This window comes from Dioscorea cayenensis, chromosome 7 (assembly GCF_009730915.1).
Source record: "Dioscorea cayenensis subsp. rotundata cultivar TDr96_F1 chromosome 7, TDr96_F1_v2_PseudoChromosome.rev07_lg8_w22 25.fasta, whole genome shotgun sequence".
Lineage (NCBI taxonomy): Eukaryota > Viridiplantae > Streptophyta > Magnoliopsida > Dioscoreales > Dioscoreaceae > Dioscorea > Dioscorea cayenensis.
The window spans coordinates 697733-837440 of record NC_052477.1 but is presented as its reverse complement, the minus strand read 5'-3'; the positions used below and the strand labels follow the sequence as shown (position 1 = coordinate 837440).

The 139708-nt window shown below is 33.9% G+C and overlaps 17 protein-coding genes and 2 non-coding genes across 25 annotated transcripts in view; 11 read left to right on the top strand and 8 right to left on the bottom strand.

Moving 5' to 3' along the window:
- LOC120265981 (pentatricopeptide repeat-containing protein At4g01990, mitochondrial-like) overlaps positions 1-897 on the top strand; it is a 2582-nt gene extending 1685 nt beyond the window's left edge. For both annotated transcript variants that reach the window (XM_039273930.1, XM_039273929.1), the window contains exon 2: positions 1-897. This exon is cut by the window's left edge and continues 653 nt beyond it. In XM_039273930.1, the coding sequence (XP_039129864.1) occupies positions 1-508 (508 nt within the window). In that variant the 3' untranslated portion in view covers positions 509-897.
- Positions 898-1363: 466 nt separating this feature from the next.
- On the bottom strand, positions 1364-3399 carry LOC120264679 (probable N-acetyltransferase HLS1-like). The gene is made up of 3 exons (XM_039272503.1): positions 3139-3399; positions 2844-2977; positions 1364-2439 (listed from the first exon to the last, which is right to left on the bottom strand). Exons 1-3 carry the CDS (start codon positions 3325-3327, stop codon positions 1533-1535), a joined length of 1230 nt encoding a protein of 409 aa, XP_039128437.1. The 5' UTR covers positions 3328-3399; the 3' UTR covers positions 1364-1532.
- A 2369-nt stretch (positions 3400-5768) lies between these two features.
- Positions 5769-18723, bottom strand: LOC120265946 (protein high chlorophyll fluorescent 107). Of its 3 annotated transcripts, XM_039273897.1 has the most exons (14): positions 18122-18723; positions 17404-17547; positions 16426-16731; positions 16272-16331; positions 14393-14638; positions 12530-12640; positions 11060-11236; positions 8912-10433; positions 8259-8370; positions 7504-7595; positions 7245-7390; positions 6912-7118; positions 6196-6837; positions 5769-6040 (listed from the first exon to the last, which is right to left on the bottom strand). In XM_039273897.1, exons 1-8 carry the CDS (start codon positions 18713-18715, stop codon positions 10041-10043), a joined length of 2031 nt encoding a protein of 676 aa, XP_039129831.1. In that variant the 5' UTR covers positions 18716-18723; the 3' UTR covers positions 5769-6040; positions 6196-6837; positions 6912-7118; positions 7245-7390; positions 7504-7595; positions 8259-8370; positions 8912-10040. The 3 variants fall into 3 exon arrangements, with proteins under 3 accessions (XP_039129831.1, XP_039129829.1, XP_039129830.1); XM_039273895.1 differs by having other exon boundaries at positions 6196-7118; XM_039273896.1 differs by having other exon boundaries at positions 6196-7118; positions 8259-8354.
- A 1532-nt stretch (positions 18724-20255) lies between these two features.
- Positions 20256-23712, bottom strand: LOC120264345. The gene is made up of 8 exons (XM_039272153.1): positions 23372-23712; positions 23061-23128; positions 22381-22447; positions 21964-22118; positions 21796-21866; positions 21504-21572; positions 20739-20839; positions 20256-20648 (listed from the first exon to the last, which is right to left on the bottom strand). The coding sequence occupies exons 1-8, from the start codon at positions 23636-23638 to the stop codon at positions 20352-20354; spliced, it is 1095 nt and encodes a 364-aa protein (XP_039128087.1). The 5' UTR covers positions 23639-23712; the 3' UTR covers positions 20256-20351.
- Positions 23713-30079: 6367 nt separating this feature from the next.
- Positions 30080-33051, top strand: LOC120264528 (receptor-like protein kinase ANXUR1). The gene has a single exon (XM_039272341.1). It carries the CDS (start codon positions 30393-30395, stop codon positions 32991-32993), a length of 2601 nt encoding a protein of 866 aa, XP_039128275.1. The 5' UTR covers positions 30080-30392; the 3' UTR covers positions 32994-33051.
- A 6983-nt stretch (positions 33052-40034) lies between these two features.
- LOC120265918 (rab9 effector protein with kelch motifs-like) lies at positions 40035-43217 on the bottom strand. Its single transcript, XM_039273872.1, has 9 exons — positions 42819-43217; positions 42101-42628; positions 41848-41913; positions 41583-41749; positions 41356-41509; positions 41185-41269; positions 40739-41097; positions 40556-40660; positions 40035-40454 (listed from the first exon to the last, which is right to left on the bottom strand). The coding sequence occupies exons 1-9, from the start codon at positions 42951-42953 to the stop codon at positions 40194-40196; spliced, it is 1860 nt and encodes a 619-aa protein (XP_039129806.1). The 5' UTR covers positions 42954-43217; the 3' UTR covers positions 40035-40193.
- An 8063-nt stretch (positions 43218-51280) lies between these two features.
- Positions 51281-66890, top strand: LOC120264799 (nodal modulator 1). 2 transcript variants are annotated; one of them, XM_039272644.1, is made up of 28 exons: positions 51281-51495; positions 51587-51652; positions 52116-52202; positions 54038-54094; positions 54224-54288; positions 54397-54566; positions 54686-54747; positions 54830-54913; positions 55891-56050; positions 57069-57184; positions 57867-57995; positions 59291-59362; positions 59656-59751; positions 59847-59924; positions 60604-60732; positions 60908-61081; positions 61290-61493; positions 61612-61725; positions 61827-62074; positions 62295-62340; positions 62414-62662; positions 63783-64013; positions 64372-64463; positions 65189-65414; positions 65590-65946; positions 66194-66267; positions 66354-66471; positions 66775-66890. In XM_039272644.1, the coding sequence occupies exons 1-27, from the start codon at positions 51286-51288 to the stop codon at positions 66463-66465; spliced, it is 3708 nt and encodes a 1235-aa protein (XP_039128578.1). In that variant the 5' UTR covers positions 51281-51285; the 3' UTR covers positions 66466-66471; positions 66775-66890. The 2 variants fall into 2 exon arrangements, with proteins under 2 accessions (XP_039128578.1, XP_039128577.1); XM_039272643.1 differs by lacking the exon at positions 66775-66890 and having other exon boundaries at positions 66354-66768.
- Positions 66891-70596: 3706 nt separating this feature from the next.
- Positions 70597-78851, top strand: LOC120264761 (ATP-citrate synthase beta chain protein 1). Of its 2 annotated transcripts, none has more exons than XM_039272587.1 (17): positions 70597-70727; positions 72591-72715; positions 72818-72920; positions 73657-73722; positions 73808-73931; positions 74212-74346; positions 74870-74930; positions 75018-75094; positions 75777-75932; positions 76044-76172; positions 76424-76556; positions 76647-76774; positions 76979-77084; positions 77209-77285; positions 77403-77473; positions 78108-78392; positions 78507-78851. In XM_039272587.1, the coding sequence occupies exons 2-17, from the start codon at positions 72616-72618 to the stop codon at positions 78580-78582; spliced, it is 1827 nt and encodes a 608-aa protein (XP_039128521.1). In that variant the 5' UTR covers positions 70597-70727; positions 72591-72615; the 3' UTR covers positions 78583-78851. The 2 variants fall into 2 exon arrangements, with proteins under 2 accessions (XP_039128521.1, XP_039128522.1); XM_039272588.1 differs by lacking the exon at positions 70597-70727 and adding an exon at positions 71314-71440.
- Positions 78852-80388: 1537 nt separating this feature from the next.
- LOC120264853 (phytochrome B-like) lies at positions 80389-85092 on the top strand. Its single transcript, XM_039272720.1, has 4 exons — positions 80389-82784; positions 82872-83679; positions 83764-84057; positions 84681-85092. The coding sequence occupies exons 1-4, from the start codon at positions 80780-80782 to the stop codon at positions 84880-84882; spliced, it is 3309 nt and encodes a 1102-aa protein (XP_039128654.1). The 5' UTR covers positions 80389-80779; the 3' UTR covers positions 84883-85092.
- A 2348-nt stretch (positions 85093-87440) lies between these two features.
- On the top strand, positions 87441-91121 carry LOC120265630 (probable serine/threonine-protein kinase DDB_G0267514). Its single transcript, XM_039273579.1, is given in 14 exon segments — positions 87441-87672; positions 87766-88111; positions 88221-88746; positions 88829-88869; positions 88962-89030; positions 89126-89177; positions 89180-89222; positions 89409-89487; positions 89566-89664; positions 89750-89818; positions 89921-89970; positions 90052-90133; positions 90776-90870; positions 90973-91121. Coding segments are annotated over 14 exon segments (1797 nt in total). The 5' UTR covers positions 87441-87481; the 3' UTR covers positions 91028-91121.
- Positions 91122-94484: 3363 nt separating this feature from the next.
- LOC120264693 (glycine-rich cell wall structural protein-like) lies at positions 94485-95654 on the top strand. The gene is made up of 2 exons (XM_039272515.1): positions 94485-94596; positions 94639-95654. The coding sequence occupies exons 1-2, from the start codon at positions 94485-94487 to the stop codon at positions 95652-95654; spliced, it is 1128 nt and encodes a 375-aa protein (XP_039128449.1).
- A 283-nt stretch (positions 95655-95937) lies between these two features.
- LOC120264692 (probable pectinesterase 67) lies at positions 95938-97323 on the bottom strand. The gene is made up of 5 exons (XM_039272514.1): positions 97055-97323; positions 96815-96977; positions 96537-96737; positions 96184-96431; positions 95938-96094 (listed from the first exon to the last, which is right to left on the bottom strand). The coding sequence occupies exons 1-5, from the start codon at positions 97321-97323 to the stop codon at positions 95938-95940; spliced, it is 1038 nt and encodes a 345-aa protein (XP_039128448.1).
- A 233-nt stretch (positions 97324-97556) lies between these two features.
- Positions 97557-99348, bottom strand: LOC120265691 (probable pectinesterase 55). The gene is made up of 5 exons (XM_039273640.1): positions 99019-99348; positions 98717-98909; positions 98431-98631; positions 98082-98320; positions 97557-97817 (listed from the first exon to the last, which is right to left on the bottom strand). Exons 1-5 carry the CDS (start codon positions 99273-99275, stop codon positions 97655-97657), a joined length of 1053 nt encoding a protein of 350 aa, XP_039129574.1. The 5' UTR covers positions 99276-99348; the 3' UTR covers positions 97557-97654.
- Positions 99349-102834: 3486 nt separating this feature from the next.
- LOC120265615 (GDSL esterase/lipase At4g16230-like) lies at positions 102835-105510 on the top strand. Of its 2 annotated transcripts, none has more exons than XM_039273560.1 (5): positions 102835-102931; positions 103599-103729; positions 103815-104063; positions 104143-104398; positions 104486-105510. In XM_039273560.1, exons 1-5 carry the CDS (start codon positions 102874-102876, stop codon positions 104707-104709), a joined length of 918 nt encoding a protein of 305 aa, XP_039129494.1. In that variant the 5' UTR covers positions 102835-102873; the 3' UTR covers positions 104710-105510. The 2 variants fall into 2 exon arrangements, with proteins under 2 accessions (XP_039129494.1, XP_039129493.1); XM_039273559.1 differs by having other exon boundaries at positions 102846-103503.
- A 939-nt stretch (positions 105511-106449) lies between these two features.
- On the bottom strand, positions 106450-106524 carry LOC120266266. The gene has a single exon (XR_005538108.1). It is a non-coding gene; the product is annotated as a small nucleolar RNA snoR118 (small nucleolar RNA).
- A 43-nt stretch (positions 106525-106567) lies between these two features.
- On the bottom strand, positions 106568-106646 carry LOC120266245. The gene has a single exon (XR_005538087.1). It is a non-coding gene; the product is annotated as a small nucleolar RNA R66 (small nucleolar RNA).
- Positions 106647-109353: 2707 nt separating this feature from the next.
- On the top strand, positions 109354-110005 carry LOC120265501 (calcium-binding protein CP1). The gene has a single exon (XM_039273433.1). It carries the CDS (start codon positions 109422-109424, stop codon positions 109905-109907), a length of 486 nt encoding a protein of 161 aa, XP_039129367.1. The 5' UTR covers positions 109354-109421; the 3' UTR covers positions 109908-110005.
- A 3346-nt stretch (positions 110006-113351) lies between these two features.
- Positions 113352-116627, top strand: LOC120264542 (protein SUPPRESSOR OF QUENCHING 1, chloroplastic-like). Its single transcript, XM_039272361.1, has 8 exons — positions 113352-113815; positions 113919-114019; positions 114103-114159; positions 114234-114328; positions 114999-115098; positions 115681-115739; positions 116071-116177; positions 116418-116627. The coding sequence occupies exons 1-8, from the start codon at positions 113461-113463 to the stop codon at positions 116501-116503; spliced, it is 960 nt and encodes a 319-aa protein (XP_039128295.1). The 5' UTR covers positions 113352-113460; the 3' UTR covers positions 116504-116627.
- A 2648-nt stretch (positions 116628-119275) lies between these two features.
- Positions 119276-137682, top strand: LOC120265559 (protein SUPPRESSOR OF QUENCHING 1, chloroplastic-like). The gene is given in 30 exon segments (XM_039273498.1): positions 119276-119760; positions 119866-119966; positions 120051-120107; positions 120174-120268; positions 120882-120981; positions 121454-121512; positions 122098-122225; positions 122550-122682; positions 123864-123951; positions 124811-124889; positions 125112-125172; positions 125274-125349; positions 126256-126366; positions 126919-127014; positions 127445-127567; positions 127944-128025; positions 128028-128140; positions 128451-128555; positions 128965-129029; positions 129744-129837; positions 130330-130487; positions 131303-131352; positions 131428-131549; positions 131697-131804; positions 132416-132508; positions 132872-132908; positions 133367-133614; positions 134439-134588; positions 134783-134921; positions 137354-137682. Coding segments are annotated over 30 exon segments (3285 nt in total). The 5' UTR covers positions 119276-119384; the 3' UTR covers positions 137392-137682.
- The last annotated feature ends 2026 nt before the right edge of the window (positions 137683-139708 follow it).

The following is a 139708-nucleotide window of genomic DNA, read 5'->3' as shown; positions in this document are numbered from 1 at the left end:
TGAGAAGACCACTAACATGAGCTATCTTGTAATGTTCCAGGCTCTTAGTAAACTAGATGATGTTGATGCCCTTAATCAATGCTTTCAAGAGTGGGAATCTGCTCGTCTGAGCTATGACATACGGATTGTAAATGTTGTTATTGGAACTTACCTGGTAAAGGGTATGATTAAAGAAGCCGAGTTCCTGTGGGAGCAAGCTAAACAGAAGGGTGCTGGTTCTGACTTCCGAACATTTAATCACTTCATAGATTACTATTTGAAACATGACATCAGTTCAGCTCTGAAGTGTTTGGAGACTGCAACCGATCTGGTGAAACATGACGAGTGGAAACCAAAGCAAGAGACAGTGACTGCATTTTTGAAATATATCGAGGAAACTAAGGATGTGGACAGCGCGCAGGCTGTCTACAAGTGCTTGAAGAAACTTAACTGCATTTTTGAAATAGTTCGAGTGGAAACCAAAGCAAGAGACAGTGACTGCATTTTTGAAACATTTCAAAGAAACTAAGGATGTGGACAGCGCGCAGGCTGTCTACAAGTGTTTGAAGAAACTTGACTGTCTTGATTCTGGAGCTTATGAATATCTGCTCCAGAAGACTTAAATGGCTGCCGGCAAAATAGAGCCTTTGCTCCATCAGTGAATCAAGGATGATGGTGTTGAACTGAGCTTCGAAAGCAAGGTGTCGTTTAAAAATTTCTGTTTGATTGAATAGCCTGTATTTTTATCTATTTTTTTGGCTCCAAATGGTAATACTACCTACAGCTCAATTATGAAGAGAATTGCTTTGAAGTTTTGGTTTTGTATCATTCTTTTTTAGTTATTAATGAAGAACAATTGCTTATTGTCTTCCAATGTAATGTGAACTGGTGATCAAGTGGCAGGTGCTTCTTTATTCACTGATGATATTAAGTTCTATGTGTTTATTGTTAGCTTTTCTGGCCTCTCATTCATTATACAAATCAAACATTTAATCTTATTTGAAGGTTTATAATCAAACTAAAACTACAGTATATTTCATTTGACATCACAAAATCTTGGTTAAATTTTTTAAAACTGTAATATTATAACTCTCTATGTATTACAGAAATCTTGATTTTAAGGTAACAGTGGCACATCATTTCATCACTGTTTCATCACTGTTACCTGAAAACAACAAAAAGAAAACTAGCAATAAACATGACTCCATAAAAACAAAATGAACCCTCATTTTTTCATAACAGAAAGTTTTTTGTTGTCAGATTCATCAAACCAAACATTCAAATTCTGCATCTCTCTGCAACAATTAGAGCACACCTTTTTGTCTCTAAATTAAGGAACATGCATGTTATACTTTGCCAAACCATATTCCCAAAAGGACCACCCAAAATCTTTTGCCAAAAGAGTCTTTTGCATGTTTATTAAAGATTACAAAAAGATGATATCCAAACACTATTTAGAAAAAGGGATATAGTTACTTCCATAGATTCAGCACATGAAATTTAAGTAAATATGATCATATGCATGAAGATTCAAGAACACCAGAATTTTGTTTCTAAAAATCCCGTGGATCGATGAAAATGCTTGAAATTGCTTGAGCATCATGAGCTATATCGATATCGCCATTGATAGCATCACCTCCTACTCTCTTTATAAACCAAAGATCATCGATGCGAGAAGTGAAAGAACTCAATGGCACATGCTCTCTTAGAGGATCACAAGCTCCAAGTTCAGTGACAACCACTTTGCAATCCTTAGTATTTTTCGCTAAACTTTGCGCGAAAAACCACAAGGATTTGATGAGCTCCCCAACCCTTTCTCCTTCTCCATGGAGTCCATAAAGGAGGAGAAATCCAAAAGGCTTTGAAAGGAGTTCACTTGAAGGGTATACCCTTAGGCAAGGTAAAACTTTTGATGTTATGTGGCTTAGAGTGGAGTGAAAGAACCTTACAATAGGTGCTCCTCTTATTTGAAGTTCATAGGATTCATATGTTTTCCAAATGCTAAGAATGGCCCAAGAGTTTGGAGTCTTGTGAATAAATTCATGATCATCATCATCATCATCTTCCTTGATCTTATTGCAATGCAAGCCACTCCATTGTTCATCTTCATAGTAAGATACCCATGTACCAAGGCTTAGTTTCTCTTCGAGTATGGCATCGATGTCACCGGGAAATAGTTTTCCTCCTCCAATCTTGTTTTTATACAAAGATATTGCTTGTTCCACACTTAGTTTTTCTATCTTCACATTGTGTGATGGTTGTTTGATCTTCTTTGCATGAGGTTCTAGAGGTTGAATCAGTATCCATAAGGAGTTCAACCTCATGTAATCAAATTTAAGAACAAAGAGATTAATGGATGCAATGTTGTTCTCTTCAATGGCTAAGGACATGTATTCTGCTCCATTTCTAATTGCCCAATTTTCGATAAACTTGACGAGCTTCGTTGCTATCCCCATTCGCCTAAAATGATCAACCACAACAAGGAGCATGAAATGATACTTTGATTTCAGAAAAACAAAAGTGAAAAAGAATGATACTAATCTGAGTCAAGCATTCTGTTTAACAATATATAAGATCAAACTAAAGTTTAATGCTACTTTCTTATCTTATGAACATCAAATAACAAAGATGATTATTATTAAGTTCTAATATTAATACACACACTACCAAATAAAGATCAAAACCATGAGAATAGCTCATTCTATTTCACAAGGATATATAGATTCAGAAACAAAAACAGTTTATATATGAAGAGGTGCAAGCTTGCATGCCATGCAATGCATGTACTTTTTCATGCATATATATATATTTATATATACATGCATTAGAAATCTATTGAAAAGGTAGTGAGAATGAGCCCAAACCTATGCTTAGGAGAGACCCTTAGGCCAAGAATGCACCCCATCCTCACATTGTTAGTTCCTAGGCCAGTCCCCACAAACTTCATGCAGCCCCTCACTACACCAACAACTTCACCATTTCCGGCCAACTCTGCAACCTAAAAACCTTACTCAAATTAGCATAAAAAACTCTCTTTCTAGCTCTATATAAATATATATCTACACACTGTATATATTCATACTTTTTGCAGGTGTGTATATATATAAAAAAATATATATTCAAAGTTGAATGAATGATATTTGGAGACTATATATATACCAACATAACATGAAGAGGATAAAGCCTAATCCTGCAAAGAGGATCTCCCATCATGTTGGTAAGGATAGAGAAACCTCTTCTAGAACCAATCTCACAGCTCATTTCAAGCTTCTCAACCATCTTTAAGTCTCTATCTTCATTGAATTCTCTGATGAAGACCTTCTCTGTCAAACCATGATGGAGATCCATTTTTCTAAAGGCTATAAGTTTATAGAGAAAGAGAGAAAGAGAGAAAGAGAGTGATAGAGAAAGACAGGTAAAGAAAAGGAGAGCTCACACTACTCAACACCAATCAAGAGTCTTTATATATACGACAGAGCTCCCTTGTCTTTCCTCGTATGCATTTTTTATTTATTTATTTATTTATTTATTTATTTATTGAAGACCCTACAGTTGACAAATCTCTCCGAATAGCATAAGTTTTAACCTTGATGTATTTTTCCTTTTTACTGTCTCAACTGAAATATCGGAAAATATCTAACCTATATCTAATGCATTATATATATATATATATATAAATATATATTTCTGATTTGAACTCAGGATTTACTTTTGAGTTTATCTTTTAAAATGATTTTCTTCATTTGTTAGTAAATCTTTTTATATTTTGTATTTTTTTTATTAAGAATATTAATTAATCACCGTATATTAAATCAATTAAGATTAAGATCTCGTCACAAACTAAAAATATGAGCATTTAAACCACCATTTTTTTTATATATTTTTTTTACGTATAACAATATTGGCACTAAAGACAAAAAGTTGTCCAGTGGCAGGGTTCTTCTGACGTAAACTGTGCCCTAAAAAAGTCAATATCTTCAATTGGGTTGCAAGGAAAAATAAAATCCTCTCGAGAATTTAGCAAAAAGAAGTTGTAACGGTTACTTATTGCCACATGTGTTCTGTTCTTTCAGTGTTCTCTTGCTAGGCAGGTTTGGAGCTACTTTGTACTTCTGCTTCAGCTTCTGTATCCTCATTTGATCATTACCTCGGCTTGGGGTACTTAGAGATCATTAGTGCGACCTGTTTGTAGGTTTATGGGGACTTTGTGGTGAAAGTCATTATGTGGAATATTTGGTTGGCTAGAAATGATTGCATTTTTAATGCTAATAGCATATCTGCGCATGCTCTCATCATTAAAATTGCTCATATGCTTTTGACTTGGTTATCTTCAACTGGGGAGGGCTCCAGAGTCAAGTTGGAGGATTCCATCACTACCATCCGCCGGATTCTGGATTTTTTAGATCCGAGGGTGGAGGAGACAGGGGTGATTTGCCTTCTGAGGGGACCCAAGTCCAGCACACAGGAGAGTAGCAGAGAGGTTTTTGAGTGTGGTGACGGCTTCTAGGTGCTGTTACTTCTTTGTTGTTTCTTGTTGTCTCTTTGTTTTGTTTTGTTTGTGTCCCCTGTACTACTACTTCTTGTGGTTTGCTATTGTTGTTTGTGTTTTGTGTTTTCTCACAGCTGTGTTGTGGGAGTTTGTTGTAGTTTTTTCCTTTCTATTTAATTAACATGGTTTATCTATTTTTTCAAAAAAAAAAAATTTGTTTAAAACGTTTGTGAAACTTGTGGATGAGGTATTAGAAATTAAAAATAATAATTTTTATGTATATTAGAAATTCAAACCATGTCTCCCACCACTCAACTTAATTCTCATCAAAATTGGCCATACCTTTTTTTGTTTAGTCATCTATTCCCAAGGGTGTAAAGTGGTTGAAGTTGGGTGACTCTATAACTACCATCAAATGAAGTTAGCCTCCATAATTAAAAAAAAAAAAACATTTAAATATTTCTGATGATACCTCACTAACTGATAGAACACCAATAGATCAACAATCTAGTGTGCCTCATCTGTTGTATCTTTTTCCCCTTATTCCTTTCTTTTATATATACAACTCTAATATCCCTATCCTCTAACTTCACTTTTTTTGTATTTATATCAATTATATTTATATCAATTATCACTTTATCCTCTTTTTTCAATATATATATATATATATATAATTAGCAAAGTTTGTTTCTAACAGTATGGTTTCTTTTATCTATCTATAAAGAAAATGGTTTAAATACTTTGAGCATTCATCATCATATTCTTCAAAATTTATATTTATTATCCAAATAGTATCTTAACTTTTATTTGTTTTTATCAAATAGTTCAGGAACCAATTCAGTGAAAAAACCATCAGATTTATCTTCAGCTACATTCACCAACCAACAGACCCCACACTGTGATCTTATCTCTGCTCAATGTAGAAGTCCTGTACTTTCTTCCTCCAAGAGTATAGTAAATATTAACAGAATAATAATAATAATAATATAATACATTAAAAATAAAAAATAAAAAGTTTAGTGAGGACAAATGATCTCCAAACTCAATTCAGAACCAATTTAGTTTGAAAATGCTCAAAAAGCAATAGCTTGTCACTTGTCAGAGTTATCATAAAGAATTCCTTCAGGTTCTCTTTTATAAAAAAATTTTCATTCTTTTCTGAAACAAAGATGGGAGAACTCTGTTGCATAAAATGTAAAACATTTTCATTTTCCAAGTAAAAACACAACAACAACAACAACAACAACAACAACAACAACAAAAAAATTCTAGCACAAGAATTACTATAGCTGCAGGGACATGAAAAGTCTCATCTTTCTTCCACTTTGGAAAGCAATGACAATTGCACAAGTTTGAACATCTTCTTTTGTTTCCTAGCATACTTCTGGGCACTCTTTTCTGATTACTATTATTACTATTTTAATTCTCAAACCAAAATAAAACACCAATGAACAAGGTAGGCCTACAACTCCATGAACAAAAGGCTACTACTAAATACACGTGTTGCCATAAAATTTTGTCTTGCAGCAACAACACCATAGTTTTGCTTTGCTTTGTTTTCTTCTCACAATTCTGCAAAACAATAGCAAAGCAGAAGAAAAGCAAGTGCCAGACATAAGAGGCAAAGATCATGTGCATAGAGAGACCTGATGGGTTTTGTATTCTAAAACAAAAATGCACAATGAACAGCACATATAAAGTGTAGAGTGTTTTTATTTTTTACTTACCAGCAGCTTCATGGAATGATATGAAATATAAAGTGTAGAGTGTTGTAAACTTGATTTGTCCAACATCACAAAGGATACACATTGGCCAGGGTCCATAACATCACATCACATCAGATTGATCAGAGTGGTCATTTCTGGCAGGCCCACAAGGAAGGGGGAGAGTCTGGATCATTTGGGGTGTTTAAAGAGAGAATGGACGCATTCAATTGTCTGTTTGTCAGAAAACCACAGCAAAAGCATTCCACCTTGAAGCCAAGTCTCATGATCTTTTAGAGAGAGTGTGGGATCCTCCAAAAACTAATTCCTTTTTTTTTTTCTTATGAGCAATGAGTGGTGAACATGCTGATCATATCTAAATTTGCTTTTATGGTACTTTGACCAGAAGAGAGATGGTAATCAGGAGCCTCAAGAAAAAGAAAAGTAATGCTGCTGCTGCTGCTGCTGCTGCTGCTCATCACCTTTCAACTCTTTTTTCTCTCTGTGCTAGACTTGTTTTCATCCTCACCTCCATCTTCATTGAAGACTTAGTGGTCACTCAGAATCAATGATGATATATGCAAATGTGTCCTTGGATGGATGGCCACAAGCACTCACTAGTAGCACTGTTGTGTGGGTGCCTGACTTGGCATGATAAATACATGACTGCAGTGCACTAAGGATCATTTCGGCTGCAGTGAGTAGCGAAATCCAGGACGAAATTCATATTTCATACACACCTTATGCTTCTCTCTGTAACAGCTCAGTGCACTGGAGCAATTTGTAGAAGCAAATGCAGAAACAGGGGACCACTTTTTAGTTCAACTTATACCCATATGCATTGCATTATTTGATTGTTACTTCACTATTTTAATGAGCTCTCCGTTGTGTCTCCATCCATCCATTAGATCCTTCTTTCTTTTTTTCTTTTCTTTTCTTTTCAAAATCTACAAAATAATAACAAAACAACAATGTGTATATATGAATGGTAGAAAACAACAGAAATACTAGTTCTTTTTCTTGTTGTATTAGAATTTCTACTTAATGACTTGAAGTAGAGATCAGAGAAATACCAACTGTTTGATTCTTTATATCATCACTAATCACGCATGACTGTTTTGCTGAACATATATATGCACATGGATTGCATTATTTGATTGTCGCTTACTATTCCGATGAATCTCCATCCATCCATTACAGCCTTCTTTTCTGTCTTGATCTACAAAATAATAAGGAAACAGAGAAAAAGGAGTCTCATTGTTATTTAGCAGATAGTTATGATGAAAAAGGATATACAAGAGACAATAAAGTTTGTATTAGAAGAAGTCTCACTTTGTGAATTTCTTCTGAATTGCTTGCAGTAGAGAGGTCAAAGAAATACCAACTGTTCTTCATATTGTCACTAATCACAAAAGCTTGTTTTGCTGAATGATGAGAGGTAAGAATGCCAAAATGATATCAAAGAAACAATAAACAGCAACAATGAGAATTAGTGTCAATTCATACGGAACAACATAAAAATCCAACAAGCATATACTGCAATGATCTAATGTCCAGATGAGCAGATATTCAGTAAGATCATTTTATGTTTCTATCAGTCACCAATGACGAATAATTGGTTTGGCCAATAATGAGAAAGACTCCCTAAGTTAGATCAAAAAGGGAAAAAGTACATCAAATCATAAGAAACAGAACAAAATGCATCACAAGAATGTACAACAAGGGAGCTAATGTTCAAAGTCTTGGTAAATAATGCCCAGGAATATCTTGTACAAATAAACAGTTTTGTATGGGCTCAAATCAAAGAAAAGATGAAAAAATTTTGTAAGATACTGACAAGTTTGTCTCAAATGATAAAGAGTATGAAAACAAAACTTTATAAAGCAATTCAGTAGCCAAAATTGCATAATTAAGAAAAAAAAAATGTGCAATGTGAAAAGTAAAATCATACTCATAAAACAACATTAGATATGAATTCTATTTCGGAAACATATTAGCAAAATGACAAGTTTGAGGAGATAATTTAGCATTGAATTGAAGGAAATTTATGTATCATCCGGAGAAGAACTGGCAATCCAAATACTCACCCTATTTGCTTGATTTCTCTCTTAATAATAACCAGCTTTAATCTTGGCCAATTCTCAAGAATCTCAACTAATGCTCATCCAGGCAAATCTCCTTACCTGTTGTATACCAATTCTGCATTACAGTCATGAAAACTAACTGAATATGTTTATTGATATTCTTGATCACAATTCCAGAAAAGATGAGATAAAGCAAAGATGAAAATATTTTACAACCAAGTTTTTATCTGCATAAATACAAGAGCCACATGTTCCGCAAAAATCATATGTACACCAAATAAAATATTAGATAATGAATGGATACAATTTAAGAAACTGTTGCATCAAAGAACAAAAAATGGTATCCCCTTATCTCATGATAAGAGTATGTGTCGCTCTAGAAGCCACAAGAGCACAAATAGAACACGTTTCAATCTGTCATACCTCATGACAAGGCACTTATTTTGCTGACTTTATAAAACATCTTAAAGTTTCAAAAGTTAAACTCAAGGTTTATTACAAGTTAAATCATGAAGATATAACATAAGAAAATCTAGCAACAATTTTATAGCAGAACAAAGAGCAATGGTTGATAAACACCAATATAGCAAAACAAGTATAACTTTAGAGAAGAAAGAGAGCATCAATAAACAGAAAGGAAGAAGTTTACTCCTCACCAAAGTATATGGCAATTGAATTGGTGTCTTAATGCCCAACTTGGATTAAGTTGAATACAATAGAACTCCTCATGTCCTTCAGCATCATTGCTAGAGACCCCACTAATACAAAAATCAACTTCCATAATGGACCACGTTTTAATAGTATAAAGGACATTCTTCTCAAAAAAGAGCAACTCAGAGTAGAACGGTACCATCATACTTAAAAATATGGTCCCATCCAACCTGCGAAGAGATAGTGATCATCGTATCCTTGAACACGACAACAAATATTGCAAATGGGAGACAACAAACAATAGCTAACTTCTTGTGCCACACTACTTTAATGACTTAACATTTAAGTCCAAGACATATACACAGTATAAATCCTCGCAGAATTCTCAGAAACATCAGAGATCTAGTCTTTCATAACTCCAAACTTGGTGTTTTATCATTGTTTCCTCCATGTAATAGTTACAGGAAACAGAAAAGTGAGCAAAAAGTCCACTCATTCCATGGTTAGAGTGAGATCAGTTCAATCAATTATCACCCAATATCACATGCAAATATGACACAAAGCTTATTAGGAGATACACCAATTAAGAAAATAGCAATTGTGGACAAGCTCCTGCCAAATCACCATGCGTGTTAAAGATGTGTGCAATAATAGGGGATCTCAAATAAACCCCAAGTTATATACATGTTTAGCATGCTAATTTTGAGAATTTAATAACAATTAAAGATCTTGATCCAACAATATATTGAGACCTTTCTCTCATAGAGCAAAAACAAAAAAGGAAAGAAAACATGCTACCGTATATGGAGTGCATAGACAATTTACACATAGGAAATGACAGTTTAAAAAAGTGTTGAACAAAATTAAATTCAGAGATGTGATACCTGTTTTCAGATTCTTGATCTCTCCATATTTCTTAAAGCAGAAACATGAATATTGGCTTAATTCTGATACTAAAATATTGCACCTCCAACTTGATATATTGAACAATATGTACAGCTAGCCCTAACGCCTCAAAATTTACATTTAGATGATACAATGCTTGCAAGTTTAAATTTTAAAATGTAAATGATGACATAATAGAATTCTACATGTAAATAATTAGTCATAACCATCAGTTTTCATACTAGAAATTCAAGCCTGAGGCAGAGCAACTTTCTTTGGTTCTGATCTCCGTGACCTTTTATAAGACATGGTTTTCTTCGGTTCAAATATATACAGCTTCTCATCTAGTTTTGACACATCAAGAGAAAGTTTATTTCTGACAAAAGCATCCAGGTCAAAATTGTTTAGACTGCCAGCATTTTCTTCATTTCCCACAATCGTGTCAATAAGCAGGGTAGATGACGAGTCACTTAAAGCTTCTGCGGTATTGTTATTCATGGTTTGCACTTTTCTCATGATGTCAGAAGCCTTAAAATCAGAGGTTTCACCAAGGCTTAGAAGCCTCTTTATACTATCAAGAGCTGGATCGATGATGTCCAGGAAACCCATAACCCATGAAGCATCATCCACAATTTCTGTACGCTGAAGATGCACAGGGGAAGTTATATTCACCTTATACATGAAATGATGCTGTATCGGATACAATTTGGGCATATTATGCAGGAAATAAAATCAACAATATATAACATTCCTATATGACTGAATAGCAGTAAGAAAATTATTAAACAAATTCTCCTGATCAAAAGATCTAAAAGTAAGGGAATTTGAGAATTTCACTTGCAGATAAGAGTTGTACGATAAACATGCTAATTAGATAAATAGATGCATAAATGGACATTCAGATATTCAAAAAATATGCCACATGCATAGAACAGGTTCCCTTCATTAGTTATCAAAACTAAACACCTTCCTACCACCAAGACAAACACACATGAATATCAAAATTATTATAAAACATTTAATGGAAAATTAAGGACACATGATAACCATATTAATTCATACAGACTACTCTTTTGTATGAGAGCCTCAAAGATTTTAAGTTATTAATGCCTAAATAGGCCAATCCTAATTTAGAAGTTAATGGTAATAAACTCGTAGACATCACACATTAGAGGAATCACAAGTAAAAGGTAATGGTATCATTCACCTCCCAATGACCAATCACATGCAGATACAGAAGAAAACAAGATGGTATCCCAGTTACAAACCTGCTGAAAATAAAGGTCACGAATTTCTTCAGCTCGAATAGAATTGCCTTGTTCTTCCTCCAATGATGCCCACGTCATCCATGTTACGTAACTTTGGGAATTAATATTAAGGGAAGACCTAAACAGTCTTCTAGCAGCTAATAAATTGCCATCTCTTTGTTCTAAAACACCCCAAGCCTGACACAGGAAAAAAAATCACATTACATAATTAATATTGATATGGAATATAAATGATAGAGAAGCCTAAGATAAATAATTCTTCTTCAAGCAAGCGGTTGAAGTTTTAAGAGTGAAAATCAGGACCAAACCTTGTGATTTCCCCATGAAAATCCTTCCATGGCTGTTGAATAATATATATCCAGAGCTAAGATGCTAGATAATCTATCATTTAGGCATGAGCAACATGCATTAATTCATGCACAAAGTAAATGACAAGTTTTTTGGAGGATTCATTTATTTTATTTTAAAAAAAGTAGTTATATAAAATCAACTGAGCTATAGAAATCCTAGAGACATATCTCGAGGGACTTAACTTTATCTGAAAGGTAATTCATAAAAAGTGTGATTGCGGTGATAATTCTAGTAGGCATATGTGATAAAATACTAAAATTTCCATATTATAATTTCCTTAGTGTGACAATTTAACATAAATTGCCACTTCACACAGTCAAAAACCCAGAGTAATCAGCCTGTGATCCTTCAAATATAAACACCAACGTCGTTTAACCAGGCAACTACTAATTCCTTGTCAGCACCAGTATTACACTTCCAACAAACCCATATTGAATAGGAAGAGTTCAGGCCCATCTTTTTTTTTTTTCTTGTTGAAGCAAATGAGAAAAATTAAAAAGTTAGCATCATTTTGTAGTCAGATCGGGACAAAAGGGATTCATCAGATAAGAATGTGGTGTTGCAAAAATAGATCCATTTCCAAGAAGTTGGCAGGATGGAGTTTGTTTCCAAGAGTTCTCAGAAAGTGAGCACATTATGTGTAGATCACATAGCATGGTATTATAAATGTACTATACAAGAAAAAAAACATCAATAATATAAAACATGGGTCTATAGTGTAGATGGAATAATATAACTCTTAATATTCAAAACATAACAGCCTATTGATAGAAAATGCTCATAGGATGATCATACATGTCAGTTCCTTATCCTAAAGAGATGAGCTGTATAAACAGATCCATATTGGCAATTGAAAATAAGTACTTAACAAAAAAAAAAAAATCAAAAATTTCCAATAAGTATGATCTGCCTGTAAATTCTAAATCAATAGAAAGAATATGATCCCTAGTTCCTTATCTTAACTGAGAACAATGAGTGATCAATAAACCAATCCGTGTCTGCTATGGATATTAATAATGAGTACCAAGCGCAAAAATAGAGAGAACAACAAATAATAATGGACCATTGTGGTATATATTTTCCAAGTTATCAACTATCAATAACAACCTTGATATATACCTGCAAGCATCGTGCAGCACTTTCAGTTGTTGAATTGATTGATAAAGCCCTTTGATAGAGTGCCCTAGCTGCACTTAGATTTCCTTCTTTCCACTCCATCCAACCCCAAGCCTGCAGCAACCAATCTTCAGGTAAGGCCCAACTAATCATTTACAAACATGAGCGACCTGAAATTGTGTGATAAACACCATTGGCCTTGAAGAACGGCCCTCTTAAATGGCATGACACAGAATAAGTTTATGTCATCAACTTCCTTAAGGTCTAACCAATTCCAAAATAAACCAAAGAAAGGGTCAATTACGTGTCAAGACAGACTAGCATAGATGCTTTGGTGATCCAGATGCTTATTCACCTAGTATTTAGCTGTCAACTACAGAAAGTTTGCTCAAAAGTCTACAAAATGTCTATGTTTCAAGAGGAAGCCTTCTTCCAGGAGAATGGTTGCTAGTTTCAGAAACCAACAAGACAAAATCAAAATCAACTAGTTTGGGTGACCCTATATAAAGGCTTGGCCACTCACCAAGATGCCTAAGCCTTTTCCACAAATTCATTTTGTGGGGCTTGCACCCAGGATCACAGGGACTTTTTGCCAACCATGTTTCGAATTGCTTTTTGACTTTTCCATATTAGCCATTAGCATGAACATAGATTCCAGAAAATTTAAATATATATACATGGATATATCTCAAACTTACATCCACACCCAAGCATTTCATAGTACATGTAAAAGAACATCCAAACGTATATATTGGATGAAATTTATATTGTCAAGAACATGGGTTACATCTAATTATCAATTGTTAGGAACATCAAACAGACACAATTATGACAGTTTGATAAACAATCTCAGTACATTCCAGGATGATCATATTACCCAAAATCAATGTGATATATCATGTATTCCAAGTTCTAAATCAAAATTAGCCTTCACAACCATGCAGTGGTGAGACTTCTTAGACTAAGAATATAAGAGGAACCAAAAAAAAAAAAAAAAGTTCAGAAGGCAAGGCCTCAAAGTTGTGTTTGAACAGGGCAAACAATAGACACTGCAAGAAAGTGCAATGGCCATTAAGTTCAAGTACAATGAACTGAACTTTATGCTTTCTGCAGTCTGCACTACATTTACAAAAATCAGCTCATCTAAATTTCCTTTATTATTTTACTTTCAGCTTGTTTCTCTTCCTCTTTGGCCATCTGTTCTGTTTAACATTATTCCGTTTACTACTTCAACAGATCCTTATAATAGGAGATAAGACCAATCAACAAGTCATAAAATTTTGAATTTGAGATAACCAACATAACCTTGGGATTAAAAGATCTCATTTCACTTGTAACTTTTAAGTGAGTTGAGCAAGTATTTTTACTAGGAATTTGGCTTGGATCAAATTTGGCATTTGAAATGATTCTAACCTTCTGTCAGCACACGACATATACTGTCTTGTGAAATGCACACTATCTACAATGAACTCAACTTCCGGATGCTGCATAAACACAGGAATCACAACATTCCCCTTGGGAGTCAACTGCATTAGCAACTTGTTCTCCCATAGTTTAATGCAAACCAATTCTCAGGGAGTAGGATTACAATGAAAACATAACTTGGATTTTATTCAAGTTATATGAGAAACTTCAAGAAATCTCAAACAATAGCAGGGATCTTCTATTAAAGCATAGCCATCTAAATTTTATAAAAATTGAAAATGGACTCAGTTTTGAATTCTAATCTAAAGTTTACCCAACTTACCAGTATGTTCTGCATGATAATGACAAGAAAATTTCCACAAGAATTTATGCTCAAAAGGTAAACAGTGTCAATGAACTGGGAGAGATGTTATCCAAAGACATGAGAAGACATCCTCTTACCATCCAAACTGGTTGGTGCTTTGGGTCTATTTCAGATGCTTTCCTAAAGATTGCTCGAGCTAGGTTTGGTGAAGCATGCTTGTATTCAAGCAACGCAAGAGATTGTAAGAGAACAGGATCCCTAGGGTTCAATGCATGACCAATCTTTAGAAGTTTCTTTGCTTTATCAACATCACCTTGATTAGCCTCAAATATAGCCCAGACATGCCAGGCAAACCTGTTCTTTGGACTGGCTTGGACGGCTTTCTGCAATTAAAATGGTCACTTATTCAAAAACAAGATAATTTCCAAGAAAGCACATTAAGAAAAAAGAGCAGATGGTTTTAGGTAGGTCTACCGTATGAAAAATGGAAGTAAATAAATATACACGTTCTAAATAAGTAATAAATTTCAATGTACCAGGAATCCATCAGTCTCATTACTTCGACTAAAAGGAATTAGAGGAAGTCAATCCAAACGCAAGCAAATGTTAAGATTCATAATTTTGGAAACATCTCTTCAAGATCTTGTCAACTCAACTACTTCACGGGGTCATGAAGCATAGTGCAGCTTTTCCCTTCTTTCTTTAACACTGCTTATAAGGAAGTTGTCAAATGCCTCAGTTGATGATTTTTCTAAAGCTTAAAATTAGATACTGATTTGGCTTGATTGGTATTACTATTTCTCCTTTGCTTTAATTGTGAAATGCAGCAAGCCTATATATTTTAGATGTTGGGTGCTATGTGAAACAATCCAGCGTATTCCTATTATCCTTTGTGCAGTATCATCTCAGTTTACGAGTAATTTGGTTCATGATCACAACCAATTTAAGAATAAGACCTTTGCATATCCAACTTGCAGGACAAGCAGTAGAGCACTATCTGAAGTGGCTGGCAGTCCACAACCACCGTGTGGTGCCCCAGACATCTTTCAGAAGAAAATGACTAGACTATTGGATTTAGGAGGTATTAATGCAACACTATCTTCAAGATCACAACTTTTTGTCCAGATCCAATTTTCATATGAAGATAAGAATCAAAGAACAGATCACAAACTATCATAAAATAAGTTTCAGAGCCTAGAAAAGTTTGGCTTGTATCCTAGCTCATTTAGTTTTTCAAGCCTGAAACTGATAGCACGGGCCTGGTTCAATATGAACTCAATCTGAATTCTGATTATTTTCTCAGGCCACTCTGTAGAGCATCAAGCAAATACCTACATGCAAGAAACTTAAAGTACTTAACTATGGAAATTGTAATATTAATTGTGTAAACTACAAATGTAAATATATAGCTATTGTTAAAAAAAACCATCCAGTTTGTGCTCATAAAATGTACAAGAGAAAAATATCTAGAGTTTTGCGTATAGTCACATTGAAAAATTTGATATTTCAAGTTAAAGCATCACTTCTCAAAAGATATAACAGGTAATAGCCAACAGCTAAAATTTTGAATGGCTGATAAATAATCCACGGTGCAGAATGGAAAAAAATAAAGAAAAACCAAGCGAGTGCAAATAATTTTCTAAAAGTGAGGAGCAAGAATTTCAAACTTTTCAGGGCCTTAACAAGCAAAAAATACTATTTTCATATGTTAACTTTTGTTTTTGATATATTAAACAACAAAGATAATGACTAAAAAATGCGGTTATCTACTGGAACATTCATCAATTCTGTCACATTTGTAGATTTGGCCAAACTAGCTTAGCACAACAAGTGATGTCTTATATTAGTTCATGAATAAGATTCATATTATGATTGTTTCTCTAAATAAATTCAATGTAAAATTTTCATCAAACTTTGGCACAGAGCATACAAGTTTAAAATATTATAAATGGTTAATAAGCTGATTAAATCAAATATATAGGTAAAGCAAAGATAACCTGGAGAGGAAATCTTCACCTCAAAAAGCTTCCTAGCTGCATAGTTGTTCTCTTGCTGCATTTCCACTTGTGCCCATGCCTGCAATAAAAGACATACAATGATAATAGATCTAGTCCACTAAGAAAAGCATTCAGAATTACCATGTGGAAAGCCAGAGAAAAGCAGCACTCACAAGCCAGCTGGCACAACTTTTGGGATTACATAGAGTTGCTTGTTTAAACAAATATCTAGCCTGCTCAAACCTACTTCCTTTAGCTTCAAGTAAAGCAAGCGTTTGATAGATGTACTCATTTCCACCACAATATTTGAGTCCTTTACCAAGCAGGTTTCTGGCCTTCTTAATATTATTTTGCTTTATCTCCAAAACTGCCCATCCATGCCAAGCAGCGACATGCCTCTTATCAGCTACGGTGGCAGCATCAAAAAGTTCTCTTGCCTTTCTGATATTCCCAACCTTATTTTCCAGGACTGCCCAGCACTGTTTATTTCAGAGCGCAGATGCACCAATCAGATTGCTTTAAAATAGCTAATCAATGAAAATAAGCATATTTGCATTGTTGTAGTTACAATGATGCACATTAATGAATAGGTAGCTTGTTGGATACAAAAAGAGACAAGGTAAAACTTTGATTTGGAAAGGAATCATCGTCATTTATCCTGACCAATAGATAAAAAACCACAGAAATATGCATAAATGAAAGTGATAACTAACAGCTAATGTGGTAATAATGGTAAGTTTATCATGTCACCAATAGGTACTACATTGCATCCCCATTAGCCTATAAATCTAAAGGAAATGAATATAAAAAAAATATGCAATAACTAAAAGTATAGATTAATTTTCAATTTTCATTTCGCATAGATGGATGATGAGAAACATCAGGAAAAACACAAGAAAATAAGTACCAAATTGTCTTTGGGCAATTTTCCTTTCTTTCAATTATTGCTTGGGAAGAATTTTCAATTAAGCATAATTAATATGCTTATTTCTCACATTACCTAGTAATAAAGAAATTTATTTACAGTATAGAGAAACAAAAACAATAAGAATTCAATCCTTAATACCTTGTCCCATAGAATAAATCTATTGCCAAATAAGCTGGTGAATTGTCAATACACGATTAGAAAATTAAGGTGATTGTGTCAATACCTGCCAAATATAGGGATTTTCTCCCTGTGTTGCTTGGCAACCTTTTTCATATACTGTTCTAGCTTCTCCAAATTTTGACTGCTTGGTTAAAAGCTTCCCGAGTGCCACATATGGTCGTCCATCTTCAGGCCAAAAAAAGATGCACTGAAAGTTGCCTTCTCAATTAGATGAAGTGCCATATACATTGGATGTTCTGTTGTTCCCAAGAATGCAATTGCTTTCATAATATGACTAAATTTAGTAATTCTCAATCAAACAGACCTAGAGACCTAGAGATAGCCTATGTACAAAATTTACCCATACTGTTTCAAGGGAAAGCACTATAAAATATCATTGAGGCAAGAAAAGAAGAAGAAAAAAGGTTCCAGTGAAATACAAACAAAACCATCTGTAAGTGTGACGTTCCTTGCACACTGAGAACTTGAAAAAATGAATATTTAGGTTTAACAGAACCTTAAACTTCTTAGTGAAGATTTGATTTCCACAAATTTCTGCAGGAATGAACCCAGAAAAAGTTACAAACTTGTTTAGAATCAAAGAAAGACTCTTGAATGAGTGGCAGGTTGAACAAAATATTTTATTTTAACTCATGCACACATGAAGTAAGATTCTTGTTTATAATGCATTAGAAAAATTCCAAACCCAAAGAACTACTACAAATCAAGAAAAAAGACCTTACACTCTTACAGTGCAAACTTCATAAATCCAAACAACTTACCTTTCGAAGAATTTTTTCAGCTTCTTTGAACTCGAAATTCCTAGTAAGCACTTTAGCACGGTAGAGCCCCAGCTCCAAATTAACACGAAGAGGCCTCTCCTTCGGATCCATCTCCACCCTTTGAGGCTCAAACACCGGCATCTTCTTCGCGAGATCTTGAAGACCAGAGTTAATCTTTAAAGAATCTAACGACGAAGCTTCATCATCTTCTTGCAAGGATCCCTTCGCCGGCCTTCGAACCATGAGAACTCCCTCCACAGGCTTCTCCTTCCCTTCCACCTCGTCATCGTCCTCCTCTTCTCCGTCAGAGGACAACAGTAGGTCCGATTGGAGAGGGGAAGTAGGGGACGGTTGGGAGGAGCACTTGGGAGTTTTGAGAAGAGGAAGAGGGAGGAAGGAGAACCCATTGAAGGGGATCTTGCTAAGAGATCTTGAGAAACTAGGGTTAGGGTTAGGGTTTGGAGATGAAGAAGAGAAGAAAGGGAATTGGGTGGAATTAGGGCAAGAGAAAGCTTGCATTTTCTCTTGAAAACGAAATGCGAAGATGAACAGAGCCCAACGGCACTGAAAGAGCTCGGCGGGCTTTTTGGGCATGAAGAAGAGTGTATGAAATTATCATTTTGCCCTTGATCATTACTCAAAAGGACTTACTAAATTGATGGTTTTGAATCTTTTGATATCCAAAGGCAAGGATGATTTTGACATTTAAGTATGGAAATGAGTGGTCTGCATGAAGCCACGTCCTCGGTCTATCGTTAGGCTAAGTTCTGCAGCTTAGATATGCCACGTGGATGTTGATGATTGGCGAAATGGATTGTGATCCTCTTTGGCCTTTGGGGTGGAAAATTTATATATATATATATATATATATGATTAATTAAAGAAAATAGAATTATTGTCTGAAATAACTGGCCTTTTCCTTTATAATTCTAAAAATAGAGAAAATGCAGTATTGCGTCAAAATTATATTTAAAATTTTAATTAAATAAAAAATCAAGAAATTAAATTTATAATAGAACAGTGAAAGTCAATGGTTATGTAATATGTTAGCATTGAGTCACCTACATAATGTGTTCATTATAGTTTAAATTTTAACTCATACAGATGGAGGGCACATATATTGTAGAACTCAGCTCCTCGCATATACTCATCCCTAGCATGTGACTTGTTCAAATTTATTAATAATAATAATAATAATAATAATAATAATAAATAATAACAAGTAAACGGTGCTTTTTATTAGAAAATAAATAAATAAATAAACATGGCTTCCTTGAGGTGAGTATGATCAAGGCAGAGCTAGGGGTGGGCGAAGGGGGGTCATGTCCCCCCTCGTTTTTGTTTTATATATATATATATATATATATCAAATTAATGCATATAATATAAAAAATAATTTTAAAAAAATTGTGAAATTTTATTGTTTGTTGTTTTTTTTTTTTACAAATTAGTATATATAGTCTACAATATTATAATTTTAGACAAACATATTTATAAAATTTTATTGTTTAATCTTTTAATATTTAATAAATTAGTAATATAGTAACAATCTTTTTTAAAAAAAATTATTATGCAATAACTTGATTTTCAAAAAAATTAGTATATATATGCTATGCTATTTAAAAAAATATATAGTTTTAAGAAAATATTTATAAAAATTTAATATTTTCTTCATTCATTTTTAACTTGTCCTCTAAAAAAAATTTTATCTCCTTTTGAAAATCTCTCTCCCTTTGAAAAAATGTTTGGCCCCCCTAAAAAAAATTCCTGGCTCCGCCCCTGAGTATGATTACAAAGTATGACAAGTAAAATAAGATAATAATATTAACACTACTCATCAAAGTTGGTGTTATTGAAATCATTAAAACCAATTAAAGAATTTAATCAACAAATATAACAATAATAATGAAATTAAACTAGATGAACATGGTAACAGAACACTATCCTTGTATGTTTACCAAAAACAATAGTGTCAATCCTTAGTAATCTAAAGCACAACATTCAGCTATAGGCCAAACATGAAGAACTCTATCAACAAGACCAATAACCAATGCCACAATCACAAACAAGCTAGTCATTGTATGTGCCAATGTATGTCTACAAATGTTACATATACAACCTCACCAAGAAACAATTTTTATCTTCTTTGTATGTGTACCTGACAAATAACTGAAAGAATGTATCTCGCCCAAACGATAAAACACAATCAAGTTATAGCAAGTAAATTGGATTACATTCGATCGATGGGAGTGAAAGGGACGGCCTTCGATTTGGAAACCCAATATCCAATGAAAATGGAGAGGCATAAGGATACCGCGGAGAGGAGTAGAGAGAAGGCAGTTGCAGCATCCCAGGAATTCTGTGACTGTGCTTCAGAAAGAGATTGAAGAGATGAAGACATGATTTCCAGAGGCAACCATTGGCAACTGGCCGAGTAATGTTGTGAGCCACTCCAAGGTTTACCACCAGTCGGATACCACAAAGCGATGGCCACCTTGCTCGGCTGACCAATTACAAATTGAACATCCTGCAATCCAGAGAGATGATCGAAATGTTATTTATTATATTCACAGTTTTTTTTTTAGCGTAGCTTGTGTCATTGAAAAGAAAGGCTCACTTGTTGGAAATGATCCATTGTTCTCAGGGGCCTAGAGAATTCGAAATAGTAGGTACCCTTTTGGCCATTCATTGAATATGGACTATCTTCTTCTATTAAACCTGTGTACAAAGTTGCAGTTGTAAATTGCCTGCTTGGAACCAAACATGCAACCAGTTGTGCAATATAAGAAATTTACGGTTTTCTTTAGACCTTGATGATGTCTATTGGTTACATGATATAAGAGGGATAAAAATCGTAAAGTCACCATTTTGTTTTATTGTATCTTATATCCTATCTATCAAAGCATAATGAAAAATTCTCTGCCTGTGACTTTTCATCAAGTTAATGCTTCTACAGTGTGAAATTATTGCCGATTAAGTTTTAGCCAGGGTAGGACATTATACAGTTATACTGATAAACTGAACCAACAGAAGCTAGGAACAAATTCTTCAGCCAGAAGAGTCTGATGCAAAAGAAGCACCATAGAATCTGACAAAGTTGATTATTGTTCACTTGTTTCATGTCACACCATTTTATACTCAAACTTAACATGGATTTTAACTTAATAGGTAAATAAATTTAATGCAGGAAAGACTTTGGATTCTGTGCTCAGAAAACATTTCTTATAGAAAACTACTTTCATCACACATCTTCACACATAATAGTAGTTATATCACCTCCTAGTTCATCTGGTTTTGCATTCTAGCCATTTTGCCAACATAGAATGAGTTGAACTAGAAAAGACCACATCGATAAGTGAACAGTGCTGTCAACTAAAGGTACCTGAACGAGAGGTTATTGAACTGTGCCACCAAGCCCCTTGCCAATCATTTTGCGCATTTGATGTATTTGCTACAAAAACATAAAAATGAACTATGAATATGAATCTACTTTTGAGATTACAAGGGTGTTAAAAAATTTCAGCAAGCTGCTTTAAATTACAATGCTGAACCTATTACTCAGGGAAGAAAATTAATTTCCAGTATGAACTATAGAATGAGGCAAATGCATGCGCATCAACTGTTGATATGATTTTTCAGAATATGCTCTAACAATTATGAAAGAAACTAGGTACCTGAAGGACCCTTTCCATCAAGGAATCGGCAATGTGGGTTCCATGAATACACATCAACTAGATGACCAAACCTATTTAGTAAATAGCTTGAGAAACTCAAATTTCCAGAGGGAAGCAATTAACAAACAACATAGCCAGATTAGAACAAAGAGAATAACAAAGGAGAACCTGTCACTGCCAATTCCATCTCTATTGTCCAAGGGATTGCCACCATATAACCGTCCAGGAATCGCACTTCCAATTGAAAAATGCATTATGTCCACTTCATGGCCACGGCAACTTTTGCTAGTGCATTTACCAGGCATATCAGGGCATCCACCCATCTGCCAAATTGATCAGATAATTTAGATTTTTCCCTCAATATGTAACATAAGTACAACACAAAGATAAACTTTTACCTACAAATGGCTATCTAGCATTTCAGCTCTATAAGTGATAAGACTAATACTGGTAAAAAGCTAATCACTTGATGGCTAAAGTAATAGACAGCATACTCTCTACAAACAAAAGACAGAGCGTGCAAAATGCATATGCTATTCACATCTAACTTTCAAAAGAATAGCAGAAAGTACAACTAAAACTCACATTGTGGTATGAAGCATTTTCCCCGACTTGAAACATGAGAGCAACTGATGGACATTTGGTGTTTTCCCTGAATAAACAAACAGAAAAAGCATCAACTGCCTAAACTTTTTATAATTGAAACCATCTATTTAAAGGGCACATGGTGCGTAAACAGTCCTTTGCAAAGGCAAGCAAACAAGCTTCAAGCATAAAATTTTAAAACCCTCAGCATTTATCACGGCAACAAAAGAAAATTTTGAACATGAACAAACCATGAACAAGCCAGAAAAAAGGGCTGATCGAGCACATTACTCAAATACTGACAAACAATAAGGGTGGTCACATGTGTCAATGAAGCAGGTTGAAATTAAACAAATTACTTCAACAAACAGTTCGTCGTTGAGGTTATCACAGGACAACAACAAATACACACATCCAGATAAGAAGCATGATGCTAAACTAGAAAATCAGTAGGAAGATGAAACTGGCATCCGTTATAGAGCTATGCACTCCCTTCATTTACAACACGCTTTGATTTATACCACTACATCAATGCAAAAGCATAAAAGATTCCCCAAAACATAGAATAATTCATAAACACTATAAAATGTTGATGCCTCATTAAGAAAATTCATTAATTCCTCATGAAAACCACATTAATTATCCAGTAAAACATGAAAAATTATAATTCAATTACTCACCCTTTAGAGTACGCATAATTCCCATCAACTTGCATCAAGAAAAATACATTACTCCCATCATGCAAAGCCTACAAAAATCATCCAACAAAAACAAAAGTAGGCTTGAATTTCAATCACAATTACACATACATAACATAAAACACAACCCCAAATCAAGCACGGAACTTTAATCACTTTAGCTGAAAACCGAAAAGAAAAACAATCAGAACACTCCCAACCCCATGAATCCGCTCAAGGATTCGAATTAAAAACCAAAAAAAAAAAAAGTGGGAAATTTGAAATAAAGAAGACGAGCAGGAAAGTGTTAGAACCTTGACTGTGATCTTGCCGGAAGGGTAAGCCTTGTCGGCGTCAGGATCAAGGGCAGGGAGTAGAGAAAGCTCGGAACCCTCGACCTCAGCCCACTCATCCGGTTGCCCATCTACAGTGACAAGCCCAGGCCGGAACTCCGCGGTTAAGCGGATGTTGGGGTCAGCCTCGCAGGATCCGTCGCCACCATCACCATGGTCACCGTGGGACTTCGCCGGAGAGATCACCGACGAGAGGAGCAGCGCGGAGAGAAGAAGGAATCGGAGCATCGTCAATGGCGAGGAATCGAAGGAGAAAGAGACGATGGCGAGCAGAGATGCCCGTGAAGCGTAGAAACGGGGAATGGATCTATGTTCTTAAAAAGACGGTTTTGGCCTTGGAGGGATTTAGCGGGAACCATGGGTTTCTAGGAGTTTTGTGTAATAACTATGGTATAGGAGGGTATTTTCGTATTTGGGCTCTGACCGCTGCCATTGCTGACCAAGAAGTTTGTCGTGAGATCACCGCGGTCGGATTTTTTTATTAAATAATTTTTTTTTTACAATAAATAATTGAAGTTTTGAGAGGTTTGATTTTTAACAAGAATTGTTGATTTATTTTTGTTTTTATTTTTTTTTTTGTTTATGATATTTTATATTATGTTTATTTATTTATTTAAGTACCGATGATGTTATGTTTAAATTATTTTGTATGATCTAAAAGGTTAATACGTCAATGCAAAAAGTGTTTAAAAAATTCTAAATTTAAATACTACAATAGCGGTAATATATTTTTTATTATATGTGTGAATTTATAACTTAAATTTTATGGCATCGAATAAATGTGAATGGGTTATATGTTTAATTCTCTATATGTACACAAGCTTGTCATAGCATTTATCATGTTTATTAAAATAATAAAAAAATAAGTGTTATGGTTTTTATTTTTATTTTTAATGAAAATGGATTTTTTTAAAAAAAACACACTGAAAAAATTGAAAAAAAAAAACCCCACTGAAGACAAAGAGGTAACATTGATTTGTTTTATTAATAGGGAATATTTTTAATCCTATGGTTAACAATGTCATACTATTAATATTTTTGAAAAGGTGGATAAACCACTTAAATTAAAAAGAAACAACAAACAAAACCCAACCACAAGAAGTGGAACAAATAGGCACAACCCACAAAAGCACAAAACGAGGTAAACAACCGCCTCAACCTTCCCCTAAATACACCGCTGACTACTCAGTATGTGAAGATAACCCTGCATCCGGAATAGATGCTACAGTCTGCTCCTCCCCCGTCAAGCTCAAGAGCTCCAAACTTCTCCTGATGGTAGTAGCATGCTCCTCCATCTTTGCTCTCGATCTGTCACTAACTGCAGAAAGCCAGGATAATAAAATGCGATCAACCTTCACAATTAGAGCATGAGCAGACATCATAATATCATTAAACATGCAGTCATTCCTAGCAAGCCAGAGATTCCACACAATCGCTTTCACAACTAGAACCCCTAACTCTCTACAGGTTGGTCTGATAGATAATCTCCAAGTCCCCCAAACCAAATGGAGGCAGTCTGGCAGATCCGGGAACCCGAGCAAGCTAATAAAGTATCTCCACACCTGCTTTGCCAACGGGCAATGCAAGAAGAGATGATCCACCGTCTCCGTCGCCGCATTGCACAGGACAAATGTCGCCGTCGGCAGACGGTTACATCTTCTGATCTCTAAGTTCTCCAAAGTTAGAATCCTGTTCTTCCAAACAAGCCAATTAAAAATGTTTATTTTCTTCCGGCAATGACTTTTCCAGAAAGCTTTCGTCAACGGGCACCGAAGTCCACCATCATTCAGGAAAGAGTAAAATCACCATACTATTAATATTCTGATTTGTTATTTTTTAATGAACAAAATTTCTTTGTTTCCTTGTTCAATTTGCTATTGGTATATCACCATTTGTTCCTTGTGATTAATACCTATTATATTTATTAATTTAAATAATATGAGCATTACATACTAATGATTTTAATTTTGTACGATTTTTTTGTTTAAATGCACCAACAACGTTTCTTTTTCCTCTTTCCGTAGCTAAAACGACATTGCCATCTTAAACACTTTTTTAATGCAAATTTATAATTATTTTTAATAATTTATTAAAACAGATCTTGTTATGTATTTATCGCAAACTGTAATTAAATTAGATTTTTTTTAAAAAAAAAAAAAAAAAGGCAAAAAGCATCTGTTTCTGCATGCTACAGAAAAGACTTATTTTCGTACTGCTAACCGCTTGAACTAAATGGCTTTCGTTTAGATTAAAATTATTGCACTTGCCATCCTAAATATAACACAAATGTTTATATGAAGAAAAATAAATATTTACCTATTAATCCCTAAGTTTTGGGCTTTCCTGATATCATACTTTCCAATCCCTTATTTGTTTAATTTATTTTAATCTTAGTTTTTATATAATATCTAAAATATCCATTATTTCACTCGCCATTCTCGCACTTGGGTGCAAACCCATAGACACGCCAAAATAACTCATTGCTCTTTTGATCTGCACTGAAAAGTAATTTGATAATTTTTGAAATAAATGTGGATAAACCACAGATTTATTAAATAGATAAAGACAGTACAAAGTAGGAGACTCCTCTCACCAGGGGTGAGGAGAAACAGAATACAACAAAAGGAAGTAAAGAGACGAGGAGATAAATCTAAGTAGGCGGAAGACACCGTCTGGCATCTCAGGCCTTCCTAGAAAGACATCAGGAGCAACTACTCCTGAGCAGCATTAGGGTCGGAGTCTCCAACAGGATTTGGGCCTCTAGCGCTGAGAAAGTTGAGTGAGCGCTTGATCTTCTGAGAAGCTTCATTGAGAGATTGGTGGTGGCTATCAGCAGCTGTTGAGAACCAAGAGAGAAGCATATTAGCACTTTTAAACATAATGTTGTAGGGCGGTAACGCATTCAAGTGAAAAATACGCGTATTTCGTTCAATCCAAATGTTCCACAAGATTGCACGGGAGATAAGGTCCCAGAGGATACGGTGCTCAGAGGTGAGAGTTGATAGCCAAGTGTTCCACAGTAGAGTAATTGATTGAGGTGAAGAATTTAAATCTAAAGCCTGGGAGTAAAATGCCCAAATACGCTTAGAATAATCACAGTTGAGAAAGAGGTGATTCAGGCTTTCAGAGGCATTATGACAAAGGACACAGGTATCTGAGGAATTTAGAGTATTGCATCCTTTTTTGGAAAGATTTGTGAGAGTAAGAATTTTGTCTTCCATTTTATATAACTTTAGATCTAAAAAATGTTTTGATTTAACTAAAAGGGCAAGTACATTTCCAATAAATATATAAAAAAATATCTTCACCTACCAACTCTTATCTTTAATGATGTTGTGCATGAAACTTTTGGTATAAAAAAAATTATATCTTTACTAAGTAACTTGTCTAAAATAAAGATTATAAACCCTTTGCCATATATATATATTTACTATTTAAGTAACTTGCTTAAAAAGATAATTACTTATAAACTATGTCAATAATAACTAAATTATTAAAAAATTCGGATAAATTTTTAATCAAATTTGAATCAAACTTATTTACTTAAATGATTAATCACCCACCTCCGAGTTATTCTTATAAATAACAACAACCATTTGCCATATAATATATATATATATATATATCTTTTTACTATTTAAATAACTTGCCTAAAAAATAATTAGTTATAAACTATACCAATTATGACTAAATTATTAAAAGATATATGGTTGGCCAACTCAATTATGACTATTTAAGTAACTCGCTTGTTTTTCATAAGATTTTGTTTTGTTTGCTCTCATTTATCGGTTTTTAATAAATCAGTGGTTTATCCATTTTTGTTAAAAAAAATTAAAAAAATTGGATAAACTTTTAATCAAATTTGAATCAATGTTATTTCCTTAAATGATTAATCATAATCCCCAACCCGCCAAATTATTCTTATAAATGATAACAACCCTTTACCATATAATATATATATACTATTTAAGCAATTTGCTTAAAAAGATAATTAGTTATAACAGTATTAACTAAATTATTAAAAAAAGTTGGATAAACGTTTAATCAAATTTGAATCAATGTTATTTCCTTAAAGGATTAATTATAGTGCTCCACCTCTCAAGTCCCAAGTTATTCTTGTAAATAGTAACATGCTTTCTTATTAAAAAAAAATATATATATCACAGTGCAACCTCCACCCCTAATAACGAAGAGTAAAAGATGATTAAGGTACGTATTCCCCTCTTTATTATCAATTAAAATTTCTTATATACCATAATCTCCATCTCCATAGACTTGAAAGTAAACAAATCTTTGGATTATTTTATTTAGTGTTGTGTATTTATTCTGTCATTTTTTTTAGTGTCCTTTGTTTAGTTTTTCTTCTGCAACAACCGCATCTTTAACCAAAATTGTGCTTCTACTTCCTCAATACTCTACAAAACAGCTAATTTGGTTCTTACTTGGATTTCAGCAGACTCGGAGTCCCACCAGCAGGAAGCCACAGAGGACATTCAAAAGATCAAGCGCTCCTTAAGCTTCCTGAGCTCTAGATCTTCGGACCACACCGGCAATATGGCGCCCAGCACTAGTCAGGAGTGATCCGTATCTTTCTTTTCTGAGCAGGCCTGTGTCTCCAGACGGTTGACTTCGCCGGCTTCCGATTTTTATCTTGTTGCTTTTTCTTGCTTCTTCTGTTCGCTGTTCTCCTCATCTCTGGTGAGGATTACAGTTCTTTACTTTGTTCGTTCTTCTTTGTCATTTCTGTTTTTTGTACTCTGTACTTTGCTACTTCTTTCTTTTAATAAATTGTGGTTTATCCACCTTATTCAAAAAAATAAAATAAAATAAAATAAAATAAATCTTCAAATTCAATAGTAGAGCCTCACCAATCTTTCTCATCAATCTTGTATTGGGTATGTGAAGCCCTGATAGTGTGACACTCTCTGAGCCTAAGGGCGTACAAGGGTAATTTATATCTGATTAACATATTATAATTTGAAAATTTTATAAATTGCATCCGGATAAGATTTATATCAGTTTAGGATCTGAATGAGTTTACGATCCAAATAGAACTAGGATTTTACCCCCTTTGTTTTCTCTTTTCGATCATCGGTGGAAATACGATTCCGAACACCTTGAAGAAGATCAAAGATTAATTCTTTTCCTCTATATCCCTCGCGGTTTTACTGACTCACAAGAGCACAGTGATTTTCCACTGGGCTGAATGCAAAACTCTACATGTTGATAGTTTACCAAGATCTACATGTTCTCAGTTTACTGGACACCATTGGCATTCAAAGGATTCTCCTGATCATGTAATCATTAGAATTAAATTAAGAGTTGCTTTTGTTGCCCTTGCCTTTTTGTAGTGTTCTCAGATTACTCCATAAAGTTTCTTTTCCCTTCCATATGGATGGTTCTTTAATCTTGTATGTTGTTCATTCATTTAAATGTTGTTGTTTCTTGATATGTAGCTTTGTTGGATTCTCATGCTTATGCAGTATTAATTTGTAACTTAAAAGCTATTAATACCTACCTTGTTGAATGTCACATAGTAACGGAGTCTTATTTTACAGACAGCTTTTACCTAGAGCAAAAGATCAGCAAGGTACCTATTCTCTGCTTTATTCTTATTTTTACATTCCAAATCATCTCATTTTTTTTTTTCATGTTAGTTTTCACCCTTGTTTTTTTTTTAAATCATGATCTACTTCTTCTCAAGCTTGAAAGAAAACAAATCTTCAGATTTAAGTATGGAACCTCATCAATCTTGAACAAAAAAAAAATGGTACTTTCCCTCTTTGTCTCTGTTACACGAGCACATTTTTTTTTTTTTAAATAGTGACAAAAGTTTGTCGCTACATAACATGTCAGTTAGTTGCGAAATCACTTGTGAGTTAATTTTTCTAATAAAAATTGGAACCCTCACCGCTCCACATACCATACGAAAATCTTTCGCTGAGTTTAATATTTTTTGTTCAATAACAGGTGCCCGAAGAGGATCCTAATCAAATAGCACGACGAGCTCGTGCGGGCGGCTATGAATGGCCAAGCATCAAACAATGATAACACTAAGACTGATCAAATCGCTGAAGAAAAAGTTGTTGTTCCTTCTGACCCGGCTCCTGTGAACAATGAAAACCAATTAAATGAAGACGAGCAGATAACGTCAAGGTGGTCTAGTCTTAGAAGACTTTTTCTTTATATTTAAAAAAAAAAAAAGTGTTTTAGGCACATCAACAGAATTAGAACCAGAGAAAATATCCTTTGTTAACTAATTATCAGTAGTTTATATATACATTCAAGTCAATGGTTAATAAATATTATTTCTCTCTCCTCTTTCTCTTTTAAGTCCAATCATTCATATCAATAATAATTATTTTTTTTTAATTAATAGACAACAAACACCCTCATTTAAGAGATAGTAAAAAAAACAGACAGATAAAGAGATGCATCAATTATTTAGAGTCACTGAATTTTAATGACTTAATTAAAAGCAAACTTATAATTTAGTAACTCAAATAGAATTTTTTAAAGTTCAATAATCAAAATAGAAATATCCAAATAATTTAGTGACTATTTATTTGTGTGATTCACCTTTAATAATTTACAAAATAGAAATTTTCATATGAAAATATTATCAATCTTTTTGAGAAAAAAATCCATAACAAGGTTGTGTGAGGTCCAAGTCCAAGCACCCACCAAATTAGCACATTCCTACCTAAACAAACGCCTTCCCGCCACCAATCAATAACCGAACCTTGTCCGTTTCTTCCTCCCCTTCCAACCATCCCAAGTAACTCTCCTTTTCCCTCATTCAAAACTAGAGAGAGAAATCTCCTTCCAAACCAGAGCTCCTCTGCTCTCCCCTCTCCTCCTTCCTCCCCTCAACCATGGCCTAGACTTCTCCTCCCATCCCTTCTCTATCCCCAAACTCCCCTCTCCTTTTGGCGTACAGGAGAACATCATCTCTGAAACCTTTTGTGTTTTCCTGTACGCCATGAAATCCTCCACCTTCTTCTTCTCATTCTTCTTTACCTTTCTTTTCTTCTCCTTCATTAATGGTTTCAAGCCTTCTGATTCCATTCTTCTAAGCTGTGGCTCACCAAACAATGCTGCAGATGCCGACGGCAGAGCATGGTCCGGTGAGTCGTCTTTAACCGACAAAATTCTCACCTCTGCTAACTCAACCTCCGCCACCGCACTCTTCCAAGATCCTTCACTTCCATCACCAGTACCTTATATGACTGGAAGAGTATTCAGCGCAAATGCCACCTACAATTTTCCCGTGTCGAAAACCGGTCGGCATTGGATTCGTCTTTACTTTTATCCTGCATCTTACAATAATCTCAACCCCGATGATGCGTTCTTCTCCGTCACCACACCTGATGGTCTTACCTTCTTGAAGAATTTTAGCACGGCGTTGACGGCAAAGGCGCTTACACAAGCCTACATTATTAAGGAATTCTCTGTTGCATCATCAGCAGATGGCATCTTGAGTCTTGTCTTCTCACCGGATACTAATCACCGTAACTCATATGCTTTCATTAATGGAATTGAGATAATCTCAATGCCTGATGTGTTCAGTGAACCAGTGAATATGGTTGGTTATTCTGACCAAACCATTGAAGTTGGTGTCTCTGCAATGCAAACTATGTACCGGTTGAACGTTGGTGGGCAGTATATTCCGGCGACCAATGACTCTGAGCTCAGCCGTATATGGTACGATGATTCACCGTATTTATATGGTGCCGCTCTTGGTGTGACAACTTCGGCTGATAAGGGGCTGAATATAGAATATCCATCAAGCTTGCCGGAGTATATTGCTCCGGTGAGCGTTTACCAGACAGCAAGGTCCATGGGACCAGACCCAGAGATCAACAAAAACTTCAATCTCACTTGGGTTTTTCAAGTAGACGGGAACTTCACTTATGTTGTGAGACTCCATTTCTGTGAGATAGTAATGCAGAAAGTGAACCAGAGAGTTTTCGACATATATTTGAATAACCAGACAGCGGAGACAGCGGCAGATGTTATTGCTTGGACTTCAGCGGAAGGTGTGCCGATATATAAAGACTATGCAGTGTTTGTCAGTGATACTGATGGAGATGATGAGATGTGGGTGGCGCTGCACCCGAATGTGGCGGCGAGGCCGGAGTACATGAACTCAATACTAAATGGATTGGAGGTGTTCAAGATGAGTACTAATGATGGAAATTTAGCAGGACCGAATCCGGAGCCGTCCTCAATGATGATGGAGGATGAGTTAGATTCTCCAGCTAGCTTTGCAGGTAAATCCAGCAAGAAGGCCACTGTTATTGGTGGCGCAGCTGGTGGTGCTGCTGCTGCCGGGTTGTTCTTTGCAGTTTGTATTGTTGTGTATCGAAGAAAAAGGAAGGTCGAAAGAGCTGGATCTGATGGAGCCTCCGGTTGGCTACCACTTTATGGCAATTCTCATACATCTGCAAGTAAGTCTACCATCTCCGGCAGAAGCAATGCCAGTAGCCACCTATCTAGTCTTGCTGCAGCCGGCCTCTGCCGGCATTTCTCATTGCCGGAGATCAAGCACGGCACGAGGAACTTCGATGAATCCCTTGTCATCGGGGTTGGAGGCTTTGGTAAAGTTTACAAAGGAGTTGTCGATGGCTCAACAAAGGTGGCCATCAAAAGATCCAACCCTCAATCTGAGCAAGGTGTGCATGAGTTTCAGACAGAGATTGAAATGCTATCAAAGCTAAGGCACAAGCATTTGGTGTCCTTGATTGGATACTGTGAAGAAGATGATGAGATGATCTTGGTTTATGACTACATGGCTTATGGAACACTGAGGGAACACTTGTATAAAACTAATAAGCCTCCATTGTCTTGGAAGCAGAGGTTGGAGATTTGCATTGGAGCTGCAAGAGGTCTGCATTACCTGCACACAGGAGCAAAATACACCATAATTCACAGAGATGTCAAGACGACGAACATTCTCTTAGATGAGAACTTTGTAGCGAAAGTGTCGGATTTTGGCTTATCAAAAACGGGACCAATGATGAACCAGACACATGTGAGCACGGTTGTGAAGGGGAGTTTTGGGTATTTGGATCCTGAGTACTTCAGAAGACAGCAACTCACAGACAAGTCTGATGTTTACTCTTTTGGTGTGGTTCTTTTCGAAGTTTTATGTGCTCGGCCAGCGCTTAATCCAAGCTTATCCAAGGAACAAGTGAGTCTTGCAGATTGGGCAATGTCGAACCAAAGGAAAGGTACTCTAGGTGACATAATTGATCCAGCACTGAAAGGAAAGATAAACCCAGAGTGTTTGAAGAAGTATGCAGAGACTGCAGAGAAGTGTTTGTCTGATTCTAGTGTCGAGAGGCCAACAATGGGGGATGTGTTGTGGAATCTAGAGTTTGCATTGCAGTTACAAGAGGCAGCTGACAGCGGGAAGCCAGTGGACATGGATATCTCTGAGAACCCTGCTGGTTCAGGCCATGGCCGGAAAGGAAGTCACACTCTCAATGGAAGCATTGGAGCAGGGAGTGAGGTGAGTGGTGAATCAGATGAGAGCTCCAATGAAGTATTTTCTCAGCTCGTTAATCCTAGAGGACGGTAACAACCAGTCTTGTTTTGTTCTTGGGGATCTCTATCAATAAAGCCATCTCTTATTTGATCTTCAGAGGATGTTCCTTTTTTTTTCTGTTATTCTTGTCTTTCTAAAGTCTTTAATTTGACTTACTAATGTATATAGGCAGGCCATTGAATCTGATAACAAAAGTTTTCTATACTGAAGAGTTCAATCAGATTTCTGTTGCACTTGGTTTTGCCTGATAATTCTTTTTCTTTTGTATATCTGTTGAAGGGTTCAACTGACAAAAGAAGGTTACTAAAAAAACATGGTTAAATTAACAACAAAAACTTGCTTTCATTTAGGAGTCTTCATCTGGATAGATGACAAAAGTTCTTATAAAACCAAGTTGCTCATCATCATCTCTTTGAGATTTCTCGGTCTTGATTTCCTTGCAAAAATGGATTAACTGGCAAAAATGGCACAACAAACAAAGAAAAACAAGAACTCACTAGGCAAGAAACACTTTGTAACAAGCTCACAGTTTTTTTCACCCATGAGCTTGACGAGATCATATCATACAATACACTAAGAAAATTTATGTTTATTTTTAGGAGGTTAGATTGTATATTGTTAGAACATAATTGTTTTAATATAATTAGAATATTCTTGACTATAGTTTACTAACACAAGTAGAATACTTATATATAAATATGTCTATACTCTTATGCTATAATATAACAATCAATGAAATACCTACTCAATACAATTCTCTTCATCGAAAAATGAAATCTTTTTAAACTGCTGCCTCCATTCAATATCCATACTTCTTGCTGCATATAAATAAACTGTTATAACCCAGTCTGTTACTGTAGCAACTTTATAAAGTCCAACACTGTAGCACGGTACTGTAGCAGCCCGAAAAATGGTTTCTTTTGAAAGGCCTCAGTCTTTGTCTTCCATTTCCCATTTCTTGCCTTGTTGGAAACCCTAGCCTTCTCATTTTCTTGCTTGTGATGGTAGGTAAGTATATTTTTTTGTTCTCATTTATCTTTATTTTGTGTTCTTGTTCATAACCCTAGAGTAACTTAGGCCTTGTGTTCTTCTTGTTTCCTCTCTTGTTTCCATTAGATTAATAGAAGTAGAGAGGATGAGAAGAGAAGATGGCAAGGTGAGTGGGCTATCCGAATTTCCTTTTTATCTATTTCGACTTTTTCATCATATATTTGCTTGATGTGGTGTCGTTTTGATGTGATCTATTATATTGAAATTTTGGTTAGCTTGTGATGGATTATCGTAATATGTTTGAATGAGAGATTTTCAAGAATTTATTTGATGGTTCTATTGAAGTTCAAGGCTTGTATATGTTGACTCATTATTATTCTAATTGCCAACTCATTGTGTTTTGCATAGCCCACTTGATAATTGTTGTATATTGTTGATGAGGTATGTAAATTGGTCATGTTCTTGACTTGTGTGGAATTCATGGAGTGGAATTTGGGTGATGCATACAAGGTGTTTGATATAATGCTTGTAAGGACAATATGCAAATCATGACCAATTGATTATTAGATATTGATGGTATGAGTTTATGGATTGTTGGAGATGGTACTATGTGTGAGATTTTGTATATTAATGTTAATGACATGGGTATTTATGCTTATAAGAGATGTGTGTGAAATTGTTATTATAGATTGGTGCATTGGTGAAATAAGATATTATTTTCTTTACATCTACTTTGGAAATGGAAAATACTCTTAGAATTGTGAAGAGCGTGTGTTTGTTTATTTATGGATGTAGATTATAAGTCTATGCATGTTGGCAAGTGAAATTTGATTATGTGAGGGAGTTATGTTTATGAAATGAATGTAACAATTGGTCATGATTGTTATATTGTCAATTGGTCATGATTTGCATATTGTCCTTACAAGCATTATATCAAACACCTTGTATGCATCACCCAAATTCCACTCCATGAATTCCACACAAGTCAAGAACATGACCAATTTACATACCTCATCAACAATATACAACAATTATCAAGTGGGCTATGCAAAACACAATGAGTTGGCAATTAGAATAATAATTAGTCAATATATACAAGCCTTGAACTTCAATAGAACCATCAAATAAATTCTTGAAAATCTCTCATTCAAACATATTACGATAATCCATCACAAGCTAACCAAAATTTCAATATAATAGATCACATCAAAACAACACCACATCAAGCAAATATATGATGAAAAAGTCGAAATAGATAAAAAGGAAATTCGGATAGCCCACTCACCTTGCCATCTTCTCTTCTCATCCTCTCTACTTCTATTAATCTAATGGAAACAAGAGAGGAAACAAGAAGAACACAAGGCCTAAGTTACTCTAGGGTTATGAACAAGAACACAAAATGAAGATAAATGAGAACAAAAAAATATACTTACCTACCATCACAAGCAAGAAAATGAGAAGGCTAGGGTTTCCAACAAGGCAAGAAATGGGAAATGGAAGACAAAGACTGAGGCTTTTCAAAAGAAACCATTTTTCGGGCTGCTACAGTAACGTACTGCAGTGTTGGGCTTTATAAAGTTGCTACAGTAACAGACTGATTCAACAAATTACCATAGTTTTGGTTTTCAGAGGAATTGGGGCAAACATGTGATTGATCTGCCCTCTAGATTTCTAATTCTACTTCTACTTATATCAACCAATCTCAAGCACATTGCTATAAGAAATTTTTACTCAAAACTCTCATACTATATTATATCAATCAATGAAATACTTATTCACTACTATTCATCGAAAAATGAAATCTTTTTAAACTGATGCCTCAATTTGATACCCATACTTCTTGCTGCACATAAATAAACCACATTCAACAAATTGCCATAGTTTTGCTTTTCAGAAGAATTACATATGATTGATATTCTCTCTATATTTCTAAATCTTCTTCTACTTATATCAACCAATCTCAAGCACATTGCTATAAGAAATTGTTAGTCAAAACCCTCATACTATATTATATCAATCAATGAAATACTTATTCACTACTATTCATCGAAAAATGAAATCTTTTTAAACTGCTGCCTCAATTCAATACCCATACTTCTTGCTGCATATAAATAAACCACATTCAACAAATTGCCATAGTTTTGCTTTTCAGAAGAATTAGGGCAAACATGTGATTGCTATTCTCTCTACATTTCTAAATCTTCTTCTACTCATGTCAAAAAATCTCAAGCGCATTGCTACAAGAAATTGTTAGTCAAAATATCAACAATCTAGGGTTTTTTCATCATATCTCAAACACATCAAAAATTAAAGCTTTTGCATAATTAACCACAATTAATAACATCAATTTTGTGAAAAACCAATAATCATATCAACAATTATGATGAAATCAAAGGAAGAAATATGAGAAGACAACAAAACATCAAAACAGAGAAAATATGGAGTAGGGATTCAAGAATTCAACCGGCCAATCAATGACCATCACTTGCTCATATCAACCATCTATTTAGGGTTTTCAGATAAAAAAAATGGCGAGAAAAAAGAGATCAAAGCTCACCGGAAGCCGGAGATGGAAGTGGCGACCACTGAGATGAAGATTGGAGAAATCCTCCTGCCATGGAGCTTAGCTTGTTTCCTGAGAATGCGAGGGAAAGTGTTCTGATTTCCCTCGTTATTTGATTTTTTATTTTATAAATGATTTAATTAGTTAATGTTTTTTATAATAAGCACAAAATATCTATAATTTCTCTATTAATTTGTATTCCTATGTATAATTAATTTAAAAAAAATTAAAAAATTAAAAAAAAAAAATTGGTTTAATTTGTTTAACTATTTTTTTAAAAAAAAGTAGACAACAAGTCTCTTTTTATTTAGATATGTTCAAAGAGTTTGGAGTTAATGTTTTTATAATAAACATTAGAATATCTATAATTTCTCCATTAATTTTTATTCCTGTGTATGATTATTTTAAAAAATTTTTAAAAATTTTGGTTTAAGTTGTTTAACTATGATTCTGGTTTGGGGAAGTCTTCTTTGTTTTGCCCCTGTTTTATTTAGTATTTTTATTTTGTTTTTCAGATGTTATAATACATCTAGTGATATGATGCTGATAACTTTTGTTCCCACTCTGTTGTCTAGTGGGATGTTTTGTACTTTTTTTTAGTTTAATGGAAGTAGTTTATCCATTTTTTCATAAAAAAAAAATTTCTTTAACTATTTTTTTTTTAAATAGACAGCAAGTGCCCTTTTAAGGGATATGCACAAGGAGTTTGGAGTTTAATTATATCGATAATAACCAAAGAGTTGGCATTTTATTTTATTTTTTCTAAATAAAAAACCTAAAAATTGAATTAAATAGTAATTTTGATTGAAGGTTTGGTTTAAATTGTTTTATAATGAAAATTAACCCTCCAACAAAACAAAATGAGAGATTTTCTTAACATTAGTAAACAAAATTTGTTGGAATAAATAGAAAAAATAAAAAAGAAAATTATATAAATTATTAAAAATTTTGGAAAAGCCAAAAACAAACGGTGAGAAGTTAAATGTATCCACACCAAAAAGCAAGGGTTTAAAGACTAAATATAAATTTTAATTTTTAAAAAATATTTAGTTCATTGAAATTTAGCATGCCTTATGTTTTAAGCTTAATATTAATTACAATATATCAAGAGGAAGAGACCAACTCATGTGTTTTGAACAGAAAAGTGTATTATTATTATTATTATTATTATTATACTATTATTATTATTTTAACTAACTTTATTAATTACAGCAGAACAACCCTTTTGAACTGAGGTACCAGTGAAAAGTAAAAAGCACAGTATGTTAATATGAGCCGTAGATCATAATCGTTCAGTAATTGAATTAATCATAACCGTCACCAGATATCTTGATTGAACATTATTGAGGATACTGTACCCATTTGTTTCTCTATCTCATTCTCTACTGCTTTAGGCCTTGAAGCACAATCTTGAATTTCCAGCCCAATTAAGGCCCATTAACATCTTTTTTTTTTTTGTGAGATGGATCACCAAAAAGAAGAATCCATCCATTAAACCTTAATAACTTCATCCTTCGTACCCTGAAAGAGATTTGACAGCAAATGGCCAAATAAAAATAATCCACGTGTCAAATCAAGAACAACATCAACAACGGTGTGGGACCCACACTGGCGCAAACATAGAAACATCAGTCCATCAATCAAAGTTATGAGAGAAAAACAAGCGAATCTCCCCCGTGTGTGTCTCTGTGTGTGTACGTGTCCCATGACACATCGACATGTCGACACGTCAGCGACATCGAAAGCGACATCCCAATCCCACACTGCCACCGTGTCCCCCATCCGACGTGCCACGCTGTTCAATCTCCCACGCTGACGTGTCAGACAAGTCTCACTCGCTTGACAAGTTGACAGCGACCTCTCTTCTGTATCTGTCCTTCACCCGAAAACCTGACCCACAAATGGGACCCTTCCTTTACCACCACGATCGTACGGTCCGGATGCTGCGGTCGGGTCCCAGTCTCTGGTCCTTTTTTTTTTTCCATGTCCAGATGCGCGCGCGAAAAGCGGGGGAGCGTGAATGTGAATGTGAATGTGCGAGTGAAGGTGAGATCACGGCGCCGGGGCCCACCTTTTTCCTAAAGTATCCCTGGATTTATTCCGTTACTATTCGGACACTGAAAGTTGACCCTCTAATCTGACCTCTCCCTCACTAGTGCACTTCACTGTTCTGCCTTCCCATGTATAGCAAGATTCTCTCATGAAAAATTCTATTTTTGCAATTTTCTTTAATTTACCTTTTTTTTTTCCAATGTTTTGATATACATTAGCCCAGCGGTAAATTACTGTATAATGTGATTGAGAGGTCTCGAATTTGAGTCTCCTAACTCGTATTGCACTTGGTCCCTGCGAGAGTTTGTGTGAATAATACTTCTTTTCCTTTCTTCCAAGATTGACATTATAATAAGGGGTTTATCTTTATGTGGTCATTCAAGCCACTGTATATTGGTGCATCTCTGAATTTATCTATTCTTTGATTTGGTGCTTGTCATTTTTTATAAAAAAATTATTGATAAGATAAATGAGATCTTTAAGCTGAAAAACTCTTAATCTATTGGCAATGAGTCTAATATAAATGATGTTCGTGTCGTGCAGTTTAAATCTAAGCTTATAAAGAATAAAGGCATAGGTATATTGAGATAATGATTCCATGCTACAGCGCATGAGAAAATAAAAAATGAGATCTTTAGTAGGTGCCGGAATCAGATGACAAGAAATAGACAAAGTTGTTAAACCTTATAGACATCAATGTTTATTCTGTTTACATATATGGATTGCAGCAACAAATATTGTACTTTGTTATGTGACTCAATGATGGGTGGTTGGTGTTTAATTAGTTGCAAGTCTAAGTCAGTGTTTTGTCTGTGTTGATGAGCTGCAGACACTTTAGTTTCTTCAAACTTGCATTAAATTTAAGAAAAGATGGACCAGAATTGTACAAACAGAATCATTTAGGCTAATTGATTTGCACACTGAATTGTGCTTCAAAACTGAGTGGTTTGCAAGTGTGTTGATTGAATGTGCATTTGTCTGAGATCTCATCCAATCTAGTAAAGTTTGGTCACTTGTCTTTGATGCACTGTGATTTTCCAGACCACAAGATCTTCAATCTGTCTTTCAAGTTTTGCTTTGTTGCAGATCATATACTTTGAGAGTAAATGAAATCTTGAGTGGAAGTCAGATTTGATGTTTGAGAAAATTCCTTCAATTTATTATGGAAAAACAGAAAATTGGGAATCTCAACTTGAACTTATTGATGGCAGGATGAACAGTAACTGAAAGTGAATGAAAAATACAGACATCAAATCAGATGGGAAAAATGTACAGTAATTTAAGGTCACTTGGATGTGAAACTTTGCTGTCATTCAAACTAAATCAAGAATGTCTTATTTTCTGGTCATTTCCTTTTCACTGACAGTGTTGCCCCGGGCATTTCTGATAGCATGTTCAACTTATAGTTCAATTGCAGTTATATTCCAAATATGTGGCACAATCCATATATTTCTATTGAAAACTTGTGATTTGAACAAGAGAACAAAACCTTCCATTCTTTATTCTCAAGATTTATCATTTATACACACAAATTTAAGGCACAAGACAAAAGAAAAGCACAAAAAAAAAAAAGAAACATTGGTTCTAATCTAACAGAAACTTGAACTCATGAGGCTGGTGCTATATGATCAACCTGCTCCGGGTCCTCCGAGAGTGAGAACAACGCCGTGAAGATCATTGCTTGATCGTGCCGCCTGTGTTTTGATGACGCGAACTGGCTTTGCTTGGAGCAAGTGATGACCACGTTCAGGGACGACAAGTGTGGCTGGTTGCGAAGGTCTTACATGAATAGGAACAGCAGCCGCACATTGTTTTGGAACGACGGTGGGGCTTCCCAGAGGTGAGCTTTGAGAATGCACCGGAGGTCTTGGAACCGCAAATCCGGCCACCTGATCAAAAACATCCCATCGATATTATCGAGCTAATTCGTACATATAAGACTGGGTATAATGCACATCAGAGTATCAGAAACACAGTTTTGAATACATACGGGAGCAAACAAGACACCCCGGAAAATTTGTCCATTAACATTGGCAGTCATTAAGTAACCGGAATCAAATGCACCATCTACAACTCCGCGAACTTCTCCTCCAATCTACACCGTGAAATGCATAACAGTGAATACAACAACATGAGGGATTCTTTACAAACATGAATATGTGATACAACTTACCAAAGGGGGGAACACTGGCCTCGCAACCGGCCGCTGATCTGAACCAATGAATTGAGCTTCGCGTTTCATAGGTGGAACAACACGAAGGAATTGTTCTGTCTTTGGATGTCGGGCGGATTCCACATTCAAGAAATTCGTGTCATGCGGTGTGCTTCGCTCCCTCAAGTGATTCAACTTGAAATGAGTGAATTGTCGGGAGGCGGCAATCGATTCATTCGCTCTTTGGGCTGTGTTTAGCTCTTGATCCGATTGAGATGGAGAAGAATGTTGAGAAAGTGACAGAGAATGCTCTTCCTGCTCAGATTCAATCTCCCACACTTTGTTCTCCCCTATTTTTCTTCTCTTTGAATGCAAATTATCTATAACCACCAAATAGTGCATAAGATCATTCAAAATGTTTTTAATAATCTTCAAAACAAAAGAACAATATATAAACTGAGACAAACCTCGTACGAGAGGGCTCTTTGTTTCAACTTCAGCTTCATGAGATCCCTGATTAAGCCCTCCGTTACAAGAAACCATGCTTTTTTGCTGAGATAACAAAATTGAAACATGTTACAACACATTACACTAAAACAAAGAAGCCTTGATTAACATCCAAAACAGCTATCACTCACTGAATTTTCACTAGCTTTCAAAAACTTCTGCTTATCTTGGCTCAAGTGATTGCCGAAAATCTTACACATTGAAATGTTGTACCGACCATTAGGGTGCTCAGACCCCAACTGCAGAATTAGTAACTCATTTAGCGGGCGCTCATCCTCTCCGCACCTGTAAATTGACAACACAATTAAACACATAACCAGTTATTAGAAAGTCCGATAGGTTATTCGGAAACACATACCCTCCGTAAATGGCAATGTCAGTGCCAGTAATAACGGCAGTATGAGAAAACCTCCCTTGTGGTTGCTGCCCACGGATATCAAGCTGAGTCCACGAACAATTAGCCGCATCAAGAACCCAAACATCGCTATAATATTGCTTGTCACCAACTCCACCGATAACATAAACCTATTGAAAGGAATAAAACCATCATTAAAGCACAAATTCAAGGTGCTTATTGTTTAGTTTCATTGTTCTTTTCCTCAAACAACATAGTGAGTACTCACTTTGGTCCCAAAAGTAACAGCTGCATGACCTGCTCTGACACCAGGCGAGGACCCCTGAATCATAAGCTGCACAAAGTAAAAGCCAATAAATTGGTAAATTATGTGATCAAAGTTCCTTTACAAATCACATGATAAGAGCTAGTACGAAGCTAGTATATGCATTATAGCTACAAGATGCTCGATGATGATCATGTTTATAATTGAAGCATGATAATTGAGTAGCAGGCAACACAAAAAGCCGCAAACATCATACCCGTGACCAAGTCATATTCTCCATGTCGAGAACATCAACTTCACCATGATAACGATCACCGCAATCACCCCCGTAAATAAGAAGCTTATTACCAATTGTGACTGCAGTGTGGCTATCTCTTGGGGCCGGAAGTTCACCCTTAACTTGAGGGGAACTCCAAGTCATGCTTTTCAGGTCTAGTATATGAACATCATTCAAGTAATTGCCATCGCCTTCTCCGCTGCCACCAAAAATCACAAGTTTGCCTTCACCGGACACGGTGGTGGTATGGCTCTCTCGCGGCGAAGGCGGCGTGCCCTTGAAATTAGGCCTGCTCCATTCTTTAGTCCTTAAATCCAAAATGTGAAGATCATTCACTTTCTTTGAGCCATTAGTTCCTCCTAAGACAACCATCCGGTGACCGACAAGCGCCGTGCTGTGACTGTCACGGTTGCCGGGTTTCGGCCCGGTTGTAACAAGGGATTTCCATACCATTGTGTCTAGATTCAGAGTAAGAACATCACTAAAATGTAAACCTCCACAACATCCCTGTAAATTTTTGTTCAAAAAAAAAAATCAAATTTCAATCTTGTAAATTCCATCATGTTATATTATAGAGATACAATCATTCACAAGAACACCCAACAATGTTATGACTGCAGAAATAAGTAAATCTAAGTCCATTTTCACAGCAAAATTTGAGGTAGAAAACAAGAACAAAGGAAGAAGGAATTCTTACCCCAAACACATAAACAACACCATCAAAGAAGCAAGAAGAATGCCCCCATCTCTCAGAAGGGTTGAAACCAACCACCTTGGGATACAACCACATTGCCTTCCTCCTCTTCACCTCCTCCAAACCCAAAGAACCCATCTTACAACCCCAAAAAAACAAGCAGGCAAACAAACCAAAAACCAAGTTGTTAACTTTGGTAGGGAAGAAGGCAATCAAAGAACCAGTAGGACAATGAAGAAGGCTAGTGAGACATCATATATGAATGACTGATGGACAAGAAAAGATGGGTGCTTTCATGTCCAATGCACTGTTCCAACCAACAAGGAACAGAGAGAGGATACTGAGAATGACATTATACACACAACAATATTAGCACAAGTATAGGAAATAGCACAACCCACAAAAGAGCACACATAAAACTACCAACTTGAAAGTGAAAGCCAGCCAAAGCCATTGGTAGCTGTGGGCCTCTGAAGAATGAATGAATGAATGAATGAATGAATGAATGAATGTTTAAGTTCTCTCTTAGTAGTGATAGATTGATTTTGTCAAGGATTGTGACTGTTAGAAGAGAGAGTTTAGTATAAGAAGTTACAAGAAATAGATATAAGCTGAGACAGTAGTGTTTGGTTTGTTGATGTGGTGGGGTTCTTGGGGAGTGTGGGGTTGGTGTGTGTGCATGGGTATGTGTGTAGGGGTGCCCCCAAAGCTCTTTTCAATGTCTATCACTCTTTAGTTTAAGTATCCAGTGTTTGAGCCTTCCCTTTTCTTTCCTTTGTCACTTGTCTAACTGAAAATGATGGGAGGTGGGGACATTGGGCTGTGGGATGTGATGGGAGTGTGTGTTTTGGGATTGCAAACCAAACTTCATGCACCCATTAAATCACTTCACCATTTTCACCAACTTCTTGTACTACCACTGCTATTATTATTACTCTCCCTTTTTTTCTTTTTTTTTTTCTTTTTTTCTTATTATTATATATATATGTGTGTGTGTATGCACTTTTACTACCATTTGTAGTTTATCTTCCTCTCTCACTCACCTACTACAAATGTTAAGGAAGTGGAACAAATAATAAAAAAAAAACAAGACCAAAAAAAGAGGAGAGTTGATACACCTATCTATCCTATCATGTATGGAAGATTTTCTCCAAATAATGATTATAAGTTTTTTCTTTTTTAACTTTCTTTGTGATTTACTTATTTATACAAATAATATTATTTTTAATTTAAAAGAGAATTTTTTTTTCTATATTTCAACTTGAAATTTTCAAGCCGTAATAAGCAAGAGATATTAATTATTTTTATAAAGTAATATTGATATGATTACAAATTTGTATGATAAAATTATTTTTTAATTGAAAATATTATATTGCTTTTAAAATTTAATTATAATTTTTTAAGTAATACAATTAAAGAAATATTAAATATTTTTAAAATTTTAATAAATAATTTATAAAATTAATTAATTATTTTTTACTTATATTAATTTTTATGAGGAGTATTAAATAATTAATAATGATAGTAAATAATTGAGGTAATTTTATCATTCAATTTACATGATAACCATAGCTTTAAACTTAAATCAAACAAAACAAATAAAGAGTAAATACAACAATTTTAGTTACAATAAGCTAAACAACAATGATGTACTCCTAAGTTGAAATATAACATTTACACTTACAATGTAATTTCGATTACATGTGATTTCACTTACAGACAACCAAACAACCTCTCAGTGTATATTGTTTCCGTCTTGCATGTTTATTAACGGGTTTAAAATTTGTCCTTTAACAAAAAAAAATCTTATATATGCATATGTCAAGTTGAATAACAAAACCTTCATTAAATTTTTATCAATGAATGAGATTCAATCCTCTAATATCATAATATCATGGTAAATAAAATTGTTTGAAAAATAATATTATGATATCTTTTTTATTACATTATGGTATAGAACATATTTAAAAAAAATACAAAAGTGACATAAAAAAAAAAAAAGATAAAAATGGTGTTTACAAAAACTAGGGCATGTAAAAAAAATAATAATAAATAGGTGGTAAATAAGGGATGAGTTTGTTTGGAAGGGACATTGGGATTGATGGAAGTGAAGGCAGGTGTCTTGTGAGAGTGGTGAGAGTCCCAATATCTAGTAAGCTAAGGAAATGAGAAAGCTTTTAAATGGTATGGATCTCAAGAGAGTTGTGGATGATGTCTCCTCCCAAGATAATAAAAGCCTTTTTGGTTTTGGGGACAATCACTCTCATTTATTTATCTCTTGGTTTTCTCATCCTTCTTTTTTGTTGGATTTTGATATATATATATATATATATATATTTTTTTCTCCTTTACAAACCCACATGATGTTCTTTCTTTCTCCATTCCCCCTCTTTTACATTACAAGGAAATATCCAATTATATTTTATTGATTGGAAAAAAACTATAGTTTCATTTTTTTTAAAACAAAATAATAATGACTAAATAAATAAAATGATGTTTATAAAATACTTCATATGGGACTTTTGACTTGGCCCGTTTTAAAGATTTTATTTGGTTTTTTTATTTATTCATTTAAAATTTTTTATAAAGTATTAAATATTATTTTTAAAAATTTGTTATTTATATTTAATATATTTTTACAAATTTTAATAAATCATATTGAAATACATATTTTATTAAATTATATTTTAGATAAAAATAAATTTTATATATTTTTTTATAAATTTTAAATTACCAATTAAATTTAATCAGCCACATCAATAATTCAAAGTCTATTCGGCTCTCTACATCTATCTTTGTTCTCTCCCGTGTTCATCTCTAGTAATTGGTTTTTCTATTATATTTATGTTTTTACTGTAGTTTGTTTTTGAATTAAATGTGGATAAACCACAATGTAGTTGTTTTTTTAGTTGTTGTTTTCAGTTTTACAATGAACCCATAATTTATCTAATTTTTCAAAAAAAAAAATCAATAATAATAATTGTTAACCCTCATGATCTTTTTAGTTATTCACCTTAACTAATATACATGAATTAATATTATAAAGTCAATCGAAGTTTAATACTAGTAATTCAAAAACATACCAGAAACAAACACTAATAATCAATAAGTATTTCGAGACCATTAAACTAAATTATTAAAATATAATAATAACAATAATATAATAAAATAATTCAAGTGAGTTATATGAACAACATCATCATCATCATCATCGTCATGAAAAACGAGGGTAATCGGACGGTGGAGAAGAGCGGGAGCGGGGGAGTCACGGGATGAGCTGGTCCCTCCCTGCGTGGCTGGCACGGAGGAGAAGAAGCAGTGATGAATGGCGAGCATGAGCCCATTTCTCGGGAGACGAGCTCGAGCGCGCGGGGGAGCGCAGCAGCAGCAGCAGCGTTGGAGTCACGGGGAGCTCGCGGCGGCGCTCGGATCGAGTGTGGATGGATGGATGGCCACGGTGGCATCGGATTCCGTGCACTCATCGTAACTACAAAACCTTCGCTCTCTGTGGGGACCTGCATTTCCATTCATTTCTTTTTTTTTTCTTTATAAATATTATTATTCATGCATGAAATATAGGTATAATACCCGAATGGATTATTCTGCTTTTCTCTTTTTTTCCTCTACTTAGAAATACGCACAATTAATCTCTCTACTCTTGAAAATGACTTAATTTAGTCCCTCTACCCTTAATCTCTTCCCATATAGTTCTTTTACTTTTGAAAATACAGTCATTGACTTATTTTAGAGTAGACACGACTAAGTAGAACCATTCTCAAAAGTAGAGAGACTACTTGGGAACATTTTTGAGTAGAGGGACCAAAAAATAAAAGAGAAAAAAGTAGAATGACCAATTCGTGTATTATATATATATATATATATAAAAATAAATTCGATAAGCGACAGAGTAAAAAAACAAACATGTACAAATACGGGTAGTTATCAGTAAGTAACTCAATGTTACTCATAATATATATATATATATCACATTATTTGTTTAAAAAAATTAAAATTTTAAAAATACACAAATTATTTTACTAGTATATATATGTATAACATGAAGCAGAGTGTTATTGAAAATATGCTAACTAGTGTTGATCTATTGATATTAGATCTTATGCATAAAATATATGTCTCATTGAAAACGTGGGTTTGAGTTTTAATTTGTAAAGGCAAAAAGTATATGTGTTTGTAAACAGTGGCGGAAGTAGGAGGAATATGAAGGGTTGCATAACTCAAAAAACTAAAAAACAAATTTTGAATGTTCCTTATCAAAAAATCAATATATATGTATCTATATATATAATATTGTAGATTGGTCAAATGACATGTCATTACTATTTGATCAATCCAATTTAAAAAAAAAAAAACGAGGGCTATAAAGACTATGAAGACAGTTATAATTTTTGTTTAAAATTGACCAAGTAAAAAAAATAAAATAAAATAAATAATATATTTTTATAAATATTTTTTAAACAATATTTTATATGTTATATCATAGTTACAAAAGTCAGGGTCAAATAATAAATTTTAACAAATTTTTTTTTTAAATATAATTTTTATACTGTATAAATTATTTTGTAAAAAAAACAAAGGGGATAAATAATAGATATTTGGAAAGTTTTTTTTTACTAGATAAACTACTTTGTAAAATATTAATAGGTCAAATAATAAAGTTTTTGTAAATATTTTTTTTTCAAAATATTATATTTTAGACTATAGTATTAGTTTGGAAAAAAGATTAACATTTTTAAAAAACTAAAAATAAAAATGAGAGAGAGAGAAGTAAAAAGGAGTGGGTGCTTCTACCACTAGTCTCATATGTATGTATGTGTGTATATATATAAACACCATTAATTGATACATATGTATATATATATAGAGAGACAGACATTGTTAACTGAGGGCAAGGGGGTGCTCAAGCACACCCTTGACCCCCCTCCTTCTTCCCCTGTTTGTAGAGCTTAGTTCCCTCTGTGTGTTTATTATCTATAACACGTGACTTATCAATATTTATAAAAATTAAAATAAAAACTAGTGAAAATATAATTTTATTTGTTTATTTTTTTCCTTTGTAGGAGTATTATTTAATTTTTTTTTTTGTTTATGAATTTTAGTGGAGTTAAACTTATATTTACTTTTTTTTTCATATATAACTACTGTGATCTGCTAACTACTATTTGATCTTTTGATTTTTTAATATTGGATCATGTGCATAAAAATCTGTACCATTAAAGATATGGGTTCGAGTTTTAGTTTGTACAAATAAAAAAGTACATGTGCTATAAAGCTTAGTTGTACATGTAACCCATTACTTGTCAGTATTTATAAAAAATTAAAATAAAAATTATTGATAATATATAATTTCATTCGTTTCTTTTATTTTTTTGTAGGAGTATTATTTAAATTCTTATTTAATTTTTTTTTTATCGATTTTAGTGGAGTTAAACTTCTACTTATATATATTTTTTTCATATACATTTAATTAAGTTTGAATTAAGCGACTTGTGTCTCTAACACTTGCATCAATTTCGATGAGTAGCACCATTTCTTCAATGATATTATTATTGTGATATATATATATATATATATTCTTTTTAATGTCGTATGGGAGTACTTGGGCTGGGCCAGACTCAAGTATACTACAGTTAACAGAAGCCCATTTTGGTCTAAGCTCAAGTCCTTGATTTATACTGTTTGTTTGTTTTTAATTAATTATTTTCCCAAAAGAACGGATAAATAAATTATTACAAGATCATAAAAAATGAATGATAAGTGCCAATCTCATTGAACGTTTTTATTATACAAGTAACAAAAGTCCATTGAGATAATTACAAATATATACCACATAAGTTTAAAAAATAATATTATATATATTAAATATCATTTAAAAAAAGGTAAAAATTTCCTTGATTTCCGTCTCAATCTTGGATTCATTATAACATTTTAATAAACAACGAAAAGAAAGAAAGGAAACAAAAAACTATAAACCATCATCGACCGTTAAAAAGTACTAGGTTGTATCTTGATCTACGGTGGAGATTTAAACCCAATTCAGTGAGGTGAGCCACAGTGGGCCGGGCCCAATATAGACGCATTTTGTTGCCATTTATGGAAAGCACTTGAATGGGATCGGGCCCGGTGTTTTTTTGGTTAGAAAAGGAGGGACCGTGACGTGACATTTAGACCAATTGATTTGACCGACGGCTGACATTACACGGAAACTTAATCGTGTGGCACATCATTAGATTATTCCCAAACAGTGTCAATTTTAGTGGTGCTCATAGTGGATTTATTTTTTTGATTTTGTGTTTGATTGATTTTGTGTTTGATTGATTCCTATCAATGACTCCCTGTCACGTGTGTGCTGTGTTGCTCATAATAATAACAGTAATAATTTTAAATTTATTTTAAATTTCAAAATAAATTCAGAATAATTAGTATTAATCCGGTTGTTAATATATCTCGGTTGATCCACCATGGGTGATTAGTTTACATTTACTGGCCGTTTGGTTCGTGGTAATGACATATTACTACGTAATAAGATTATCATGGTAAAATGAGTGGGAATGTTATATGGTTAGAAATATTACGGTAATTTAATATAAACATGTTTGGTTAAGAACTCTTAATATCGGGAATAGTTCATTACCGTGTTTGGATGTCATGGTAATCAATTTGTTAAAATATAAAAAGTTATAAGATTACCATGGTAATCCAACATAGACATCAAATTTGATGGTAATAGGATTAGCACTTTCTTGGTAATATTTATAAGTTGGTAATGTGATATTACCATCCACATTACCACCGGTGTAATGCCAAACGTAGTAATATTTTCATATTATCACGTAACACGTGGTAATATTTCTACATTACCGCGAACCAAAACGGTCCCTTAGGGGTTGTTTGGTTACCTGTATTTTAAATTATAGTGTAAGTCATATTATATACAGGGTTATTTGATTACCTGTAAGTGGTTATAAGTAGCTGTAATGTAATTAGTTTTACATGTAAATGTTGTTTGGTTTCATGTAAAATAAATATTACTTTTAAAATGTTTTACATTTTATTATATTTTGGCCACATTTCAACTTACAACAAAATTTGTTGTATGTTAAAAACAATGAACTAAGTGGTATTCTCTCACGATAGTATTTATCTCATATTTAATTATACAAATATTTAATTAAATAAATTATTTTTAAATTTAATTATAAAAAACAATTTATGTAGTAAAATTTAAAAATTTTAAATATTTTTATAAAGTAATATTTATATAATTAATTTTTTTTATGATAAAATATATTTTAATTGGAAATACTAGATTGCTTATAAAAATTAATTAGAAATTTTTTAAGTAATACAATTAAAGAAATATTAAATATTTTTTTAAATTTAATATATAATTTATGAAATTAATCAATTATTTTACTTAAATTAATTTTTATGAACACTATTAAATAATTAATAATGTTAGTAAATAATTGAAATAATCTCAACATTCCAGTTATCTAGACAGTAACTATATTTTTAAAATTAAATCAAACTAAATAAATAAAAAAATAAATGCAACAGTTTTAGTTATAGCAAGTCAAAGTTGAAATACATTATAGTGTATGTGATTTCACTTACAGTCACAGACAACTAAATATTTCTTTGTGTATGTTGTTTCAGTCTTGTTGTGATTTTTTGTAATTATCTTTTATTAATGTTAGTTGTTTATTATTTATTTTAAAAAATTATTAATTAAAATTAATTAATATTTTCAATGTTATATAATTGGGCCTTGTCCAAGGCAAAAATGTGTTGGACTGGGCCTTGCACACTTTAAACTGGCCGGGATTAGTAATGGATCATTATCGGGTCATTTTATCATTAACAAAGATCCGAATCCGTTTAATTTTTGGTTGTTATTGAATTGAAATCTCATCGCGAGAGATCCGAAATCCGTTAAATGTTTGGATGCGGATCTAAATGAAACTGATCGCTTAGATCCACATACTGACATACCCAATATCTCGCTACCGGATCGTATTCTTATTCTTATAGATCCGCTAAAACATCCGACATCATTGCCATTTTCGAATGCGGATCCGCAGGTGGCTAAATAAGGAAACGGGTTTCTATCGAAGCGGATATTTAAATATCCGAAACCCGTTGCATTCCATTGCGGATCCGGAGCGTATCGAAAATCCGTTAAATGTTCGGATGCGGATCTAAACTAAACTGATTGTTTGGATCCACATACCCAATATCTCCCTACCGGATCGGATTCTTATTCTTATAGATCCGCTAAAAGATCCGACATCATTGTCATTTTCGAAGGCGGATCCGCAGGTGGCTAAATAAGGAAACTGGAAACAGGTTTCTATCGAAACGGATATTTAAAGATCCGAAACCCGTTACATTCGATTGCGGATCCGGATCGTATCCAAAATCCGTTAAAAGTCCATCACTATAGAAGTGAATGGGGTCTTCGTCCCGGTGTATAGATCCGTTGAGGAGAGGGTTAGGGTTCTTGTTTGAGAGGGAAGCTTCAATCCCATGCTCTGATTTCTGGCGGAGCTCGAGATCGAGGAGAATGGGGATTAAGGATGTTTTTCTTTGCCTTTTGGTCGCCATTTCGGTGTGCTCGGCTGCTGCCAATTCGATCCATGGATGCGGTGGATTCATTGAGGTGATCTGAATGCTTTAAACTTTGTTTGTAGTGTAGGATTTGGTTTATGGAGGTGTTTTTGATGAATCTTTGTTTGATTCTTGTTTTCTAGGCGAGTCCGACGCTGATCAAAGCTAGGAAGACAACTGATGCGAAGCTGGATTACTCGCACATTACTGTATGATTGTCTCTTACTTTGTTGTGATGTGTTTTCTTTGCGTAGAGCAATGTTTTTAGTATGATTTTTAATGAAATTTAGCATCTTGAAACTCTTTTTGAATGTTTAAGTGTATAGTTTAAGAATTCGTTGTATTAGTAGATGTGTTATTTGCGTCATAATTGTCAACATGCCATTCTTGCTTTTCGATTCGCTTCTTCATGAAGATAGTTACGGTACTTGATGCCATTCCTGTGAGTGCTGCTAAATTGTGGAGACTCTGTTATTGGTTATATGAGTATTCAATTTTTGACAGGATTAGAAATAAATTATTGCACATTTTGGATTCACTTATTCATGAAGATAGGTAAGGTACTCCATACCATCCCTATGAGTGCTGCTAAATTGTGGAGATTCTGTTATTGGTTAAATGAATGTTCATGTGTTCACAGAATTAGAAATAAATTATTGTACATTGTTGCAGGTTGAGCTTCGCACGATAGATGGACTAGTCAAGGAGAGGACTCAGTGTGCTCCCAATGGTTATTACTTCATCCCTGTATATGATAAGGTTTTCTTTCTTTTATTACTCGTTCCATCAGTTGTCTTTATTTCCAATTGTGTCGCTTATTCATATATGACCGTAATCTGGTTCCATTTTCAATTGAATTTCAAAATGAACTATTGAAATGCAAAACGTTTAAGTTTACACTATCTAAAACTGTCTGGGTTGTTGCCTGCCAAAGTTGAGGATTTGGTCATGCTTCTTGAAATCTGTATCATACTCTGTGCTTATTGATGAACAACAGTCTTAGTTTTAGATATGTACAAATTTGCACCTTGTTAGAAGCCTTGCAAGCATTTGAAGGGCAGGTGTCTTGCACAGGAAGTGCCTGTAATAATTTTCATTTTACTTGTCTGCATAATTTTTTGGTTCACTGACTCTGTAAGTTTTGGACTTTTGAGCATGTTTTTTGTGGCTTCTGTTTTCTTTGGGTTTGTGATTTGATTCCCCTATCTTATTTTTTCCACGTGACAAGCTTTCTGGCGTCCTTTCCATGTGTGCCTCTGCTTTTATTGCAAGCCATGATTTGGCAAATCTGTATTTAACCCGTTAATCTTTTTTTCTGGTTTCGTTTTGTTTCTTTGAGGTACAGTACTTGCTAAACGAAAGAACATATGTAGTTCACTTTAAGTTTATTCACTTTTATTTGGTGGCAGTTTTAAGCTGCTTAACACTATAGTGCTAAAGGATCTTTGAGTTTCTCTGTGTATGGCCTTCATTTTTAGTTCCAATTTGAGATTAGCAAAATGATATATTGATATGTGGGGTGGCCAATTAAGATGTAGCAGTTTCGGCTAAGTTGACTAGTGCTGCAGCTTGAGATGTGGTTGTCTCAAATTGCTTTTACCACTATTCCATTTTTGTATTAAATAGATTGAGATTAATAAAAATGAGAAGGTTATACACATTTGGTTCTTGAGATTAAGGAGAATTATCACAGGAAGTTGATTCATCACAATTTCTACAAAAACTACTTTATGATTTACTACCTCCATCTGCTCATCGGGGCAGTGGTTTGAGAGCATTTTTTACATTTGTTCTTTCACATATCTTGTTTATTATATGTTGATCTAACTTCTAAAAAATTTCTTCTAGTGTATTGGCAAATTCATAGGTTCAATTCCCGTTGGATGTACACCAATGGGAACATTCAATAAGTCTTCTGAATAAATTAATATTGCAATCATCTAATGCGGCCCATGCGGGGTAATCAAAAGAAACTTAGTGTAAGAGTTAGATGTAAGAGATAACCGAGCATGGTTGTTACCTGTAGGGGGTTTAGATGTTCACTAGTGATTTGAATACTTGAACAGAAAGCAAGAAAGGTTGTTATTAAATTTAGCTGGTGCTGCACATGTATCATTAACCAAAATGGCATTAAATGAGCAAATATAAGACTTTGACTGGCTCAAAATTTTTCAGAATTTGGGAATTTGGGCATGAACAAATTTGCTGCTTTAATTGAAAAAGTGTAATGGTGGTTAGATTAGTTTGAGAAGAGAGCATGTTATTGAGGGAGGGGATTATGGTTGAGAGGTTGGCATTTTCTACCAATTTGACATTTCTAGCTAGAATAGTTAGTATGGGAGGTTGGATATATGTGATGGTCTTTGGCACTTGTGCTAGCATGACACCCATGATAAACTGATGTGAAATAAACAGGTAGGCTGTGACATCCTCTGTATGTAGGTTGGGTGCTTTCTTTTGTGTTAGCACATTGAGCATTGAGGACCATATCTTATAAAAATGGCAATTTGTAATTAAAGGAGTATTTCCTATTCAAAATTTTCCTTAGTTCTTTTGAGGATTTTTCCTTCCTAATTCATTTTGGCATAATGCAGGGTTCATTCATCATCAAAGTTGTTGGACCTGATGGTTGGTCATGGAACCCTGCTAATGTGAGTCAAAGATTGCTTCTAACTGGAAGTTGTTCCTTCTGTTTCATATGGATATCCCTCCTTTTCTTTAACACATAGTAGTAATAGTGTTTTCTTAAACATGTGATGAACTTTAGCAGCCTTTTGCAGGTTCCGGTTGTTGTGGATAGCAATGGCTGTAATGCAAATGCAGATATCAACTTTCAATTTACAGGGTTTGTAGTTGTTTTGGGAAAATATTTTAATTTCTGTTTATTAATTTGATTGGAGAGTTATGTTCTTTCAGCATGTTACTCCCTATCAATGTTCAATTGTATTTCCAGGTTTATGATTACAGGAAGGGTTAAGGGAGCTGTTGGTGGTAAAAGCTGTTCTAAAAAGGATGGAGGCCCTTCTGATGTAAAGGTTCAACTCTTATCGCCCTCTGATGATGTCATTGCATCTGCTTTCACATCCACAACAGGGGATTATTCATTTGTGAACATAGCTCCAGGTTCTGTTTGCCAACTATTTACCAGCCTTTTTGCCTGTAGACATAATGTCCTGTTGTTTTAGTCTTCTCTGCTTCAATGACAATATTTTGTGGCTTTTATGTTTGCTTTTCTTTTGCAGGAAAGTACAAGTTGCATGCATTTCATCCTAATTTAGGAATTGAAGTTCGAGGTGCTGCAGAGGTTTGAGACTGTAGTATGAATTTTCATATAGCAGGAGTCCAATTTCTGGTTGCTTATTGCACCTTTTCTTAAATTATTACAGGTTGAGTTGGGGTATGGAAATGCTGCGGTCAATGACATTTTTTTCGTCTCCGGTTATGATATCAGTGGCTTTGTTGTTGCTCAGGTATTGTTGTTATTCTTAAGGACATCTGCTTGCAGCAATACCATTCCTTCTTTATGAATTGCTTTGGTTATTTCATTTTCTGTGGTGTCTTGCAACATAGGCATTTAAATTATATGGTTGATAAAAAAAATTCATTCTCTCCAATTCAAAGATCTAGAAACTATAAATTTTGAGGCCTGGCATCAGAATGCAAAGAGATTTCATTTATTCAGAAATTGTAGATTTTCAATCCTCAACCATACCTGTAACTGATTAGTCCACTGAATGACTAATGCCCTGGACCGGTGTCAAATGAAATAGAAGTTTTCTATTTGATGAGCTACTACTGTACTGTAAAACATAGCTATGATATTATTTGAAATGTTGATTTATATTTCAGTGTTTTATAGAATGCGTATTGGTGGCTAGGTCTTCCCCGTATTGGGCACTGTATCTAGCTCTATCATGCATGTCTAATTTCTGATACTTTATGGCTCGTTGTTGTAGCTTTTTCAAGTCAACTCCAGTGGTTTGGTTTGTTCTTATTTACATAATGCCTTTATGGACCTGGGAAGCAATCTTGATCAAAACTTTCTATGAAATTTTTTGTGATCTAGCATGTTTATATCTTGATTGTTCTTGAAATTGCTTTTGAATATTAGATTTCTACCTGAACCTGACTTTGTTTGAAGACTTTGTGGACGTCTAAGTTAAATGTATGGACAACAGTAAATAGTACTTTGTTTCTTTCACCTCACTAATTAGGGCTGGGAGACACATAGCATTTCACAAACTTTGATGCGATCTTTCACCATCAAATGTACATGACAAGTTCTGCTAGTAATTGTGCCTTCCTTCACATGAGCTACCATGGTCTAGTAATATTACATGGTCAATCATACTTTACTTGTTAGATCATAGTTTGTTGAAATTGGCCAGCATTGGAAGAGTTTGCCTGAGAACTTTTGCAAACTTAAATGTAACTTATTATGGGGCAGGGAAATCCAATTTTGGGAGTTCACATATATTTACATTCAAATGATGTGTCAAAAGTGCCTTGTCCTCAAGGGGTTGGTGATGCCTTGCATCAAGAAAGAGCTCTTTGTCATGTGATATCAGATGCAGATGGAAAGTTCACTTTCAGTTCAATACCTTGTGGTAAAATTTTATTGTTTGTTTATTTTTTTTTGTGATTTTCCTTTTTTAACTTTTTATTAATTAAATTTCATCTTATAGGGTCATCAATTTTTTACTATTGAAGTATACAAGTTTCTTCATGTATGGTTGTCACTGTTCTTCTATGTGCCTATGCTCTTTTAAATGTCTAAAATTAAAATCAGAATATCTGGATATTATTGAGGTAGTATGCTATTCAGAGACAATGATGGTTCATAAAACAGAGTTATTTGCTTTTCATGGATATCTAGGATATCTTTGGTTGTCTATTTTCTGTTTCTTTGCTTCATGTGATTTTCCAACTTCCTATTTGTCAGTATGCTCATTTGGCAACTTCAGCCAACTGTTTGATTTCTCTCCACTTATCAGCAACTTGAACACATAGTAAAAATGTCTCATAATGGTTCTTTTTAATTTTACATTCTATGTTCTTCATTATCTGAAGCTTCTCATTTTTAAATTGCATATTTTGTAAATTCCAAAGGTGCATCCATGCTCCTACTTACCATGTTTCATTGTGAGATTCCAATGCATATTTTAAGGAAATTATGGCATTTGGTAAATCCACATTCAGGTCAGGTGCTCACTTAAGTTCAGCATTTGGTGAGTATTTATTGCTTGGGCCATTTTACGTTTTAAATTCTCATAGGTATCTTAGTTTTGGATTGGCCAAAGGTTTGCTAGCTTATCTAAGTCTCCATGTCATCGATATTACATCCACTGCCTTAATCTTGTCTTTTCTTTGATGGCTGTGACCGTTACACAATTAACAAGTCCCTTTTCCAATTATCCAGCATGATTTGTACCTTTGCGTTCCTTATCTTTTGTCTTTAATAAAAAATTAGTAGAATGGAAATCATCTGATTTTGGTTGTAGCAAGGTCTTCATTTTTCCCTTATTCTGGAAGCTATATTTTGGTTCAGGCTAAGTTTCTCATTACTTGTACCATGATATCAAATCCATTTTGTTCACAATGTTGTTTTTCTTGATGTGCTTATAGGTGTTTATGAGCTTGTACCATATTATAAGGGAGAGAATACAGTTTTTGATGTTTCACCTCGTTCAGTGGTTGTATCTGTGGAGCATTGCCATGTTACTATTCCTGAGAAGTTTCAGGTTTGATCTACTGTTCTCATTCTTCATTCTGCATATATGCGTTCTATGATATTCATGTTGGCCTTTATATTATTACAGTTTTTATTGTCATGTTCCAAATCTGGTTATCATGAAGTACATATGGTTATATATATTTTTCCTCTACCTTCATAAATCTTTGTTGTGATCTATATGTGAAATGGTTATGTTTGCTAGGAGTTTCATTTTTCAATGAAACTAATAATATGATATATGATGCCTGAAATAATATTTATGAGAAGGCATTAACTCTTATTTAAAAAAAAAATAGCACTTCTAGATTTGAACGTATATTTCTACGACCTGACATAGGTCAGAAATAGGTACAAACCATTTTCTGCAATGCTAGCACCTAATGGTCAAACAACAGTCTAGAGGTGTATTTCTTCTTCCCGTGTCACTACTTTGGACATTCTTTCTGGTGGCTTAAACAAATAAAAAATGATTCCATTCTTTGATCCTCACTGGTATTGAAGGTCCTGTTCATATCTTAGGTATTGTGTCCCATTTTATGTATAAGATCTCTGGAATTTAAGGAATTTATATTGCATAATGTTGGAAGTATACCCATTTCTGTGAGGTTGGCTGCAGTGTATGTAAGTACTAGTGCTATTTCTTTATGTATATAGTAAGACATAGGACTAGCTTGTGCGTCTCTTGACAGGTTACAGGATTTTCTGTTGGTGGTCGTGTTGTTGATGGGAATAATGTTGGAGTTGAAGGTGCGAAAGTTATGGTAGATGGGCAACCCAAGGCAATCACTGATGGACAAGGGTTTTACAAGCTTGATCAAGTAATTTTCTATAATTATTTTCTACTTAACCTTGATTTATATGAAGAGTTGTTTTTGTCAACTTGAACTCTTTTATTTTCTCTATTTCCTTAAGCTGGAACCCATGCAATAATCATTTAGATCCCACAAACTCTGATATATGGGTATGGCATAATAGAAGGCAAAATATATATGAAGCCATAATTGCTCTTATCCTAACCAGAAAATCTTTATTTTGCTGTATGGTTGTAGCCTAATATAATTCTTAATATGGCCTGCCTGCACAATGCCCTATCTGCCTTGTTCAGCAAAATACTTGCATTTGCAGGGTGATATTTCATATTCCTGTTTAGGGATGGCAACGAGTCGGGTCGGATCGGGTGCGGGTTTTGCCATACCGCACCCACACTCACTACTCCGACCCCATACCCGAACCCGAACCCGGGGGTTTTCAAAACCTCAACCCACACCCGCACCCGACGGGTAATCGGGTACCCGTGGGGATACCCGCCCTGCCATGTCACTATTTAAAAATATTTAAAATAAAATTAAAATACCAAGTAAAAATTTAAAATGTCAATCCAAAATCATAGTTTTTTTTTTTAATGAACACCATAGAGTAGGAATTTAAAAAAACCCTAACAAAAAAAATTGAATATATATAATTGGGTATATTTGTTAATTAAATTTCAGGTTCGGGTTCGGGTTCGGGTCGGGTATTAGGATTCCCATACCCGCATCCGCTTTATATTAGTCGGGTTTTACCCGAACCTGACCCGAAACCCGGTCAAACCGGATTTTCGCTATCAAACTCGGGTCGGGTGGGGTTGGGTTTGATGATTATTGCCATCCCTATTCCTGTTCATTAATGTAATCAACGTGTTTTGGGCTTGCTGCATTCTTCTTGACAGGATAATTTCATTTATTTTAGATCTTTATTTTATCATGGCATTTGTAGTTCCAAATGTTCAACTGATCCTAGTTATCTGCCTTCATCACGCATTAATCTTTAAATTTCAAGACAATAAATCTTGTTTCTTTCAATTGTATCCACTCTTTTGGGGAAAGTGAAGTTCAAATTCTGGAGAAGGCCACTATCTTGTAAAATCATCTAACTTGGGGAAAGTGAAATTCATCTATAAGCTGCAGATATGATCTTTCACTTTGGACAAATTGAAGAAGCATATTCTTTTCCTACTTGATTTATTTATCTGGAATCTATTATCGATTTTATAGAGCTTCATTCATAGATGTTATATGATTTTGTTAGCCTGTTTGTGTGTGGGAGAATGACAAATAATTTTTTATTTTATTAGGTTACATCCAAGCATTACTCTATATTGGCAGAGAAAACTCACTACAAGTTCCGTGTTCTAGAGAATTTCTTGGTAAGACATGTATTTCTAGCTGATATCACTTTCAATTTTAAAGTTTTTGTGCTTTAGTAAAGTATACCTTTTTTTTTGGCTTTATTTCTAGTTGATTCTTGCATTGTTCTGATCTTTCTTTGAAGCTGATCTGATGTTCTTTCTGACTGTTTGTTTGTTTTTCTATATGAATATTCGTTCACTTTCTTATAATAATGATGATGATGATTACATTATAAATAGCATTGCCTTTTGTTGTTTCAATGTTTTTTCTTACTGCAATCATTTTGACAAAAATTAAATTTATCTATCAGGTTCTTCCAAACTTGGCTTTCATTGATGACATCAAGGCTATCCACTATGATATCTGTGGTGTTGTACGAATGGTCACCCCAAATTCAAAAGTAAAGGTAATTGGTTATTTTGCTCTCTCTTCCAAGTGAAAAGTCATATTTTTTTGTTTATGATTTTCTGTTCATTACTAAATTGGTGGTATAATGTCTAGGTTGCGCTAACTCATGGGCCTGAAAGTGTCAAACCCCAAATGAAACTGACAAAAGAGGATGGAAGTTTCTGTTTTGAGGTATTTTTGACTGTCCTTGTCTTTTTGCCTGGTGTCCTTTTATGCTTTCCTTACTTTCTTATTTGATGTACTTATTTCAAATTTGACAAAATTCAAACTTTATCATCAATTGGATTGCTTATTCTCTAAGTATTTTCATGTATTGCCTATTCATATCTATGCATTTCCTTGGATTGTTTTTCACAGATACTGTTGAACTAGTATATTTTGATTTTAAAAATAACCCAGGTTTTTTTGTAATTTCCGTTTTGAAAAATGTTTAGGCATAATTCTAAAGAAATTGACTTTGACTTATTTCAATTACTTACCACAGAAGTTCTGTTTAGATGGAAATACCTTTGTTGGGAGTATTTTTGTGTTCGATGTGCAGTATTTTTATTTTACATTTATTTTACCGTCATATGCTTAAAGTAACTGATTTATAAATTTTACAGTGGACAGAGTGGTTTGATATGCTTCAAATTTCTGACTTAAATCTTATTGTATTATTTGGATCTTTTCTTGTATTGCATGCTGAGATTTCCGTTAGAATGAAACCTATTTGGGCTGGAAGGTTTATATTTACATGGTTTAAATGGCTTATTGATGATGTGCCATATAGATGAGAATTTTTTTTTTTAATTTTTTTATCTTCCTTGTACTCAGTAAATTTATTAATCTTTTGTTATTTGACATGTAGGTCCCTCCCGGTGAATATCGGCTATCTGCTCTGCCAATAAAATCAGAAAGTTCTTCCAGCCTTATATTCTCACCTTCGTATGTTGATGTGAAAGTTAACAGCCCTGTGCTTAATGTAGAATTTTTTCAGGTGAGGATCTCTATTTAGAGTAAGTTATTATTATTTATTAGTGTTAGACACCTGTGGTGGGTGGATCTTGCTTTATTTGTGTGGGCTACATAGATCCTTTCAGAAGTTTGCAGAGAATGTGGAACTTCGAAAAAGTGATTAGTTTCTAAAATTACATTCTGCCACCCATTTGCAGGCTCAGGTTAATATTCAAGGCTCTGTGCTTTGCAAGGAGAACTGCCAGTCCATATCTGTTTCACTAGTTAGACTTGTTGGTAAAGGCATGGAGGAAAAAAAGACAACTATAGTGGATGATAAAAGTGGCAACTTCATGTTTGCAAAAGTCTTCCCTGGGAAGTACTTCCTTGAGGTCTGCTACTTTTCTGATCTTTGTTCACACAGCAAACTGCTTCAGTTGTTGATAGGCCACAATTAAAAGATATATTTCTTTTTGGCAGCAACATATGAACTATTGATATCTTATGTGCGCATCTATATTATACTGGCGTATGTTTAGTTTATATACTGAATATTATTTTCTGGTTATCCTTCCTTCTTTTTCTCCAATTTATACACAGGTCAGACATGGTTCTTCATTGATAAATCCTAAGGAGGATGATTGGTGCTGGGATCGGAGTGTGATTAACTTGGATGTTGGTATTGAGGATATCAAAGGAGCTGTCTTCATGCAGAAAGGCTATTGGATAGATGTAATTTCTACTCACAATACCGATGCATACATCCGCGGGCCTGATTCTTCTCGTGTTGATTTGCTGATAAAGGTGGTTTTGCTGATGAGTAAATTTTGCAACTAAAACCATAAATACTTAATGTTCTAATGCATAACTGAATTCAAGTGCTATTTAAACGGTCCAATTGATCTCAGTTCTTGGCATGCAGAAAGGGTCACAAAGAATTTGTGTCGAGTCTTCTGGAGTCCATGAGCTTCATTTTGTTAATTCATGTATTTTCTTTGGAAGTTCATCGGTGGAGTTTGATACAAAAAATCCTTTGGTTTATTCCTTGCCCTCCTCTTTTTGTTTATTTTTTGGTTACTTATACTGAATTTGCTATTTGACTCTTCATTGGCTTACAGCAGTTAGTTATTTTTGCAGCCCTTACATCTCACTGGTGAAAAATACCTTGTCCGGGGAGAGATCCATTTTGACCCGATCATAGGTTTGGATGAATCTGATTTATCTGAGAGCATTATTCTGGATGTAATTAATAAAGACGGCAGTGTTCGTGACATTATTCATCCAAGACTCATCCCCGGTGGAAGTGGCCAGCAAGGCCGTGTCTATGAATACTCAGTTTGGTCTGATCTTGGTGAGGAGTTTGTCTTTGTTCCTCGTGACTTAAGGTATGTATGTGCATTCTATAATGATTAATAAGACCATATCCAGTGTGCTTTAACCATTTCTCTTTCTCAAAGATAAGAAATTTGTTTCTTTTGGTAGAATAAATTAACTCTCATGATATATGCATATATATATAGCATGTTGCAATTGTCTTGAATGGTCTGGTGGGTACAAGGTTCATGGTTGGTTTCCACTGATGTGTATCCACTCTGATGCTTGCAGGGACACTAGTGAAAAGAAGATTCTGTTTTATCCAAGACAGCGCCATGTGAGTAGGTTTTTATGTTTTATCAAAAATATAGTAATTTAAAATATAATCTCACGTGCTAAAAAAATGGCAGGTGTCAGTCAGCAGCGATGGTTGCCAATCTGATATTTCACCAATTGCTGGCCGATTTGGGTTGTATATCAGTGGATCAGTATCTCCGGCTCTTTCTGGTGTTGATATAAAAATTTTAGCATTAGGTGACAGCAGCAATGCTCCTTTAAAGGAAGGTGACCTGGCATTGGATACCAAGACAGGAGAAGATGGCTCTTTTGTTGCTGGACCTCTGTATGATGATACAAGTTATAAGGTTGAAGCTTCAATGGTATGCATTTCATAAGACCAAAATCCTTGACTTCAAGCTATCTTTATGTGTTTCACTAGATTAGTTATATCAATTGTGAAACTGAATATCACCCACATTGTGTGTTTTTTTTTTATTCAAATGGTATTTGTTTTTCCAACTGATGAAATAGGTGGCTCATATACACATATAAATCAGTGTATATTTTGAGTTGAGTTTTTACCGATCAATTTCTGTAGCCTGACATAAGAACAACACTCTGAAAAGACGGTTCTGACTAGCTTATTAGGTTACTAATATCAAGAGTGCTTGTTTTAGCTTATAGTTGTCCTTCTTGTTGTTTTTGTTATAAAGCTGAATTCTGGCCATTTCAGTAATTGCTATTCCTCAGCAATCTGGGCGTATCACCTTTTCCAGGTGAAGAAACCTGTTTGCAAGCGAGGGTATTTATGTGTGTGTTAGAATCCTCACATTGATGTGGCCCTTGTTCACTAGCTTTGTTAGTAGTAGGCATTGAAACATTATTACAGGGCTAGGAATTTTCTCATGGGTTTTGCTGGGTTTGCCATCATTTATCTTATGCGCGCCACATTTTATATCTTTTAGAATCCCTTGTAACCTTCATGATTAACCGATAGAGGATAACCTCCAAACCTAGAGGTTGCTCAATACTTCAAACAATGGAAAGAACCCAGTGTGTTGGCTATGGATCTGAATCGGAAGCCATCCGGGTAGGTGTCCTAACAACTACTAGTGACATCTAAACTCTTAAGGGTGTCTTTATTGTCTCTTTTTTAAGAGCTTGTTGTCTGGATTTGGACTATTTAAGCCTCTCTGCTGGTAAAATAAATGGATGGAAGTTGCTTTTGATATAAAATAGCAAATGAATGAACTAGCTATTTTCCACAGTAATTAGGACTTGTCATCATCTATGTATTAATAGCTAGTTCATTTGCTACACTTAAAAATCTCCATACATTCTAGCTTCTTTACCTGATTGTTGTGATTTAACTTAGAAATTTCTCACTGCCTTATGACTGATGTAGATGTGATCTGTTTATAGCTTTGTTCTGATTTTTATTATTTGTTTATCATGATGATGATGATGATGATGATTGTTATTATTATTATTATTATACAGGCTGGTTATCATATCAAACAAGTGGGACCATATTCATTCACTTGTCAGAAGCTTGGCCAAATATTGGTTTATATAAAAGATGGAAAAGAACATGGTGAAGTGTTTCCATCTGTTCTGTTATCTCTGAGTGGTGAGGATGGCTACCGTAACAACTCGATCAGTGGGCCTGGTGGTGCTTTCAAATTTGATAACTTGTTTCCTGGGAGTTTCTACCTTCGACCACTGCTGAAGGTGCTTAATTTTCCTTTATTTATCGTGAAAATTTTATTTAATGAATCTTGGTCAATTTTAGAATATGCTGGTTAGTTTGCTGTGTTTTCCTCGAGTTCTTCCATGAAGGTAAGCTTATAATTTAAGTGTGGTTGCTTGAACATCATCCTTTAGATTTTCTATCTATTGATTCATAAGCTATCCAATCATCTTTCTAATCAAAGAAAATGAATATTATAGCTATTTTTTCGGTTTTCCAAGTAAATGAATAATTGGAGGTGTGAAAGCCACAAAAGCTTCCATCTTAGTTCATTAGATTTTAGGTTACTATTAGGGTCTAAATTTAGGATTAGTTTATAACTTTTCTTTTCTTTTATAGGAGTATTCATTTTCTCCTGCAGCAGTGGCAATAGAATTGGGTTCTGGTGAATCTAAAGTGGTTGTTTTCCATGCAACACGTGTTGCTTACAGGTTTGTCAATTTTGTTCTTACATTTATAGAACATTTGAATTTTTTGTTAATTCACTAACACGGAAGGTGCTTTAAGCTTTGGGACAAATGTTCTTGTGAGTTATCTTGCTTTATTTAATAACGCCAGAAATTGAAGATCTAGTGAAATGATATATGATATGTAGGGTACCAACCATGGTATTTTGTCGGTCTAATAATGATTGAAAGTTGGCAAACCCCTTGAAATCTTTGTTCTCTCAACCAATTTACTTGTTGGGTATACCTTTGGATCCTCCAAATACTTCATAACTTGATTTTGGTGTTGTCCTTTTAACAAATAAGTGGTTTTGCATAACCAATTAATTATTTTCCAGCTACAGATAGCTTCTTTTGGTGCATGTCCATATCGATAAAATCTCAAAGCCGGTGACTCTCTTACAGTTTCCTTGCACATGTGACAAGTGTTCATCATTGCTGTAATCTTCAAATGTTTAAACCTTCCCTTGTTTACTCTTTCTGGGTGACCTATTTTTCAATTCCTTTTTTGTTCTTTCTTGTTTCAATTGCTTGGTTTGGTGTTGTATTATCTATTGTGCTTCTTTATGATGATTTTATAACCACACCATAAGATTGTTTGTTGGACCACTTGGATGCTGTAAACCATTCCACTTCTTTGTTTTTGCTAGTATAATATTTCTGACTGTTTTTATAACATGTTTGTATCTTTGACATATTTCTGCTTTTAGTGCTACGGGAAGTGTTTCATTACTATCTGGGCAGCCTAAAGAAGGGATTTATGTTGAAGCACGGTCAGAATCTAAAGGATATTATGAAGAAGCTTCTACTGATCCCTCAGGAAATTTCCGTCTCAGAGGGCTTCATCCAGACACCACTTATACAATAAAGGTCGCGGTAAAGGATCCCGGAGTCATGGGAATTGAAAGAGCATCTCCTGATGCTATTTCTATTAATGTGAGTTCTTGTTAGCATTTTTCCTGGTTCCTGATTTTCAAACTATATTGGCATTCTGACTGATAAGATTTTCTGAAGCGTTATCACTGAATGAAATCTGATTTGTGATCCTTGTATACTGTTCTGCTGAATGATCAAGCATGGTATGCTTATAAAATTGTCCATTCTGGATCAGGTTGGATCTGAGGACATTAGAGGTGTCGATTTTGTTGTATTTGAGCAGCCAGATATCACCATTCTAAGTGGCCACGTTGAAGGCGCTGATCTTGTTACCCTTCAGCCACATCTATCTGTGGAGATCAGATCAGCAAGTGATCCATCAAATATTGAATCTGCATTTCCTCTTCCACTTTCTTTCTTTTTTGAAATCCGCGATCTGCCGAAGGGAAAGCACCTTGTTCAACTTCGCTCAGGTCTCCCATCAAATGTTCACAAATTCGAAACTGAAGTTCTTGAAATTGATTTAGAAAAGCAACCCCAACTTCATGTAGGCCCACTCCGATATACATTTGAGGAGTATCATCACAAACAGGTATTGTAAACGTTGTTTGCATCCCGATATATCTGACATATATTCTGATGTGACTGTTATTATATGGAATCAATACGCATATTCTGAAATAGGTTTTAGCATATCATCAAAACCGTAGCCTGCCACTTTGTTCTCTATTATATATGGATCATTCATTTTAAAGTGTATTGCCACTCGGCGCACATCCACAGTTACTTTGCAAGGCAACTGGTCAATGCAAAATTCTTACCTAAATACTCTCTTGCAGGATCCAACCCCAGCCCCAGTGCTTCCGCTTATCGTTGGAGTTTGCGTTATTGCTCTTTTTATCAGTATGCCAAGGTGTGAATCTGAAATGTTATGATTACAGTACAAATTGGCTGCTATTGATTCTATCTTTTATTTTTATTGCCAATTTTCTTTTACAGGATAAAGGATTTGTACTCAATGGCTGTTGGAATGACTCCCATAGGTTCTAGTCCAGCTCCCACCAAGAAAGCAGAAGTGAAAAAACCATTTTTGAGAAGGAGGATATATTAGCCAGAAGTAAGCCTTTCTGTACTTTCATCCCATGGTAATTCTCGGTCTCGTATTTTTAACTTGGTCAAATTGAGTAAATCTTCACTGTAGAGCTTCTATCAATAGGAATTATATATCTCTAGAGGATGTTAAATTTTGATTATTGGTGACTTCATCTGACAATTAACAACAGGATGATTTGTCCCCAGGAGAACCAATTTTGTGAACTTGATTCTGGGATTCCTATGTGTTTTTTCCGAGGAAAAACATAGAACCTTTCCTATTAATTAATGTAACCCAGATGGTGATGATGTGTTTTATCAATTATAGATTTTCTGGAGTAGAGAACTCTGAATGTCCTCATTTTGGTGAGTCGAAATTATTCGGGGTGATATGTAGGCATCAAAGCTTCGACGAGGAAGATGGACAAATGAACTTATGGATTATCTTTTTGTAGTTGACCAATTTTCTAGTTAACAAGTTTATTTAACTAAAAAATATACCAGTGTTTTGAAAAAATAAAATCAGTTACATTGGTTCAATCTAATGACATGGTATTAATATCTCATAGATCAAGAGTGATTACTGATAAATATGTTTGTGTGTGTGTTATATTTATGTTTGTAGCTCTAAAACTAATATTAATGTTATTTGCAATATTAGGATGAGTAATCTAGGGATGTCTCTAGATTTAAGGGACACTCACAGTAGTCATCTGATTTCATTTGACGGCTATAAGTATTATAAACAATATCAAAATGTGTTCTACAGTGATGCATAGTTTTCGTGAACAATAAAAGAGGTACAATATCCATATAAACAAACAATCATTGGATCATCATCCAACGGTTGTGATTAAATGTCTCTAAAAAATAATAATCTAGGAGCATATCTAAATTATTTTTTCTATATATAAATATGTGGACAAGTTACCTAACATTTGAATTATGATGAATTATGAGGGATATTATTTTTTCATTTGAAATAATATTTTATAAAAATAAACAATCATGGTACTTTGTTGTTCAAGAGTGTTTCTCCATGGACATTCGTACTAAAAAAAATATTTTTTCGTACTAAAAAATATTTTTGAAAAATATGAGCGTTCATTTTCTTGCAATGAATGCATATCTCTTTCCATGTTCTTTATTCCTAATCACCAATGTTTGCTTGTGATAGAGAAACAACAAAACAATCACTTGAAACATAAGATTCCATACTATTATTATTATTATTATTATTATTATTATTATTATTATTATAGTATCTTTGAAGTGAAGTTTGGGTCTCTATTGATGTTGTTGATGAGATTTATAAGAATTGGGTTGTAGATGGGAGCTCACCATTTACCAGCCATTAGTTAGTTAACCCTAACTTTATGGAAAAAGCAATTAGGGTTGGAGAAGGAGACCCATCACTAATCATCATTATTATTTTCGTCTCCCTTTTCTTCTTATTTACGTTATTGCCATTCTGCCATGCCATCAATGAGTTCAGAAGTTGTTGTCACGTGTGCCAAAACAACGTGGGGTTGTCACGTGATTGCTTTTTATTATTATTATTTTTTTCTTTTTGATCTAATTATTTCAACTTTTAACTTTTCTAATCATGCAAAAGTTTAGGCCAGTTTCCCAAGCAAGTTCTTTGTCTAGTTGGTTTCTATTCCTCAATGAATTAAGGTAGAGAATTTTTTTTATTTTTTTGGTTTGGTTTTTTGGTTGCTTGTGTTTTACTTCTTGGATACTGTTGTGATATTGTTTTTATTAGCCTGGAAAAGAGTTGGAAATGGGACCAATGAGTTATGAGAGTTTGGGCGGGAGTATGTTTGTGGGAAGACAAAAAAAGTACACAAGTTTTTAATAATTAGAGGGAAGTTTTGTTTCATATTAAATTTTATGTTTTAAATAATAAGAAATGTTATAAGATGTTTGATTGAAAGAATAGTGGCTATCACCAAACTGATTTGGTCATTTTATAATTTGAGAATTTTAGTTAGTCATTTTCATGGTAAATTAAATTGTAAATTTTTGTGTGTGTATATATATAACGTGCTATGATGTAATATTTGTGAGGAGCTTTGTTTTTACTCTTTATTTTATTTTTATTTTTATTTTTATTTTATAACTAAGAATTGGATGTCTACAGTTATGAGAGCAATGATATAACAAAAGCATAATTTGAACTATTTATATATAAATAATGGCTTCAAGTTTCCATTATCATCTTTTCTTCTTTTCTTTAAAATGATTTTTTAATAAGAAGGCTTTCTTTTAAAAAAAAACATGTTTCAATAATTTTCCTCCTTATAAAAAAACTATATTTTTTTAAATAAAAAAGGGGGAAAAATTGCAAGTGCATACATATTATTTATGATTTATCCACATGTTCTTCATGCACCTAAAAAAAGAAAAAAAATTTAAGAAAAGCCACTCTCTCAATCTAAAATATGGTCTAAAATGTCTTCCTATGAATAAGAATGAGTTGGTGAACTCTGAATTTATCAAAATAAAATACAAAAATTCAAAAATTAAAAATCACATAAACTACAATGTTTCCACTCATATATATATATATATATATATATATACAACTTATCCTAAAGATTAAAGACTTTTATAGCAAGACTAGCAGCCACACCCTCTTCAAACTTCAAACTATGTAGTCATTCCTTGACAACTAAATTGACCATCTATTGGCTAACCAATTGCCATCACCTTTATTTTTATTTCCCTTTTGATGTTTCTTCTACCATACTTTGTATAATTAATTATTATTACTTTCTCTAGTTCCAATTTTACCAATAAGTAATTTACCTACCCTCTCTCTCTCTCTCTATATATATATATATGATCAAATTCCTTAAATTCTTTTAAACACTAAAAGTGTTTAAAATAAAGATTTGCATTTGTTAATCCATCATTTATTATTTTGCACGGAGAACCGTCAAAATATGGATAATTTTTACATTTTTTTAAAATTATTATTATAAAGCAACGTGTCCGTGGTGTGATACTTCATTTATTAATAAAATCATCGTAAGAGTGGCAATCTCGCAAATCTAGTCGAATAAATGGGCTTCTTTGTAATTATATATATTCAAAATTTAAAAAATTAATCAATTTTAATCTGAATCTTGTGGTCTCATCGGCCACCATCCACCAACCCGCTTCCCGAGTTCCTCCCTCGTGCGCTGGTTATGATCACCTCCGGTATGATCACCGCCTCCTCCCCCACGTGGGATGGTGTTCTCTTGCTATCGGGTAATCCGATAACCCGTTAGTTGAGTCGGATCTTTCACTCGCATCCGACTAGGCTTGTTTGGCTGGTTAACAAGTTTTGATTATGGAAACTCAGTGAATGATATCATAAATTTCCATCAATATATATATATCTTATTTTTTTTCTAAAAAAAATAATAAACTATAATACTTAAATTAAATGGTAATCCATATCTTGATTTTCTGTGTATTACTCCCAACATTAGGAGAGATTTAATATTTTTTAAGAGGTGATTAGTCAGGATAACTATAACCATTTAACTGTAGGGAAGCTCTACTTATTCTTTTCTCTCTTATTATTGTTTTGTTTGTAAAATTGTTTAAACACTATTTGTTATAAAAATTGTTTATCTTTTACTTACAATTTTTTTATAAATAGAATCTCATTACTTTTATTAAAAAAATAATTATTTTTTAAATCTTTGAATGGATTAAATTTATTTGTTATGGTTTTTTCACTTGAAGTGACATTTGATACAGTAAATTACCCATGATTTTGATTTTAGAAAAAATTAATAGTAATGGTAAAAAATAAAAATAAAAATTTGTTTATTTTTCATTTATAGTCAATGATTTTTTAACTAGTTTATAAGTATATTAGTCAACATTTTATTATATTATTTTAATAAGTCTATTATTTTGTCAATATAGTCATTTACATCATTACTTCTTTTCTTTTCTCCATTTTTCACCTCCTTTAAAATGTCACAAAATATGAATAGATTCGGATGCGGGTGAAAACACAACACCAAATCCGACCCGTTTACAAGAATAGAAAGGAGTATCCGGTGAGCATGCCTTAACTTCACCGCGAGAAACTATAACCATCTTTGTGATCTAACAACCCGCCCTGTTTTCTCTCTCTCTCTTTTAATTTGTGTACTTTTAGTTTTTTCTCACTTGGAATTTGGGGGGTAGATGAACTACTCCTTCTCGCTCTCTATATAAAGCCTCACAATCCCATTGGTCTCTCTCACGCTTGCCACGATTCGCGTAGTAGTCCGGGTAGGATTTCTTCTTCATTTCCTCCTCTTCCTCACGATCTTGTGTTTTTTTGGGGAAATTTTTGGTCTTGGATTCGATTGTGGAGGCTTTTTTTGGTTTTTCTTTTTTTATGTGGATCTGGGGGTTCTATTGGCCTGGATTTTTTAGTTTGGTGTGCAGTGTTTGAGTTTGTGATTTGTGGGTGATTTTCTTTTCTTTTCTTTTCTTTTTCATAATTGTTTGGTGTGGTAGGTTAGATGAGCTTTCAGTTTAGTGGGATTTGGTCATTAGAAGTTAGGTGTGATTTTTTATGGCATGAATGTGGGATCTGGAGGTTTTTCTAGAAAAAAGTTGGGACCTTTAAGTGTTTTGGGGGTTTTTTTTTTCTTTTGTTGCTGATTGGGAATTATGTGTGTGTTTGTAGATTTCCCAATTTGATTATCAAATGCCGCTTTTGAGGCTCTGTTTACCGTTTCGTACTAAGTGAGAATTGCTTTTTGAATGTTATGAATCTCAGTTAAATGATTAAAAGGATGTCCTTTTGAAATGATGGCTTGGATGTTGGTTCCACGATGAACTGATGAGTTGCTTGAATGGACTTTTTGGATCATGAGAGTAGTGGTTGTTATAATGCACTGATTTAAGTTGTGAGGACTTTGGGTTTGTTTGGTTTTTGGTTGCCCAGGATTACTCCATCTCTGAGTTACTAAAGTTGCAATCTTTTTCAAACTCAGGTAAGCAAATTTTGTATCATATCTAGATTACTTTGGAAGTATGGAATGGCTGAGAAGAAGATAGGAATACTACGATGTTGCCGATAGATGTCAAAGGTTCAAGACAACCTCTGTATAGGAAGCAAAGCTGCCAATGAGCTTTTTGAGCAGAAAAACTGTGGTTTTATAGTCTCTTTGTTAGAATGGGAGCTTTTTAGACTTTGAAATTAGCCAGTGTGAAGCTAGTCTGAGGTAGTGCTTAATAGATCTCGGTCTCTTGAGCTGGTTATCAAATTTTGTTAGAGAGAGGGGAGGGAACTCTATATCCTATTTTTTTATATAGTGAAAAATGAGGAATAATGAAGATTGAGTCTTAAACGATGTGGTTTTTAAGCCTAACACTGATCCATGGGTTGGGGGCAGGTTTACTGGATTATTACACAAGCAATGGTATAGGCATGAGTTGTGGTAAATAATGTGTTTAAGAGATCATAGATCCTATAGTGATGTGTCAACGATATTTTGATATGGTAGAAAATTCTTGAACTGAATATAGATGCTGTGTTGTATGAAAGGTATATCAGTGAATTAAGTCTGAGTTTATAGATGAGGTGGTGACATAAATGTAGGAAATAATGTGGCTGGTATAACGTGCAACAGCTAAAAAGATGGCCCACACATCATTTAACTTTTATAAATAAAAGGCAACCACGGAGTTATCAGTTTATTCCATATTATCTTGTATGATGGAACTTGTTCTCTATGATAATGAGCATAAAAGTAAGTTTATTTTCAAATCTTGGAACATTTTCATCCTCTTTGGTTGCATAATTTGCAAATTCTGGTACTGGCTCTAGTGAAAGTTTGATGACATTTGGTGCCTGATTCTATTAAATAACAGGCTTTGCTGTTGGTTGTGACAAATAATTTGGATGGTCCTATAAAGCTTGTCTAATGTTGAGCACATTGTCTATGCTGTGATAAATATGAATTCCACCAACTAGCATTAGTGAAACCTGAATGAAAGCAGCAAACTGACAAAATTAGCATGAGTGGAGAAGTTACTAATTGAGAATTCCAAGCTAATGCATAATGTTTCAAACTTTCCATTCTCAACAAACATGTAACTTTTGTGTGCAGCACAGATAACTAATCTGACATGAATTTGCAGGTTGAGTTGCTTGTCTTTCTACATCATGGCTAGCGGACAACTTTTTTCGCGGAATTCACAAGCATTGTTTTACAATTATAAGCAACTTCCTATACAAAGGATGCTTGATTTTGACTTCCTTTGTGGTATGTAACTCCTTATGTCTGTGATATAGGAACATAATACCTAACATTCTTGTTAGTGTTATGGATGTTGTACATGACATTGATTATTGTCTTCTTTTCTAGGAAGGGAAACACCCTCAGTTGCTGGAATAATCAATCCTGGTGCAGAGGGGTTTCAGAAACTATTCTTTGGCCAAGAGGAAATTGCTATTCCTGTTCATTCAAGGTGAGACAAGTTGATCATATTCAGTCATTTGCGAGAAAACTCAATTCTTGTAATGTAAGGGAAGCTCTAGAACTCATTTCCATTTGGTCTAATGTATACAATATGATAATAATTGCCATAAGACCCTACCGCATGCGTTAAATTTTGCCTCATACACTAATATTGGAGTAGATTTCTCGTTATTCACTGTTCTGATGTCTAATTTCCTAAATGAGGAACATTTACTAGCTTCGCTATGTTCCTTATTGTAAATTATCAAAGGGAACATGTGCAGTCTCATTATATATATTTTTTATTTTTATTGAGAGCCATGCAGAGCTCCGAGTGGTGCATCATAATTGGATACTATTCATGGCAGAACTTGTGGAAAGCACTTTCTATCTATTAGAGAGTGAATGTGTGGGGGCTTAATGATAGTATTATTGGGTTATCCAAACCCAAGGCATTATTTCATGATTTTCTAGTTTTTGTGTTGATACAAAATTATGCATATTTTATGATTGTGGGCTATATTGTGAGGATGACTTAGCAAATCTGAAACCAAGTTATTAACCATTGAAATTATTTTTGATATAAAACAGTCTCGCTAACTTTTGGTTTCTGGCTAATAATCGGAATGACCATTCATATATGTTACAATACTATCGATGTAGTGTATCATATGATTGTTCTAAGTTAAATGCTTAAGATAATAATTTGATATAGAGTTCTAACACTTATTTTAAGTTTTCTTTAGCGTTGAAGCAGCTTGCAGTGCTCATCCAACCGCAGATGTTTTCATCAACTTCGCATCCTTCAGAAGGTTGGTTCTCTTTTTCTGTTTCTTTTTCTTTAAAATTAGTATCTCATTGTGATCTTCATTGTTGCTCCACTTGCTATACTTGCAGTGCTGCTGGCTCATCTATGTCTGCTCTGAAGCAACCAACAATCAGAGTTGTAGCCATCATAGCTGAAGGTGTTCCAGAGTCGGATACAAAGCAGTTGATTGCTTATGCGCGAGCTAATAACAAGGTAGAATATAGATGAAGGTGGCGGATAAGGGAAATGCCTTGTGAACGTATTTATAAAATGAAGGGATAATGACATTCATGTCATGGGAAGAATTACTTGCAAAACTGATTTATCAAACATTTGATTAGTTGGAACTTTTGCAATTTTCAATATTATTTTGGCTATCAGAAAATTGACATCGGTGTGTAAGAAGTAAGATGCTATGGTTGGTTAAAATAGACTTGGGGATTGTTTTGCTTTTTCACATGGTAATTGGTTGTTTTATGAATGCAAATGTCAGGTAATACTTGGTCCTGCTACTGTTGGTGGTATCCAAGCTGGAGCTTTTAAGATTGGTGACACTGCTGGGACTATTGATAATATAATCCAATGCAAGCTATATAGGCCTGGTTCGGTGGGATTTGTGTCCAAATCAGTAAGTTCTTCCTTTTGCAATATTCTATCAGTATTCTACTTTGCCCTCAAATTCCCTTGGCAGCTATAGGTTGTGACATGTCCTTACACTGAAGGAAGCTCATAAGTTCGACTTTGAATTCATTAGTTGGTGGAACTATTAATTTGGATTCTTCTTACTCTAATGGGAAGTTTAAGCTCATGCTTTCCGTGAAGTAGAGCATTTAAAAAAAAAAAAAATCTTTTAGGTTTCTAATTGAAGACAAATATGACCGTCTGCCAAGATGGGGGACTGGAACAATTTAGAAATCATAAACTCTGAAAACTAAATTAACATCTTTAAGTGTCAGTTATTGCCAGATAAATTTTAACTGTTTTTTTTTTTCTTTTAGTTCATTATATTTGATAATCTTAATTTTAATTCTCCTTTGACTGTTGAAATAAATGTGAATAACCATCTTATTTTCTTTGAAGTATCATCTGCTGATTACACTATCAATTTACTCATATTGTTCATCTCTGAAATGTTTTTGTCACAATCACAGGGAGGCATGTCAAATGAACTTTATAACACAATTGCACGTGTGACAGATGGAATATATGAAGGTACCTCAATCTCCATGGTTTTTAGCTTTTCTCATTAGCATTCATCATGGTATTAGTGAACTCACGGATTCTGATGGCCTTTTTCAGGCATTGCAATTGGAGGAGATGTCTTTCCAGGTTCAACTCTGTCTGATCATATTTTGCGGTTTAACAACATACCACAGGTAATCTCCATTTCAATGCTTACCCTTTTTTAGGGTTTTGACATCTCACATTTTCCCTTATTGATATCTATTTTTGTTTATCATTGGAAATTAACATGAAAACAGGCATAAGTAAATTTTCTATGTTAGATTCTCTTTCATCAGCACTGAGGCTGAGGTGAGGACGTAAATGATGTTAAAACAGTTAATAGGAAGCTCCTCATTTTTGTAATGACTAATGGTTAAACAATGCAAACAAGAACACTCAAAAAACAATTGTGAACTTAAATTGTGACATAAGCAATGAGAAACATTTGATATTTTCTCAAGGAATTGGCTGTCACAATAATGTCAGTTGAACAGTCACCTTCTTTTATAAGCTTCGATCCAACAATCTAAAATTTATGTTCTCTACTATCAAAGAGCATAAACTGAATTCATTCAAGCTACCGACTTTCTGTAAGGAACCACCTGCAGGCTGTGCAGTTAGTGTCATTCATTTATGGTTGTCTGTTATTCAAATTTTTTATTGACTTGGTAATTTTCTTAATTGATTGAAATTGTCAACCATATATCATACTTTGACCTTTTCTATGGGCATGAGAGAAAACTTAATTTTTTGTCATTAATATCTTTTTTCTGAATTGTGGATTAAAATCTTGATGCATCTAAATCCTTTCAATTCTAATATATTGGATGGTAGATAAAAATGATGGTTGTGCTTGGGGAACTTGGTGGGCAAGATGAATACTCCCTTGTTGAGGCCTTGAAGGCAGGAAAAGTTCACAAACCTGTGGTTGCATGGGTCAGTGGAACTTGTGCAAAGTTGTTTAAGTCAGAAGTGCAATTTGGACATGCTGTGAGTTACTGAATTATATGCAATAACTCTTTTCTTTTCTGAATGTGGTTATTATTATTCATAATCCTTTTGTCTTAGAGTTTGTTGTGGTTGGTATTTCTATGTTTATAGGGTGCTAAAAGTGGTGGTGAATTGGAATCTGCTCAAGGAAAGAACCAGACACTACGGGAAGCAGGAGCTATTGTCCCAACTTCATATGAAGCATTGGAGACTTCCATTAAAGAAACTTTCGAGAAGCTTGTATGTTTTTCCTCCTGCAATAATTTATCTGTTTTACCCCAATATCATTTTATTGTTTTGTAGCCTTTTTATTTTTATTTTTATGTTTTCGTTGTGCTAAATGTCATGAAGCTACATATATTATATGGAACAAAGCTTTGTAAGATTCGGTAAGAACCCTGTGTGTGGCATATATATGATTTGCTTAAAAGGCTTATCTACTGGAGCTTCTACTTTGCATGTTTGACTGATTTTCTTTTGGCTAATTTTAGGTTGATGAAGGCAAAATTACCCCTGTATCTGAGGTTACACCTCCTCAGATTCCTGAGGATCTTGACACAGCGATTAAAAGTGGGAAGGTTCGGGCCCCAACACATATTATCTCTACGATTTCAGATGACAGAGGTTTGACTAATGGATCCCTTTTAAGAGTTGGGTGTCTATGGTTGTACTGTCTATCTCACAACCCCCTCACAATGTAACATCCATTTGCAGGTGAGGAACCGTGTTATGCTGGTGTGCCAATGTCTACCATTGTTGAACGTGGTTTTGGCGTTGGTGACGTCATCTCTCTTTTATGGTTCAAGCGCAGCCTTCCTCGGTACTGTACACAGTTCATCGAGGTGGGATAGTAGTAGTAATGGAAAATATTTTATGGTTATGTATTTTCCAAGACTGAGAACCTTGTTAACATCTTGCTATCTGGCTTAGCTGTAGATCATCATAGGTTTGAATATAGATCAACTACATAACCCATCTATGGGTGCTCTTTTGTGGTTATAGATCATTCTGGTTTATAGCTCACCAAGCGTTGTGGTTATTTCCAGATCTGTGTCATGTTATGTGCTGATCATGGGCCCTGTGTTTCTGGTGCTCATAACACCATTGTTACTGCCAGAGCTGGCAAAGATCTAGTGTCCAGCTTGGTCTCAGGTAATTATTCATCAGAAATTGATGTCCATTGATGTTGTTTATGTTCAATTGGCTGCCCGTTAGTGGGAATTGCATGCTATATTGATGGGCATAGGATTCTGACAAGAACTGGTTTCAAACATAGGTTTGCTCACCATTGGCCCTCGATTTGGTGGTGCGATTGATGATGCTGCCCGTTACTTCAAGGATGCATATGAGAGAGTGAGTAGTCTTCTTGAATTCCTTACTTGGTTGTTTGCTTCACATGATCTTCACAGCATTTTTCCTGTTAACCACAAGCCTTTATAAACATTTTTGAAACAAATTTGTTTATCTCAGGGTCTAACTCCTTATGAGTTCGTTGAAGGAATGAAAAAGAAGGGCATCCGTGTACCAGGAATTGGGCACAGGTAATTGCTTTGCTGCTTAACTTTAGACCTTAATCTGAGATCATACCGCTCCATGTGTTGTCTTTATAAATGTCCAGACCTAGTTCCTTGTCTTTATAAATAGCCCTATAGCAGCTCCCACCGTGTAGTTGAGAGCTATTAAATTTTTTCGATGATATTTATTTGATTCATATGATTACAGAGATCATTATATATCTGTTTCTGTATGCCTCTTGCCTGTATAGCAGATTTCCAACATTATAAACACATAACTGCAAATTATTTACCGAATTCTTTTTAATGATGATGATAATTAGATAATAGAGGGTGTTGTCAGAACTATCATAGTTTATGGGCTAAGGTTTTGGGCAATATTGATTGTTATACAATGGGTATAGTTGATAAAATGAAGTTAGGTGCAAAGAGTCACTAATGAAGCTTCACTAGTAGTTCCATTATATTATGCTGAATTCTAACAATAAGTAAAACTATTTAAGTGACGATGGAATCACAGAACAGCGACAACACATACTTGTTTGGTTTGCTTATCACATGAAGAGAAGTTTGTCTTGTGGTCCATTACCTCTCAAAGTGTGATTTCTTGTGTCTTACTTAGTACTGTAACTTGTGTCTTTGTTTGCCTTATTCTGTGAAGGATCAAGAGAGGTGATAACAGAGACAAGAGAGTTCAACTGCTGCAAGATTATGGACACAACCATTTTCCATCAGTAAAATACCTCGAATATGCCGTCCAAGTTGAGACCTACACTTTGTCAAAGGCAAATAATTTGGTTATGAACGTCGATGGAGCAATTGCATCTCTTTTCTTGGATCTCCTTGCCAGCTGTGGAATGTTCACCAAGCAAGAGATGGATGAAATTGTTGACATCGGTTATCTGAACGGACTATTTGTACTGGCACGCTCAATCGGTCTGATAGGGTGAGAGAACATACTCCATTTTTCTTTCAATTTCTCAACCCCGAATTCATGCTAAAAACGCAAAGCTTTTAGTCTTTTTTCCGGATATAATTTTGTGCCTTTGTGAATCCACAGGCATACATTTGATCAGAAGAGGCTGAAGCAGCCTTTGTACCGTCACCCGTGGGAAGATGTTTTGTATGCCAAGTGATCCAATTTCCGAAAGGAGTGATCGATGATCGATTAATGGTTATTGTTTTAGTAATTTCTATGTGTTTCAGGACTAAAGCTTCATAATGTGGCCCTCTTTAGAATTTGAGTATCAATGAGACTTTTTTGAGGCTTATCATGCCAATCATTTACTGTTTATCTTCATTCCAGTGTTCTTACACTTGATTGGAATGCAAGAGTTAAAGTGAAATTCTTGTGGCTTAGTTACTATACATTCATTATTGGAAGGGGCCCCTCTTTGTTTGTTCATGTATTTTGGTATCCTTGATTTAGCCAAACAAATGATAAAATATGAAAAATAAAAATGTATTTTTTTCTCTTTGGAATTGAATTAGTTTTTTGTGATTTTATGTTTTAACTAATAACTATTATTATATTTTTATTATTTAATCAAACTTGGTGGTGGTTGTGAGTACATTCCAAGATCTATATGTTATCTCATGTCTGAATTTTTTATTTTTATCTTTTATTTTTCTTATAAGTTGAGCATTTTATATGATATTCAATAAGGACTCTCTCAACCCCACATACCCAAAAGCTAGCTTGCTTTATGATTCAAGTACTTTTCACTTGAGATAATTATTACAATTTTCATACCAAAACAAATATTTACATATATATATATATATTTTTTTGAGAACTCCGGGGTTTAAAAAAAATAATATATATATATATATATATATATAAATGTGAATAAATAACATACAGTCAGGAACGTATATGAGAAGCACAAACTCAAGCTTTATAACACCAAGTGTTTTTACTAATTAAAGTAACCGGTGCATGCATGTAGACTCAATGGTTAAAATTATTTTATTTATATATTAGTAAACATTTATTGTTTAAAAGGTAATACTATTTAAAAATTTATTGATAATTTTTTAAAAATATTAAGAATTAAAAAAAAAATAGTGGATGTGATAAGTAGGGGACCAGGGGTGATTTGGAGAAAAGAAAACTCAAGCTTTACAACATCAGTGTTTTCACTAGTTAAAGTTTATAAACTTTAAACTTGATTTTTCAACAGAACATGAATACGTTATATAGAAGACTGGTGCTCGTAGACCCAATGGTTAAAATTATTTTATTTATATATTAATAAATATTTATTATTTAAAGTAAAAAATTATTTAGGAATTTATTGACAATCCTTTTAAAATTTTTTTTTATTGAGAATTAAAAAAAAAAAAGAGAAGAAATGGTGGATGTGACACGTTGGGTGATTTTGGAGAAGGAGGAGGTGTCATTAAGGACAGAGCCCACGTGCAATTCAGGTGGTGTGTGCTCCCCTGAAAAGTATGTTTGATGTTGCGCTCATACGATTGCAATTGTCTTATCAACATAACCCTCTTGTCCATTTTACTTGGACAATTCATCACCACACGTTCATTTCCCAACAACCATCATTTTTCCAATGAAAATTACACAATTTTTTTTTTTAAAAAAATCTTTTTTCTTTTCAAAATTTTATTTTTTTTCTTCATTATATAAATATATATATATATATATATTTTTAAAAAAAAGATAATAAATGTTTGATTTTGTATCTGATTTTTTAAATTAAATTTTCTTTTCCAAAATAAAGACAGTCTAGACTTCAGGAATGTCTTTTCTATTATCAAAAATAGCACATTTTAATTTTCAATATTTATATAAACATCTCAATGTAGAAGACTAAAAATAATATATTATAATATTTAGTTATATAAAAAAAAAAACAAATAATATATGTTAGTGAGATTAAGTGGGGTATATATATAAAATAAAATAATATTACATTGCTCAACCTAGGACTGAATAGAACATCACGAAACAAGATCAAAAGAATCCATGAATCAGTTCCCATGAACTACATATTCTCTAGAGACATCAACATGGGAACTCCACTTCCCATTTTCCCTCCTTTATTCAAAACCCACTTACAATCCCACCAACTTCCACTCTCCTTCTCAAGCTCTTCTTATAACTTCCATTCCAACTTCTCCTTGACTTCCCGACTTCCAACCTTTTCGTGATCATATTCATCCTTCTTTGAAACTCCACTTACAAGTTACAAGTATTGCTTTTGATTCTTAATTCCTTCCGTTATGAAGGAGAAGAAGAGCTTATGAACTTCACTTCCAATAATTTTCTTTGAATTTCCTAACGTTTTCCGCTCACTTACGAGTTAGCCTTCAATGGCATCTAGCTCTGGCGCGGCCCCGACCGGCGCAAGCAAAGCCATAGCTCAGTACACTATGGACGCTCGGCTCGACGCCGTGTTCGAGCAATCAAGCCTCGCCTTCGACTACTCCGAGTCGACTCGAGCCGCGCCGCCGAACTCAGTCCCTGAACACCAAATCACGGCTTATCTCTCCAAGATTCAGCGCGGCGGCTTCATCCAGCCGTTTGGCTGCACCCTAGCCGTCTCCGAACACTCCCTCCACGTCATCGCCTTCTCCACCAACGCTCCCAGCCTCCTCGCCGGCGGCGCCGCCGGCGCCGGCCCAAACCTCCGTCTCGGCACCGATGTCCGCTCCTTCTTCTCCCCGTCCTCCGCCGTTCTCCTCTCTCGCGCAGCCTCCTCCCGCGAGATCAGCCTCCTAAACCCTCTCCTCCTCCACTCCCTCCCTTCCTCCAAACCCTTCCACGCGATCCTCCACCGCATCGACGTCGGCATCGTCATCGATCTCGAACCCTCCCGCTCCGATGACACCGTCCTCTCCGTCGGCGGCGCTGTCCAATCTCAGAAGCTCGCCGTCCGTGCCATTTCCCGTCTCCAATCCCTCCCTGGTGGTGACATCCCTCTTCTCTGCTCCACCGTCGTCTCCCTCGTCCGTGATCTCACCGCCTATGATCGCGTCATGGTCTACAAGTTCCACGACGACCAGCACGGCGAGGTCGTCGCCGAATCCTGCCGCTCCGATCTCGATCCCTATCTCGGACTCCACTACCCGGCCACTGACATCCCTCAAGCCTCTCGCTTCCTCTTCAAGCAAAACCGAGTCCGCATGATCGCCGATTGCAACGCCGCTCCCGTCCCGATTATTCAATCCGAGAGCTTGCCCCAACCTCTCTGCCTCGTTGGCTCGACTCTCCGCGCTCCCCACCAGTGCCACGCCCAGTATATGGCCAACATGGGTTCCATCGCCTCTCTAGCCATGGCTGTCATCGTCAATGGTGAGGACGTCATTTCCGGTGGTTCCATGAAGCTCTGGGGTCTCGTCGTCTGCCACCACACCTCCCCTCGTTGCATCCCTTTCCCTCTCCGCTCCGCTTGCGAGTTCTTAATGCAAGCCTTTGGATTACAGCTCAATATGGAGGTCCAATTGGCTGCCCAGTTCTCAGAGAAGCGAATTCTCAGAACGCAGACTCTCTTGTGCGACATGCTCCTCCGGGATTCACCTCCGGCGATCATCACTCAAAGCCCCAGCGTCATGGACCTTATCAAGTGTAATGGTGCTGCATTGTATCACAGAGAAAGGTACTGGCCTCTCGGAGCTTGTCCTTCTGAGTCTCAGATCAAGGACATTGTGCAATGGTTGCGCGACAGCCACGCTGATTCCACAGGGCTGAGCACTGATAGCTTGGCGGATGCTGGATTCCCTGGTGCTGCTGCATTGGGTGATGCTGTTTGTGGTATGGCTGCGGCGAGGATCAACCGCAAAGATTTCTTGTTCTGGTTCAGGTCTCACACTGCAAAAGAGATCAAATGGGGTGGTGCCAAGCATCACCCGCAGGACAGGGATGACGGGCAGCGAATGCAACCCCGGTCTTCGTTCCAGGCCTTCTTGGAGGTGGTTAAGAGTAGGAGTTTGCCATGGGAGAACTCTGAATTGGATGCTATACATTCCTTGCAGCTTATACTGAGGGATTCTTTCAAAGATGAATTTGATGAGGCCGGGACTAGTGATTCTATGCCACTAGTGAATGTAGAGAAGCCGCAGGAGCAGCAGCAACAGCAGCATGGAGAGATTGAGCAGCTGAGCTCAGTTGCCAGGGAAATGGTTAGATTGATAGAAACTGCAACTGTGCCGATTTTTGCAGTTGATTCAGATGGTAGGATTAATGGCTGGAATCCGAAAGTTGCTGATTTGACAGGATTGCCAGTTGAGGAAGCTATGGGCAAATCGTTGGTGGAAGACCTTGCATTTCAAGGATCAATAGATGTTCTTGATAGGCTTCTTTTCCGGGCATTGCGAGGTAATTTAGTTGCATTACTGCATACCTATTTGAAGATTAAATTTTATTGTAGTGAAATGAAAGTGTGAATGAATTCATTCATGGCAGGCGAGGAAGACAAGAATGTGGAGATAAAGCTGAGGGTTTTTGATTCAGAGAAATCAGGAAATCCGGTTTTCTTGATTGTAAATGCTTGTGCCAGCAGGGACTATGCTAGCAAAATCATCGGTGTTTGTTTTGTTGGGCAAGATGTCACTGGGCAGAGAGTGATGATGGATAAATTCATCCATATACAAGCTGATTATAAGTCCATTGTTCACAGCCCCAACCCTCTGATTCCGCCAATATTTGCTTCAGATGAGAATGTATGCTGCTCAGAGTGGAATACATCAATGGAGAAACTCACTGGATGGTCAGGACATGAAATCATCGGGAAATTGCTCGTCGGAGAGGTTTTCGGTAGTTGCTGTCGACTCAGGAGCTCAGAGACATTGACCAAATTCACAGTCATCCTGCACAATGCAACAACTGGACAGGAAACTGATAAGTTCCCATTCTCCTTCTTCAACAGGGATGGGAAATTTATACAGGCTCTGTTGACAGCGAACACAAGAACAAACATGGATGGCGAGGTAATTGGAGCCTTTTGTTTCTTGCAGATAGCTAGTCCTGAGTTGCAGCAAGCTCTTGAGGTCCAGAGACAGCAAGAAAAGAAATGTTTGTCTAGAACGAAAGAGTTGGCTTACATTTGTCAAGAGATCAAACATCCATTGGGCGGCATTCGGTTTGCAAACTCACTCTTGGAGAGGACTGATTTATCTGATGATCAGAAGCAGTTTCTCAAGACTAGTGCTTCTTGTGAGAAGCAGATGATGAAGATCATAAAAGATGTCGGTTTGGAAAGAATCGAGGACAGGTGAGTTAATATTATACATAGTCATGTTTTGATGAATATATACTTTCTGCTTAAAGACTTGACATCTTGTTTTTCTGATACTAGCTCTTTGGAAATCGACAAAAGTGAATTTATGCTTGGAAGTGTTATAGATGCTGTGGCAAGCCAAGTGATAACACAATTGACAGAAAAAGGCTTGCAACTGATTAGAGATATCCCTGAGGAAACCAAAACCATTTCTGCTTGTGGTGATCAGACTCGAATCCAACAAGTATTGACTGATTTTTTACTGAGCATGATCTCCTTCGCACCGTCCACTGAAGGCTGGATAGAAATACAAGTTAGGACTAATCTGAAGCAGAACTCCAATGGAAATGAAATGGTCCTCCTTCGTTTCAGGTTTGTTCATTTAATGAACCATGTTTGAATTTTATATTAGAATACAAACTAGGATGAAATGCAAGTTAGTTAGGACTAATCTGAAGTAGAGCTTGTTTCATGCCTGTTCATTTAATGAACCATGTTAGAATGTATCAGAATACAAACTAGGATAAAATACAAGTCAGGACTAATCTGAAGCAGTACTCTAATGGAAATGAAATGGTTCTTCTTCGGTTCAGGTCTGTTCATTCAACGAAACATTTTATAATATATTAGAATACAAACTAGAATGAAATACAAGTTAGGACTAATCTGAAGCAGAACTCCAATGAAAACAAAATGCTTCTTCATTTTAGGTCTTCTCATTTAATGAACTATGTTAGCATATAGTAGGATACAAACTAGGATGTGCATCTATGCCAAGGATATTGTTAGAAGCAAGAAAGATGGGAAGAAATTTTTCACTTGAACTCAAACCAGATAAGTACATGCAAATTATTGCTTATTTGAACTCAAATTAAGAACTATTAATGAAGATAATGATGAGCTTGTGTTCATCATAAACCTCTTCCGCCGCTAATATAATAAGCTACATAAGATAACATCATAATATATATACATACTTGTCTTTTGTTTTATAGGATCATGATCCCGGGGGAAGGCCTTTCGCCGGAGCTAGTTCAAGACATGTTTAGGAACTCCGGGTGGGTGACCGAAGAAGGTGTAAACTTGAGTATATGCAGAAAGATATTGAAGTTAATGAATGGGGAGGTTCAATACATTAGAGAGTCAGAGAGATGCTATTTTCTCATTGCCATTGAGCTACCTACAACTCCTACATGAAATTGTTTTGTCTTTGATAACAACATGAATAAAGCCTTGATTTGTGGAAAGAATATCTTGTATTGTGTTACACATCTCTGTTTATGCCCGGTTTTGTTTTGTTTGTGAATTTTTGGAAGGGATTGTATGCAGTGTTTTATGATTAATTACCTTCTTAGGAAAACATTCTTATGTTTTTCTGCTAGTCTCTTAATTTTAATATTTTCTTAAGTTTTTTTTTTAATTTATATGTACTTCTAAATTTTTTAGATGGAATCTTCAATATTATCACAAAAGTCTCTTTATCAACGTTTCTGAGGACTGCTGTTTGTCACTTTACCTAAAAAAAAAAAATTAAAAAGTCTCTTTATAATTAATTAGAGATCAATCAATGTAAGGACTAAAAAGTTATAAAGACTTTTTAAATAAACATTGAGCAAAGTGATTAAAAAAATGTTTTGGGGTTTTATAGATAAATCATAACTTATTTTGATTGAAATAATAATTTATGGTATATTTAAAAGTAATATTTTCCTTATGCTAGACTTTGCAAGCTATTCTTTTAAAGGTTCTTTTTATCTCAATCAAGTGAAATATTGGTATAAACTTCTTAATAAATTATATTAAATTACATTTTGATAAGTATATATATATAAATGACCTGCAAAAATTGTTCTAATCGGACCAATCCCAATGAAAATATTACAAATAACTCCTGATGGAATTATATGAAAGTATAAACACTATACAAAAAAGTTTCGTAATTTATAAATTTTATAGGGTTAGATATGATAAATATTATTTATAAATTTTCCTTATTATAGTCTTTGAAAAACAAATCAATCCTAAATCTAAATTAACAGTTACCCCCAATAAAAACATTAATTTTTATCCACTTAAATTGTATTAAAAAAAAAAATCCTTACCATAGCCCTTCAAATTTATTCTGATTTTAAATGAAAAATACATATAACATCCGCTAGAATTAAAAAGTGTAAACTTTATATACATTCTTTTTTAATTTATAAATTTCATGTGATTAGGTACTAAAAATTATCATTTATGAATTAGAATTGTCCTTATTTAGACATTTAAAAGTATATATAATCACCAATAAAAACTTTAATTTTATTCACTCTTAAACTACTTAAAAGTTTAGCCTTAAAAAAAACACAAACAAAGACTTCATAAAAGTCCTTACCATCTTTTCCTATTCAATAAATATGTGATTTATCCACATTTATTTTAAAAAAAAAAGTCCTTACCATAATCTTTGATAATTATTCAAATTTTTAACTATAATTAAAGGAAAGCATAAATTTTGTATAAATTTTTTTGCAATTCACAAGGTTTGATATAAAAAAGATCATTCATAAATCGTAACTTTTTCCCTTACCCTAGCACGCGAAAATTTAATCAAATTCAAAATATAAAATTACATATAAGCCCTTGCAAAAACAACATTTTTTATTCCCTCTATAATACTTTAAAAAAACAAACCTTATAATAATTATGCAAATTATAAAATTTTTTTTTGGGTCATTCACAAATTAGATATCTTTCCATGCTCTATAGCTTTTGAAGATTTGACCAAATTTCAAAAATTAAATTGAATATCATTTATTTTTTATTTTTTGATAAATATGATAAAATAATATATATTGTCAGGGGTGTGTGCACAACTTGAAATTGAATATTCAGCAATATACTTTCACCCAATAACACATAACCGAGTCATAAACCTATATCCATAACTAAAGATCGGTTATCATCATCATATTTAACTGGTGTAAGATTTAAGTAATAAAATTCTCACATTAGTGCTTTTAAGCATTGGAGCTAATGTAAATAGACATAAAGTCTCGGGTGTCTTCGGCATTGGAGGAGTTGCAGGAACTGAGCGAGGAGTAGTGTTTATTGTTGTCTTTCTCTGAGGTGGTTGCGTCCCCTCGTTTTGTTGTTGTGGACCTTGTGGTTTGGTTTCAGTCTCTAGTTTTGTTTGGTTTCGTTTTGTTGTGTTGTGATCACTTCTTGTGGTTGTTGTTTGGAGGTTCTTTGTTATCGATGATAGACTTTCTGTACTGGTTTCTTTTTAATTTAGTTGTGGTTTATCCATTTAAAAAAGAGGTCTGTTGGCTACATACCACCTCTTCAAATTATACAAAACTTTTTTTAATTGATTAAACAAGCAAACATTTGCACAAGAGGGCAAAGAAAAATGCAAAACTTATTAATTTCAATGTTTCCTATCTCAAAAATTCAAAACGGGGCAACTTTTCACATGATTAAATTAAAGAATTTTGCAACTTGTCATTGACTGATTGCTTGATCATCAGCATTCTTCCTCACTTTGCATTGAAGGTTCACGGACCAAAGCATGCACATGCATGGCTTTCAGAGACCAAAATCAGCAACAGAACTCCAACTTTCTTATCAGAAACTGTGAATCTTTTCAGTTATTTATGAAAACTGATGTATTTTGTTGACTCCTCCATCTTCTTGTATTCACAAGTTCTCAATTTAATTATATATCATCCCAACTTCAAGACAAAATTTTGCTTCTTTATATATATATATATATATATATATCACTGATTCTTTTCTCAGTACTTTGAAGAAGATGGAGTTTGGTAATGATGAGTTGATGAAGAAAATAAGAGAACTAGAGGCAGAACATGCACTGTTGAAGCAGGAGATGTCGAGGTTGATGCTCGGAGATAATCGTCGGTCCGATAATCAATATCTCAATATACTTCAATCCATGGGACAATCTGTTCACATATTTGATCTCTCTGGAAAAATTATTTACTGGTCTGTCTCTGAATTATATTTGGTATTTTAGTGTATCAGAAAAAAAGTCTATGTTTCATATGTTTCTGTTATCTTTATATGGTGTACATGCAGGAATACTGCAGCTGAGAAGCTTTATGGATATTCAGAATTAGAAGCAATTGGAAAGGATGCAATAGAGTTATTAGTCGATGCCCGAGATTTCGGTATTGGGAGTAATATAGTATATAGAAGCATAAAAGGGGAGAGTTGGATGGGGAAATTTCCTTTGAAAAATAAGAGTGGGGAGAGATTTTTAGCTGTTGCTGCAAACTCTCCTTTTTATGATGATCATGGGATTTTCATTGGTATAATTTGTGTTTCGAGTGATTTACGATGTTTTCGGGAAGTTCATTTACCAGAGAAGATCAGTTGTCAACAGCCTCTTTCAGCTTCAATTGCTGAAAAATTTTCTAATCTTGTGAGTTTTGTAGTTTTCTTTTTTTTTTTCCCTTAAATTTTGATATACTATCAAAGATATATTGTTTACTCTGTTCTTGTTATTGTGTCTGCTTCTTGATGAAATACAGGCTGCTAAGATGACCGAAAGAGTTCTTTCGAGGATTAAGACGGCGACGATGGAGAATAGCCTTGCAAGACGGCAAAGTGATTCGATGACAAGTGAGCCGATAATTCCTGAAAGAAATGAGGAAGTAGAGAAGAAGACATTATCTCTGAACTTAATAAGTTTAAAAGCAGAGACTTGGATTACTAAGAAAGGCATGTCATGGCCTGGAAGAGCGACAGAAAAAGACGGTGGTAATGCAATAAACCGATCCGTTTGGCCATCGATAGAAGACAATGATTCTTATAATTTAAGGAATTCATCAGAATCTAATATGAAACAAAGTAATTCAGTGAATGAGAGAAGTAGGAATGAAATTACTCTTGATGCTCAAGAATCATCGTCATCTTTCAATGCAGATAGTTCAAATAGTATTAACAGCAGTGGAAGCACAAGTAGTAACACAATGCAGAAAGTTGAAATGGAGATTGACTGTTTAGATTATGAAATTGTATGGGAAGATCTCTCAATTGGAGTACAAATTGGTCAAGGTATTTGCTTAATTTTTTATCGTATTTTTCCTTCATGCATGTTCGATATATTACGATGTTATCTTATGTATCTGTATTATAGGTTCTTACGGAACGGTTTATCATGCTCTTTGGTATGGTTCGGTATGTTCATCGACTTATATTTATCTAAATGAATAACAATTCAGCAGCAAAAATATTGCAACAAAAAGAATAATTTTGTGTTTTGTTTGCAGGATGTTGCAGTCAAAGTATTCCCAAAATGTGAATACTCAGATGAAACTATACTTTCTTTCAAAAAAGAGGTATGATTATGGTTAACAATCAAAATTTTTGCTACTAATTGAAACAAATCACATTGTGATTTTTCGTATTTTTCCTTCTTTTCGGTTTTGCGAAGATATCAGTAATGAAGAGGCTAAGGCATCCGAATATACTTCTTTTCATGGGAGCTGTTCTCCGCAACACCTTTCAATCATCACTGAATTCCTTCCCCGGTATTCAATCTTCGCTTCTTTGTTAAATACAAACCAAACATACATATTATCTTAGTTCAATGAAAAACTCAGATATATATATATATATATATATATTCAAATCCATATTTTCCAAATTAATTGATGTCAAACTATTATTTCGAGCTAATCATGAACATGTAGATGCTAAATTTCTTTGTGTTGCAGAGGGAGCCTATTTCGGGTACTTCGAAGGAATGTAAACCGATTAGATTGGAAACGCAGAATTCACGTCGCATTAGATGTTGTAAGCAATGATCTAAATCAGTCACTCTGTTAAAGTATCAACAGAAATAATTTCTGAAACTTGTTTATGAATTATTAGGCAAGAGGCATGAATTATCTGCATAAATGCAATCCTCCTGTCATTCATCGAGATTTGAAATCGTCGAACTTGTTAGTAGATAAAAATTGGACAGTGAAGGTTGGTTTATTGTATTCGAATTTATCGTCTTTATAAAATAACTTCGATGATTTTGATGATGTTACATGAAAATTAATGTTTGTAGGTTGGAGACTTTGGTCTGTCAAGACTGAAACATGAGACTTATTTGATGACAAAGAGTGGGAAAGGAACAGTATGTGTATAATTATATCTTTGTATTTTTACTAGCTTTTATTTATATGATTTCTGAAAGTATAATTTAATTTGTTTTATTTTAATTAATTTTTATTTGAAGCCACAATGGATGGCTCCTGAAGTTCTTCGTGATGAGCCATCAGATGAGAAGTAAGTTGTATTAATTTTATTATTATTATTTTTTAAGAAGGTTAATAATTATGTAATTAATGTCTTGTTGTGGAAATTCAGGTCTGATGTTTATAGTTATGGAGTGATACTGTGGGAGCTTGTTACTGAGAAGATCCCATGGGATAATTTGAATTCCATGCAGGTATTATTCTCTTTTTTTTTAAAAAAAAAATACTCCATTTTTATTTAGATTTTTTTCACTTATTATTATTATTATTATTATTATTATTATTATTATTATTATTATTATTATTACATTTGGAGAAACATAAAATTACTTGTACACCTGCTTGAAGTTTCTTCTATATATATATATATATATATAAAGGGTTTTTTTTTCTATATATCTTAAAAATTTGCCTGATTATTTACCTCACAATAAACCAAATGCCAATATGATATATATAAATTTCAATCATCATAAAATTAATATTTTTGTGTATATACACCTAAAAAAATTAAATTCATTTTATTCATTACGTCAAAATTTAAAATTTTTTTATAATAGTTAAGTCAATATTTTTGCATATATACCTCAAAAGATTTTAATCAAATTTTATTTATTACATTCAAATAAACATTAATATTGCCAAAGTATTTTAGGAATTTAAATAAAGTTATAATTCTATTGCTTAAAGAATTAGTAATTTTAATAGTGTATGCCATGTAATATATATATATATATATTATATACGTAAATAAATCAAATTTGATTTTTTTTTTTTTATAATTCAGAATTGTTACATGATGCTGTTATTGGTTATTTTATCGGTAAATTATATAGGTGATTGGTGCAGTTGGTTTCATGAACCAAAGATTGGAGATACCAAAAGACTTGGACCCAAAATGGGAGTCAATTATAAAAAGTTGTTGGCATAGGTATATTTATACATAAGTAATTTTTTTATCATGTTAATAAAGTATTTTATTAAGTTTTTAATTAGATTACTTTGAGCTAATTTAACTTTTGTGTTTTATTAGTGACCCTTATTGTCGGCCATCTTTTGAAGAATTGCTTGAAAAAATTAAAGAGTAACAGAAACAATACAGTACACAAAGTCAAATATCTTGTCTTGAGTAATGCATCTATTTTATTAATGTAATAGTTATGCATTTCTTCAGTTATTTCATATCAGTTATTGAAAATTTTTATATGTTTTATAATAATTTTTGTGAGTGATTTTTTTAATTTTATTTGGATGATAAAAGTAAGTTAAGGGCTTCTATTTTAATGATTTATGAATAAAATAAAAGAAGAAAAAAGGAACTTTCTAGAGTTATTATTGGTAATAACAAATGATATAGATATTAAATAAAAAGCATGATAAGAAAGATTGTCATGGTTGGCATGGGTTTGAAAAGGGAAGCTTTGAAAAAAATTAATTTCGTCACTTGATCTTTCAAAAAGGTTGGTAAAGTATTAATGAAGAGATTTGGCTTTTTTTGGCACTTGTCCTTCAAATGGGATGGCCATGAAACAATTAAACCTAACAAAACAACTAAAAGCTATTGTTAATGCAAGTAATAATTCATCCTTAATATTTATATATCCATGAATATGCAATAAATATAAAGAGAAACAAAAAATTATATATACTGAACACCTTTGATTTTATTTACCTCTTCTTATTACTTCTTCACTATTTTATTCATAACAAACCGGAGTACTTATAATCATTCAAGAAAGAAATAAATGATCAAAATTAATTCGAACCAATAGTTCAAAATACATTGATAAGTGAAAATATAATAGTGATAGCAGTTGCTACAATAAAATAAAACATGGGCGGCTACTACAGATCGACAATTCCTATAATATAATGTGGGCGGCTGCTACAGTAATATCATTTGGTATATTGCCATTGTCCCATCATTTGCTACAGTCAACATTCACTATTTTTATAGTATTCATAATAAAAGCCATTTTTTCCTTTTTATTTAAATATCTTGTTTTAAATAACCTATAAAAGTTTTTGTTAATATTAGTATTGTTTTTGCAAAACATTGTTTATTTTTAATATAAGAACGAAACACATAAAAAAAAAATGAACTTTCTCCATATGTTTTTATTTGCATGTAATTATATGTTATTTTTTTAAAGATTTTGATACAATTTAATTCTTAACTCGAAGTGTTCTGAAATTATAAGATGGAGTTCTTAATAAAAATGAGCATTATCTTTACTAAATATGGGATAGACTTGGTATTTGTTACCTAAATGGAAATGATTAGTTTATTAAATCTAATTGCATTCAATTCTCTGTTTTGTGTCACTCAAAAAAAAAAAAAAAAAAAAAGTTACCATTTATATATTTTTTTCCCCTTATAAATTTGAAGAACCACAAATTCATTTATTTTTTAAATAAATCATCATGCATAAATAATTTAATTAATAAATAAAACTTAATGAATTTGAAGCAAATCTTTTGGAAAATCATCAAGGTTTTTATTTATATTTGTACAATTTAATTAAAATTATATATATAATTAGAGTCTTTTTTTTTTTTTCAAATATAGGTGGTCGGTGACTACTTTTGATTTTTGAGGATTTGTCTGTTCTTTAGAAGCAAATCTTAATGACCACATGAATTTTTTTTTCCGATAATTTTGAAGGACCACACATTTATTTTTTTAAAAAAAAATAATAAATCATCATGCATAAATAATTGAATAAATAAATAAAACTAAATTTGGAAAATACAAACCTAAAGCAACACACACACACACACATATATATATATATATAGAGCGAGAGAGAGAGGGAGAGAGAGTTTAGGTCTATAAATGAACCAATGCGTTTGTTAAAAGCTCGAAGGGTCGGCTAGTCAAGGGTTCGACTCGGCTAGTTCATTAAGGTAAACGAACGACTCTCAAGCCTAATTATTGAGCTTGTAAGATAAACTAGCCGAGTATAAATACCACTAAGCTCGCCTCATTAAGGCTCGTGAACAAACTCATTTATTATATCGTTAAAAGTTTGTTTACAAAAATCGTTAAATAAGTAGTTTATTGTATCATTAGAGGCTTATTTACAAAAAAAAAGTTGTGGGTGTTTGTTTTTACATATTTATTTTTTTTATTATTGTTGACTTATTTAATTAGATGTCTAATGAGCTTGAATTCGAGCATAAACTCGTGCCAAGCGGTCCAAGTCTTAAATGATTCCATATATAAGTTTAAATTATTATTTTACTAAAATAATTCTCGAGCTCAAATTAAACCGAGCAGAACTTGATAATGATTCATTAAATGAGCTTCAACGACACACTTGAATACAAAAATAAAAAATAAAAAAATTGTCGAACCTTAATTGAGCTAATGAGCCGAACCTAAGCCTCAAAATTTCTTAACAAGCTGAGCCCCGAGCCTTACTAATAAAGCTTGAAATAAACTCGGCCGAGCTCGAGCTCGAGCTTGGTTGAAATAGTAATAAGTTGAACTTGAACGTGGCAAAGCTAAACTTATATACACCCCTAATTGAGTTCAGTTTGGACTCAATTATATAAAACATAAGGAAATTGGTTTTTATTTTAATTTGAAAAATAAAAAATAAATCGAATAAAAAATCAAAAATTACAAATAATAATATTAGTAAATCTAAAAATAAACACAAAATCTATCCGCGTGACCACCACCAACAAAACAACAATGACAGCGCACATGCACCGACAGTCCGCTGCTTCTCATCACTAACCTTCTTTGAAAAAAAAATCCATTCTAAAACCTGAAATCTTTAGTGCTTTAGGACATGTGTGTCAAACCATAATAAATTTTAAAATTAAAATTGTTCAATATTATTTTTAAAATTTAATAAAACCATTAAATAACTCACTGACACCTCCAATAAAATAAAAAACAAGACTCTGTTGACTCTGTTCTATCATTATTGTTTTGTGTGTTCTTTCTATTTTATTTTTAATATTTCAATTTTAGTTTATTCATTGCTAATGATTTATTTTTAATGTATGTATTATTTTCTTAAAAAATTAAAAATAAAACTCATATGGTGATACTGAGCTAAGGTACTGGAAACATGCTAGCTAGTAGTATCAAATGGTACACAATTTATGTAAGGAGGGAAAGAAAGTCAAAGTGAAAGTCAAACAAAGGGCCAGAGTGGGACATTATCACTATCAATGATATTAATTAGAGCACGAAATTTAAAGTAGAATAGACGGTGAGATCTTTGCCAGGTGGCCTGTTATTGGTCATAGAAGTTGGGTGAGAGTTGGGGACGTGCATTAAACTCCATGTGCGACAACGTTATCAGAAGAGAAATAAGGATCAAGATCTTAATTAATTTGACGTCCATGTCAATATTGCCAACCTTTTTAGTATGCATTACAGTGTATGATATTTGTGCATATATAGATATATGCGTCATCGTCCCAACTACCTGCATTTATATGTTTTTTCAGTGTATAAATAGATGGGCACTACACAAGAAGTGAAGTAGGTTGTGAGTGAGTGAAAACTTGGTTAATATTGAAGAGATGGGGAGGTTTGGGAAGTGTGTGGGAGTGATGGGGTTGATGGTTTTGGGTTTGGTTATGATTGTGGGGGTTGTGGAAGGGAGGCGTTTAGAGAAGGATACTTTTATTGGAGGTGAAGGTGGAGGTGGAGGAGGTGGTGGTGGTGGTTTTGGAGGTGGTGGTGGTGCTGGTGGAGGCTTTGGAGGAGGTAAAGGTGGTGGTTTTGGTATTGGTGGTGGGCATGGTGGTGGTCATGGTGGTGGAGCTGGTGTAGGCGGAGGAATAGGTGGTGGTCATGGTGGAGGCATTGGTGGCGGAGGTGGTTCCGGTGGAGGGATAGGTGGTGGTCACGGTGGAGGTATCGGTGGTGGAGGTGGCTCCGCTGGAGGTATTGGTGGTGGTGGTGGTTCTGGTGGAGGGATAGGTGGTGGTCATGGTGGAGGTATTGGTGTCGGAGGTGGCGGAGGTGGAGGCATTGGTGGTGGTGGTGGTTCTGGTGGAGGGATAGGTGGTGGTCATGGTGGAGGTATTGGTGGCGGAGGTGGTTCCGGTGGAGGGATAGGTGGTGGTCATGGTGGAGGCATCGGTGGCGGAGGTGGCTCCGGTGGAGGCATTGGTGGCGGCGGTGGTTCCGGTGGAGGGATAGGTGGTGGTCATGGTGGAGGCATCGGTGGAGGAGGTGGTTCTGGTGGAGGGATAGGTGGTGGTTCCGGTGGAGGTATCGGTGGTGGAGGTGGTTCCGGTGGAGGGATAGGTGGTGGTTCCGGCGGAGGCATCGGTGGTGGAGGTGGTTCCGGTGGAGGCATAGGTGGTGGTCATGGTGGAGGCATCGGCAGTGGAGGTGGAACCGGTGGAGGCATTGGTGGTGGTGCAGGCGGTGGTTCCGGTGGAGGCGTTGGTGGAGGTCATGGTGGAGGCATAGGTGGCGGTGGTGGTGCCGGGGGAGGCATTGGCGGTGGTGCTGGTGGAGGCTTTGGCGGTGGTCATGGCGGAGGCATTGGTGGTGGTGGTGGTGCCGGTGGAGGATTTGGCGGTGGTCATGGTGGGGGCATCGGTGGAGGCGTAGGTGGTGGAGCCGGTGGAGGCTTCGGTGGTGGCGGAGGTGTTGGAGGTGGTCATGGTGGTGGTGGTGGTGCCGGCGGAGGCTTCGGAGGCGGCAGTGGTGGCGGTGGAGGGGAAGGAGGCTTTTAAGCATGCATGCACCTCCTACAACTCATAATTAAATATTTAATTAAGTATATGTGTGTGCTATTAGCTTTTAATCTACTGTTTTTATCCTAATAATTTCCATATATATATGCACTATTAAATCCAATAAATTAAGTTATCTTGAGTAGAAAGTTTATGATCCATTACAATTGTTAATTAGAACATGCATCTACAAATGGAAGCAGTGCATAACATAACAAATTAATATACAAAAGCATGAGTGTAATTAGTAAGTAATTAATTACAATTAACTGAATACTTAAAGCTAATAATAATAAGCAGGAAGCCATTGTTTGCCACTGATATAATCTACAGTCAAAAATGGTGCTGCTTCTTCATCACTGAGCTGCAATGACCATGGAACACGTCCATAATGGTTTGCACCAGGTCCACTGCATTTATGTTCTCCATATATAATATTCCTGAAAAAAAAATAACAAAAACAATTAATGAACTAATTAATGAAAAAGTTTAAAGTCAAAAGTTAATAAATAAATGTATGTATATATACTTCAAGGGTCCATCATAGCTCCAGTTTGTCCAGCCTTGAGAGGTGATAGTCTTAGAAAGATAAGTCCTAGAGAAGATGACCCTAGAATAAGGGCTCCTTGGTCTCCCTAAATACACTTCACCAACCCCATAAACTCTTCCTTTCAAGAAGATAAAGGCACTTTCATCGTCTGGAGATTTTCTATGATGTGCAGTAATAGAGCCATGTATCTTAGCCCTGTCATCTTCTAACACAAAGATCTCACAGTTCTGCATGAAAATGATCACTCTTTAATCATATTCATGTTCAAATAATTAGGGTTAGGGTTAGGGTTAGGGTTAGGGTTTAGTATATATATATATATATATGCATGCCTGAAATATGGACTGTCCACGGCCAAAGATGAAGTCAATGTTGCCTTGAATGTAATTGATCTCATAATAATGTCTGCCCTTATAATCAAAGAGGGTGTTGTGTTTGCTGTAAAATGCACAATGATAAAAGGCAACTTTGTCTCCGGCCACCATTGCCGCTACTGCTTGTCGAAACGGCGATTTCCCGATCGAAGCATCGTTCTGTATGTATATATATATGTATATAATTCATGTTCTCATTGGAGTAGTATGAAAAATATAAAAATAAAAATGGAAACCTTGAAGCTAATGCCGAATGCGATGAAATTATCGGCATAGTTGGTGAAGGTGGCTGATAATGTGTTGTTTGTTGAGCTTGCATTCCATATAATTGATGTTCTCCCTTTGCCATTTCCTCTCAAGAAGATGTATTGCTTGTTCTTCGGCACAATAACTTTTTCCCTGCATCAATTTGAGACTTGTGGTTATTTATTTATATTCATATTTACTAAATTAACCAATGTGTGATTATTAGTTACCGATAAACACCGGGACGGAGATGGATGATGATCCACTTGGAGTTATCATCGGAGACGGAATTGATTGCGTCTTGAATCGAAGTGAAGTGATCTTTACCTTGTTGGCTAACGATGATTGTTCGATTGGTTGATAACTTTGAGGTGAGGAGAGGTGCATCAATGAGATCTTTATGATCTCTATAATGAGCAAAGCAAGGTTCAAATATATTGAAGAGAAAGAGAAAGATGAAGAGGATGAAGAAATGAGATGAATGCAACATTAATTTCATCTTGGTAATTAAATGATGATGAAGATGATCATAGTGATTAAAAAGGAGGAGGAGAATGAATTAAAGATTAATATGAGTTTGTTTTTAATGGCTTCAAGGTTGAGAGTGAAAGACGGAAGTTGCTATATAGGGCTAGAAATTGTTTTAAAGTGGTTAATTAAGCTTAACTTACAATAATAATAATGAATGAAACAAGATATCATCAATATATATTTATATCAAATGTCATATATATATATATAGATCAAAGTGTTAATACATTTCTACATGTTTCATAAATCATAATATGGGAAATTGGTAAGAATAACAAGGTTATAATTAATTAACTTGATCAATAAAACGGTTGCTTGCCAATCCATCCATCATTATCGATGAAGGTAATATCAGTGAACTGCTTCGCCTGAGCTTCGGTGGGATTCTTCTCCCATGGTACTCTTTTCGATTTGTCTGCTCCCGGTCCATGACAATCTATTTCTGCATAATATGTATTTCTCCTGCAACACAACAAACATATACATATCAACAAATATTTGAAATTAATTGCACATATATAAATTAATACATACATGAGCAATGATAAATATTTATCACGAATAGCATGCACGAAAAATCACACGAATACTAATTCCAGAGCTGAGGTTGCTAACCCCGGAGCTGAAAATATTAACCTAACTCTGGATTCATATTCGTGTTGAATTTTGTGAAAGCTATTCCAAATGAAAGGAAGAAGAAGAAGAAGAAGAAGAAGAAGAACATACTCATTATCACCATGATAAAAACTATCCCAACCTAAAGGATCAATGATATTTTCCATAAAACATCCATAAAAAAGAACCCTTGCAAATGGACGCCAAGGTCTTCCTAGGTATGTCTTTAGTGTTCCAGTGATGGTGCAGTTCTCAAACACAAAACCAGTTGTTTGTGTTTCATTATCTCTCCCATGAGCTGTTATATACCCTTCAGTCACATACTCCCCAACGCTCTCAATCACACATCCCTACACTCATTAATTATATATCTTCATCTTCATAATATATACATATACATACATACATATAATTAAATATTATGTTCAAAAGATGTATATATATATATATATATATGAACCTGATAAATAGTTTGAGCATTGCCCCAGATGAAATCAACAGCACCTAGGATGTAGCAAGCTTTATAGTAATGGCGACCTTGAAAGTCACAAAGAGTGTCTTGAATTCCATAGAAGAGACAATGGTAGAAGGCAATCTTATCTCCTGATACCATTGCAGCCAATGCTTGTACTCTATTCTTAGCTCCTCCATTATAAGTGTTCTGCAATTAATCAATATAATTAATTTTCAATATAATCAACATTAATATTCCTATATTTATGTATGTATGTATTAATTTAATTCACCTTGATGGCTATATACTTGACAACAATATTAGTCCCAAAAACCCTTAAGGTGGCAGTCTCTGCATCAGTTTTTTTCATGGGGAAATCAAGTGGGCTTTTAGTTAAATGATCTCCCCATTCCACTGATGTGTTATTAGCCCCTTCTCCTTCTAGCATTATAAACCTTTTGTCCTTAGTTATAAACACCTTCTCCCTGGAAACACACACACACACATATATACATATATTTATTAGAATTATATGTTAACTTGCTATGATATAATATTAAATGTTTATTTTATATAGTTGTATATATTGTGTACCTGTATACTCCGGATTTGACAAGAATTTTGATCCACTGATTGTTGTTTTGAGGGACGGCGGAGATCGCCGCGCTGATAGTCTTGAAGTTACCGCCGCCTTTTTGATCGACGGTGATGAATTTGTTAATTAAGGGAGCCTGTGACTCAACATTGTTGCCGATGATGAGTTTCGGAAAAGAAATGGAGGAGAAGAAGAAGAAGAAGAGTAGGTCCATGTTTTGAACTGATACAGGAGTGCAAATTAGCATGAAGTACATAAAAGAGAAAGATAAGCATTGAACTTTTAAAGGGTGTGTCACAACATTTTACCAAATTTGGTAAGTTAATTTTTTGAAGAATTCACTGAGATTTTTTTCAGGCATCTATTTTGCATGTTTCTGGCTGGTTGATATATCCTTTTCTTTGATCTTGTCTCTTTGTTTGTTTTAGAATATGTATATATATATATATGGTTTGTTGCTTGATGAGTTTGCCATTTGCTAGGCGTGTAATTTGGAATTTAATTACTTGTACGTTGGATTAATGAAATTATAAAAAAAAAATTATTGGAGGATATATATGTATGTATATATGTATAATTAACTTGATTATAATATTTAGGATTATTTTTAAAGTGATGAGAATTTTCTTCATAAACACATGACCTGAATTTAAGGAATACGCCTCTTCACACAAATGGAATATTGCATAATACTACAAGAAATAATCTCTCACAAAAGACAAGAAGTCTGAAAGCAATGCTGAGTATAACAGAAAATGACATGATTAAATGTTATTTAATTCATTTAAGTTTCCTTTCATGCAACGTACGTGCTCCATTCCATGCATTATCAAATTAATAGTATTTATGTATGTATTTGTATAATATTGTATGCATGTACACTTATTCTACTTAATTTTAGTTTCAATTAAAACTAGTCAACAAACATATCAAATCTATAAAATTTAAAAAAAAAAAAACAATAAGTTCGTTATATAAATTAGTATAAGATGCTGACTGGTTAATTTGAAAAAGAAATGATAAATGATAATACCTTTTGTTGTTCCGTGAGCCGTCTCCCAGTTACCTATCTGGGCATTCCGATTTCCGGAAGAAGGCCTCGTAATCATGACTGGAGGAGTTTAATTGACAAAATCAAAAGCCGCCTGTCGACGTGGAAATCAAATTATCTATCTATCGGTGGCAGGCTCACTCTTTTAAATTCGGTCCTTTCCTCCTTGCCAACATTTTGGATGTCCATGTTTCGCCTTCCCAAATGGGTCATTAAAGAGATTGACCGGGTGCGCCGAGATTTCTTGTGGTCGGGTCCTGACATGGATATCCCTAGGTGCTGTCTCGTTGCTTGGCAGGCTATATGTCGCTCGAAGGAACAGGGTGGTTGGGACATATTAAATCTGTCTGTTTTCAATATGGCCCTGCTGGGGAAATGGAGATGGAAATTTTTGTCTGATTCAAATTGGTGTTGTGCGAGGGTGATTAAATTCAATTACAATTTGACGTCTTGGAATATGTTTAGCCTGCCGCGGGGCAGGGTTTCTTTCTTCTGGTCGGGGGTCCTGAAAGGCTTATCGGCTTTTAATGGGTGTGTTACGGTTAAAGTCCGCTCTGGGACGGAGGCGCTATTTTGGAAGGACAGATGGCTCAATGGCCGCGCACCTATGTATCTTTGGCCGAATGAGTTTTTAGCCTCTCCAATGCAGAATGCTTCTGTGTTCGACTTGAGGCATCTTCTTGTTCGACAACCATTTTCGGATGAGCACACTGACTCTGAGATGCTCCTTGTCAACCGGATCTCCCCCGCCGGGCTTGATAAGGATGTGAGGTTTTGGAGCTTGAACGCCAATGGTTCCTTCTCTGTCAAATCCTTCTACGACCGCCTGAATGACGGGGGCCTTCGGTGCCCAATTGCTAAGTTTTTGGAAAGGACCTTGCCGCGGAAGGTCAATATCTTCAAGCTGGTTAGCTTGGAAGGATAAAAATCTTGACTCTCGAAAAATCGGCTAAGCGGAGATGTAACAAGCTTCGAGCGACACATGTGTCTCGTGTCACGGCGGTGGAATCTGTGGATCATCTTTTCTTACAATGTCGTTTCTCTTTGGAAGTGTGGGCACAGTTTAGTAGAGTAGTCCAGTTACGGCGCTTAGAGGTTGATGCTCGATCTTGTGGGGGATTGGCGGGCTACCTTGCCGGCCGATTCAGTGTGATGGGGGGACGGGGTCTTTAAAAGCTTTTGTGTGGGCTATTTGGCTTGCGAGAAATGATGTTATTTTTGCAGATAAATGTGTGAGCCCGCATGCTGTTTTAGTCAAAGCTGATCATTTCATTTTATCTTGGTTCTCTGCAGCTCCGGATGGGTTGAGATCGACTCTTGATGATTCTATTTCCTCCATTAGGCGCAGTTTAGATTTCACGGGAACTCAGTCTGTGGGGGCAGTGGTGCCACAGACGACTGGGGAGGCTCTGGATGATGTAGTGAGGTAGTTATTTTTGTTTTTTATGTGGGTCAGGAGGAGGCCCGTTGTTCTTCTTTTTTGTTGGGTTCCACAGCTAGTGGACTTCTGTTGTACTGTGTTTGTTCTGGCTTTATTATGGTATGACTGTGGTTTATCCACTTTTTCAAAAAATAAAAAAAAATAATTAATCATATTGATATTATGGTATAGTGACTTAATTTTAACAGTACCTTATTGCATATATTTTAAAATTATTTTTATTGTAATTATTTTATCTTGTGAATGAGATTAAAGAAGAGAAATATTGTTAATAACAAAGCACACCATACCAACGTGAGGAGGTTTTTCCGCAATATTTTTCATATAATTTATTCATTTTTATTAGAAATTACACCATAAAATTTTTTTTTATCCACTTATTTGATTTTGTAATCTATATCACTTCTAGTAGATAAAATGCTTCCACTTTTTTTTGTAGTCTTCTCTTTTTGTTTGGGTTCTCTTCAGCTTGTTGTTGTTATTCTTAAATTTTGTAATCTCTATTTTTTTTCTATAATATTTATGATTTATCTATTTTTAAAAAAAAAATAAATTTATTTATCAATAAATTTTGTCCCGCATTCAAAACATTTAATATAGTTCATAAATTTTTTTGTTTTAAATATTTTTTCTCATTTTATTATTAATGGTGATTTCAACACTTGCAATTCGTTACAAATTTAATTAGAGCATAAATAAATGGATTCAAGAAAGGGTTTGATGATAATTAGTCTAGGGTGAAGATGTTATGGACTGTAAATCTATTAGGCCATTATAGAGGAAAAAAAACATAAAACTGAAGAATTAAACTTCATGTAACACAGAGAGATTATTTATCACCAATGTTCATGGTCATTGTGTTAATATTTTATAAGTTATGCTAGTATAGGCGATCCACTCTTGGTAACTATCTCTAAGGTGTACCAGTATTTTTTTTATTTTTTTTAACTCTTAAGCTTGTATTGATTTGAAATTTTTTTATATTTTTTTAACAACCTGGATAAGTCACCCCAAACATACATAATTTTTTATTATTACTTTTTAACCAATACATTGGGTGAAAGTCAAAATCCCAATCTCTAATGAGAGTTAAATATTTTAACCCCTGTAATATTATTATGGTGATATTCACTCGAGTTTCTTATAATTGCATTTTGATTCTAAGAAATTTATCCATTTTTTTAAAATAAATAAATAAATAAATAAACAAATAATAAATACATGCATTGATCACAAAGGAAGGACAACATGTGGTAGGTAGATCTTAAAATTAAGTAGTTTTAATAGTGAAAAACAGTACACAATCCCAATTGAATTGAATTCCCTCTCTTTGCAAGTTGGCAAACTCTTTTTGATGAAACCATGAAGATCAATAGCACAAACCTCATTATCTCTACAGCAATTCTTGACAAGTTGGTTGGTATGGTGCTTGTTTTCACTCCTCATTCAATGCCTTCTGCTCCCTATGAAGATAATGGAGAGGTTGTTAATATTTTTGTACAATTGTAGTGTTATTTGGGCTTGTTTATGGTTGTTTGTTGGATCAATCATCAATGAAGTTCCTATGCTTTGATAGCATGCAAACTATTTGTAGAAATGTCTATGAGAGCTCAAAGTTGTGATCTTAATTGGTTGTTTTAGTTCTTTTCTAAGTTTTCACACTTTTAGTTTGGTTCAACTGTGAGTATAGAGTTTAGTGCAGTACTTTTGGTGAGACCTGCAACTCACATTGTTCAATGTATTCAGTGATGAGGATGTTATCCAAATTTCTTTTCACATTTTCAGTTTGTTTATTGATGAGTTTTGGCTCAGGAAGTAGTAGTACACTTAATGCTTCCTTCATTTTTGGTGATTCATTGGTTGATGGTGGAAATAATGATTACCTTCTTACTCTATCTAAAGCTAATTATCCTCCATTTGGGATTGATCTCTCGCCTCATCGGCAACCAACCGGCCGCTTTACCAATGGAAGAACAATAGCTGATATTTTAGGCAAATTACCCGAATGATTTTCTTTAATCTTTGCGTCGTCGTTTATATATATATATATATATGTATGTATTTCTAATATGTTTTTTACCATTCAGGTCAAGAAGTAGGATTGAAGAATTGGGTGCCTCCTTATTTAGATCCTAGTGCTACTGGACCTGCAGTTCTGCAAGGTGTCAATTATGCTTCTGGAGGAGGAGGACTTCTCAAGAAGACCGGGAAATTTTTCGTAAGTAACTTGCTGTAAAAGTTCAAACTAGTAAATTTTGTTACTGCTTGGATGTGTTGAATTGAACCTGTTGATTGTTTTATAGGGTGCAAGTCTCAATCTCTACACTCAGATAGATTGCTATTCGAAAACCAGGCAAGATATAATCTCAAGCGTCGGAAGAACAGCAGCTTTAAGACTTCTCAGAAAGGAAGCTCTCTTCTCTGTCACAATTGGATCCAATGACTTTATAAACAACTACTTGATTCCAATTCTCTCAGTTCCTAAAAGAGCTGTAATTTCTCCGGAAATGTTTGTGGAATCCTTGATCTCCAGTTACAGACAGCAACTAAAAGTAATCCTTTTAAACTTCATTTCATTCTAATAGTATTGTTTGGATGGCTTAAAATTTTTCTGAATTGCATTTCCTGTAGAGATTGTATTACTTGGATGCTAGGAAGATCCTTGTCGTAAATGTCGGACCTATAGGCTGTATCCCATACATGAGAGAACAAAGTCTATCCTCAAGCACCAAGTGTTTCGACTTAGCGAATCAGTTGGCCGAAAACTTCAACAGTAGGTTGAAGGATCTTGTGCAGGAGCTGAGCTCGAGTCTTGATGGATCAATCTTTGTATACGCTAATGTCAACAGTATTGTATCAGATATCATTCAAAACTATAGACACTACGGTACCGAATACCAATACAAAGATGCGCATTATGTCACTAATTTGTGACTGCATGGTTTGAATTTGACTTTGATTTACATTTCTGCAGGTTTTGAGGTTGCTGATTCGGCATGTTGTCGCACTGCAGGAAGATATGGAGGTCTGATACCATGTTGCCCGAAAGCCAAAATCTGTTTGGATAGAACAAAATATGTGTTCTGGGATCCATATCACCCAACTGAAACTACAAATATTATCATAGCTAAACAATTGCTTGATGGTAACTCAAATGTCATCTTTCCGATGAATATCCGTGAGCTTTCCCAAGCTTGAGATTATTCTATTGAATTCATTGTTATACACATTGATAATGTTACTGCATTAATCCTAATATTTCAGTTTCTCAGTTAGAACACATTGATGTATTTCTGTGTGTATTTGTGATGCCATAATTAATATAAGGAGGTGGTGTTTATCATCTTGTGCTTCTGTTTTACTGCATTTACACCTTAAGTTTTAAAGGATTGAAAATGTGAAAGCTCTATAAAAACTTAGAACTCTCTTGAATGAGCATCAAAACTTCTCAAGGAGATGTAAACAGGACAGCAACCAGGTATGCTCTTGTTCTTTTTTCTGAAACTCATAACTTGATACTCATGTTCCAATATGTTATAGATGATGAAAAGACAAACCTTTTCTCATTAATGCATTAATCAGTACAGTATGGACATTGGGATAGTACATCCTCTTCAAACAGTTGAGTTAGTCATTCAATGAATGCATTATCATCTCAAACAAGCTGGAATTACTGGTGCTAAAGTGGATTTCATTAATGTGAGTTTTAGTACTTCCTTTCACTCTTTATATCTATAGCACATACAAGTAACATCTTAATTAATATATTGCTTTGCAGACATTAGAGTATTTTTTAGAGGAATATGAAGATAGAGTGGAGCTTGCAAAGGCATACTACAAAAGGACTAGATGAGTCCATAGTAAAGAACTTCAATGGAAATGGAAATGGGATGGGATCATTGCTATAGCATGCAACAATTCAATGACTTCTTTTTCTTGAGAACTAGGCAGATACTCCTTCGGTTCATTTTTGCTTGTAATATTTTATAATTTTTTATATTTTTTTTTTATTTGTCTATTTAAAAATTTTGTAAAATATTAAATAAATTTTTTATATTTATAGTTGTACAATTTTCAATAAATCACAATCAACTAAACATTAAATCATATATTCTACTTAGTAGAGTTTTAAACATGAGTAATTTTAAAAAATAATAAAATATTTTATAAAATATAGATAATTTGCTAATTTTAACTAATTTTTTTAAATCATGTAAATTAAATAAATGTGATAAGTTTAAAAAAAAAAAATTAATAAGCACATATGAATTAAATTGATTATTTGTTGGACTCTTTAAAACTCAAGTAGTGGGTATGGGATTTTGTTTGGCTTGTAGAGAAATGTGGAGTTTCTAATATTGTTTTAGTTTATTGAGTGTTTTTGTTAATGGTTTTTGTATAACAATAAATTCGATTTTGTTAGTGCTATGAGAATTTTGAATAAAAATCATGATTTATTTGTTGCTTTAAATACACAAAAATTTGGAAATAATTCAAATTTAATAAAAGAAATACACGCATTCTCTCCATTATAGTAAATTAGCGCGTATACTTTCAAAGAAAAATCTAAAAATTGATATGGAAAATTATACCCCTATGCACCATTTATTTATTTTTTTCTTCATTCCTTAATTGTTAATTATTTACCGTGACAAAAATTAATCAAAAAATTTAAATAAATAACTATTAATAAATTACTTAATTTCCTAACATATATTACTACAAATATAACAATATGTATCTATGTACAATATATCTGTATATATATATGTACATTTATACAAGTAAATGCATATTTATATATTATATGTTAATTGTAATTATGCATACCAATTTAAATGTATATAATTCCGACCGATAATAGATTAAAAAAAATTAAAAAAAAAACAATTATATATATGGGAAAAAATTAAGGGAAAAAAAAGAATAAAAATTGGAGTATCAGACGATGCTTTCTAGGCAAATGCATTTGCTTCAAATGTTAATCAGAGCCCAGTGCATTTCATCATCTCAATGAATAAATAAAATAAAATAAAATAAAATAAATAAAAAATGGGTCCTCAGAGAAAATTGCTTGAAATTTTTTCATCAAAAAAATAGAAATCAGGTCTCAAAGATTCCATGCCATCATCGGACCCTCTCAAAGAAACAACAACCCCCCTCAAACCCTAACCCTAAATTTAAAAAAATTAAAACCAAAAAATTTCGGAGAAATTATTCACTGCGCTTCATGAGAAATCAGCAAGCGACTCAACATCTCCTGGACAACCAATTTCGCCCTTTGCTACCTTGAAATAAGACCAATTGAAACCCTAACCCTAGATTCAGATTAGGGATTGGTCCATCAAAGGGCTTTTGATTTGTGTATAAAATCAAATAAGGGGAAAAGAGAGAACACTAGAATCAGAAATCAATGAAGCAAATTGGGAGAAAAAACCCTAGAAATTTCTCGATGATACACAGCCGCTCTGACTCTTTCAATCACTCTCTATTTATATACAAACCTAGGGTTTCTTACTTGTGTGTAAATAGTAAATACCATCGATGTTTAATAAAATCACGGGAATGCCACTGATGGAGGAGTTATACTAATTTATTTTTTTTATTAATTAGTTTTAATTCATGGCATATATTAAAGAGAAATTTTTGTGATTATATATTATATATCCATTCAAATAATAAAAAATATAACTTAAATTTATGTGTATATATATTTGACCATAAAACGAATGACTTTTCAATATAAGCTCATTGTTAATTCATAATTATTAAGTTAAACTCCCGTCATAGCATGCAACTGCATTAATTAATATTTTATCTTATTATATTCATTCTAAATGTGCCCATTAAAAATACAGAAAAAAAAGAGATGTAACATCAAAATTAATGTTCAAAATTTCTATTTGTCTTGTTTTTATTTATTTTTATCTAAAAGAAATTTAATATTCAAAATCAGAAATATTTTTTAAAGTCAAAGTTTTATGATGTTGTGTCTTTTTCAACTAATTAATGTTTCTCCCTGCCATGGTGCATTTTTCAACTTGTAGGGTTTCTTAAGTTGAATCAAGATTGGAATCACCTTCAATATTAATTCTTTTATCTATTCTCTTAAATAGAATAGCCTTATCAAGTTATCATACTATCATTCATCATAACATCAATTTTTTTAAAAAAATGTGTTAACGAGAATGCACATGATTCCAAATTATTTTTTAAACATATATTTGTTCCTGTAATTAATATATTTTCAAGTATAAGTTAAGAGATTTTGAATTCAAACTTTGATATAAATTAGAAGAGAAAGAGCTTATTTTATTAATTTTATTTTCCCAATTAATTGAAAATTAACTTATAAAATTAGAAGAAAAAAAAAACTCACCCCAATAGATCAGGGAATCTATGTGGAATCTATGTTTATTCGAAGAATCCATAATAAGAGGTTATTACTTACCATCACGTGGGCTCATACATGTGATTGGTGGGGCCCACTGGGCCATCCAAAAAAGAAGGAATCAGCCCAATAATTTAATAAATACAAGACCTAAGAGGACAAAGCGCGTGGGACGGTGACTGACCGAGTTTAACCTTACCTCCTCTCCAAGTATAGTTCCCACGCAAGAAAAGCTAGAATGGTCTTCGTTGTCTCTTTCCCTTCCTGGCTACAATCACCGATGGTGAAATTGACCACCGGTTCAACAGTCACCGACTTCTCATCATATTTAGCATCTAATTCTTACTTTAATAATTTTAATGTAAACTTATTCATACAAATGCTCCATGATCTGATAGTTATTTGAGCGGTGGGTGAGTGATGCGGTATAAAATCTATCATGTCATAGTACTGTATCACACTGTATAATATTAATATAATATTTTCATTGATACCTCTATTTTTCACTCTCTTCTTTTTTGATCTCTCTATTTAGAAATACGCCACACTAATTCCTTTACTCTTGAAAATAAATAAATTTAGTCTCTCTACCCTTATTCTCTTTCCATCTAACTCCTCTACTCTTAAAAATAAAGACAATAATTGGTCTTATTTAAAATAGAAAAGACTAAATAGAATCATTTTCAAAAGTAGAGGGACCAAAAACAAATGAGAAAAATAAAAAAATTCAATTCGGTTATTATACCTATTATATTATAATAATATTATAATAATAATATTTATTTACTATTTATTAGATCATCTATGTAAAGGAGCTTTGTTCTCCAACCATCTAGAATTATAAAACAGAAGAGATATATTGTGAAGTTGTGGTCCTCAATATATCATGATGTGCATAACAAATCATCATTGTCTCGCATATTAATTCAACTTTAATGGTGAATCTAAGTCATCATATCACTATAAATATTTGTTTCTTTTGATCATCTTCATCGGATAATGCTTGTCCCTTTGTTTAAAAAAAAAATAAAAAAGCTTTTTAAGGTATTCCTCATCATGAGTTCCGTATCAATATGGCATCATACTACTTGTTAATTATGCTTTTATGCTCATTCACATGCCCGACAAAAAATAGTGCAATTTTTATTTTAAAACAAAAAAATAGCTCATAAAATTTGAGTTACGATTTATTTTAATTGTTAAAATAATAAACATTAATATTTATTTATAAAAAAAAAATAACAAAGAAATATAATCAATTATTTATACCCTTCCAAAAATCTAGTACAAGGAGGTGATCTTACCGGGTGGTTAGCCTTCAGCCCTCCATTACAAGTCCAATTTCGCTAAATTGAAGACCCGGTGACGTCACCGAACACGCAATCCTTCTCTTGTCGTTACCCGCCTTTCTTCCTATAAATACCAAACCACGTTTCATTTCCATTAGAAAACAATCCCAAATAAAAACCTTGAAAATTAGAAAACTCTTCTCGCGAACCTTCCAGAAGGGATCTCCACGATGTGCCCCTCCGGCCGCGCCCCTGGACCTCCGGCGTCTGAGCTCCGGCGAGCCTTCGACATCATCGACGCTGACCACGATGGCCTCATAAGCCACGATGATCTCAAAGCCTTCTACTCCTCCTCCTCCTTCCCTCCCTCCGCCACCACCGACGATGAGATCCGATCCATGATCTACGCCGCTGATGCTAATCGTGATGGCTTCGTTGAGTTCCATGAGTTTGAGAGGGTCCTCACCGTCGCCGCTTCCTCTTCCGCTGTCCCAATGCCTTCCGGCGTGGCTTCGATGTTTGAGAATGCATTCAAGGTCATGGATCGTGACGGCGATGGTCAGGTAGGGTTTGGGGATTTGAAGGCGTGTTTGGGAATGATCGGCGTTGATGTCGGTGATGAAGACGTGAGGTTGATGATGAAAATGGGCGGTGGAAATGAAAGTGATGGTGTTGATCTCGATGCGCTTCTGAAGATCCTCGCCGTTGATTTTTGAAATCGTGAGATCAAACCTTTTCCCTTTCATTGTTTGTTTTGTAATTTCTCTGTTGGGAAACGGAAAGGAACCAAAGGGAAACGGACTGCTTTGTTCAATTGTTTGTGTTTTCGTGCATTCTTATTTATTTTTTAAAGTTTTTTATGATATTGTTTTGATACTTGTGCATCAAGGAAAACTTATTTAAGTTAATATTGATTAATATATTTTTTAATTAGATGGATTTGATAAAATAATTTTTTTTTCATAAGATGAATAAATCATAGTTTTATTTATTTATTTATTTTTATAAAAGTATGAAAAAGTAACAAACTTTTTTTTTTAATAAGGTCAAATACATCTAATTTAGGAGTCTTTTGATAAATCATAATTTTTTTATAATATAAATAAAATTTAGTTTATTTATATCAATTTTCAAAGGACTGATTCAAGATAGGTAAAAAAGAGAAGGACCGAAAAAAGGCTATCCATAGAGAAGTTGGGAAGAACAATAAATGAAAGCTCTAAAAACAATTTTTTTTTTCTAAATATTTTTAAATACATAAATTAAATATTTAGATTGGTAAATAAATCAAAATAGCTGTTAAATTGGCATAATACGTGTGTTTCACAAAAAATTTAAAAATTTTTGGCTTAAATTTTATTTCTAAATTTTATTTATTACTTAAATTTATTTAAATATTTATATTTTACAAAATAAGACTTGTGGGTGTGGTGTCACAGCATATTTTTCTTATTAATAATATAATTAAATTTGTGAAATGCGGTTGTTAGAATTTTCTTTTCTAAAAATAATTCAACCATCAAAGTTGTAAGGGAAAATAATTATTATATATTTTTGTAAATAACTTTTGTAAATAAATTATTGGTTTTTAGGGTAAATATTTATTATAATATACATGGAAAATAGTGGCTAGTGGGAGAACCTGTTCCACAATCAGATCAGGGCAAGCATGGCAAAACAGATTCTTTATGCGTGCGTGAGCATATATGAAAATTTAATAATCAAATAATTCCTAATTTTGGAATCAACGAATTTATTATTTTTAAAGTTTTTAATTTTATAATAAAAAAAATTATATATACTGAAATGTATTATATATCAAGATCGGTAGATATACATCACATATGATATGATTCGGTCTTAATTTATACTGTTATAGTATAATTATTCATTGATTTTGTATATTAAGAATATAGATTATAGGATGTCAGAAAAATATATTTTTTATTTTTAAGTTGTTCAGAAATCAGAGTTCTCAGTTCATAACTGTAAAAAAACAAAAAAAAAAGAAGGAAACTTTTTGGTTGGTTGTTTGGTCATTAATTTAAAATTTTCCATTGAATTTGTAAAATAAAAACGATACTAATAAATCATTTGTTATCATATGATATAGTATTTAAATACATTAAATCAAAAAAAAAAAAATCAATATTTGGCCTTTTTAAGTTACAATCAACTGCTGTGCATTTTCGTAAAACAGAGTAATGAGATCATTTTTCCCGCTCGACGATCAGCAACAAAAATTAAGTTTCGCGGGATGTGATCACGAGAAATCATCGTGAATTGGCGAAACTGATGGCTCGACGTGATGAGGTCTCAAGCAGTAAGATTGTTGAAGTTGTTTATAGCTGGATGGCAGCAGCAATCGAGAAGAGCATGGTAGGAATCCAGTTGTTGGCAGAACAAAGCTCCAAAGCACGAAGAATGAAACCTAATTTGAATGGCCACGGGGGATTGGCTTCTGGACATTGTGATGTAGTTTGCAACTTATGCATGACACTTCGGAGCATCTGGAACTCGCGCAATGTCAAGCTATGGAAGGCGTATCCTTCGCCTCTCTACATCTTCATCATGTGAGGTTCTGACTTACTATCATCATGGCAGAAGCAACAGGTCCATAGTCGCCACTATGATGTTGTAGGAGCCTGAACTGGTCGCCACCTCCAGATGGACATTTTAAATGTAACCTTGATGGGGCTGTGTTTGCTGCCCAGCTGCAGGTGGGGATCGGAAATCATTCTTTGTGACTATATATCTCGGTAATTTTATAGCAGGTTTCATGGCCACATTTAATGGATTAATCTCCCCCATTGTAGTTGAGGCTATTGCTCTGAAGGAAGTTTTGTGTTGGTTGCAATCTGGTAATTACTCTAATGTTATGCTAGAAATGGATGCTCAAGCTGTGGTTTGCAAAGTTCTGCAAGGGTAAGCTAACATTTCAGCTATAGGAATGCTTATTAATAAGTGCAAATTCCTGTTAAATCAATGCCCATCATTCACTTTACAGTTTTGTAGGAGACAGTCTAATCGAATTGAACTAGCCATATGTTGGCAAGATCTACTTTTTTGTTTGGGCACTATCATGTATGACACTCTGCACCTTCTCATTTAGGGGAGGGAGATCTTGCTTGAAGAAGCTTCTACCTATTAATGAAAACTTCTCTCTTTTTTTCAAAAAAAAAAAATAAAAAAATACATTTTATATGTAACAATTTTTAATCTTCAAAAACTAATCAATTAGGTATAGCATGAGAAGTACCATTTTTTTATAAAGGTAATATTTTTATAAAAAAACCGCAAAGCATAGAGAGATGTAACACATGTTTTTTTAAAAAAATCAAGATTGAGTTATGGAAAAAAAATTTAAGATTGAAATGGGTACTAGATTATTTTACTAAATCATTAATTTACTATAACCCTTATTAACAACATATTTATTTATTTACTTATTTATTATTAAATATGAGTAAAGCACTTGTGACAAATCATGTGCCGTTCTTATAAATATCTGATGCATCCTTCCTTTCTATTTTATTTGTTACCAAACAATTAATGAATAACACAATATATGTATATATAAGTTTTTTAAATATATCTTTGGTTTTTAAAAACCAGAGACATTTGATAACAATTTTTAAATTATGATCTAACCGTTGCTATTTATAAAAAATGGTACTATTACGTATTGCAATGCAAATCTAATAGTCATCGTGATATATCCCTAAAAAACACATCATCTTTATATATATATATATATATGAACTTATATTTTTTCGGATATTTGTAGATTCAAAATTTATGAAATTTGTCAAATGATGTAGTCTTTTTTATATGTAAATAACGTCTATAGATTCAAAATTTATAAATGCCCTTGGAGTCATTTAGATCAGCATCTAACACCCTCACCCTCACGGCTGTCTTTCTCTAAACCCCAACATCAGATGGGGTATTGTAAATATATTTAAATATATAAAATAAAAAACAAAAATTTTATGATTATTCGACACTAACCTATGAATCATATAAGAGATGCCATGTGGGTGATCTAAATTAAGCATGTAGGATAAGCCTCTTTTTTTATAAAACCAACCAATCACGTGAGGGAGTCTGATTAACCACGTGTCACTCCCTCATCATTTTCCCGCTCATCAAAAACGATTCCATGACTCCGCGCCACAACCCCTCAAACGAGCCCGAATCAAACCGAGATTGAAAGATTCCCTTTCCCCGAGGGCTTTCTCGTAATTTCCCTCATAAGAAACGCGTTTCATGGCCTTCGTCTCAACTGCTTTAAATTTCACCGCGCATCCTCGTCTTTTGAAATACCAGATTTACCCCTCTGCATCCTCGAAGGTTCTTCTTCTCTCCAGCGCGCCAGCTTTCCTCATTGCCGATCGCCGCCGGAGATGGATCGTGGCTGAAGCTTCTCCGACGAGGGATGAGGAGGTGGTCGTGGTGGAGAAGAAGGGTGTTGGAGAATGGGGGAAGGTATCGGCGGTTCTCTTCGACATGGACGGCGTGCTCTGCAACAGCGAGGGAGCAGCTGGTATGGCCGCCGTCGATGTTTTCGCCGAGATCGGCGTCGAAGTCGAAGCTGAGGATTTCATGCCATTCGTTGGCACTGGTTGAATCTCATCCTCTTCTCTTCTTCTTCTTCTCGTCTTGCTTTAATTTCTAGGTTTTGAATCTTGATTTTGTGGTAATGGATTGATGGATGGATGGATCAGGAGACGCGAATTTTCTTGGAAGTGTTGCTCGTCTCAAAGGAGTTGAGGAATTTGATACTGCAACAGCGAAGAAACGATTCTATGAGATTTATATCAATAAGGTTTGCTCTGATTGGAGTTTTTGAGATTTTTTTTTTGTTTATATGATTCATGGTTGTTCTTGTTTGCTTGATTTTATTCACAGTATGCAAAACCTAACTCTGGAATTGGATTTCCGGGAGCTCTGGAGTTGGTGATGGAGGTATGATTGATGATATTGCTATTTGAATTGTGAGTTTTGGGACTGAATTAATGCTGTTGTTGTTAGTGTAACAGTGCAAAAGAAGAGGGCTTAAGGTTGCTGTGGCATCTAGTGCAGATAGGGTAAAGGTTAATGCTAACTTGGCTGCTGCTGGTTTTGATCCATCTATGTAAGTTTTGCTTGGTTTCTCTGTTTTCATATAATTCTTATGCATTCTTTGTTTCTTTATAGTTCTGTCTTTTGCTGAGATGGATCACATTGATTAATTGAATATGCAGAATTGTATAGTTTAGAAGAGATATTTAAGATAAGTTATTGTTGTATATCTATCTTGCTCATAATGGTTTCTCAAACCTCCCATTAAGTAGTTCAACATTCGGAATCTCTTTGTGAATTCTCTCTGTTTGGTTACATAGAAAGTACAATAGTTCCTCTTGAAAGCATTGGCATGGCATCCATTCACTAGAATTACATTCCCAGTAGATTTGGAGATTTATAAATTTTGGCAGTGAAACAAAAATTATACTTCTGGAATTGTTTTTCACTGTCTTGGATGACCAATGAAAAATAATCCTAATAATTGGGTGAATTATATATGGTCTCACTGCTAATTTTGTATGTATCATCATAATTGTATACATGTTATTTCTATTTCTTGCTTTATGTTTATGCCTTCCACTACTTTTGTTTAATTTTGACAATGTGGACAAGCCACGACGCCCACCTATTGTTGTTTAATGATTAGTTTTCTTCTAGTTTGTTGTTGTTTTTTTAATCATTAACCCAAAAAAGAAAATCATATTTGTGTTTTTCTGGTTGTTGGCTTACTTGGGCATCAGATTTGATGCGATTGTGCCGGCTGATGGTTTAAAGAGGTTGAAGCCGGCTCCTGATATTTTCCTAAAAGCATCAAAGGACTTGAATGCACCTGCTCATGAGGTAAACACGTTAATATCTTAATGCAAAATAAAAGATGGATTTCTCTACTCTTTTTATAACTTTTTCTTGCAAAGAAAAAACAGAACCTGTTCTTGTTTCCTTTTTTACTGTCCTTTATATTTTAAGTTTCCCCTTTTTTTCACAAATGTTTGAAAGCATTAGCAGACAAATATCTATGTGGATGATTTTACTATTACATCTAACCTTTCCATAACCGCAACTAGCAAAGGCATTGTGACATGCTCTAGGCTCTGCTACTTCACACAAAGTGATTGGTGTGTGTTGTGTAAATTAAAGAAAAGGCTATTTCTAATTACATGAATTACAAATCCTTTCTCTTATTCTCAATCATTTAGTCATTGGTAATGAATTGGGAGTAACTATGTTGTATTTAAAAGAAACCAGGAATTAATTCATTTGTAACCATATTTTATAATAACTATAAGCTTAACTTTTGTTCCGCACAGAACATTTACTTCCCTTCTAGGCTTCATCTTTGAAGAAAGTTAGACCCTATTTATATATATATATATATATTTTATATTAGTATTATTATTTTAAACTTTGAAAGGCATTTGACAGTGCATAGTTATTGAAGATGCTTTTGCTGGAGTCCAAGCTGCCAAAGCAGCAGGAATGAGGTATGCATAGAAAATCATTTGTTTAGGACAGCATTTGCTGGATAATTAGCTTATAGAAAAGTTGCTGGAATGTTTGTGAAAGATTTTCAATTTGTAACACTGTTAATTTGCCCTGAATATTGAATATATTAGACAGCAATCACATTGAAGAATGTGTGAAGTAAGAGAATTGGTTTGAAACAATACATTATAAGACACAAACTAATTGCTAGTCATATATCTACGGCATCTTTCACTACTTGTGTATCTTCTCATTTAAAGACTATAAAAAGGTACTATACATTAATTCTCTGGCTATTGACTCTATCTTGTTTTGTTGTGTTATTTGCAGATGCATAGCAGTGATGACTTCACTGTCAGAAGACAAAGTGAAACAAGCTAACCCTTCACTTATAAGAAAGGAGATTGGAGATATATCAATTCAGGATATTTTGAATGGTGGGGATTCTGGTTCCCATATTATATAGTTCAAAGTATACCTTACACTTTCAAATATGTAGATACATTCTTTAATATATGAGAGATTTTATGTATTTTTAAGGTTCATTACATCTGTTCTTTATTTCATGATCCATAGTTCATTTGAATGGTGATGGTGCTACTTTCTCTTTTCTGATACTGGTCAATTAGAACAGTAAATCTTGCTCTATGATTTTTAACAAATACAGTTTGTTGCAGATGAGGAGATAAAAGAAGAAAAACCTTCAAAGTATCTATGCAATGGAGTACGCTCCGGAGTATCAAAGCTGCCAAACGGGAGGTAACTTAATTAATGTAATTATATTTATTATTCATCAATTTTGTTTTGGCTATATTATATCCAATTAGTTCAATGGTCAGACTACTGCTAAATAATTTCAATAATAGTTCTATTAAATTGCTTCTAAATAGTTGCTAGTTGATCTAAAAGCTTTCTGGGATGCTAATGACATATTCAGTTTTTTGGATCCTATGATCTAACTAAATTTTATTGGTTTTTCTAAAATTCTTTAAATATTTGTTTTGTGGGGTTAAATTTTTATTTTTTTAATTTTGAATAAATGTGAATAAATCACAATTTATTAAAATAAAAAAGACACAAGAAAACAGAAACAACACAGCTTTCGACTAAACAAGGAAAAATAAAAACAAAACAAGAAACAAAACAAAAAGTATAATAAAGATTTAAGTCCACCTGATATGAAAGGGAAATGTTACAATGGTACATAAATAAGAAAGATAAAAGTAGAAATATATGCTATAAAGTAGCTGTGTTGGAATCATTTTGAGAGATAATAGTTCTTCCAAGTGTTGAAGAAGAAGCTCCGGCAAAAAATAATGATTTTGTAGTGACTACTCTTTTGGTATAGTTTTTTTAAAATTTAAAAATTTAAGTGATCATGGGACCTTTTTTTGACCGAAAGCTCCATAGTGATATGTTGATTTATTTATAACTGAAATACCTGCATATGTACAAAGTTAAAAAAAAAAAAATTATACCCTTTTTTAAGCAAATCATCCAATTAATTATTGTGTTGTTGAATTTTCATTATTGAAATTATCATTTATGTAACCGGACAAAATATTGTTGTTGCTAATATTATGGCGGCATACGTTATAGATGAACCAGGTTTAAATTTTATAAACATTGAAAATGTAAGTTTGCTTCAATTTTTTTTTTTTTTGTTAATATCTATGTTATGTCGATCAATTTACACTCAATTGATGACTTTGGATAACATACAAAAATATACTTGTTTGGTTTATCTTTCATAATAAAGTCTCTCTGATCATGGTCAACTAGGGTAAAAGAGAAGACGCATTGAAAAGCTATGTCTAAATGAATTAGTTGAGACTTTTAAAACATCAAAAACTTGTGCATGCCTTTTTATTTATCTATTTATGTATTACATTTAATATTTTGTATAGGATGTGCTGTGCCAAGTGAATTAATTAATGTTATATAATAAAAAAAAATCATGAAATAGCCTAATTTCTCACGTTAATGTGTGTGTGTTTTTTTTAAATGGATAAATCATATTTATTTAAAAAATAATAAATACATAAGAAAATAGATATACATGCAATAAAAAGCATTAGGATAAATGCAAAACATAAAACAAACACATAAATAAAACAATTCACATGGTAAAGCAAAATATAGATTAATCAATTTTAAAAAAATTTTTAAAAAAAGTAAAATAAAACCCATGAAAACCAGACGAACTAATGATAATGATAGGACCACAGATCTTAATAAAACTCATGAAAACAAAACGAGCCTGTGATCAATACAGGTAATATGGTAGCTTAATAAATAAAAAATAAAAAAACAAAATAACTCCAATAAATAATGACAAATTAAAGTAAAATAAAACCCATGAAAACAAAGATGAACCAGTGATAATGATAGGATCACAGAGCTTCTCGGGATATCTTGGTTTTGTTTTGTTTTTCTGAAAAAATATTATAATTGTTAGCACAACTCTTAATTTTATATTATTTATAAAATATAAAACCATTAAAAAAATGAATTTAACAGTCTTTCTTTTGTATTTCATTCTTTTGTATTTTTCATAAATTTAAAAATAATCACAAATGTCATCTCCTGGCTTGATTTTAGTTATAAACATTTACTTATGGGTAAAAATAGTAAAATTTTATGACTTTTTTTAATGTTTTTATTATTCTTTGTATTCAAAGAAATTATGGCATGGAATTATATATAATAATAATAATTAAAAGTTTATTTGACAGCAGCTTATGAAAACTTTTGAAATTTACAAGTAAAGTTATAAACTGCAGAGATTATATAGATTAATCAATTTTTAAAAAAAAAAAAAAACAAAAAAAAAATCCAACTAACCTCAAGTTAGTTTAAATATAAAATTTGTTTTAATGTATGAACATGTGATTCAAATTGCATAAAACCATTTAATGGTTTACTCCAATATCTCATTAACTACAATTTTATTTAGTATTTTTGATAATAGATAAAAATGTAAATAATATATAAATAATATCACTCAAATATAAGAACTAGTATTTCATTTCCTTCTCAGTGAAAAATGATTTTTTTTTTCAAAAAGTCATTGAAATTATAAATAGATTAGACAGTCACATAAAAATCATGGACAAGGTATTGTAAATAAAAAGAAAAAATGATCATATAAAAAGTATGTATGGAAATGCATATATTATTTCTTTGCACAAAGCTTAGGTTTTCTTTGATTTACATAATAAAAAATTAATTAAATGGTAATAAAAGCATTTATCATCTATCCGGTAAGTTTAGTGATTTGAATAATTTTTTTTTTACTTTAATGACCAAAATAAGAATTGATGCAAAGTTTATTTACAAGTCAAAAATAAGTTTTAATAATTATATTATAAATATTGAGAATATTTGGGATCATAATGCATGATGAGTGATCTATATCAAACCAAGGTAGATAAGCCTTTTCTAGCACATCCCTACCAACGGGTCATGCAACGTGGCGAATTATTATTCTTCCACGTGTCATATCCTCATGATAAATCCCGCTTCTCAAAAATCCAGAATCCAGCTCCATAATAACGTTTAACAATTCGATATCAACCCATCTCTTTTCCTCTTTTGTTATACATTGAGGGCCTTTTCGTCATTTCATACCATACTGTTCACTCATGGCCTTCATCTCGACGGCTATAAATCTCACTGGCCCTTCTCGCCTTTTTAAATACCAACTCTACCCTTCCCAACCATCGAAGAAGACGTGCTTCTCCATTGTTCCCTTCCCGGAGACGCCAGCCTTCGTCCTCGCCGGTTGGCGCCGGCGATTGAGCTTCATTGCCGGAGCATCTACTACTCGGGAAGAGGAGGTGATGGGGGTTCGAGACAAGAATGGTGGTGAGGAATGGGGGAAGGTATCGGCGGTGCTCTTTGACATGGACGGCGTGCTTTGTAACAGTGAGGATGTGTCGAGGATGGCTGCTGTTGATGTTTTCGCTGAGATCGGTGTCTCTGTCACCGCTGAAGACTTCGTGCCCTTCATGGGCACTGGTTTGTTTCATCTTCTTCTGATTCTTCATCTTCTTGTTGGTTTGAGTTCTTGAAATCTATTTTGCGTTATTGATCTTGATTTTGGTTTGTGGATTGATGGATCAGGGGAGGCGAATTTTCTTGGAGGGGTGGCTGGTGTCAAAGGAGTGAAGGATTTCGATCGGGAGGCCGCGAAGAAACGTTTCTTTGAGATTTATCTTGATAAGGTTTTTCTGATTTTTGAAGAATTTTTGTTTCTAGGGTTCAATAATGCTGTGTTTCTTGTTTCCTGATTGCAATTTCACTTACAGTATGCTAAACCCAACTCTGGCATTGGATTTCCGGGTGCATTGGAGTTAGTCAAGGAGGTATAGTCAATGACATGTTGTTGGAATTACAAGATTCGGGATTGAATGATGTTGTTTGTTTAATAGTGCAAAAGTAGAGGGCTTAAGGTGGCTGTAGCTTCTAGTGCGGACAGGATCAAGGTTGACGCCAACTTGGCTGCGGCTGGTTTGGATTCATCTTTGTAAGTGTTTTATATCTCTGTTTTCACACAATTCATTGTATGTGCAAATCATGCATGTTCTAACATTGTTGGAAGTTTATTTTTGTCTTCATGGTCATTGTTAAGGTTATGTATTTATTTGCCTGAGACTGTGTTATAAGTTATAACAGGTTTTGAAAATCTTACTGGGAGATGGTTCACATAGTATTGCTCAAAGGATCTTGGTGATATCTTGAATTGCTTATTTGCTAAATCAGTACCATTCCTGCAGTTTTACCTCAGAATGTACATTTAAACCCACTATGGATAGGATTCTAATGGTATTTTGAATCACTAAGTTAAGGAAGTTATTTTAGGCATTCCTTTGTTAACATGTGGCAACCACTAGTATTAGCCTAAATCTTTGTAACATGATGGGCTTTTTTTTTCCAGTTAACTATATATTCTTGCCCAGCCTATCTTTTATATGAATTCTTGGATAGTTATGGAGTGAGAAGTAATATGCATGTCATTGCATTTTCTTATTTTATATTTACGCTTCGATTGGCAGCAGAATGCTTATTTTTCTTCTGGCTTTGTTCTTTTTATCAATTAAAACAATATATTGGCCTTGCTTTTGATGTCGTGGCATCAGATTCGATGCAATTGTGTCAGCTGATGCTTTTGAAAATCTGAAGCCTGCTCCAGATATTTTTCTTGCGGCCTCTAAGAACTTAAATGTACCCACTCATGAGGTAAGTTGCTTTTGGTTCCCCTTAAATTACTAATAGAAATTTGGTAATCACTTGTCATTGTTGTCAAACAACATATTTGTTGACATGATGCTTATGTTACATCTTACCTTTACATTATCTGGCACTAGCAGGCCATTATGCAGTATTCTGTTGTTACTTCAGCCAAAGCGATTGCTGTGCTAAAATCACTAGTCAAACAACATATCTGTCTGCATGATGTTACCACTACATCTTTCCTTTCCATAACGGCAAACTGCCTGGGCATTGTGTGCTAGTTTGTTGTTTACTTCAGCAAAGTTATTTTTGTAACGTAGGAATAAATTTATCATAAGTATATATCCCATTATATGGCTTATCCCAACGTTTGAGAATAAATCTTTTCCCAAATTTGCAATCTGATCTTTTTGGCTGGAATCGTGAATGAACCTTTATATATATATATATATATTTAATTATGAAATGTTTTGAACAGTGCATTGTTATTGAAGATGCTCTTGCTGGAATTCAAGCTGCCAAAGCTGCTGGAATGAGGTATGCTTAGATAATCTTTATTGGTTTAATGCTATTCCTTCCAGATAGGTAGCTTATAAAAACTTTGCTGTAATGCCTGTTATTCTTGTTCATATGGTTTTGAGCATTACTGGTTTATGTAGCATGTCCAATCTGTCACACTACCGATTCATAATGTATTTCGTCTATATTTGGAGTTTGCCGTGAGTCGCTTCCTAGGTAATGATCTTGGTTCTATTAGTTATGCAATCACATATGTAATTGGCCTATATTTGGGGGTTTACTCTCTTCCAAGTTAATGATCCTGGTTATATTAGATAGGCTATCACATTTAGAAATGTGGGAAAATACGAGGAATGTATTGAACATAGTAAGATAAAAAATAAAGACGCTGGTCATTTATCTATATCCTTGTTAAGTTGCATGTTGTTTTTCATTTACCTTCACATTTATGGACTTTAAAGGTACAAATATTGATGCTTTGGTTTACAGGCTGTTGATTCGCTGGCTGCATGTCATGTTAGATCTTACTGTCCTGGATTTAATGTTTTGAAATCAAACACTGGAAGCCCTGATTTGATTTTTTCTGTTATTGTGCTTTTGCAGATGTATAGCTGTGACCACTACGTTGTCTGAAGACTCACTAGAGCAAGCTAACCCTTCACTTATAAGAAAGGAGATAGGAAATATTTCAGTTCAGGATATTTTAGATGGTGGTGATTCTGGTTCGCATAGTATGTAGTTCAAAGAGTACCTTATTGCTGTTTTCCTCTATAGAGATGCTATATTCCATCAAAATACTTTCATGGCTCAATATTTATTTATTTATGTATTTTATTGCAGAAATCTTGAGAATTTTCAAATATGTAGACACTTTCTATTTGATGGGCACTATATAGTTTTGTTGATTGCATCTGTTTTCTTTGTCGATGATCTAAAGTTCAGAATTGGTCATGGTGTCACTTAATGTGCTTTGATATTAACCATGTGATATTGGTGGATAAGAGTGTTAATTTTTCTCTATGCTTTTTATTTTTAACAAATAAAGCTTGTTGCAGATAAGAAGATGCAGAACCTTCAAAATAACAGTGCTCTGGAAGATACATCCTTAGAGCTGACAAATGGAGAGGTTAATTCTGGTATTGTTCAGAATATGAACTCTGCTGGTGAGCATGCCGACTTTCTTGGGTGGTAAGAGTAGTATCAAAACCCGAGTCTTCCTTTTCATAACTTATTTCATGCAATTATTTTTCTTATCTGTCAATTTTTTGGCAGTATTGTAATCAATTAATTTTCTTGCATGACTGTTAACCTTCATTGATGCAGGAAAATCCATTTAGTTCTTGATCAGATTGCTGCTAAATGCTTTCAGTAGTTGTTTCACTAAATTGCTTTTAAACTCAGTTTGTAGTTGGTCTAAAAGATTTCTGGGAAATCTGTTCTGACTTATTTGGATCCCATGACCTAATAGAAATTTTATGTTTGACAATATAGAGATTATTATTATGCTTTTTCTAAAGGTCTAAGTAAATGAAAAATGTCTGGATTGATCAGTTTTATTTTGTACAGGAAAATCTGTCTCTTTTCTAATTCTGTTAATTCATAATGCAGTGAAGTCAATTTCGTATTTAAGAATCTAGAAGAAGGAAGAAGGCCTTATTGTTGAATTTTATGAAGATAATACTTTAACATTATTTAAAATTTTGATTTTATGCAGATTTTCTATGGAATGTTGTCATGTTGTATCTTGCATGTTGCCTGTAACTCTTGGGTTAGTTAATTGAAACTAGTTTATGTATGGGTGTATTAGTGTTTCTTTTTCATTATTCTGGAGGAAAGTATCACATAAAATGAAACCCAAAAGAGTTTGCAGTTTTTAGAAGTCTATGCATGATTAAAACTTTAGAAACAAAAATTGACTTTGGGTCTGTTTACTTAAGTTTTACCCTCTAAGTTAAATTGATGATATAAAACATTAATGCGAAGGATTAACTTGTGGCGAAGTTTGAATAGTTATCTAGAGGACCATTATAGCCAACTCCATATAATATTATGTTTAGGATTAGGTCAGTTTGTTGGTTTATTGGACCTGAAATTATAGGAGACAAGTCAGTTTCAAAGTTCTCTGCAAGCAGTAGGCTGCCAATTGTTAGTTGTAAACATAAAGCCTTTTGTGTTTCCTACTAATTTTATGGAATTTTCCAGTCTACCAAAATGGTTTTCTGTGGTCATTTCCCTATTTCCATTTTAATTCTCATTTTCATTGACTACTGGTTGTGCTTTCTTGCTCTAAACATATTGCGTTGTTTGCAGTTCACCAATGTTTTATGAATTCCTTATGGCTTCAAAAATCAACTGCATTTTATCAACAGGTTACAGGGTTCTCGACGTGACATTTTGAGATATGGAAGTTTGGGAATTGCTATTTCTTGTCTTGTTTTTACTATCACAAATTGGAAGGTAACAATAATATAGCATGGAAACAATTATCTATGCAGAATCTAAAATAATGTTGCTGTTTTTTTCTGCATAACAGTAAGGGTGGACATGTATGCTCTTTAGTTCCTTGCTTTCCTTTCTTTTATGTGCAATCTAGTGCTCTGTGTTGTTGTCTCTCCAAACATAGCATGTTTTCAATTCTATTATTGAAAAAGCATAAAGTTTGGTTTAAGGTGGAATTACTTAGAATTTTCATTATAGATAAGCTTGTGTCTGATTGGCATGACTTCTAGTTCTTTGCATGTTGGCTGAGATACTTCATTCCTTTATTTTAATTCATCCAAGGGTAATCTGTCAGGCTTGTGGCAGTTTTACTGAGGGTTGATATGTGATTCCTTTAGTTTAATTGTTCCAAGAATAATCTGTGTCAGGTTTGTTGTAGTATTACTAATACATTTAATCAGGACTGATATTTGAGTCCTCGAGTTTAATTGTTCTAACAGTAATCTGTCAGGCATGTGGCAGTTTTACTGAGAGTTGATATGTAATTCCTTTAGTTTAATTGTTCCAAGAATAATCTGTGTCAGGTTTGCTGAAGTATTTCTAATACATTGAATCGGGGCTGATATTTGAGTCCTCAAGTTTAATTGTTGTTAGAGTAATCTGTCAGGTTTGTGTTTGGTAGCAATATTGGATCAGGGTTGATATTAACCTGCTTTCTTAAGAACCTGTAAGATTTTTCTAGAGAGCAATTTGAGAAAAATATATTTTCTCTAAAGCATCAATATACCGTAGACATTGGCATCTTGACTACAGATTGAATGAAGTATTCTGATTTTACAAGAGGCTTATGTATCACAATTCTATTTTCTTCCTGTAGGCCATGCAATATGCGTCTGTGAAAGGGATTCTAAATTTATTTTCTAGAGTTGATCGTTCCATGTTTGGTCAGAATGAAGGTTAGCTAATATGCCTTCCTATCTACCAATGTTCTCTATTTTCAATATAGAAATTTGACCAAGTTTAATTTCTTTTTCATCTAGAGCAACATCTAATTTTATGTTGAGCTTCTGGCAGATGGAATTAAATATGAAATTTAAGGATTTAGTTGTTCTTTCTCTTTATTTGTCATTTAATTGCTGTGAATTTCCAACAAGTAACTTGCTGTTTATTGGTTATAGGAGATCCAGGATCATCAAGAATTGAACAAATGAAAAAATATATCTCTGATTTCGAAGAGAGGTATGCCACAAATTAATTTCACTATCAGGGATTTGTGTGTGTTCGGACTTGTATTTCTTTGGATTCCTACTCTCATTTATTCATTATTCTTTTTCATGGAGTGGCTCTGGTTCGAGTATGCCCGAATTTCCATCACAGCTTGATTGGCTGAATGCTGCTCCACTTCAGTTTCAAAGGGTAGTTCTCATTGCGTATTGCTGTTTTTCCTAATAATGTTTAAATGGTGTGCAAATGTGCTTCCATCTTAGTCCTTTTTTTATCCATTATTAGCCTCTCCCTCCATTATCGGCTTCATTATTTTTTTAAGCAATTTCTTATACATGGATGCATGGAATGTATATAAGTAACATAAACTATCTGATACCATTCCAGCTAGTATATGGTTTAGGCTTCATTATTGTATACTCTAGAGTAGTGAAAGAAAAATTACTTACGTTCTGAGTCGCATGCGAAATGTTTGAGCCATTGATTTTGATTTATTAAGTAATTTCTTGGACATGGATGCATGGAATGTATTTATGTAACTTAAACTGTTTGATGCCATTGCAGCTACTATATAGTTTAGGCTTCAACGTTGAATACTCTTAGTGAATCAATGATTACTGACATTCTGAACTCTCAAGTGAAATGTTTGAGCCATTGATTTTGATTAAAATTTGAACAGTGTGTGTGGGCGCGCGCGTGGGTGAGATAATTGTTAGACTCGCAATCACTTTATTCCTGTTACACACAACAAAGTGGCTCATTGGCATCCTGGTTATGCCTGTGTCTGTCTGGGGTGAGGGGCTTGCTACATAAATTCAAAGCTCATTCCTCATTCTGGTAGTGGAATTTAGGCTGTGTAATTTCTATTACTGTATTGAATAGGCATCATGAAGTTTGTTTGATTCTTTAAAGTCACACAATCGAACTGACTGTGATTGCATAGGTATCACAAATAATTGCTTGTTTGCGACTTAACTTAATTCCTCTGCATCTGACAGTATGTTGATTGTTTTCCTCTTGAAATCAAGTGTTAGCATTGTAATTGATATGCCCTTTAATCATCTAAACTCTTTTTTTTCACATGTGTTTTTGATCCAGGATTTGAAGGGTAGAGTAGTTCTACTGGATTTTTGGACATACTGTTGTATTAACTGTATGCATGTGCTGCCAGACCTGGAATTCTTAGAAAAGAAATACAGTGATAAGCCGGTACTTAATGCATTTTTTAAATCTTTTCAGTCAGTAATTGTGAGATTGAGCTTGCGATTTGTTTCTTCGACTTGTTTACAGTTGGTTTTTGGGATTTTGTTGTTCGGTTGATGCTACATTTTCTGCTGTTCTTTTATCACAGCCTTGGAGATACATTAGTTTTAGTTTTCTGCGTTTATTTGTATTGATGGCAACTGACATAATATTCAGAGACAATTTGTGCTTATTAGACTTATTTGACATAATAAATTTAAAAAAGCCTCAACTTGTAAGATTTCCTTGTTTGACAATTTTGTAGTTTTGTTCATTTTAGAAGTTAATTCAGATGTTAGGAAATAAATGGTCTTGTTTCAGACCATTGTATATTAGATTTTGACCATGCAAGAGTTATTGTCTCGAAGTTATCAGCAGAATTCTGTTTATCCACAGCTTTCCTCTATTAGTCACAATGTATTTAATTATCTGTTTCTTTTATTTTTCATCTTAAATCTTTCCATTGATTGTTGATATTACCCTGTTGATGTTTTACATAAAAGCTTTATCTCTGTGCAGTTCACTGTTGTAGGAGTGCACTCTGCAAAGTTTGATAATGAGAAAGACTTGGAAGCAATCCGCAATGCAGTCTTGCGTTATAACATTGCCCACCCTGTATGTTAAACTTGCTCCACTATGTCAAAGGACAAAAATAGAAATTTTTTCCTAGTGATAATTTTGAAAACTAGGCTATAAAGAAATGAACTTAAGAATGTACAAGGTGATTGTTCCTTGACAGTATGTTAGAGGAATCAAGAACTTCCACCATTATAAAACAACTAATAAACCTGCTCTTTCTTTGTCTCAACCTAATTTATGGATATCTGAATTATCTGGCAATTTTAGATTAACAATTTCGAAATGAAATTTAGTAGATATTTGTAATTAGTATATTTGACGTTCTGCAATGATGTGAATGTATTTTTTTGTATATTGCATATTTATATTGGAGCAAGTATCCCTCCTGCTTTACTATTATTTGTTGCCATCTGTCTTATGTTTATCATTCTCAATGTCATCCTTCGTTTGTTTTTGTCTGTCTTAGGTTGTAAATGATGGTGACATGTATTTGTGGCGGGAATTGGGAGTAAATTCCTGGCCAACATTTGTCATTGTTGGACCTAATGGAAAGATCCTAGCGCAAATATCTGGTGAAGGACATCGAAAGGTAACAGTCTTCAACTCTACTGTGAATTGCATCAAAGACTCTTCTTTTCAAGTCATTACCCATTTGGGCTTGTGTTACAGCATGAACCATGATTCCTAAGATTTATGTGATGGATAGTTTGCTGAAGATTTGACACTAAGTGTCATCCATCTCTCTCTCTCCCTCTCCACCGACACATAGTCACACACGCACACACACTAAGAATAAAACAGTTATTTTTCTGATGAATCACTTTATTCCTCAAATTTTGCTGTTGCTGTTTGTTATTTTGTTTTAGTTCCATCATCAATTGATTGAGAATTTACTAAAAATTCATTAAATATGTTGTGGTGTACCATTTGAATGCCATCATTCCATGCTTCATTTCTGATTGCAGGATCTTGATGATTTCATAGAAGCAGCTCTTCAGTTCTACCAGGAAAAGAAATTACTGGAGAACAGACCTATCCCCCTAGCATTGGAAAGGATAATGACCGTCCTTTGCTGGCATCACCATTGAAATTCCCTGGGAAACTTGCCATAGATGTCTTGAACAACAGACTCTTTATATCAGACAGTAATCATAATCGTATAGTGAGTATTCCTGAATCCCATTTTTCACATTTTAGCAGGTATTTCTATTAAATAACACTCTTTATATCATACAATTATTGTACTTGTGCAACAAGTATTCTTGCATCCCATTTTCCACATTTTACTAGTTATTTCAAGTTCTCTTCTTCGTCAAGTTAAAAACCAACTAAAGCTCGGGGCCAGTTGTCACATTATTTTTCTAGTTGTAACAAATGGATTATGTGAACTTGATGTAGTGCGGTGTTAGTTTTATCAATTGATTTTTAACTCTGAATTTAATTCACATATGATTATCTTCCTTGGAAGCCAGGTGGTAACAGACTTGGATGGAAATTTTATTCTTCAAGTTGGGAGCAGTGGAGAAGAAGGCTTTCTTGATGGTACCTTTGACAAGGCCTCTTTTAGACGCCCTCAGGTAAGGATTGCCATAAATATAATATCTCTTCTATGAGCCAGGACAGAATTAGGTTCAAAAGGAGGAGCTTAGGGCATAAGAGGTCGATATAGAGAGAATAAATCATAAGAAGGTATAGGGCTTTCTGCATAAACAATTCCCCATCACTTGATAAAGTCTTGTTTTACATGCTGAGAGCATCTACTATATAAATGACAAACTTTTACTTATTATTTTTTCCTTAAAACTCGTCACTACGTAGATTTATTTAGTTATTACTTGCTTATGTAAGTCAAAATTTTGATATCATGATCATACATAGAAGCCTGAGAACATTATGATTAACTAAGAAAAATGCATTACTGTCAAGCCTTTTTCTTTTCAGTGCTAAATACATGCTTTCATCATTGTTAAAATGTTTTGCTTCCAGGGTTTAGCTTACAACCCAAAAAAGAACCTCTTATATGTGGCAGATACAGAAAATCATGCCTTGAGGTATGTGGAAACTGTGAGCCTCACTTTGTATCTGATATACATGAAGAATGCTTGAATAAGTTGAAATAAGGTTTTTTCTTTAAGCCTATCAGATTGAACCCTGCACAAGCTCTTGTGAAGTTTCTATTATTGCTATTGTGGTGATTAAGAGGAAAGTGCCATGGGTCTCAGAATGTTGTTTGTATTTGTATGTAGAAAATTATGTGTACTAAATGATGAGAGGATTTCTATTATTGTTATAGAACTTATGTTTTATTGCCAAAATTTTTCTTTCCCAGAGGTACTTGTCTTAGTTGGTCTTGTTATGTGAGAGCATATTTTCATCATAATGTAGCAGGAAAAGCTGAAATTCATGATTATGGTCACATATTTACTGAAAAAACCTTTAAATGATTTCTGAAGAAATTGTGGCAGGTACTTTGATCTATATATTATTAAATTTTCTATTGAAAGCTGAGAAGTCTCATACCCTTCTAGATGGTATAACATAGCTTTCAGTGAGAATGTTTTACTGCTTGAGCTCAGAAGAATATGCAGTCTAGTATCTGTCCCAACTGTTTTTCTGATACATTATAAAGCCCTCAATATCCAAAATTAGTGGCTTAAATTGAATTAATTTAGCTCTTCTTCTTTACCCTATGTATTTATGTATATTATTTTGATCATGATATGCTAGTTAAATTTTCCATGTTATTAACGTCTGTATTTCTGTAGGGAGATTGATTTCATCAACGAGACAGTAAGAACTCTTGCTGGCAATGGAACTAAAGGATCGGACTATAGAGGGGGGAAGAAAGGAAATGCTCAGGTAAGAACTCAGGGAACATGATGTTGTACATATTATGTAGATAATTCCAGTGTACAGAGGAGGAAGAAAATGAACTCATCAGTAAGAAACCTGATAGTGTACTTGCTAACCAGATGTCTTCATCATAAACTATTTGCTTGTCTATGTCTTCCAAATATAACCTTTCCAAATAGTATACAAAGGTGTTCACCAGTTTGCGAAGATGGAATTTATACATGTACACAGAGAGGTTAATGACCCATTTAATTTCTTGACTAAGGCGCACAGGAAATTTAGATTTGCTTTGTTATTTGAGAGCTATGCTGCTTACTCTGGAAGTTTGTTGGACCTCTCTGGTGGTAAAGTGAGGCAGACCCCTGAAAAATGAAAATTTTAGAAGGCATAGTATTGATCATGCTAGGCAATTTACATTTTTCTTTCTTTTAATTTTTGGCTGAAGTTCATTATGTCATTAGTTTTTGAGTTATCTTGACCTTGAATGATCTCGTTCAGATCCTTAACTCTCCATGGGATGTTTCCTATGACCCCGTGAGAGAGATGGTATACATTGCAATGGCTGGACAGCATCAAATTTGGGAGCACAATACATTAAATGGAATTTCCAAAGCTTTCAGTGGAGATGGCTTTGAGAGGAATCTGAATGGGTCAAGGTAAGGATATCAACACAAAGGATGGATATAACTGCTAACAGGCTGTAAGTTGATCCTTATCTTTAGTTTGAAACAATGTGCTTCAACAAAGTACAAATAACATATTTCATTGTCAAAGCTTGTTGTAATAAATCAACTGCACTAGGTCCAAAATATGTTTTCACCAAACATGTGATCACTTATTTAATTTGCATTTCTGATTTTCATACTATATCAGAAATCTTTTTCTGATGGATCTAGTTGTGAACATAGTTATAACTTGACAATTGATATGCTGCAAATCTACTCTTCTATATCACTAGTTCTATCCCTTACCCTCCCTAGTTGTGATGTGGATTGTTGAATAATGACAAATATAACATGTTGAAAGATTTCATAGTAAAAAAATCATCCAAGTGAATCTTTTCACTGGAATTAGCGGAAGGAGATGGGATTTAATGTTTACTATTGCCATTCAGTCACTGTTGTTTATTGATTTTTTTTTTTTCACTCTCTTGAAATCAGAGAAGGGATTTTTCTGTAAAAGAGACAATTCTGAATTCTGAAATGACCTAAGTAGCACAAAAAATTTAGATGAGTCTTACTAAAAATATTTATGAAGTTCAGTTCAATTACTTTCATCATTAATAATACCATAACTGTGGCATGCGGTTCATTGTTAGCATAGATGTTGTTCCTTTTTTGGTTACACTTTTATAGCAACTGTTTCTAATCTTTGCTAATTTCATGTGACACATCTCGTGATCAGTCTTTTTCTTTTCTTCGTTGTGTCCGTGTACAAATCATTTTTGATTAATTTGTAGCATATGATGCAGTTCTGAGAACACATCATTTGCACAGCCATCTGGGATCTCTTTATCAACTGGTAATGATTTTTTTGCTTCTTGGTATATGCCTTTCAAGTATTATTTTTGAGGTCAAACTGCAATATTTTCAACAGACTTTCAGGAGTTGTTCATAGCTGATAGTGAGAGTAGTTCTATTCGTGCCCTTGATCTGAAAACTGGAGGGTCAAGGTTACTAGCTGGAGGTGATCCACTATTCCCAGAAAATTTGTTTAAGGTATTCAGCTGTAAACTGTCTCCAATATTAAAATTGAATTTTGCAGTTGAAGAAAAACTACAATATGAAATGCGACTCTTCAAATGCTGAATAGCTTTTTCATTTAATCCATTTTTGCGCATTTTCTTCATTGTTTTGCTTTTGCAGTTTGGTGATCATGATGGAATAGCCAAAGATGCACTTTTCCAGCACCCATTGGGTGTACTGTGCAGTAAAGATTGTCAAATTTATATAGCTGATTCCTACAATCACAAGGTAAAAAGTACAAACTATTAATTAATTTCCGGAACATTAGTATGCTTTGGATGTTTGGAGAAGCCAGTAAACTTGGTATAATGAAACTAGTAGCTTCTTTTGGAATAAGTTTATATATCATCTGATTTTTGAAAGAGTAAATTTGAAGAAGACATCACTTGTGTGTGTGTGTGAAATTTATATAGCTGATTCCTACAATCACAAGGTAAAAAGTATAAACTATTAATTCATTTCCGGAACATTAGTATGCTTTGGATGATTGGAGAAACCAGTAAACTTGGTATAATGAAACTAGTTGCTTCTTTTGGAATAAGTTTATATATCATCTGATTTTTGAAAGAGTAAATTTGAAGAAGACATCAGTTGTGTGTGTGTATGTGTGTTAGGTCTTTTTTTAATCATCCTACTCCAATCATTTTCCTCTGTTTACTATTTACTAGTGTCTAGCTTCTGTAACAAACATTTTTTTATAGTAATATGTTACGATTAAGCCTTATCTACTAACTGACCTAGTTTGAGTGGCGCATCATGTTTATTATGATCTGTAGTTGCATTTACCTTTATCTAATGCAGGCATTTCGAACATTCAAATGTTTATGTTGAAATGACAGGTCAAGAAACTTGACCCAGTTGGTAGAAGGGTTACGACATTAGCTGGGACTGGAAAAGCTGGATTCAAGGATGGCATGCCTTTGTCTTCTCAGGTGTGGAATTTGTTTCTATTTCAATTTGATCAACATCTTCAATCAACTGTTGAAAGCATGACAACATAAATAATCTGCTTCAGAATACCGGGATTTTCTATAGAAAAAGCAAACCATTAATAAGATTTTGAAAGAAATTACTGATTCCTTCACTTGATGGTTTTATATGATTGTTATTTATTTTGAGCTGTAACCATTTGAGGATTTTACTTTTTCCAATTTCTCCCAAAAGATTCTTGTACTAGGTAATGATTAAGTTTAATACCGTTTAATCCTGTATTCTATATTATTCTAGATATCTAATTTTATGAAAGAAAAACAAATGTTGTGGATAATTTACTGATGCTCATGATGTGGATGCAGCTTTCAGAGCCATCAGGGATTGTTGAAGCAGAGAATGGTACATTTTTCTTTCTGTATTGAGTAAAATGTTTTCATGCATTTTGTTCTATTGGTTTCCAGCTTATTGGACCTATGCTTTGTTTACTGTGATAAAATAATTGGGCAGAAAATATATCACGAGTTTATCAGTATCTAGTTGAATTTTAGTTTTTATTTTGTTGTGAGACATTATGTTCTCCTTGTGAATCATGATATTACTAGACATTTTAAATGCCATTTCTTGGGTACGTTGTTGACTATATGCTGGAAAAATTGTATCTTGAGTAATTGTGTCAAGCTGAGTCATTATGCTCATATAAGAGTTGTATTGGGATACTGATGTGGTAACTATATACAGTTTGCAGGTATTTAAAAAAAACTCAATAATGTTACTTACAAATGTAGTAATTGAATGTGGTTTTCGGGCATATAATCTTAGCTTTTCTATAGTTAATTTTTTTTGGTAATTCATTGCAGGAAAGCTTTTCATAGCAGATACAAATAACAATTTGATCAGATACTTAGACTTGAATGCTAAAGATCCTGTGCTGCGTACGTTGGAATTGAAAGGAGTGTCGCCACCATCACCTAAACAGAAATCCTTGAAACGCCTTAGACGACGGGTATCTGCAGATACCCAAATTATTGCAATTGATGGTGGTTCTTCTTCGGAAGGGTACTTGAATCTTTTTATTTCAGTCCCCGATGGTTACCATTTCTCTAAGGTTTGTTGTCTGTTCTGTCCCTTGAAGTTACCTTTGTTTATGGGTTTATGTATATGCCATCTCACTTCTACCTGAATTCAACACAGTATTTTTGCAATGTTAAACTAGAAAAATAGTTATCCTGTCTATAAGCATTGGTAGAAAGAAAAGCTTATATTTATATACTCCTTAATTGCTCATCCTGCTACTACTGTAACGTCTTATATTTTGTTTAGTTGTCAAGCTACACTAAACCTCTTCCATCTCTCAAACCTTTCCCATAATTCTTCTGATGTTAAAAATCAGAACTTCACATGCTTAGTCTTCTGCTTTCCAAGTAATAATTGTTCCTAATGTTTACACTAGAAATTCCTATTTGACTTCCCATAAACCTCTGTCTGTCTGTTGTGCTTTGAGTGAGCTTGCTTTCTGCTCTGTCTCACGCACTTCAGTTAAACTCATCCATATGCCTTCTGATCCATCCTGATTAATCATAATTCTTAAGGCCTTTTCTTTAACCCATTGTTTCTTGTAACACTTGATCACTAAGTGGTGCACTTGGCTTCTGCACATCTGCACATGGTCAATTGTTCTCTGTTTCAATTTTAGGCACTAACAAAATTAAACATGAGCAATGCTATTATCTTAAAATTGCACCCATGGTCAATGGTTCTCTGTTTCAATTTTAGGCACTAACAAAATTAAACATGAGCAATGTTATCATCTTAAAATTGTATTGTATATAACCACCAAACGAGGTGGTGCTATTTATTGCACGAATATTTTGATAAAAGATGATGAGTATTGATTCTTTTGTCATTTTATTACATTATTTTAAAATACAGGAAGCTCGCAGTAAATTTGAAGTAGAAACTGAGCCTACAGATGCAATAAACATAGAACCCTCAAATGGGTTTTTGAACCCAGATGGAACTGTGTCCCTTCACTTCCAAAGAACAGCTGCTTCTCGTGCTATGGGTAGCATAAATTGCAAGGTACTATACTGTAGCATAACTTTTAGAATTTCTTTGATGTTGACATGCTATCTGAACCAAGAGAAGTGTCAAATTTTGCTTCTCTTTGGAGTTGTTTTCATTTAAAAGTTTTTGAAATTTTACCTGCCAAAAGAGCCAGTTAATTATCACTTCCAAAGAGCAGACAATTCAGACAGTCATGTTATGTTTGGCAGGTTTACTATTGCAAAGTGGATGAGGTGTGCTTATACCAGTCACTAGCCTTTGATGTGTCATTCCAGCAACTAGTGCCAAAGCCTGATCCTTCAGAGATAAAGCTCTCCTTCACTGTTATGCCTAAAGCATCCCCTACAGGTACACTACAACTACCAATCAAACAATAGTCAAAAAATCAAACAAAAAAATATCAAAAAAAAAAAAATTTTGAAGCTCAATTCTTCTTTCTGTACATGTGTTAATTGGCCATAATCAAACAATGAATAGGCAAACAAAAAAGAAGAACAAAGAATAAAGATTTTGATATGATTTAAGATTTAAGTATGCTATTGAAATATGAAAGTTTAGTAGTGCGTCTCGTCTAAGTGTGTCGGCTGTTGAGCAGTGTCTGCGCTGTTTTCTCTTTATAATTGATGATTGCTTACAGACATGGCTCATTAGTCCTTAATACCAACTTTGATGCAAGTCTATTCAGTCATTCTAAAGTCTGTGATTGGACCGAGCTTGTTTGGTGCCAGACATTGCATAATACTCCTGCTGCTGCCCTTAAAAATTTATAATAAAATATTTTTAGGTCTAGATGATCTTTTGGCTAACGAAAACTAGGGTTTAATTATTCTAATATATATGCTGCTCAAATGAATAGCACTCACACATGCTTAAACGTACCACTGAAGAAATAAGTTGCATATATGTTTGTTTGCCTTTAAAACCTGATCTTTTTTCTTGTTTGTGTGTGTGGGAGACCAATAATATATAATGTTGCTTTCCCTGGGTCATTATCCTAAATGACATTTAGAGGTTAGATTAAGACTTTGATTTGTTGGAAAGGCTCCCTAGCTCTTTCTTGTGAGCTTCCAACAAATCCTTGTCAAACAAGGATCATGATCTCCTTAATTTTTAATAATAGTCCTTCTTTTTCTTTTTTTTTTAAGAATGAATTGTTTTTTATCTACCCTTCTTCTTAGTGGATTGACATTTGTTAATTTATTTTTCTTGTATGGTTATTAGCAAACCTTAAATCATTGCCTAGTTAGATATTTAGCCAGCCTGCCATCATTAGGGAGATGAATGGATAATTTTTCGCCTGTACGGAAGTGACAGTAATTTTTGTTATTAAACGAAATAGATTTGAAAAAAAAATAATCCTACAAGAAAAAGAGAAATATACTCAACAATGTAAAACAATTTTAAGAATTGAAAAAAAAAATTGGAGTTATAAAAAATATTAATTATGTTTATCAATGGAGTTTGATCTAAGTTGTAAAAGTTTTGGATCAGTACAGAGAGCTTTACCCTTAATATTAGTTTTACTAACTCATCTTGGTAAGCAGATGGATCAAATTCAAATATATTTGGATAAATAACAATCCAATAATGAGAAGGTTAGTCTAATAGAATACAAATATGTGGAGTATTATTAAAATTGTCCATTGAAGGCCTTCAAACTCTCTCATCCAAGTACTCAATGTTAATTGTTTTCTTTGAAATGACATAGTGGGACCAAGTTAGGGTTGGCAAGCTTTAGGGAGTCATTCAGTGTGGCAACCCAGCATTGGTTGATAATTTCTATATTGATGATACGTTACGCAAGGGCTCAGGCGCCGTTCATTTAAACGGCCGCCGCCCTTATTGCTTTTGCCACTAATCCATGACTTAATTAATTGTCTTTCACCAAACAAACATGTTTTCCACATAACCACAAAAGTCAGCTATTTCTTTTTCCTTTTAATGTTATACCTACTTATATGAAAAATTATCCATTCCAATGAGGTGACCAAACAAAGTACCATGTGATGGAACAGTGGATTGATTACTTTTAATGCCATTATCCTAAGTATTCATTGATGATTTGGTTTAAGAAATTGTATGCCTATCTAGAGCAGCAGAATAGAACAACAAGGGTGTTTTATTTTATCCTTATCTATTTATGACCTGGTTTCATGATTTTATTAATGGATCAAGTGATCAACACCTTTGCACCCTAACCACCATCTGAACCATAATAGTACCCATTTCTCCCACTCTCTTTTCTTTTCCATTTTTGATTGTGTATGCTTGTGCATTATTATGTTTGTTCAATGTGTTTTTCTGTGTGTTTGTGGACATAGGAAATAGATGAATTGGTTCTAGTGTTGTTGGTATCTCAATGTGGAGGAGTCATTATGGATAAGGATTTTAATTACTAGTAGTTGAAGCTATGATCATGGCATCACTATCATAGGCTAATGGGTTCATTGAATTATTATTAACTATTCAATGGTTAGCATTTTGTGATCATATTCTCTTATACAGACTTTTTGCACTCTTAACAAATTGAACCGCTTTTTGTCTCCATGCTTAAAACAGGCTTGAACATTTTTAAAATCTAACTATACACTGCACTTGGACATGTTTGGAATAAAATAAAAAATAAAAAATACTATACTAACATTGATTTCATTTATTGAAATTTGAAATGTTTGAGAACCAGTAGTCATACAGGAAAAAAACATCATGGAGTTATTATTAATTATTATTAGTAGTAGTGGTATTATTAGCATTGAAAGAAAAGAAGGATTATAATGCAGGGAGCAAAGATGAACGAGTAATTGGAGACAAGTCCTGAGTGGCCAATACAACAAGTACATGTCACATAGGAATAAGGTTTTTTTTTTCAAAAAAAAAAATATTATTTATAAGAAAAAGAGGAGAAGAAAAAAAAAAGGAAATTGAAAAAGTGGGTCAGGACTGAGAAGCAAGGCAATGTGACACAATAATGGAGCCTTGCTTCCCTCATGTGGGTGGCCATTATCATTTCAAGAGCTGGTGGCTCATCCTTAAATATAAAAAATATAAATTATAAATTGCGAATACTTAATACTATGCTCCCTCCATGGCTATATATTTGCTTACATTATCTTGTCTGCACATTATGTTATCTCATTGAAATTAATTGTATATTATGAGATGTGATTTTATGTTTTGGCAAGTCATATCAGGTCTATACTTTACACTATATACACTTAGAAGGACTCTCCTTGTTATTATAAATGTAGTTTTGTTTTTTATTTTATTTTTCAACTGACAACTTAGAAAGCAAAGTTAATTTTTTTTATATAAAAAAATAAATATACGAAAATGAAGCCCATCTGTACGTGTAGTAAAAACCAAGGTTGTCAGACCCGGATCGGCCCGGCCGGTTCAACCGGAAAAACCGGGAACCGGCCATGTGGTCGGGCCCGGGATACTCCCATCGACCCGGGTATTAAAAACCCGTGATTAACCCGTGACCCAGGGCGGTTCAATCGGGAACCGGTTGACCCTGGTCCGGGATCAATCGGGCTCACAATGTTTAATTTTTTTACATTATTTAATAATTTACTATTATTTTTCTCATTAAAAAAATCACAAAAATTGTGTATATTTATTAATATTAATTTATAATTTATAATCAATAAATAGAATTACAATATATATATATATATTATAAACATACCAACAAAAAAATTAACATTTAAAAAAATAAAAATATATTAATGTGTTATGTAAATACTTTCTAAAAAAATTTAATTTATTAAGAAAAATAAAAAGAATAAATGAGTGTAATTTTATTATAAAAAAATATAAAATTAAAAGTATTCTAATTAAATAAAAAAATATAAGAAAAATTTAAAAACAAAAATAAAAAAACTCAATTGAGATATAAGAATTAGTGAATTAAATTTCTTATTTATTTTAACAAAAATCAACCAATAAACAAATAAATAAATAAATAACATTGAGAGAAGTTCAATAATTATATATTAATATATTAAATTTGTAAATATTTAAAAAAATGTAAAAAAATAAATGACATAATTAGAAAAATCTATCAGTATATAAAAGTCATTTATCAATTTAAATATCAAATTTGAGTATGTTTTTTTATAATATAATTATGGGTTTAATATTATATTTGCTTTATTATTAATTATTATTATATTTTTTTATATTTAATTATCGACTCTGGTTCAACCCCTGGCTCGATCCGGTCGAACCCATCGACCTCGACCCCCTAGCCACTGGCCATCGTCTCTACGGGCCCTCGACAACCTTGGTAAAAACATATCAGGACAGCATGTTCATTGAGCAGTGTTATTTATACTTTAAAAAAAAATTTTGAATCTATCTGTAATTCTCAAAAGAACAAAAACAGGAAGCTTTTGCCGGTAACATCAACGTCAGTTGGGGTGAAAAAAGGCTGGTAATAAAAAGTAACAAGAAAAAACATAAGGTAAAAAAAAGAAAAAGATATAAGAAATCACAAACACAGAGAGAATAATATAGTGAGGGAGGGTAGGGGAGGAAAGGGAAGTGAGAGCTCTCAATCACTCACTGTCTTAAGCGTAAGATATTCCTTATTTTTGGGAAATTTATGAAGAAGAGGTATGAGTGTTAGCATTTGAAAGGAAAGAGGGGACACTCACTCAGCAGTCAGCACCACCGGCTTTCAGCCCCTCGTGATGCCCCAGGCCCCTAACTAAACGACACCACATCCCTCTTAAATTTCCCAAATTGCCCTCCCTAGACCCTAGACCCTAGTCCCTCCTTCTCAATCTTATCCCACTACAAAACAACTGCTCTTCTTTTCCCTTCTCTTTCTCTTCAGCCATTTAAAATATCATGCATGAATATCCACTTTTTAACTATTCTTTTACCCTGGGTTGACACCTAGCATCACCATTGGCCCCTAAAATTTATACTATTATTATTTATTTTTTTTTTTTTAAAAAAAAAAAATATATATGTATATTTAAAAAAAACATAAAATTTGTCCATTATTATTACTATATCCAACATAGATACAAAAGTAGTACTAAATAATAGCTCAAAATTTGGAGTAGGTTTAAATCTTTTCAGTTACTACAAAAAAAAAAATAAATAAATAAATAAAATTTGTGTTT

Coding starts and splice junctions, on each gene's coding strand:
- LOC120264679 (XM_039272503.1), bottom strand. CDS start 3,327: ATGGATCTCCATCATGGTTTGACAGAGAAGGTCTTCATCAGAGAATTC. Junction 2,978..3,138: donor ATCCTCTTCATGTTATGTTG/GTATATATATAG, acceptor TAAGGTTTTTAG/GTTGCAGAGTTGGCCGGAAA. Junction 2,440..2,843: donor AGGGTCTCTCCTAAGCATAG/GTTTGGGCTCAT, acceptor TGATCATTTTAG/GCGAATGGGGATAGCAACGA.
- LOC120265501 (XM_039273433.1), top strand. CDS start 109,422: ATGTGCCCCTCCGGCCGCGCCCCTGGACCTCCGGCGTCTGAGCTCCGG.
- LOC120264692 (XM_039272514.1), bottom strand. CDS start 97,323: ATGAAATTAATGTTGCATTCATCTCATTTCTTCATCCTCTTCATCTTT. Junction 96,978..97,054: donor CTCCGTCCCGGTGTTTATCG/GTAACTAATAAT, acceptor AAATTGATGCAG/GGAAAAAGTTATTGTGCCGA. Junction 96,095..96,183: donor AGCTATGATGGACCCTTGAA/GTATATATACAT, acceptor TTTTTTTTTCAG/GAATATTATATATGGAGAAC.
- LOC120265918 (XM_039273872.1), bottom strand. CDS start 42,953: ATGGGTTCTTTGGGTTTGGAGGAGGTGAAGAGGAGGAAGGCAATGTGG. Junction 41,914..42,100: donor AGAATATGACTTGGTCACGG/GTATGATGTTTG, acceptor TACTTTGTGCAG/CTTATGATTCAGGGGTCCTC. Junction 40,661..40,738: donor GGCCAGTGTTCCCCCCTTTG/GTAAGTTGTATC, acceptor TTCACGGTGTAG/ATTGGAGGAGAAGTTCGCGG.
- LOC120264799 (XM_039272644.1), top strand. CDS start 51,286: ATGGGGTCTTCGTCCCGGTGTATAGATCCGTTGAGGAGAGGGTTAGGG. Junction 59,752..59,846: donor CCCCAAATTCAAAAGTAAAG/GTAATTGGTTAT, acceptor TATAATGTCTAG/GTTGCGCTAACTCATGGGCC. Junction 61,082..61,289: donor CTGGGAAGTACTTCCTTGAG/GTCTGCTACTTT, acceptor ATTTATACACAG/GTCAGACATGGTTCTTCATT.
- LOC120265691 (XM_039273640.1), bottom strand. CDS start 99,275: ATGTACTTCATGCTAATTTGCACTCCTGTATCAGTTCAAAACATGGAC. Junction 98,632..98,716: donor TCAAGTATATAGCCATCAAG/GTGAATTAAATT, acceptor GATTAATTGCAG/AACACTTATAATGGAGGAGC. Junction 98,321..98,430: donor ATGCTCAAACTATTTATCAG/GTTCATATATAT, acceptor TAATGAGTGTAG/GGATGTGTGATTGAGAGCGT.
- LOC120264542 (XM_039272361.1), top strand. CDS start 113,461: ATGGCCTTCGTCTCAACTGCTTTAAATTTCACCGCGCATCCTCGTCTT. Junction 114,329..114,998: donor GCTGGTTTTGATCCATCTAT/GTAAGTTTTGCT, acceptor CTTGGGCATCAG/ATTTGATGCGATTGTGCCGG. Junction 116,178..116,417: donor AATTCAGGATATTTTGAATG/GTGGGGATTCTG, acceptor AGTTTGTTGCAG/ATGAGGAGATAAAAGAAGAA.
- LOC120264853 (XM_039272720.1), top strand. CDS start 80,780: ATGGCATCTAGCTCTGGCGCGGCCCCGACCGGCGCAAGCAAAGCCATA. Junction 82,785..82,871: donor TCTTTTCCGGGCATTGCGAG/GTAATTTAGTTG, acceptor CATTCATGGCAG/GCGAGGAAGACAAGAATGTG. Junction 83,680..83,763: donor TTGGAAAGAATCGAGGACAG/GTGAGTTAATAT, acceptor TTCTGATACTAG/CTCTTTGGAAATCGACAAAA.
- LOC120264528 (XM_039272341.1), top strand. CDS start 30,393: ATGAAATCCTCCACCTTCTTCTTCTCATTCTTCTTTACCTTTCTTTTC.
- LOC120264693 (XM_039272515.1), top strand. CDS start 94,485: ATGGGGAGGTTTGGGAAGTGTGTGGGAGTGATGGGGTTGATGGTTTTG. Junction 94,597..94,638: donor GAAGGATACTTTTATTGGAG/GTGAAGGTGGAG, acceptor GTGGTTTTGGAG/GTGGTGGTGGTGCTGGTGGA.
- LOC120265946 (XM_039273895.1), bottom strand. CDS start 18,715: ATGCCCAAAAAGCCCGCCGAGCTCTTTCAGTGCCGTTGGGCTCTGTTC. Junction 16,732..17,403: donor AAAATCCCTATATTTGGCAG/GTATTGACACAA, acceptor TGAAATAAACAG/TGCTGGGCAGTCCTGGAAAA. Junction 11,237..12,529: donor GTGCTGCACGATGCTTGCAG/GTATATATCAAG, acceptor TTCCTGTGTCAG/GCTTGGGGTGTTTTAGAACA.
- LOC120265615 (XM_039273559.1), top strand. CDS start 103,248: ATGTATTCAGTGATGAGGATGTTATCCAAATTTCTTTTCACATTTTCA. Junction 103,504..103,598: donor AACAATAGCTGATATTTTAG/GCAAATTACCCG, acceptor TTTACCATTCAG/GTCAAGAAGTAGGATTGAAG. Junction 103,730..103,814: donor AGAAGACCGGGAAATTTTTC/GTAAGTAACTTG, acceptor ATTGTTTTATAG/GGTGCAAGTCTCAATCTCTA.
- LOC120264345 (XM_039272153.1), bottom strand. CDS start 23,638: ATGCTCCGATTCCTTCTTCTCTCCGCGCTGCTCCTCTCGTCGGTGATC. Junction 21,573..21,795: donor TGATGGAAAGGGTCCTTCAG/GTACCTAGTTTC, acceptor ATGTTTTTGTAG/CAAATACATCAAATGCGCAA. Junction 20,840..21,503: donor TTCAATAACCTCTCGTTCAG/GTACCTTTAGTT, acceptor CTTTGTACACAG/GTTTAATAGAAGAAGATAGT.
- LOC120264761 (XM_039272587.1), top strand. CDS start 72,616: ATGGCTAGCGGACAACTTTTTTCGCGGAATTCACAAGCATTGTTTTAC. Junction 75,095..75,776: donor GGTTTAACAACATACCACAG/GTAATCTCCATT, acceptor ATTGGATGGTAG/ATAAAAATGATGGTTGTGCT. Junction 75,933..76,043: donor AAGTGCAATTTGGACATGCT/GTGAGTTACTGA, acceptor CTATGTTTATAG/GGTGCTAAAAGTGGTGGTGA.